Below are 143,403 nucleotides of genomic sequence, written 5' to 3'. Positions count from 1 at the left end.
AAAATTTGACTGAAAGTAACGAGAGCCAGACACTCTGCCAATCATGTGACTATAATTATGTCTGAGATTTTTAATCATTTTTCTGTCTGTTTGTCCATCTCCCAAAGCTTCCCATTCTATCTGACGCAAGTCCGGTTTGGTTTATTTTCTTTCTAATACTTTCTCAAGGTTGATTTGACAGCTTTCCCTTCTATCCCACCACCCTTATTCCTTCACGTCCCCTCTCATAATCATTCTCATCCCATGCTTACCCTCGTACATTCCTGTTTTCCCCCTGTTTTTGTTCCCTTCTCTCCAGCTTTCTCTCATGCATCCAAGCATTCTTTTCTCTTCTCCCTCTCGATCTAAATTAATTTTACGTTTATTTTTCTTTGCTTATAAATAAATGGCTGAAAAGGACAGAAAGTTGATAGGAATTAGATGACAATTTAAGAAACAGAGTCATGGGATGCTGAGGGCAGCCTTGGTCAAATAAACGGCATGTAGAATAGCGTCTGTGAGGAGGGGAAAAAAAATGAAGAAGAGCGATACAGGCGGTGAGGAGAAAGTAGAACAAACTGAACAGAAAAGGTAAAAGAATTGATTTTTGAAGGAGGATGATTTGATAAGAGAAGATGAGTGGCCAAATATAGCTCCAAAGAGAGATATGCATTTCTAGTTTTCTCGGAGTGTTGATTGACACCATGTTGAAGTATTATTTTGACTAATGGGCAGTGAAGTGGTTGGATGTGGGTGCTTGGAGATTTTCCATGCTTAAAAACAGGAGGAAAACTGTTGTGACAATATTGAGCAATTGAGTGTGACTAACATGGGTTGTTCTCACTATTATGTCACTACCTAATGACCAATTTGCCAGTAATAGTGTACTCACTGCTGGGTGCATGAGATAACACAGCTGAACATACTGTCAAGTTTTACATGCTGGCTTTGCCAGAGGAATGTAATCAGATGAATGCATGACAGGCCTGGCCTGGATGACTTCTCTGCCCAGCACAAAGGTAGAGCTGTGGGTGAAAAGAAGAGTATCTCAGCGGGATCATTTCTCAGAAAACAGACCACTAACTCTTATGATTTGAGTGAATCCCTGGTGCCACATGAGGCAAACACAAGACTGCCATAAATATTCAAACCAAATCAATCATTTTCTTAAATTAACATTCCTCTATATCTGCAAGGTTGTATTAGAGGGAAGGTCAAAGGATCAAATGGAGCAACAATAATTGTTTCTTTAAATCGCTGTTAATTAAAAGTGCAGACAACAAGGGCCTTTTTTCAGCAAGGAATCTCTGGGCCTCTTTTTGTTGGGTTCTGAGCAGCCGTGTGCCCCTGTCTGTAATTACAGTACAATTTATGAGAAGATTCTTTGTGCTGCTGCACCCCCCCAACATAATCTCATTATGTATATTTTTTCATTTGGCTCATTTCTGATGTGGAGTCCTTTTTCAAGTATGCTTCAGTGCAAAGAAGGTGCAAGGTAGGGAGTGGCTACAATACCTGCTGTAATGCTCAATTAAATCCTTAAACTGTACTTAATAAAATCAAATAAAAGGATTAAAACTGATAAGAAGGGCCAAGACTTATTTCACTGAAAAGTATGTGCTGCATTTCTTTCTTCACAGATTTTTGCCATCATATTTATGCCATTATTCTGGGAAAATCTGAATCCTCTGTTTGCCTAAACCCCAAAGGACACAATGTGCTCAAGGCTCATATGCATTGCTTGCATGTCCAAGAAATCATAGTGAATTGTCCTCAAATTGCTCAAGCTCAGCTACAGGAGACCCATGCATAGCCTAAAACCTGTGCCAGAAGTGTTCTCTATCATATCAAGAAATTTCTTAAACTGAAGCTGCATGTTGAAGATAAATAATGTCTGCAAAACTGTGCTGGATGTAGTTTAATGTATTCCAAGCATACCCCATTATTTCCATCTGTCTGACTGACTTAACACAAAGTACAAATTATTCTTTGTGTACTAGTAAAAGTATGCTTTCACTCTGATTGATGAGGGAGTCAATTCCTCCCTTGCTTTCCTCTCCAGAGGCAAATCGGCATTTTCACAATCTCTCCATGCTGTATTGCTTTCATAGACGCTGGATTCATGCTCACAGAGCCTCGGGGTAGAAAGGAACATGTAGTTAACGTGCACAAAAATGTATTATAGATAGCATCCACTCACGTCTTTCACCAACATCTGTGTCATAATTTTCAGCTGTTCACACATGTTTTGGTTTACAAACTACGGCATGTTCAAGCTATGCCAAGATCTAAATACCATCTGTTTGGGACAAAGTATTTTTAAACTTCTCCTGAGGTGTGTTAAGGAAAAAATGTCTTATAGAAGCATGTTTTGGGATGAGATAAAATCATTATGGTGATATTTTGTCAATATTCCAGGTGTCACTAAAATGCATTTAAATGAATGAAGCAAGATTTGTTGTGCTTTATTTTAATTTAGTTTTAAGTTTAAAAAAAAAAAAAGAAAAGAAAAAAGGATGCAAAACAAACAGGCTCAACCATGCAAAGGAAAGGCTTCACCCATTAGACACCTTGAAGGAGGTGCTTATTCACTTGGTGCAATAATCCAAACATAACGAAAGCGCTGTCACCTCTCTGCTTGTCTTGTCAGTCCCAGGATTAGTTTCCTCTGACCAAGTTGACCCAGTCTGATTAATGAGGACCTCTCTGTTCTCATTACCACCCTAGTGTAATCTCAGACAACCTGTGGCTAATTTCTCCTTCTACCCAGTCTACTTCCTCTCTTCTACCCCCCACCCCACCCATTACACTCTCTAGACTTTCATCCACCCACTCCAATTCTCTGATTCCTTCCTAACCAATCCGCCACCTGTGATCACAGACAAATGAGGAAGCAGTTTCCTCTGCAGTTTCCTGCAGAGGAAACTGCTCCTGAATTGTTTATTGTTTTTGCTCTGTTTTAATCACCATCCCCATTAATTGACTTTGGCAGCAGGAAAGAGGATTATAAAGGTCTGGCCCAATCTGCATCCAAGTCAACTGAAACTAATAAAGCAAGCATGATGACAGCGTGTCACATATTTATCTTTGGTGTGCCTCTGTTTTTTCTCAGTGTGGCATGATACGGCATACACAACAAGAATGAATCATGTAGTGTCACAGACTAGGCTGTGTGGCATTTCATCTGCATGACGAGGCAGACACGGCCACGTTCTCCTCCTTAAGCCCCACATATCTGTAAATTAGATCCCCGCTTGCACCCTCACATGCAGCATTAATTCACCTTCTGAATGAGTCAGTTCAATGACAGGAGGATAGTCTGTGTATATTCATGCAGTTCAGTTTGTAGAGGAACCTGCGGTACTCATTAAAAATCAGATTCAGGGTTCTCTCGTTGAGTACGTGTCACTCAGATTTGCGCTCCACCACTTATGGCAGCTCATATGAACAATAACACAAACTGTTCTTTTACTGTCCTCACCCCAAATAACCAATTAAATGATAACTATGCAGTATCACACCTCATTACACACAGTGATACAGTTATTGCTAGCCTGCATTTCAGACGTTTTGTGCCGTGTTCCTACTTTAGCTGTTATACACAAACATTACAGTCACTTTATATCAATTCAGCGCGGGTCAGTAGACAGAACTCACAAGGGTTGATGATGTAGAAGGTCCAAGTCCCCTTATCATTACTGATAAAGCCCATTCACTAGACCACAGACTGTTTTTCTTGTTATGTATCATTAACCAGTACACTACCAACAAGCAAGCGCCCACAGTCAAAATGGGACCTTTTTCAGATCACACAACTGATAAAAAATTCAGAGTATTCCCCCTGAAGATTGGAAAGTGGGCTACAGGGTTACCACATCAGCTAAAACAGGCCTGGAGTTGATTTGGTCAGAACTGCACAACATGATGAAATGAACAAAGCTAAATTATTTCCCTGCTAGAGACCAAAATAAATGGACTGTGAAAATAACTGCGATGATGATTTTTTTGTTTTGTTTTTGCTGATGGAGGCTACAATTAAGGACGTCATTCTGTGCATATAATACTTTTTGTCAGAGAGGAAAAAAGAAAACTTTGTGATTAATGGGGGAAAACCCATTTTTAATGGCATGGGTTGATAAAAAGAGCTTCCTGCTCTCAATAATAATCAAAAAGCAATTTGTTGATTTAATTGACAGGCAAGAAAGTTTTTTTTTAAGTGTGGAAATTGTTGTTTGATTTATTAAAAAAAACCAAACAATCTTTGATTATTTCTTCACTGTTAAGAGGAAATTTACCCACATGATAATAGGTTTTGTCAGGCAATAAATCAATAACTATCCACTCACAGCCCAAGGCTACAAATCTTTTGTTAATCTACAGTCCTTAGATTTTCCTTTAAAAATATGGGCAGGTTTCACATGTGCACAAAAACCTCATGCAAACACACACACTCAAAAAAAAGAGGAGCAACCCAAGGGGAGAACATATGCCTCAGTCATCTCTTACCTTGTTGTCAGTGCATGGTAAGCATTCTCATGCGTGTCCTTTTCTCTTGGTTTTGCTCCTGCCTTTGTGGCTGTGGGACAGAGCGTTAAAAGCCGTCACCATTACAGCCCATTAACATTACAGGCAAGAGGAGATCACATTAAAGGTCTGACACGTCCCCTGAGCTTCTTCAAGCCCTGGAAAAACTAACAGGACCACATGCAATTTCCATTAAACTCTGCAATGAATTACAGCTAATCAAGCACAATAACATACATGCTGCATGTTAAGAGAAATGACATGCTGAAATTAGGTCTGGGAAATACCTCAGTTACAATTATTTGATAAAAACCTTTATTTCTGTTATCTGGAAAATCAGTCTGATTGATTATGGCATTCCATCATTTGGAATAATTTTGTTTAATATGAAGATTATGTTTAATGAACATAATAATTTACTTAAGTCATAAGTGCACTTTTGAAAAACTGTTTATAAAATATGTTTGTTTTGTTAATTTTTTGTATTAAAAAAAGAGAGAGAGAGAGAGAGACATAATTCTCATTTCTTTAATTAAGATTTTTAGGAAATATGTTTTATTTAGTTTAAAATGTGAAAGTAACATGATTATTTATTATAATGAGGACAACATGACTTGATAAGAATATAAAAGAAACTGATGAAAACTAAGCCTATTTATTAAAATTCCACATACTGAGCTTTGATGGCATATTTGTGTCTCTTGCATACATGAGATACTGTAGCCATACAAAGGCATGACCTAGATTGGTCTGCAAACAAATTCGTGGAATACAATGAGAACAATTTTAAAGTCCCGCTGCAAAGTTTTTCAGTCAATAGAGTGCAATTACTGTTGAATAGTGATTTGAATAATTTCCATTGGTATATATTTAATGTCAAAAATATATTGTATATCTTTAGTCATCAAATCAAACAATCACTGCAGACTCAATCAAGTACTTACTTGTTTGTCTTCAGTGGTGCATTTGTACTATATGAAGCTAAATTTTACCCAAAATATTTCTTCTCAGTCCATGACTCGCCATTCAGCCTCAGCTGAATGATTTAGACAGCACAGAAAAAAGATCAATGTGTCTTCATCAGAGTAAAAAAAAATTTGGTCAGTGTTAACAAAAAGTTCTTTAAAGAGATCTCTGCTAGTCCTTTGGCTGCTGAATGTACTGTCCTCGCTGTGTTCATTTGTAGTTCATTTTATTAGAGTAATCCATTTGATAGCCATGTGTGTCCTGGCTCCTTTTGCGTCAGGTTAATGCTTTTGCAATCTGCTGTGCCTCCACCAGCAGAAATGAATTTGATCTCAGTCCGTCCCTACCTCCCCCTCCCTGCACAGCTATCTCCTCCTCCTCCTAGGTCAACCAGCTTGTCCGCCAGGACTGAGGGTGGAGCCTGCAACCAGGAGTGGTGCAAGAGAGAGAGAGAGAGAGAGAGAGAGAGAGAGAGAGAGAGAGAGCAGTTTTGTCATCCATCCACTACATGATAGTGAAGTATGGGGGCCCACTCATCATAAGCCTCTGGCACAAACAACCATCAGTCTTTACATGAAGTACACAGTCTAAAGGAGATACCGACTGATAATTAACATCCAAAAGAGAATATTCAGCTGTTTATGATATCCCTAAATCCAGCTCCCTGGACACCCAAGAGCTGAGTCAAGTCAAGAGTTCCCCTATCTCAGCTGAAGCTTGGACGAACTGCTCGCTCTCACATTTGCTCTGTCCGGTCTCACAACAATACTTACTGTCCAAACATAAATCAGAGAAAACAGCACAGTGTCTTAGAAACATATTTGAATTCCTGGAGAGAGAAAACTACGAGCCAAAACAGCCAAATGTTGTTGATGAGGTTTTGCTAGAAAACATATTATGAATTGGCAGAACATCTCCCCTCAGAGGTAGAGATACACTTCCTCCTACAGTGCAGAACACATTTCAAAGAGCTTAATCACCTGAAGTCAGGAATGCTCTCAGGAGACAAAGCATATCCTTACGGCCAAGATATATAAATATCCAACAGTCTGAGGGACAGTAAATAATGAAAAGACACACAACATGCGCATGTGCACACCAAAATACAGAACCACACACACACACACACATATGTTGTACGCTATATAATGAATTTATATCAGTCTTATCCAACTTTATCAATACTGTTTCAAAAAACAATCAGAAAGAGAGAGAGACATGGACAGTGACACACACACACACACACACACACACACACACACACACACACACACACACACACACACGCACACACGCACACAGACAAAACTGTGTTCAGGTGTGTTTGTGACAGAGACAAATAGAGATGGGAAGACAGAGGGGTACCACCCCTCTCTGTAATGATTTATTGCTTGTGTAGTCATTGATACATGCCGCTTCTGTTTTTATTCAAAGCTCTCCCCTTTGTTGCTGAAGGACACGGCCGGAGTCAGCTAAGCTAACTGCAAGCCCCGCCTTTGGCACACACAGAGGGCTGGAACAAAGAAACAAATCCAAAATACCAAAATGCTAAAATGCCATCTTTCAATTTTAATTTCAAGGCTCTCTCCTTCTCATGCTCACACACACACACTTGCACATGTTGGTAAGGAAATTATTGTTGGCCTGCATGCAAACACTCAAAGGTGTGTACACAATGAGTGAATTCATAAATTCACACCAGCACAAATATTATTGCACAAACTTTAAATAGATACTTAGAGTCCAAACAGCAAAATGATCTTCTCAAATTTATTTTTGACATGTAAATTGCAACTTCCTCTGAAGTTAACAAGAAAAGCTGTAGTGCGCTGACATTTTGCAAATATATTTTTCCCATTCTGCAGCCCTTGTGAAAACACACACACAAACACACATGCTCAGATCCAAGCACAGGCATGGTACACTAATGGGTTACTTTCTGCATGACCAGCCCAAATCCACTGATCGCTGTCCAGCACAGACTGGGTTGTCCCATGATGTCAGAAAACTCAGCCATTTTCCTCAGCGGTGCCTCCAGGTTCACAAATGAACTCCCCCTCAGCCAAACCATTTCATCCTGCTGCTGACAAGGTGGGACTTTAAGCTCCCTGAGAATCTCTTAAATATGGTCTGAGAGGACATTTTCGTCACGAAAATAATCCACAATCCACTCTGCTTCTTCAGCATCCACACATTACAAACTGATGGCCACAGAAAAATGGAGGGAGACTGTAAGTGCAACAAAAAGAAAAGGCATTAGCCGAATAATTAAATCACCTTGACTGGGAACAAGTTTGCTCAGATTTTTTTAAGGTCATGTCAACAGAACCTTGTAGCAAAAGTTACACTGTATGAAATATTTTATTTGGAAATGCAGCAGCTCATCAGGTAGAACATCCTCAGTGAATTATACTCAGTCGCAGGGCAGTACTTAAATTTAAAAGGAATTTGGAGACCTTTAAACGTCTCAATGTATGACAACCTTTTCCTCTGAGATTTTTAAGTGGATGCTCTCCCACATGTTGGAGCTTATTTCCAGCTCCTAGGATTGTGCCAGAAATAAAATTGACAGCTGTTCTCCTCTGAGAGAGTGTCTCTTCTGCAAAGAGCTCTCAGTGACTCTTCTCTGGGAGCTCTTTATTTGAACATAGGTGTTGACAAATAACAAAATCATATAGTATGCAACAGCTTTGGCTAATCAGAGGCCCTTAGTCTGCAGGGGGGGCGATAGTCCTGAAATATACGGACTAGAATCCAAAAACAATTAATCAAATTCACTTTTCATTCCAAAATGTTTGGCTTCATTTCAAACTCTGTTAGAGACCACAAACACAGCTACCATCAACCTCAACAGAGAAAACAATGAGGCTTAACTGATCTTCACTCAGAAGGGCAACAAGTACAGCAGAGCCATTTTTCTTCCTGCAGAATGGCCAGAATCCGCCCATGCCTTTGCTTAAGAAGTGCACATAGCACACAACACCACCTGGTTTGACAAAGTTGGCAAAGAAAAATTAAAAAACATCTGAGGGAATCATTAACTGTCAGACAAACCATGAATAACAGAGACAAACAAAGAACTTGAGATTTATCTTCTCTCAATCTCAAATAACCTGAAAAGATACCAAAGGAGACGTCTTTGCCATTAAAGTGCGGTATTATTTCTCTTATAGGCCCCGTTGCTGTTACTGCTCTCAGAGCTTTTTTCCGTAAGATGCCAGAAACATGAATTACTTGTGCAAAAATCTCACAGAACTTTAAAACGACCCATTTCCGTCTGCTTTGGACATGGAGTTAGTGCTCATAAATAATTTAACTGAGCTACAGAGGTGAAAAAGAAGTAATTTAAGTAAGTAATAAGATAGCACTTGAGCTGTTTTTTTTTTTCCTCAACAAGTAGTACAGAAAATATATAAATGTTTTGAATGGCCTTTCTGCCTCCAGACCAATATAATGGAAGTGAAAAAAATTCACTGCAGCAGCTACATAAAAGAACATCAAGGGAAACATCGCCTCCAGAAACAGTTTTTCTTTGACTCTAGCTAAACCACAAAACAACTATTTCTTTGGCAGAGTGGTTCCTCTAATCTGTGTTATGACACCCAGCTGCTGAAATTTGTAGATTTATTTACTTTTTGTTATGTTTAACGTATTTCCACTCACATCTCTTATGTTAATACAGCAGCAGGCATCTCTGATATGATATCTCAAACACCTGGGGAAAAAAAAGCACCTGGAATGGATCAAAAATGGATCCTGTAGCAGGTCACAGTGTAATCTCCTTAAGAAATTCACATTACACCTGAAAAAAAGCAGATGCTGGTGTTTTGTTTATACAATTTTATTTTTCCCTGATTTCCATCTATTCATTTTCTTCCACTTATCCAATTCAGGGTCACGGGGGGCGGGGGCTGCAGTCTATCCCAGCTACCATAGGGTGAGAGGCAGGGTGCACCCTTGCCAGTCTGTCACAGGGCTAACACAGAGAGACAGACAACCATTCACACCTATGGGCAATTTAGAATCACCAATTAACCTAAATCTACTAACTGCATATCTCTGGACTGTGGGAGGAAGCCACAGTACCCACTGTTGTTGCCTTTACGTTCTGTATTTTCACTTCCTTTTAAAGTAAGCGTGCAGGAAAATAAATCGATTGCAAAGCAATCACTTTTTATGGGCTCTTCAAACATCTACAACTGTGAGATCAGTGCGGATGAGAATATATTAATGAAGCACTCTGGCAGGACATTATGTTACTGTTGGGATCAGGTTTGTTGCCTTTCAGCTACAAGATAATCTCTGTAAGGAAATGTCTTGCTGATAGACAATGAAAACAGTGAAATAATCCATTAACGAGGAAGAGGTGAATTAATCTGTACGTAGGATGCTCTGCATTTGGTCACAGTGTGATAACCACAACCACTTTTCTTGGAGAAGTACAGCTATTATCTGTGCTCTTTGACATTCTTATATCAGTCTAAGACATAGATGAATAAGCTGAATGGCAGACCTGCAATTCTCACTGCCAAGTAGGATATTAATAGAAGCTTGTGAAGACAGATCTAAGCCACTGGCCTCACATATGCAGATGGCGCACAGAGCAAAGTCATTAAGTTGATAGCGCAGAAGAAGTTTCACCAAGCACTGTTGTTGTACCTGATCTTTACTGGTATGCATATGCAGGTGCAGAATGCAGCAGGAAATTTTAGCACATTGCATGATATTCAAAGCTTTCAGACATACATTTCTCAACCAATCTCAATTTCAGACAGCTCGCTGAAGTGATTCCCAGTGTGCGCTGTTGCTGGCCTGCAATTTTTCAGTGCTGCTCTTTTATATATTTTATATATGTCCTGTTTTATATTTGCATTTTCTCCTACGCATAGCAGTAATATTTGGTAATAAGTGAACCTTATACTGTATTTTACATTACAGTGTAAGAACCAGATATCCCAGCTGCAGTATAACGTGTAGTTTTACCTCTTCTTTTGTTTTTTTTTTAAGTATCATACCACAAAGTTACGCAGTACTTTCAACACTTGCTACTCCTTTGCTCTGTAAAGTGTTGTTTTATTTTATTTTTACGCTGTATAGAGTTTAAGTGCTAGCAGAAACCAGCTAGCACTTTTAGTACATGCTTCTTATCCCTATTTGCACTGTAAATTGTGGCTGTGTTATAACGTGAATAAAGAAAAACTGTGAAAAAATACAGACAGGAACAAAAATATACCGGCTACACGTGTGCGTGTGGAATGTGAGTCCTGAGCCATCAGAAGGATTGGGGTCTGCCCAGTCCAGGCATTTTGAACAGATTAATAAATACTGACTTAGCTTTTTTCCTGACCTGCTGTTCATTTTAACCGGACATGCCACCTGACAAAATCTCTTTCCTTTAAAAAAAAAATAACGATGCTTTGATTGAAATGCGGATCTTTCTGTTCATCTTTTTTACTCCAGCAACATTTCACAGATGGCCATTTTTTCTTCACTTTATGAAGGGAGGCTGTCATCATTCACTCCAAACGTTCCTGCCACAAGAATTCCAGGCAGACACGCTCTGTCCCCACAAAAATATTATAAAATATTACAGCACACTTATTAATAGGAAACAGCTGAAGGAAAGCTTTGATGCTGGATGCGTGTATGTAAATCTTCTTAATGAAGAGATAATTTAGCACTCAGAGATTTAAACACTTCTCGGTCAATTCACAGTGTGCAGCTGTGAAGGGTAATATCAGTAATAGGTTTTGGACAGGAAAAAAACAGGGACGTTCCTAAATTGCAGCATGTGTGCAGTATAAATATTTACAGTATGCCTATAGGGGTCCTAAGAACTGGGCTCTTCAGCAGAAGGTGAAAATAAATTTTCCATCAAAAAAGCTGTTTTTACTCATCTTTATTATAATTTTCTTTCTTTTTGTGGGTGCTCACTTTATTGGTCTGTTGGAGCCCTCTTACTGCAAGATGGCATTGATGGATTATCTGTGTGCACAGCAAACACACAAAAGGCTTAGATAAGGGAAGGATAAACATCCAAGCAAATCGACAGAAAAGACAAGGGAGCAGGAAAGAGCCAGGTAGAGAAGAGAGGAAAGGAAAAGGAGCCTATGACAATCACCAAAACAAAGGACAAAGGGTAGTGCTGTCATGGTTATAACACAGCATGAAGATGCTTTCAAAGTGTTTTGTTTTGATCCACTAATGATTGCTGCATTTTTTGATTGCGGTGATGTGCCGATTCAGCTCCAATCAGAATAAAAAAGAAAAATTGCAACAAAAATAAACTCTGAAAGCTCTCTAACTCGAGTGTTTTCTTCCCTCCTTTCCCCTCTCCTCTGCAAACATTATCCATCCTCCCTAAACCTGCATCTCCTCTGTGGGAAACAAAATGGTTGGGAACAGGAAAAACTACATTGACTGTAATTTGAGCATAAAAGACGGACAGAAGGCAGTGGAATGGCAGACATCTGCAACCTAGAGAAAAAATAAGAGACGCCATGAGGGGAAAGAAATAGAGAGATTAAGTGGGAAGAGCACGGTAAATTAGTAGAGAGGAAACTATCTGTCAGCGTTTAGTGAAGAAAAATGAAGAAATCGGAACATCAGTAACATCACAGTGGAAGAAGGAGCACGGCTCCGGAGAATCGAACGTGATGGTCCAGAAAAAACAGACTGTAAGCGCAACGTGATGGTTGTGGGAGCCAGCGTGGTCTGTGTGTACACACAGCGTGTACATGAGTGAGGAGTGTAGTGCGGCGCATGTTTCCGTACAAATGGAAGTTTGTTTACAGTACTGTAAGTGTGAGAAGTGAGTATGCAGATGGAAATGCAGATGTGGTGAATAGCACTCTGTGCGCTTAAGGGGGCTTTGGGATAAGCTGGCAATGTCAAGGTGTTTTTTTACTCTCCACATTTCTTCTACTTTTTCAATGTCAGCCAACTCCCTACTGAATCTGGACATGATCTGCGGTGTTGTGTGTGTGTGAGTGTGTATGCACAGATGTTGCCATCCATTATAACCATATGTTGTATTTTATGTCCTTAACGTATGCATGTATACATCAATGGCTCAAGGTGGCCTTGGTATGCTGCATTGTGTTAGATGTGTTTACTAGAGTGATAAAAGGCTTTAAGGTGATTCCTGCATTTTTATTGGGTTGCATTGATGCTGGATCACTGATTTTGATGAAGGGAAATTAATTGATTTGAACACAAAACACCTTGTTTGTGTTCCAGGGAACTGATTGTTACGTTTGCTCATTTATTCCATACTGTAAGTCTACTGAGTCTGTGTTCTGTTTAACAGGGCTTTGTTGTATGCCAATATACTGTCTGGTCATACTTTGGCCCTAACTGAGCCATCACAACATCTAATAGATACAGGAGAATGCAACTTTGCCATTTCTCTGACCCTTCCTTTATCACCGTTATCATTGTTTGTGTATTTTGTGAATTGTCATAACATGGATTAGGTGACTTTTGATGAAAATTTGGTAGACACACTGCCTTTTCTCAGGGGTTGGGGAGTAATAACTTTCATAATCTCCCGATATCTAATCCTGTTGCATTATCACAAGTATTTGTTCAACACTGATTACTACAGAGTAATTATGACCCATCAAAGCTGTCTTGTTTAGACTGTACTTTTTGTATATTTTTATTTTACTCTAAATGAGCAGTCGAAGCACTTTTTACCACAAGCCTCATTCACCTAATCCCACACAAATTCATTAAGTATTTTATTCTATGACAAAGCAACTTGTCTAATACACACACACACACACACACACACACACACACACACACACACACACACACACACACACACACACACACACACACACACACACACACACACACACTCTCTCTCTCCCTCAAATGAGCAGATCAGAGGCAGCATTGGGTTCAGTATCTTGCCCAAAGACACTTCAATATGCAGACTGCAGGAGCTGGGAATCAAACCACTGACCTAAACAACACACTCCTGAGCCATAAACCCACATGATTACCTATCTTAAAGTCCTGCAAAATCATGTTTAGATTACACCTTAAAGTATATATTTCTAAATGATTTGTCCCATGAAATTACTGTGAAAACACGATCAGCCTGAGGCCAGGTTCAAGGATTGCAGTTATAGCTGGCTTCTAGTGCTCTAGGCAAAATGTAATTAAACTGAATTGTGTAGGCAGCCGTGTGCTTGATTGATACTTGACGGCAAAAGGGAGGGTGTAAGCACAATGCACAGAGAGTGGGAGGAGTTGGGGAGGTCAAAAGGATCCCATTAACTCAATTTTGCTTTGAGGCTGCTCAGAGCAGGCTATTCTGGACATAAAAAAATCTTTACCTGCATGCCATACTGCAGTACAGACTTTTAATGATCAAGAACAATAGAGCGTGACAAGAATAATGACAGTGATGGAGTAGAGATAACTACCAGATGTTTGTTTAGATAGATCTCCCTGAATCCTATTGTTTCCAGAAACTAAACTCAGATAGACAGTGTTATTCAAACTGGAAAAGACAAATGAAAAGTTACAGCTGAAGGGAAAAAAACTGATAATGCAGATGTATAATTTTTACTTTGTGAACAGTAGAAGTCAGATAAAGAGGGGGGAGAAAAACAAACCTTCCAAGGAAGTTTTATGGTAAATGGAAGTAACATAAACAATATCAAGGCAAAGTAAATCCAGGTTGTAAATCCACTTTAACTGTTCGAGAAGTAAAGATGGAAGATGGATTGTAGCCCAGCTGCGAACAAAAACATAATTTTGTATTAAAACACAGACGCTGTGCTTTCTATCAAAATGAGCATTTATTTGTGATCCCCTGTGGAAAGGCACCATTCAAAGCCTCAAGTGTGCATAAGGTTATATGCATGCACCTTAGAGAATGTGTGTTTCCACAGACTGTACGTACCTATCATAAACAGCCCTATATGCATGCAGCTGCTGACATCATAACCTTAAAGATGATTATGGGAACGGTGGAAAGAAGGTAAATGGGGTTGAATGAGTGCAGTGTCAAGGGCTGCAGAGAGCTGAGCTTGATTCACGAACAGCAACAGATTGAGGAAGAGGGAAAGAAGGGTAAACGGGTGAATAGTTCCCTGTGTGTGGAGTAAGAGAACAGAGACAGCCTCTTGCGGTATGTTTACATGTCAGTGCAGTCCTTCATCTGATTGATTAAACGTATGTGTTTGTGAGCCTCTGTGCATGTGTCTCCACAGGAGTCTCTGCATTGAAACACTAGACTTTCCCATGACATTATTAAGTATGGCTATTATGTCTATTATGCAGTAAGTGTCATACAATGATATGTTGCTGAGCGTTATTTCATTTAGTAATTCTTGGGCACAGTAATGTCTGGCCTATGCTAAGAGGCAAAGTATGCTAAAAGGTTGTAATTTATAACGGTACAAACTATAAATCTAAGCTTGGCCCAGTGCTGGTTTTGCCAGAGAGATGACAGGGGAGGTATACTTTATAAGAGAATGAGAATGAAGAAAATCTGATATGGTTATTAAAAATTAAAAGTAACCACGGGTAATAATGCCACAATAACCAAAACTGTAATTATATCCAACAGTAAAAGGGATTGTCTGTACTCTTGCTTGCTTTCCCAAACAGCCCTGACCAGTAAAGTATAATCATTTATTATAAACACTCTACTTAATGAGATATAGGGTGTTATTCCATAAGCAGAGACTCTGTTCTGCTTAGAAATATGGCTCAATTATGCACAACTGCCATGAGTCAGTGATCTGAGTGTTTCCTGATTTGGTCTCACGTCAAGGGGAAAATGTCATCATAATAGGAGGCAGAATTTATAGGACAAAAAAAGTGGGAGGGAGGCTCAGCCATACACGGATGTACACAAGCGAACATACATATATAAAAGCAGGTGTGCAGGAAGATTGTTCTCATCTCCTGTTACAGTCAATTAAACATTAAGTGTGTCAGTCGGCATAGTGTGTTTGTGAGGTGTCAGGTTAGTGCCCTTCGCAGAGAGGCCCTCCTCTCTGTCGGGGATGTTTCTCTGTGTGGGAGCATGTGCATGTACGTGCATGTGTACGTATATCTGTTTATTTAATGAAGCCCTCTCATGAGTTAAATGAGTCTTAACACCTGATCGGCCTCAGGGTGTCAACCTGATCAGTGGTGCTAATCTGAGAGATTAACCTTGTTAAGCCACTCTAAACACACATGTTTGGTGATGTTGTTTGTGCTAAAGATACTTCAGTTTCACATTAATGAGATCTGATGGTGCCAATGTGAAGTATACTTTGGCGTGACTGTTTTTATGACCCTACAGTTCCCAGAAAGAGAGCAGAACAGGATGTGGAAACCAGAAGCAGTTTGACCATTTGGGTCATGAAAAAGATCTCTGTGTATAGTTTGTTGACTCTTCTCTCCTGGAACAGAGATGTCAATCAGACACGGGAGTAACTGCATAAAACAAACTGTTCAGCTTGTATCATCTGATACCAAACACCTACAGTAATGCAAAAAGGATTTACCCTCAACCTCATTTCTTTCTTTTTTTGCATATTCGTCACAATTACATGTTTCAGATCATCAAACAAATGTTAAATCATGAATTAACTGCGATTAACCACATTTTTGGAAATCTGAGTTCAATTTCACTAGCCACACCAAGACCTGATTACTGCCCGACCCTTTGAAGAACATATGAGAAACAAAGTCACTGACATCTTTCAGTCTGGCAAGTGTTGCAAAGCCATTTCTAAGGCTTTGGGACTCCAGCGAACCACAGTGAGAGCTGTTATCCATAAATGGAGAGAACTCAGAACAGTGATGAACCTTCCCAGGAGTGTCTGGCCTCCCAAAAGAGCGCATCAACGACTCACCCAGGAGGTCCCAGTAGTACCCAGAACAACATCTAAAGAACTGCAGGCCTCACTTGCCTCAATTAAGGTCAGAGTTCATGATTCAACAATAAGAAAGACACTGGGCAAAAATGGCATCCATGGGAGAGTTCCAACCACTGCTGACCAAAAAGAGCACAAAGGATCGTGTCACATTTGCCAAAAAAGATCTTGATCACCCCCAAGACTTTTGGGAAAATATTCTGCAGAATGACGAGACAAAAGTTTAACTTTTTGGAAGGTTTGAGTCCCGTTACACCTGACATAAAACTAACACAGCATTTCATAAAAAGAACATCATATAAAACATGGTGGTGGTAGCGTGATGACTTGGATGATCACTGTGATGACTCTTGTGAAGCAGTGAAGGCACGTTCTTTAATACATTCATGTTAAAATTTTGAGTAACTGAAGAATATGTAGAATATAAGGTGATGAGGTGAGGTCCTCACTACAAAGTAAACCATTCCCGGGTGGAGTCATTTCTTCTAAACTTTGTAGCAGATGTCCTGAGTACAAAAGGTCATGTAGTTTCGAGAGTAACATAAACAACACAGTCTGACTCATAGGATCATGTTATTTATCATGCGGGTTAATAGCCTGAGTGATTTCAGGGTTATTTATGCAATCCATGCCATTCATCACTGATGTTAAAATATTTTCTTAAGTTTAAATACATCCTGATGCATAGAACTATGTAACAAAATGACACCATGGATTTTGATGACATATTTGCAGGCATATATTGTGTTGAATGGGTATGAACAAGGGCACAAAGAAACAAGAAATATATTTAGTGTGCAGTCTTTGTGAGTGTGCTATGAGTGCCTTAGTGGAACAGAGCTGGGATTAGAGCTGAATTATGTATTATATTTCAATGGAACATGAGCTGGTGATGGGCAGACCTGACAGGGACTGAAAGGTGGCAGTGTGTGGGGTAACCTGATTGCCCCGACTTGCTTCCACTGACTGTCACTCACTACTTAGTTTTTCCTCAGTGTCTTTAATTATACCTGCCTCCTGGAAAGACACCCTCCCCGCCCAATGTTGTCTGTCCCTTGGCCAAAGTGTCCTTTTCCTGACATTGAGTAAACCACTAGAACACCCATCTCTGTTCATCAAAATTAGATACGTAGAATATTTTCCTTGAGACAACTCTCTCCATACCATAAAATGGCCCAAATCTAATCCAGCATCTTTTCCTTTTGTTAGTATGCAGCAATCTATGAAAATTCATTCCTATGCCATTTGCCTGCAGCCTACTGCCAAGGTCACTGTGCACCTGACCTGCATGACCCACTCTCACATGTTCTCTTTCTACTGGAGGTGGTGTCAGCATGTGTTTTATTGTGACATGCATAGAGTGCAGCAGAGAGGGAGCGGAGACCCACACACTGTGCAGCACAGAGCAGAGGAGAACAGCACCACAGCAAGAACTCCCCCACTGAGCTGAAATGAAACAGGTACAGGTAAACCATGAGCTTTCAACTTGATTTTATTGAACAGCTAATAACGTGTTGGTAAAGTTAGTTAAACCTTGTTCCCAACATTAACTCTAACATTTTAATCCCCAAAAGATTAGTGCTTTAGATTTGTTATGGATAAAAAAAAAAATATGCAAAACACCATATTTTTGAGACTTTACACTGGTCTTCCAACACGAACATGCTCAGATGACATGTCTTCAAGCCATGAAAAATGATCATGTGAGCAATGTTAAAAATTAGATTTTTATTGGAGATAATCTTAAAAAAAACATTTGGGGAAACTGCATAAACACATAACTTGTTTAAATATTTTTTCCGTGATAATTTAATGGTTAATACTTTAGTTTTGGCAGGTTCACAAAGTGCAGAAGAAATGTTTGCTTTGTTGTATGAGCTGAAATGAGCCAGAACACCTCACCCTGAGCACCATGCAGACACAGCGTGACTTTGTATTGTTGAAGTGAGCGCAAGAGCTGAGGTCTGCATACAAACTAAGTTGCTAGAACTCGAGCTTTCGGGGGCGTATTTTATAAAGTAACAGCTTGCTGAAATTAAAGCATGAAGTCATGATCTATAAAATCAGAAAAATGAAGCCATATGTTGAGAATATGGCCTATCTTCAGTTGGCCTCTGTACATTGTTTTCTTAAGATTATACAAACGGATGATCGGAAGCCATGGATAAGACAGCTGGGGGATCTTTGAAGTGAGTAAATTAAGGGGCCAGGCAGGTATGTGCACTTGAAGGGCTGCTGAAAGAGACATCAGGCCAGCAGTAGCAGAAAAATGTGAGAAAATAATCTAATCTTCACCCTAACAGGCATCATTCTTGAGGAAATGAACACTGAGAATTTTTTTTATAAGTTTATAACAGACATATAACGTAAACATGCTGAATGTCATGATACGTGACTTTGACTGTTATTCCATCTTCATTCTTTCATGATCCTTTCAGCTGTTCCATGATAAACCATCAAAAGCAGGATAAAATTTAGAGATAAAGGCAGGATTATTTGCTATTTCACTATTATTGCTTGGACAACTAAGAAACACCTTTTAAGTGATAAAACCTAGCAACAGCATAACACTTTAGAACAGTGAAGCCAGAGACGCTTACTGCTTCATTCGCTTTGGATTTACTCAAAGACGGTAGACTGGAGCTACTGAAAGGTGGTAAGATAAAAGAGTAGATGGAAGTGCAACCATTTCTAGACTGTTTTCATGTCTACTTCATCTCCTTCATGTGGTTTTGGAGCAGGTCACATCAGGTATGTCACTAATTAGCCTGTCCTGAGGCCAGATGTGCTCTGACTGCTAGTTCAAATTGTACCGCTTCCTTTCAGATTTCCAGCTGATTTACCAGGATCGGACCTGCCTCAAATTTGCTCCTTCAGCCATGGATCAATTCCTCTGACAGAGAAAATTCAATTTTTTAGTACATATTCAGACAACCAGAACACATTTGATTTTTTTGGGGACAACGGCATAGCCGACCCCTTCAAATTTCATTTATGAAGAGCAACAGATGCATGGATCCCGCCGAGCTGTCGCAGCAACATATAATCAAAGTTATGTTTTCTGGTGGATTTGCAGAGATCTGCTTTCATCAAAACTCTTTAGAGATGCTTGACCCGAGGTGAGTGGAGAGAGTGGAACAGACATTTAAAGCAAAGGAGGGGGTCAAAACAGATATAAATCAAGAAACATTGCAACATTATATGAGAGGCCAAAAAGGGAGTGACCTAAGTAAAAGGCGTGAGCCACTGCATGAGCTACTGTTAAGTGTAAGTTCTGGATAATGGCAGAAATAACTTTGCTTTAGGGTACTATAAAACATAAAAAGTGAAGAAAACGTTTGTCATTTTAGGGAGTTACAGAGGGATAGCAGGTATCTTAGCATGACATATTTAGACTCTTAATAGCATGTATCTGGCAACAGGTTTGGGAAGAACAGCCATTGTGTGAGCTGAACATGCAAGAGATTTAGCAGACTAAACTTTACAAGTGTCACTGGGAAATAGGCTTTGTTTTGGCAACCAGGAGAACAGAGTTTTTTTTAAGCTGGTGAACAGAGTTGGAAAGAGGGGTGGGGGTTGTCATAGTGCCAAGATGCTCCAGTTTCAGGGGAGCAGAGTTGTAATGACATCAGGGAAGTGTAATGTGGGTTGTCATGAGTGCAGCATGCTTGCCTTGATGTAATGCAACTCTAGCAATACCCTCTGAACTCTGAGCAAGGGCACAGACGGTAAAATATTTAACAGAATCAGAGATAGAGTAATCAACAGAGTGAAAGAGACTAGAAAAGTTAGAGAACAGGAAACACTGGCAAGAATGTGATATATGTTTCATACGGAACAAACCGCACATCAATAAGCAATCAATCATTACTTCTCCTCTCTTCCTTGTTCCTCATCTGGCCAGCGTGCTGCAACGAACCAAATGGTTTCTCTCTGATGAGAGACAACAACTCAATCTCCTCAAAAAAAAAGTCAGCTAGGAAAACGAGCCAAAAAAATTTATCATGAACATAAAACCAAACAGAAATGGCTCCCAGGCTCTCTTCACTCTCATTTTGCCAAGTTTTTCAGCGGGAGAGGGGAAAGCAATGCGTGAGGTACAGGAAAAGTGAGCAAGACATCAGGATTTTATTCAGAAACAATTCAAAAAAGCGCCCCATGCTGACACTTCTCCATGCAAATTGTAACCACAGTGGACCTCTGAGGTTGGGTCACAATACTAGGGAAAGGCAGTGTTAAAGGGCTGGATGGTGTAGCGTGGGTGGAATTACTTTCTCTGGCTGGACCAAAGGTTACAGAGGTAATAAAAACATATGCAGATGTGCACATATAAACACATACATAAAATCAGATACTGAACATACCAGTATGCACATCCACTGAGACACAGTTATGCCTGGAGCCTTGGTTTCCTCCCAGGGAATGAAACAAAAAGCATTACAGCTCACAAACTTTTACAAGGCAAAGCCCTAGAGTTTCATAACATAAGCATGTGTGCTTTTCTTCAAATATTGCAAGTAACTATGGTTTGACTCTGAGCTCAGAATGGTATCTGCTGTGTTTAAAGTGATGTCAGGGTGGCCACCTTTGTCAAATCTGCAGGACTGTCTAACTCAACCTACGTTCAAGGACACTGTTGACTTGAAGAAGTCATTACACAAGGTCGTAAAACTTTATATAGATGCAGATTCTTCAGGTAGGCTTGAATAGGACAAAGTGGCGAAGCCACAGTCAGTGGGAATCACCTGCAGAGCTGCAGTGATAAGCATCTTATGAGCTCACTCAGTGGCATTTTGCTGATGTTAAAACCAACTCCTGATAAAAAAAATATAAGTCTGATTCTGATGATTTAATTGCCTTCTTTCATTGTGAAAGATAAAAGATGAAACTACCCAGCAAACGCCCTGATTACCAAACTGTATTTCTGCCAAGCAGAGATCACCACAACTACCCATTCTTCATTTTTCTCTGATTACAGATGTGGCTGATAAGAAAGACACTGGAAGTCACTGAGACGAGAAAGCCAAGAGGGACCAAAACACACACACACACACCCAAAGACAGGCCAAAGAAATAGAGAATAGCTGACCTCTGACGTAGCTTAATGTAGCTAACCCATAGCTGATGAGGGGGGAAAAAAGTCCCATTAACAGAGAACAGAGCTGGCTGACTAGATGCAGCTGTGCTCAGCGGTGGCCGATCAGAGGCAAGTTGAATGATTGCGATCACCTGCACTGCAAAGCGTAGCAGAGTTGATCAACATGACAGAGGGAGAGAGAGCATGTTCATATGTAATGGAAATTATGTAGTGGATCTTGGATTATGCTAATACCATAGTATGTGTGCGTACCTATACTTTTGGAAACAAAAAGCAATCAAAAACTACAAAATCTTGGCTTACAGTTAAGTAAGATAATGGATTAGATTAGTTTAGGTGTAAGGTTATGTTTAAGCAGGTGGTGAATATGGATTAAGATGCCAGATAATTATTGTAAGTCAGTATACGGGGTGGGGAGAGGGAGGGGGGAGAAAAACTCATTAAGGGCTCTGGAAATGATCTGAAACAAGCTCTGGTAGTATCACGGCCAACAGGCTAAACACACATGTTGTAGGGTCAACGTCATATCACATGGTTTACCTCAACTTTTCGGATTAACATGCATCTTAGAGAGTTGGATGAAAGATATTAAACACGGTATTTCAAACACAGAAAAAAGCAAAGCAGTGAAGGAGAAGGAAAGGGGAGATGAAGGCGCAGGACAAAAATAATCATACGCTGGTTAACCAGCCAGCAGCTGGAGGTTTAGTGACTGATAGAAAGATAAAACATGTTTGTACGACTGTTCAGGATAATTAGAAAGCATGATTAGCAAATCTTCCCATATTAGTGTGGCCACTGTTCTAGAAATGGATGGGGTTCATTCTCATTTCATTTCCCAGCTTAGCAGGAAAACTGAAATTAATGCAATCTAGACCATCACAAAGGCCACTTCACAATAATACTGCTTAAAAGCACATAAAACTCCATGCCCAAGTTAATTTAGCATCTTTCTAAAATTGTTTAAAAAAAAATTGTATTATCTTTATGAGTTATATTGGAATATTTGTGTTTTAACCAATAAACAAACACATGAATACATGTGGAACATTTAAAGTATGAAAAATGATTCTAAATCTAATTCAAATCTTATTTAGGATGTGCTTTTGGTTGACTGTCCAGCACAGTTTTTTTTAGGATATTTGTCTGTTAGTATTATATCAAAAGGCTGACACTGCAGCGGCACCGGATAATTTCATGTGAATGTTTACACTGAAACTGTTGTGAAATCTGTACATTATTTATGACCAGGGACACAGTTTGAGCACAGAAAAGATTATGCTGAATTTTTCAAATGTGATTATTGAAAATTCAATTCCACATACCTCAGAGACTGATAACTGGAAATCTGGACACCAAAAACATTAAAGCACTGAGGGTAAGGGATATCTTTACATAATATGGTTGCATCAACCTTTTAAATTCTGCTTTTGCAGAAAAAAAATCTACAGTGCAGGTTTTATGCAGGTTTCCTACAAGGACTGAATAGTACCCCATAAAGGTCAAATGTCCAGTGGCTTGTTTCAACATCTCCCTTTCTCTCATAACACCAAACCATTTGCCTAATGGCTTTGGATCCAGTGGAGGTGCAGAGAGGAGCCGCTCAGGAGAGGTGAGGTGGTGATAAGAGGAAATGTGTCTAAAATATACACACACACACACACACACACACACACACACACACACACACACACACACACACACACACACGATGAATAGTGATGGAAAGACCATTCAAAAAAAAAAAAAAAAAAAAGCTGATCCAAAATAGGAAACCTCCCACAGAAAGTACGAGTAAGAGTGAATCCAAACAAAACACAGCACATGTATAAATCTGTCCATCATCTGCGTGGAGTGAATAACTGACAAAAATAAAGACGAAGCAAAAGAAGTGAAGAGCCAGCTGGCAGAAGCTAAACTACATGCAGCACATTTCAAACACTACACATTGATTCCCTGTGACACGTAAATCTAAAAAAGGACATGCCCCATCACAAAGGATTTTCCTGCTCAGTATGCAAATGTACACACAGAGAGAACAGCTTGTAATTTTCCAACACAACTGCACAGATGATAAATTGTCTAGTATCATTACATTGGGATGTGCACCTATGACTGAAGGCCTTATTCAAGATAGAAAGGTAAACTGTGACTATTTGTATACTATAAGCAGGCGGCTGGAGCTGCATGAAGTACCAGAATTGCATCCATCTGTGTCTTCCTGCTGGCTCACAGGACTGGGCAATGTATATCAATGATCAGTGACAAACACTTTGGTTTTACCACATGAAACTACAATAAATGGTTTGGTTTCAAGCAGCATGAAAACATTTAAGAGGTGATGACAGTAAAGCCAAAATCCTTCAATTTTTTCTCAGTAACACGTGGTCTAAGGCCAAGAATCTAATTCCTAGAATTCACATAAAAAGCACAAGAATTATCTTAATGTTCCCATTTATATTCTGCAGTCTTCCTGCCAGAGATTCTTGCACCCACGATTCCCCTACTGTGTTTACGCAATGCAGTCGAAAACAGTAATAGAGAAAAAGCACATTGTGTATTCTGCATTTTGTCAGATCAGTGCATCCCTGCAGCTATGAGTATTTGAGTGGCAGCTACAGAATGTTGTGTTGCCACCTAGTGATGACATGTAAAACAGCAACACGCCGCCATCTGATTTTAAAGGTTAAGATGTTGATGGAGCATGAAATTGTAAAACAAACAGAAAGATCAGTGAGCTTTCCCTCACTTAAAAATCTTTATCCCCAGCAAGAGGCCAGAACAGAGATCTTCAGAAGTATAGAGTCAAGATAACAAGGCCTCTTCTTTTGCAAGGATCTGTACACTCAGTTGTCAGTTTATTAGATACAGCTAGCCAAAACAAAAGTGGGTTACTAGAACAGTCAGTAGGACTTGTCAGCATAAAGGAGAACAGTTACACAGAGTCACAAACTAAAGTCTCCAAAAGGACAATGCAGCTGAATCCACATTTCTAAAATGGTTTCAACACAAAATGAACATTGATGACGAAACAATGTGTTGCAGGACTGAGGACTAGTTCACTGAACCGCCTTAATTTTAGCTAGGTGTATCTACCAATGTGGCAGCTCTCTCTCTGTATGTTTCTATCAAATTCATTTCAGGAATGCCTCAAAAGTAAAATAGTTATGTTGTTCAGGTGCATCCTAATTCTCTACAGTGCTCAAGATATGGATTAAATATACTGCAAATTCAAACTCTGTTCAAAAAAAGATAACATTAAGACACATTGTTTCTTTATTGATAACATATGTTATGCCCACCCACATGCAAACACGATGAAACCATTCTTGCAGTGTGAATAATATTGTGAGATAATCCATGGTTAGACACACACACACACACAAAAAAATTATGGCACATGCTATACATTTCATGTTTGGTAGCAGTAACATGATGTACACCTCCTCTGATGAGCTACAGCTATTACCTTTATAGTGTATCACATTTTTGAAGTATAGTTGCTGTGATATGAACATAAAGGATGTAACAGTACATAATGGGCACTTAGCATTCAAAGTTACAGTATAGAAAAATCATTAAGCACATTTTGGTTGATTTAAAGGCTGTGACATGATAAAAAACCGACAAATAAATAATCCTGACTGCAGAATGTATAGTAGAAAATGAATGCCTATACTTGCATATTTAAAATATCCATGATCAATATATTAGTGGTAGACACACTGTAAAAAGAGGCCCTTTCATATTTGATAAAAATCTCTAAGCAAACCGATTTTCAGCTGAATTAACCTTGAGAACTCCAGCAGTAAAACCGATACTTGCAACAGGATCAGCCACAAGGAGTGATAATGGAATTTTATCAAAAGAAAACTGTTTTTAAACAGGTCATTAATCCATGTGAAACCTGCAGGTGAACATAAAAGGTCATTTGTATCATGAACAGGAAAGTAAGCTGTGTGAAACAAGATGCTATGGAAACAGAGAAACATGGAGATCTTCTCTCAGCACGGACACCTGTTTAAACTCACACCACCTGATGAGTGTGGGTACTTGAACCTTCCCAGTGATGCTTAGAGCTCAGCTGTGAGCTGTCCTTTACTCTGGATGACCCTCATGACGGACTGGACCACCTCTGATGTGGTTCCCTGACCACCGAGATCTGCTGTGTGCAACTGCAAAAAAACCAGAACAAAACAAAAAAAATCATACATAAAGTACAACAAACAAAAGAACAGGGTGCTAACAAAATTATAAAATTAGAATTAAATGCATTGACACAGACTATAAAATTGTAGCACTGTGGAATGCATTTTGTGCCACATGCTGTATTTGGATAGTTGCTTTGTGTTTTCTAAGTGCCTGTAAATCATAATCAGGTTCCCACAGTAACTAGTCTGATGCTGCACATGATAGGCAGATCAGGTTTTGGAAAGTACTCAAGAACTATAATTAAGACCAATGCACAATAATGTAAAATCAGATCCCATACAGTGTACAACTGCACAAGAGCTTTATGAAAGTAAAAAAAATAAATAAATAAAAATGATGCTTTGTGTGAATGTATTGTGATGCCTTCTAGGAAGCATGTTAAATCCTGCCAGTCAACAATGGCCTGTGTGCTTTATGGTGGCATGATAGGTGAGGAACCTATCAGTGAGAAAGGCTCACCCTGGTTTCATTCATTGTGGTGAGGACTGCATTCCGGATCAAACTCGCATAACCATTAAGCCTGGAGACATGAAGAAGAAAACATTATTAACATGTAATACAGTCACACCAATACACTTCAGATAAAAAAATTTTAAAAAAGTGAGGAAAAACTTAAGAGTTTTATCCAGAAAAAGCTTACTTAAGGTGGTCCAGCATCAGGCAGCTAGCTAACAGCATGGCAGTTGGGTTTGCAATGTTTTTGTCTGCAATACTTTTTCCTGTGTTCCTTGTGGCCTGAAATCCAGTATAAACGGAAAACAGAGAAAACTTTGATTAATATACCAGATAGACATAACTCGTGCATTTTCCATCCAGCAAAAATCTGAGGGAACTGTGTCCTACAAGCCTGTTCAAGCCTCCAACACTCACCGTTTCAAAGACAGCATAGTCACGACCATAATTAGCCCCAGGCACGAGGCCAGGTCCTCCCACCAGGCCTGCACACACGTTGCTTACCACATTCCCGTACAGATTAGGCATGACCATCACATCAAACTGCTGTGGTTTGGACACCAGCTAAACAACACAAATAGTGTTAAGTGAAAAATTAGATCCAAGACCATTTCCCAACATTCCCTGGATTCCCTAAAATGTCATCATCTGTTACCTGCATAGTGGTATTGTCCACAATCATGCTGTCGAACGTGATGTCCGGATAACCAGAGGCTACTTCTTTGCAACACTGCAGGAATAAGCCATCACCGAGCTTCCTGTTGAAACAGAAATGCCACACTCAACATTTCCAGCACTAAGAAGCTCAAAGTAAGTAAAACTCAGAAGGCCAAAACTCTTTGCCAGGATATATTTTCCACAAAGTAACTTACATGATGTTAGCCTTGTGTACGGCAGTGACCCTGCGGCGACCTCTCTCCCTAGCCAGTTTAAAGGCATAATCAGCAATCCTGAGAGAATTATTCCTGGTGATAATCTTTAGACTCTCCACTACCCCGGATACACTCTAAAAGGAGAACAAGAAGACAATAACATGAGTTTAAATTTGACTAGAAAGATCAATAAGATCCTAAAGGGAATAAAGCAATGCCTGTAAGAGTATTTACTTGTACTACTACAAAAAGGAAAACTACTCTCTCCAATGGAGTACTAACCAATGACATTGAAACATTATTAAATGCAAACTTAGAACAAAAACAATGGGAAATAATAGAAAGAATTACAATATTTTTCTGAAAAAAATTATGAAACATTATCTGTAACTGTGTGGAACTGACTGGGACACTGGCTCTGTAACTACATATCACTTCTTAACTATAACGTAGGTAAATGCCCCTTTTAGACCGTTAAAGAATTGTATCTAATGGAGTTTTTTTTTTCATGTTTTTTGCAACCAAGAAGCCCTATTTATTTTTGGACAATCATAATTGAGAAATAGCTGTTGCTTTCTGCTTAATAATGTCAGTATTAACGTTTCTGACCATCACCACATCAAAAGGTTTTGTACAATTATTTTACTTGGCAAATTAACGATGTATAGATGGAATCCAACTCCTTTCTCAAAAAAAAAACACACACACACACAAAAAAGAGCAAAAGGGGACAGATAAGTATCTAAGAGCGCATAAACATGTATATCATCAGAAAGTATTGATTGTTTTTCCTTGTGTCTGACCTCATGCTCCAGACTGCTGTACTCTCCTTCTGTGTTCTCCCTGATGATCATGATGTCAATGTTCTTGTGGCGAGTCTGGACCCCGGGGAGGGACTGACAGTGCATCACGTTGGCGTACAGGTCTAAACCTGTGCTGTTAGCACACACAAAGGACCAAATTATGGAAGAAATTAGGCTATTTGGCAAAAAAGAAAAAAGAACCTTTACAGAGGAAAATAAATATCTCATCTAAACCTACCGCAGCAGATTGTTTCCGGATTTGACAGACGGTGGCATGGTATGTTTGGTTTCTATGTTACCTATCAAAAGAGTTAAGCAGCTTCGGTTACTTTAGTTTTGTGGTTTTATTATAAATAACACACCACTTACAGCTATGTTGTTTTTCATGCTTTCAGACTTTGATTGGGACACTACAGAAAAGACAGGTTTGCTTACCCTTAAGAGCAACTCCATTACGCCGGATGGCAGTGATGGCATTATTTATATCATTCTCAGTCTCCAAAGCAGAGTTGACATTCACCACCTCAAAGTCAACTGGCACACAGCTGAATCTACAGCACAATGTTCACAAATCACACAATGAGGTAATTAATTGATGATGCTTACTAAATAGGAATGAGATTAAATCTGACCAACCTGAAAACCTCTCGGACATGACTGAGAAGCTCTGGACCGATTCCATCACCAGGTATAAGGGTCACAGTGTGTCTGCCTCCATACTTTGCAGGAGGGGGCTAGAAGAGAATTAGAAATATTTGAATTCACAGAAGCTGTAACCATGCTGTTATGAAATAATAATAGGATATGTGGAAAATGCTGACAATGGACAGTTTACAAATCACTGGCCTAAAACCAACCAGAACAGGTCTAAAACAACAAATAAGTATTATTAGGCAGATAACACTGTGTTTTAGGTTTGAGAAATATATAAATGTAACTGATGATACAATTAGTTTATCATTGTGAATCAAGACAGTAATTCCAGTTGAAAATAAACATGCAATTCATGTGACATATTTAAAAACCATTATATTTTTGATGATGCTAGTGCTTTTCTTGGCATCACACATCTCTTTCCTATATAACAACTCCATTATATAAAATATTTTTGTTTAAGAAATGATGCAGTGAACCGTATCATGAGACAGTTACTTACAATGTTTTCTCCCTGTTGTTGAAGATGGACAGAGGAAAGCAGAAGGCCAAGAGTCAGTTTGACAGCTGCTTAGAAGAACAGGTTTGGTCCAGATAGTGGCAAACACAATTATGGCATAACCTTCACCCTCCAAAAGAGTGGAAAAAAACAGATACACTATACTGCCAAAAGTATTTGCTCATCTGCCTTCACACACATTTGTACATGAATCACATCCCATTCTTAATCTATAGGGTTAAATATGATGTTTGCCCACCCTTTGCAGCTTCAACTCTTCTGGTAAGGCTTTCCACAAGGATTAGGAGCATATTTATGGAGGTTTTGACCATTCTTCTAGAAGCACATTTGTGAGGTCAGACACTGATGTTAGGTCAGGACTCTGTGCAGCCCAGTCATGTCCTTCCACACCAAATTTGCTCATCAACGTTTTTATGGATGCTGCTTTGTGCACTGGTGCGCAGTCATGTCAGAACAGGAAGGGGCCATCCCCAAACTGTTCCAACAAATCTGGGAGCATGAAATTGTCCAATATGTCTTGTATGCTGCAGCACTGAGAGTTCCTTTCCGGAACTAAGGGGCCGAGTCCAACTCCTAAAAAAATAACCCCAAACCATAATCCCCCCTTCACTAAACTTTACACTTGGCACTATACAATCAGACAAATAGTGTTCTCTTGTCAACTATCAAACCCGGACTCATCTATCAGATTGCCAGATGGAGAAGCGTGATTTGTCACTCCAGTGAATACTCCACTGCTCTAGACTCTAGTTGAATTGTGCTTTACACCACCGCATCCAATGCTTTGCATTGTGCTTGGTGATGTAAGGCTAGGATGCAGCTGCTCAGCCATGGAAACCCATTCAATGAAGCTCTCTATGCACTGTTTTTTAGCTAATCTACAGACCAGATGAGGTTAGGAGGTCTGTAGCGATCGACTCTACAGAAAGTTGAAGACCTCTGTGCACCATGCACCACAGCATCCACTGACACTCCTGTGTGATTTTGCTTCACTTTGTTATAATACCACTAACAGTTGACTGTGGAATATTTAGTAGTGAGGAAGTTTCACGACTGGACTTGTTGCACAGGTGGCATCCTATCAATGGAATTCACTGAACTCCTGAGAGTGACCCATTCTTTTACAAATGCTTGTATGATCTGCATGCCTAGGTGCTTGGTTTTATACACCTGCGGCCACGAAAGTGATTGGAACACCTGAATTTAATGATTTAGATGGGTCAGCAAATACTTTTGGCAATATTATGTATATACACAGACTTCCCAAATTATACTGAAAAGACATCCACTTCCAAAGTTTAATCCAATGCCACACAGCTTGGAAATAAAGACTTTAATGAACACCAGATATTTTTATAGCACAAACGTAAAAAAGAAAGTGACAAAAATCGCATGTACCGATCTGATTCACTCACAGTAAGCAAGGTCTTATTCCGGTGACTGGTCAGAGTTGTTCCAAATACCTGGAAAATAGCATGGGCAGATGGTTTAGAGCGTGTTTGTCAGTGAATCAAGTCAACAGAGGCTGCAAAACCTGTCACCACCCCACAGATGTGGAAAAGTCTGCTAGCTTTGCTAATTCAACTGTCACCCGATATTAACAGCACGACCTTGTGTTCAGATAAAATACCGGAGTTTAAATTAGAGCCACACAACAACATGCAGGAGCGAAAAAAAAAAACAAGGATAATTTGACTTGTCTTACTTTAACAGTGCTTCCAGGGCGTCCAACCAAAAAAGGATTTATTATTTTGGACGCGGAGAGTAAAGCACTGCGGGCGGCCATCTTGATTCCGAAGTGCTGGTCGCGTGTTCAACAAGACAAGCAGATGTGCGGATGTGACAGCATAGTTACTCCTCTTTTAATTAGCGTAGCTATTTCATTATTTTGTAATTGTAATACATTTTGTAAAAGTTTAAGAAAAATTATCATAAAATTTTTTTTTATATAAATATTTAAAATACACTTTGGTCACGTGACCCACTTCGCGCAGACTCCGTGCTCACGGCTTGAGGTCCATAGAAAGGTTCGGGGTTGGCTGTAGGTTATATCCGGAAGACAAATGGGTTAAATTAAACTATTTCTTTTTTCTGTGTTCGTTGAAACAGCACACTAGCTTCAGCCCGTCTTCTTACTGAAAGCGTATTTATATTAGGGCCCACTTAATGAGGAAACAGCGCAAGAAATGACAAAAAGTCCTGGGTGACGAGAGCAACAGCTCCTCGTTACTCCTGTTCGTTATCGCCGAGCAAAGGCTACAAGACAAGGCGAGACTCACTTGTTAAAGCAAGCAGGTAAGCTCTGTTAATTGTAGTAGAAATGTCATGAACAGTATCGTTAAGGGTTCATTCTTCATTGGTTTGTCTTTGCGGATTGTTTGGGTTCGTGTTATAACCTTTAAACGTCATCTATGCAGAGCCATTTTGCAGGGCCACTAAAAAGAAATTAATTTTAAAAAAAGCTAGAGAGAGAAACATCACACAGACTTTCAGTGAAATCAGCTTAAATTATTTAAAACAAATGTTTAATTCATGCGTCCTTTTTTTAAAAAAAAAACTAAAGTTGTAGCAGCTTTTAAAACTATAAAGAGACAAAAACTAATAATATTTAACTGGAAAATGGAAAAGCATTTCAGATAATAATGTGTTACCAACAAGTCCCCTGTGTATATAACTACTTAAACAGCTCTAATGTAGCTATTTCTCTTCTGCCCAGGTCTGTGAAACAGTGAAGCATGAGATTAACAGGTGGGTTGGTATTTTCAGTAGGTTGATCTGTTGGTAATCCCATGTGTTTTCTGGCCTGAACTGATGTGTCCTGATTATTCTGACAGTCCCCCTACGAGCTGCGGCTGTGGTGCTGCTGGTGGGTCTCACCTGGCTGCTAGCAAACACCTTATTTGGAGGAGAGAATGGTTCATCAATGCTACATTTCTTTAGCGGTAAGATGAATATTGCTGGAAGCAGTTAACTGAAAAGGACACAAAATTTACCAGACAAAAATGTGGCTTCCTCTATAACCTCACATGTTGGATGGTTAGAGCTTTGTTTTATGTGAGGTAAATCTTTGGGTTTTGTGTTGTTAATTGGGCCAAACAAGCAGTTAGTGAGCATCATGACTGAAAACTGTAATCAGAATTTTTTAAATATTTCTGCCACTTTGGTGACAAAGTATTAGTAAATATTTTAAGTGAGTCAAAGTTATGTGTTTGTCTCAAGTTGATGCGTGTTTGAATAAAATGAACCAATTCAGTTATAATCAAGTAAGCCTGATTAGGCAATGTGTTTGCTTTTTTCAGGTACAAGTGAAGAACCAACCCCAGGTAAGGAAACTGTACAGCATAACTTTACTCAAAGTAATACCGCCACAAAGTTGCATGCTTATCTTCCTTTTTATCACCACTACCTAACGTATATTCTAACAGAACCCCGGCCACGAAGATATAAATGTGGACTTTCAGCCCCTTGTCCCCCAAAGCATCTGGCTTTCCGTCTGGTGTCTGGTGCTGCTAACGTCATTGGTCCCAAAATCTGCTTGGAGGACAAGATGTGAGATTCAGTGTTTATTGTTTCTGTCTCTTCCACTATGTCTTTGTCTCTCCTGCTGTCGCTGTCTCCTTCCCTTTTTCCCCTCTTTTCTTTTTTTTTTTTTTTTTTACACTGTTCTGTTCTTTTCCTCTGTGCTGTCATAGCCAGGCCTTCAAGCATGTCTGGGGAGTTGAATGCAAGTATTGTTTCTTTCTGTTGATCCTTCATCTCATTTTGCCTGTAGTCTTGGCCCATATAAGTGTTACGTAGTGTGAATAAGAGTGTAAATGGCTATGTATAAGACTTGTGGTTGTGTCTCACAGGTTAGTGAGCAGTGTGAAGAACAATGTTGGCAGGGGACTAAACATAGCCTTGGTGAATGGTGAGACTCTCATCCTTGAAGTTTTAACACTGTTTTTTTTGTTTTTTTGTTTTTTTTTTTAAATCTCCTTTTCCTGATTGTATTTTAACATTTTACTGATGTATCTTTGCTCCAGGGGTGACTGGCGAGCTTTTAAAGACAAAAACCTTTGATATGTGGGCAGGAGGTAATAAAAACCAGACATTAATGTTTAATATGGTTCTCATATCCTGTAGTCCATACAGTTTGGCAATAACAACCCATAAACTGCAGTTCAGATCTCATTTGATGTTCATTTTCAGATGTTTCGGACTTGTTGAAGTTTCTCCGGCCGCTCCATGAGGGAACACTTGTGTTTGTGGCCTCCTTTGATGATGCAGCTACAAAGTAAGAATTTGTGACGTGCACCCAGTTCTAGTTCAGCATTTCTGCCCTTTCACCTTAGGCAATTTTAACAGACACCTGAGGATATTTCATATTATAAACAAGAAGCTAAAGATAGAACCCATTTTGGGGTCAACTTGAAAGAAAGGCAAATGAGAAATGTGAGATCAGAGGTCATATGTGGCATGATATTTGGATACAAACTATAATGTGATTTTAGGAATCCCCACGTATCAGTATCATTTCCAAAATGTTGCCAGTATTAACAAAGGCAGTAGAATTTTAAGCATAGTTTTAAAGATAAGACATTTAATAAACATTTGACCTTATTTGACCTTGAAGAAGGGGTCAGAGGTCCAAAGTAATGTGATATTTAAGATAAGATAGTGTTTATTTGTCACACGCGTGGTTATACACAGTACAATGCACAGTGAAATATATTTTGTACCTGCAGCCATATATACACACACATAAATAAGAAGAATAAAAATAAGTAATTCACACTATACACTATATGCTATACACACTTTACATGGAATTATAGAATATTATAATATTTACATTGTGCAATGATAGTCCAGTTAGGGCTCAGAGTTGAGCAGACGGATGGCTTGTGGGTAAAAACTCTTCTTCAACCTTTCAGTCTTAGTCCTCAGGCAGCGGTAACGCCGGCCTGATGGGAGCAGGGAGAAGAGAGAGTGTCCGGGGTGGCTGGGCTGTTTTTGGATCTTCATGGCCCTCAGCCTGCATTGCTTGGTGTAAATGTCCTGCAGGTTGGGGAGGGTGGTTCTAATGGTCCGTTCAGCTGAACGAACCACCCTTTTTAGAGCCATGAAGTCCTGCTTAGTGCAGTTTCTCATCCAGGTGGTGATGCTCCCATGCATGATGTGCTCGATGGTGCAGGTGTAAAGGTTCCTGAGCACGTTGAGTGGGAGCTTGAAATCTCTCAGCCGCCTGAGGAGGTAGAGACGCTGTCTGGCCTTCTTCACAGTGATGTTAATGTGATGTGTCCAGGACAGGTCCTGTGAGATGGTCACTCCCAGGTATTTGAAAGTGTCCACTCTTTCCACCTCAGCACCTCTGATGAGAAGTGGATGGTAGTCCCTCTGCTGCTTCCTGCTTAAGTCCACAATCAGTTCCTTTGTTTTGCTGACATTGAGCAGAAGGTGGTTCTCCCAGCACCAGTTCTCGAGGCGGGAGAACTCTCTCCTGTAGGCTGTCTCTTCATTGTGAGAGATTAGTCCCACAACAGCAGTGTCGTCAGCAAACTTGATGACATTGGACTCTGACGTGGCCACGCAGTCATGGGTGTACAGTGAGTACAGCAGAAGGCTGAGCACACAGCCCTGGGGGGGATCCGGTGTTGAGGGTGAGGGAGGATGAGGTGAGGTGACCCACTCGTACCACCTGTGGTCTGCTGGTCAGGAAGCTGTGAACCCACCTGCACAGGGATGGGCCCAGGCCCAGGTCCAGCAGCTTAGAGACCAGCCTGGAGGGAACTATGGTGTTGAATGCTGAGCTGTAATCTACAAATAGCACTCTCACATAGTTCCCCTTACCAGTGTCTATGTGCGAAACGGTCTTGTGGAGGAGGAAGGATATGGCGTCATCTGTGGATCTGTCTTGATGAGTCTCTCAAAACATTTCATCACCACAGAGGTGAGCGCTATGGGCCTGAAGTCATTGGGGCTGCTGGGGTGTGGTTTCTTTGGGACAGGGACTATAATGGACTTTTTGAAACAGGTGGGAATCACACACAGTTACAGTGAGAGGCTGAATATCACTGTAAACACAGGTGCCAGCTGGTCAGCGCACGTCTTAAGGACACGTACGCTAATACCGTCTGGTCCAGCCGCTTTAGAATCCCAATGTATCATTCCCTATATGGCTATATGTTGTCAATACAAACAATGGGACATTCTTGGTGGAGGTAATGATGATGTTATATTTAAGTGAATAAAACAAAGAGACTTGTGCTCATTGATTCAACTGCTGTCATCTTTACAGCCACATTCTGCAAGAGTGAATAACTTGTATAAGAATCAGGAAATTAACAAATGTATTCAAACCTTTTTAACTCTTTGTTTCTGTAAAATCAGAAGCAGATTTATTAAAATAAATGTGCATAAATTTGTCAACAAGTTAAACTGTTACAGAAGGAATTTAGCGGTGCAGTCAAGAGTGCATGTGACAGTGTACGGCTGGCTTGGTACATACTGAACAGTGACGCAAATAAGCCAGGCCCTCCAAAACCTTTAACCTTTTAAGATTTATCAGTGTTGTAAAAAATAGCTGCATATGAACATCAACTTTATGATTTGATTTACAAAGTCTAGAACGGAATCAAATTAGACTAGTTCAATTGATTCTTGATGTTTTGGATACTTCCTGTTAAAGTGTTTATGATGAGAATTTATTTCAGGGATTACAGTATCTTCTTTATTAAGCACGTGGTGGTTGCAACATTGTGGTTTCCTGGAATATATGTTGTGCAAAGTACATGCTTAAAAAAAAGAAAATTCTAAACATGTTTGTTTTTGTTTTGTTTCTTTCATGTTGTCAGGCTGAATGACGAGTCTCGACGACTGTTTGAGGAGCTTGGCAGCACAGCGGTGAAGGATTTGGCCTTTAGAGACAGCTGGGTGTTTGTTGGAGCCAAGGGCATTGAAAATAAGAGTCCCTTTGAGCAGGTTTGTTCCTTTTACCATTAATGCTAAACAAAGGCTGAGGATGGAGTTGGTCCGCTGTTTCATGTGATGCTGATGTTCAGTAGAAAATGTTCTCGTGTCATCTATAAAGCACAATGCAAAAGGATGCCAACTGACAGTACAGTCAAGATGTTTTGGTTGCAGTCACAACGGTATTATGAAACAGCATTAAGTACACCCAACAGACACTTTATTAGGTACACCTTGTTAGTACTGGGTTGAGCCCCTTTTGCCTTCAGAACTGCATTAATTCTTCGTGGCACAGATTCAAGAAGGTGCTGGAAACATTCCTCAGAGATTTTGGTCCATGTTGACATGATAGCATCACATAGTTGCTGCAGATTTATCAGCTGCACAGCCGTAATATGAATCCCCCATTCTATCACATCCCAAAGGTGCTCTACTGGATTGAGATCTGGTGACAGTACAGTGAACTCATTGTCAAACTCAAGAAACCAATTTGAGATGATTTGAGTTTTGTGACATAGTGCTGGAAGTAGCCATCGGAAGATGGGTACACTGTGGTCATAAAGGGAAGGACATGGACAGCAACCATACATAGGCAGGCTGTAGCATTTAAAGGATGCTCTCTTGGTACTAAGGGGCTCAAAGTCTCCCACACCATTACACCACCACCAGTCTGAATCGTTGATACAAGGCAGGATGGAACCATGCTTGCATGCTGTTTACACCAAATTCTGACCATAACATCCAGATGTCACAGGAGAAATTGACACTCATCAGACCAGGCAACATTTTTCCAATCTTCCATTGTCCAATTTTGGTGAGCCCGTGTGAACTGTAGCCTCAGTTTCCTGTTCTTAGCTGACAGGAGTGGCACCTGGTGTGATCTTCTGCTTTTGTAGCCCATCTGGCTCAACATGGTGTGCATTCAGAGATGCTAATCTGCATACTTTGGTTGTAACAAGTCATTATTTAAGTAACTGTTGCATTCTTACCAACTCGAAGCAGTCCAACCATTCTCCTCTGACGTCTGGCATTGACGTGTAAAACCTAGAGATGGTTGTGCATGAAAACTCAGAACTACTCAGAACAGGCTGTCTGACACCAACAACCAGAGCACATTCAAAGTCACTTAGCTCACCTTTCTTCTGCATTCTGATGCTCAGTTTAAAACTTCAGCAGGTTGTCTTGACCACGGCAGCAATTCCGTGCCTAAACGCACGGTGTTGCTGCCATGTGATTGGATCATTGGGTATTTGCATTTTTGTTCTTTGTTTGGTTTGGTTTGTTTTTTGCATTTGGACCATTACATGATAATGCAGATTTTAATAAAAGGCTGTTTTGAAATCTTCAGGTGTCGATATAATGTGAAAGTGGGAAGTTGTTAATGAAAAAACCCAAAGTATATTTTTCCACAGTGACTATTATCTGCTTTGCTGCTAAATCAACTTTGACTTTAAAAACACTGTCATGTTCAGCATATTAGAGAGGCATCCAGCTTTTAGTCAGCACTCTGCGTACAATTATACAGCAATTACTGTGCTATCAGAACCTGATCCCAGTCTGTTTTGCTGACTCTGTTTGACCTGTTCCCCTTAGCGTATGAAAAACAGTAAGAGCAGCAACAAATATGAAGGCTGGCCTGAGTCTCTGGAGATGGATGGCTGTATTCCCCTACGGCCACCGCTGGAAGGTTAACTCTGCCCAGTACTCGCTCACATGGATGGCAACAAAACCTGGAGTATCAGCAGCAAAACAGAATAACTGTCAGAAGGTCCAGGAGCTGCTAAATGACTGACACCGTTCAAGATCTGAACCACAAATAACTTTTTATTTTCCTTCTGGTGGCAGGGGCATGAGCTTAGTGCAAAGATTGTCTTGACATGATGGATTTAAAGTTGCTAGAACCTGCTGTAGGCGATTTCTGATTTACGCTTTTGTGAGACACTTTGGAACTGAAGTGATGGTTTGGAAAAAAAGGACGATTGCTTTAGGTTGAGTGGAAATTTCTAAGTCCAAGTCACTGTTTCCTTTATGAAAATCTTTTCACCTGAGAAGAGGAAAAGAAGTATATATAAAAAAAAAAAGTTCCAGGCAGCCCTATACTCACTGTGCAAATGTATAGTGCTTTGGGAATTATGCAATTGCTCTGCCTCCCTTCTCATGTGAAACTGTCAGTGCATACAGCTTTGATGAGAGGATAAAGCCTAATTATGCTTTTGGTTACAAATAATGATTGAGTGTGAATTATAGGAAGAGCTGTCAAAACTTGTCCTTTTCCAAGTTTTATGTCAGCAAATAAGGCTAACGATGAGGTTAGCTTGTTCTGTGACTTAGGATTTTTTCTTAGTCACCAAATGTATTTCTCTGTGTTTCAGTTATTTAAAAAGAAAATCATTGATAATGTTCTTCTGGGATTATGGTTTTGATGGCAGATGGGGGAAAGAGGAAAACAGATACAGTAGAGATAAAATGCACAAGCTATAAGGCTGGGTAAATACACATACACAATGTGTATGATACTGATCAGGGAAAAGAAAGTGCTGCTAGCTAGGCTGCAAACTTTGCCAATTAGTCAATTCACAGTGCCCTCTGTAAATACAGATCCAAAGAGGCAAAATGTATGAACAGCTATATTTCAGTACATTTTTTCTGAAGGTTGTTTTGCAAACTTCATCACTTTCTCACATTTCCAATGTGACATATTCACTTCAATCATCACCCAGTTACATCCAGCATTAGATAACCAAAGTGTAACAATGGCGAGTGGGTGAATACATCTCTTCCAATGCCATTGTTGGAAATGGGTTAAAAAAAAAAAAAATCTCTCTCCAAGACTGCCTGTAGGTGTTTTTGTGCTTGAGCAACACCACAGGGAAGTGCTTAACACAGAAGCAGAAAAAAAGTAAGCCCTGAGTGGTTTCACACTGGGAAACCTAATCCATGTCAGAGTAGAAAAAAAGTCTGAGAAACTCTAGAACGTTAAAGTCCTCAGGACTATGACTGTGGACATATTTTATATTTAATACTTTAATATATTTTCATGATGTGTTATTCAGTAATGTTATGCATAGTACTTAGATGCCATTGTTTTCATAGAATTTAATCTATGGCAATTGTTGCTCATCACATGTTTACAGCTTTTTTTTTTCTAGATAAAATCAGCCTTGCTCATTATCCTTTTAATAAAACTATTTCATTTTTAATGCTTGAACAGAAAGCAAATTATTTGTGTGGCCTCATCATAACGTCCCCACTGGTTCTGATGTTGTCCCATGCCTCCAGGTATTTTTAAACTTAATGCTTTGCTTAAAGATTCAGCCTACTTGTGTGTGTTTTTTCTTTTATCTTTTTTTTATTTGAATGTATTCATTTGGCTTTTGAAAGTCTAATGTAAGAAATATAAAGAAATATTTCATATTTATCACTACATGATTAAAGGTCGATTTTATCTGCCTTTCTGAGTTAGGTTGTGTGACCAAAGGGTAATTTTTTTTCTACAAAAGATTACAGTCTGTGTTTTTATTGTGACAACAATGATAATGAATAAAATATGTTCCAATATTGGTGTGTTTTTATTCCTATGGGCCTTAACATTGAGTCATCTGGCACACTTGGAGAAATTCACCAGAGGGCGACAAAAGGCAACGTCTCTCTGGGGTTAGTCAGTTCATCCTGCTCAAGGCATTTGCTTCACTAAGCATACGCTCTGCTGGGAATAAAAGCTGCGGATTGAATGCAGACTATTTCTGGTTTGACAGTGAATTCGGTGACAGGAGAGAATCCGCGGTGCTCGCTCAATCGGTATACTGCAAAGTAATAATGTCAAACATGATCAATTTCATTGTTTTGTTGAAATGTGTTATGAGGCCTTCAAGTCGTAGAAGAAAAGTCGTCAATTCGGGTTACGGCTTATTTGACGTTTACAATCGTAAACGGGTAGAAGAACTGAGATAGATCAGCAAATTGTCTGTGTATATATATATATATATATATATATATACAAATCTGATCAGGGAAACCAAGTTGTCACTGTCACATAAGCGTAACTAAATTTAAGGCTGGATACAGACAGGTGCTTTGAGAGAAGATTTTACTCTTCGGGGGATTTGTTGTCATTGTTATCATATGCATAAATATGGGTGTATACACATACATGGCTCCACATCCAATTATACTAGTGGTTTAAACTTTTGAGCATTTCTCTTAAATGCTGAGTATTTCTATTCAGTGCTGCTTTACACTTCTACTAAGGTGTGTGTGGTAGATGGGCAATATTGTTCTTTTTATTTGATAATTACCAGATTTTTTAAATTATAGTTTTGTATAATATGGATAATACGGTGCATTGCTGCAGAACAAAGAATGAAAGCTATAGCTTCACATTAAACAGCCATAACAGAACAATGCTAATTGCACACTAAAACAATAAATAGTGTAACAAATGACAATATAACATGTACAGGTTTAATTTTGAACTGACAGCTTTTTACTTTTCATCCCTTTACCCCTGCTCATGCTTAAGTTTAAAAATAGCAAACTTTAACTAATTTATTGTACTCCTACTGAATACGTGTTCCAGTACAGGCTCAAACATGTATAAGCATAGTATTTTAATCAGCACACGAATAGCAACTAAATTTATGCAACCATGTCTCTGTCAACCACACATCCTTTGCAGGATTTCTATTTTCAGTGACGGATAAACTGCTGAAAACTGCTGCTTTCCCTGAAACAGATATTTTTACGACGGGCATTTAAACGCATCAGCAAAGCCACACAATGAACCGTGGACATAAACACGCGGCGCACTGCCCTCTAGTGGCAGAGTAATCTAACCGTCGGTTCTTGCTCGTCCGGCTGATGATGAGCCCTGTGGCAAGTGAGAACGGGCAGGCGGCGCGCGCTTAGTACACGCGAGAACCTGCTGAAGGCCGTTGGACTCGTGCGTTGTAAATTATGTACATAAGTTAGTGATATTTTCCGGATACACATGAATGGTGTGTCGGCCAACTTTGAGCAGACAAACCGAGCGGCGAGTGGGAAAATCTGTAGACCAACGGCAAGCATCGTCTGAACTGGATACCCGTATACCAAGTGCTCCGTAGCCGTATCTCACACAGACCGTGGCTCGACGACTCCGTGAGGGATTTTCAAGCCGACAACACCGCGGCAAGCCTATAAAATATAAAGAGAGGGAAGGAAAAAACAACAAACGAACCCAGCGGATTTTTTTCTTTTTTGCGAGGCTTTTTTATTTTTATTTTTTCAGTGTGTGTAAAATATTTTTTTAGGCATGAAGTCCAGTGTAAATCTCCTGTAAATAACCTTAACCGTTTGTAAATAGATAGCCTACTAAAACAGCTTTCAGTGAGTTTGCTAGCCATTAAATCATTTAAACATCTAAATAACGCTGGACCGACGAGCTACGATGCTGCATTTGGGTGAGTGATGTTTGTTGTAATTTTCAATAACAGTGCAAATAGTAATTTGCGTGATTACCGGACTGTGGTACCCAGTGAGGTGTTGTTATTTTTTCCGTCTGTTTTGGGCATTAGGAGATCACTTAGGATGTGTTTACCCTCTCCGGTGACACATTAATATCATATATGCAATCATGCCGTGTTAAAACACTTAAGTCAAGTGCAGACCTGCGGGCAAACCGGGCCCTCACACACTGAGTTAGCGCATCGTTTGAATGATTTGAATGTTGCTCAGGACACTGAAGTCCGGGAGGTTTGGTTTTTTTTTTTTCCTTCTTTTTTTCATGTGTGATGTGTCAGCCGCCTCGGTCACTATGCTCTCTCTCTGTATCGTGATTGTACTCTATGTTATGCCTGGCGTTTCAAAGTCAGCTGAGCTATCTGCTAGCCAATGGCTGCACATCATGGTGCATGCACATCCAGGCATCACTGTGTTGGTACCATGTATTTATATACCTATAAATAACATACATGAGCCAGTGAGTACTGCATGACCAACCACATCATGGGGGCTTTAAGCAATTTGCCAATAATCAGCTAGAAAATTTTTTTAAAAATCACCCCTAAAATGCCACCTAGGCTGTTCTTCTATCAGTCTCCTATCAGTAATAAATAATTGTCCGAAGTATTTATATATCATTTATAAATCGATGCATCCCCTAACTTCTGTATTGCTCTACATCCAAACAGTGGATTTTATTCAACTGAGAGCAGTAATGATTCATTCAAAACATTGGGGAAAAAAAAAGTCTGACAGGTGTGCTAAACTACTGAAATCAACACTTTGCTCAGCTCCCAGTACTTCAGCATCCATGTAACTTCAGCCACCGAGGGGGGTGGGGTAGGGGGACTCCAGGAGTGGTAAACCAATTTAGTCACATGTAATCCTGTTTCAACTTTGGCTGATTAAGGAGCCTTTCCCCTCACCTGGACCATAGGAATCTCTTGGAATTGGATGGCTCTGCTTGCTGAGGGGAATGAAAGAGAACAAAAACGAGAGTTAGATAACATATTCCCTCTCTCAGTGAACAGTGCTCTGTGTGTGCTACCTACACTCTGCTCTCCCATGCTTGACCTGGATTGGACAAAAGTCCTTGTTGTGTTTTCAGCCTTGCGTTTCCCTAATGGGAAGAGAACAAATAATTGTGTGTTCGATCCTGGTGGCCAGCATTTGATATTTCTCATTGGACTTCAGAACATCACGAAAGAAAGCAACATGTGCTGAAGAAGTAATCGGTTTAGTCTTAAGTTTGATATTTGATCTTGCATTTAAATTTCTTTTTTAACACAACAGCAGTCATACCTGTTAAATATAGCCTCGTGGATAAAATAAAGACTGTTTTTATCTGCCTTTATCTTTTATCTGTGGTCAACAGCTGAGGCCTGTGATGTTTTGAATAGCTGCCGCTTGACATCAGGCCCATTCAAATTTTGGCCAGCAGCTCTCAGACTTTGTGCTATTGCTAGCCTGTCTCCCCACATCACTCAGCCTCCATCTACTCTTTAATTCTCTGTGGAACTAATTCTCAATTGTGAGAATCTGGATAGATTAGTCATATGTGGAAAAGTTGGTGTCGCAGGCAGGAATTAGTTTTAGGCAGTTAGGTTTTGATCTGTACACAAGACTCGGGAGTATTCAGTTAATCAGTGAATTAATTTCAACATTTCCACTTATCCCTGACTCCCTGCTGCACTGTAACTGAGCTCATTCATTCTAGAAATCAACAAAGGGATAACAGCTGACTGGATTAGACTGCAACACATGCAAATTACCTGATAATACACTTTGCTATAGTAACTTTAGGCCTACATTACACCTGAATACTATGCGAAACTACCAGTTTAGGCTCTAAAGTTTTATTACCAGGCATTCATTTTTAATGAAGAAAGTGTTGATTTTTCTCAGCCGCAATGATAAATTTTGCTCCATACTAATTGTGTGTCTATAGTAATAACAGTCTTATCTTTCCATTACAGAGCAACAAGTACAATCTCCCATTTATTTTCTTAATTAACTTTTTTGATCTAAAGTATGCAAATGTCAAAAAACAGTGGAAAAATTAAAAATATTTAAATCCAGTGGTAATATTTTCATATTGGTTCTTCTGTCTTATGCGCACATGCCGTTTAAGAGTTCACATGAGACCAAATTGTAATGGTGGAGAAGTTATTTGGTGTTTATTGCTTTAAAAAAAAAGATTGATTTAATCATGACTGGTTAACTGATTAATCATTTGAGCTCTGCTTTTTTTAAAAATTAATTTATTGCTATTTTTTTTTGGCTTTTGCTTAAAACATATTAATAGGTTTATAGTCCTTTAACCTGCTCTCCCTCAGCCTTCTGCGCCCAGTCTGGCTGTGACACTGAACATGCCAATGGAAACTATCCCTGTGCTAATACAATCACCTCATGTTTTCAGCCTTTTCTAAACACTAACAGCATTTCTCCTCTCCTCTCTGTGCACAACTGTAGCTGCTTTTGTTGGAGCAGAAATTTAGCTATAGTCACTGCTTTCATTCACACAAACATTGGCACATATTTTATCAGGCAAAATCCCCCCAGCCCCCCTTTTGTCTGTGCCACCCCTCGCCCTCCCTTTTCGGTCTCTTGTTCTCTTTCACACACACACACACACACATTTTTCCCACCCCTTCTGCTAGCTGGACCCCAACCCCTCCACCCCAACTCGCTCAATAACTCCTTCCCTCTGCCTCTTCTGTCCACCCCCTCCCACCATCTACAATCCCTTCCTGTACCCCTCACCACTTTTTATTCACTCTCTCGCTCTCTTTTTTTATCTGTATGTCCCCCTCAATTGGAAAAACATAGCTGTCTGCACACGCGCACACACACACACACGCACACACACGCACACGCACATGGAGTCCCCTGGCTCTTCCTTTGTACGCCTGCTTAATTTTTCAGCGGCTTTTTGTTTTGAGGGATTATTCTGCTTCCCCACGAAGTGATTTATGTAAGTTGCGCAACCAGATTGCAACATATTTGTTGTGTTTAAAAATTATAGTTTGTGTGGGGCATGCGTGTGCACTTTTGTTTGTTTTTTAGCAAGGGTAAACATAAGTTACGTAGAGCATCTTTTTTCCTGTGCCCCATACTTTTAAGCACAGACATAAAAGTTCTGTGGAAAACAAACAGGATTTTCAGTGGTTATTGGAAAGAAATCACATCACTGAAGCAAAGATGTCACATTGATTTTTGCTGCACATTTCAAAAATGATTAGGCAGCTGCAGGTGTTCTCCCATGTATGAGCCTCACAGTAGCCTGGAGGGCAGGAGGATTGCTGTACGTCATTTGTTTGGTTCTCATGTAGTTCAGCACTGATTGAAAAATGAACAGACAATGACTCTGACATGGGAACTTGATGTACGCTACGCACCAGCGTCATTCTGCTGCCAAAGCAAGATGTCACAGTTTTAGCTGCAGCATTGGTTTTGTTATCTTCAACTTCAGTTTACCACGCTTGCCCACACGGGCAGTTGCTTGGTCATTTGGCTGGTGTCAGGAAATTCCTTTCGGCATTCTTTCATTGAAAGGGGACATGCGGTTTGGGTGCTAGTGACAGTTTGCTTTTGATGCGTGTCTGTGTGTGTGTGTTTTTGTCTGTGTATAAAAGATACAAAGAGTGCTGAAGGGACAGAGGGATAAAGTTTGTTCTAAGCTGCCGTCTGATATCTGTATCTGTGAGTCTATGTGGGTGTGTTTGGAAGGGAGACTGAGCGGGTGTGAGAGACAGTGATGGGGTTGAACGTGTTTGATGTGCTGTGATAACTCTGTCCGGTATGTGGCTTTCATGGGAACTCCTTGCCCTGGGGATATGAGTGAATAAGCTCCTGCTTAAAGGGCAACTTCCCTCTCTTTATCGCCTGTTGTTTTTTCCCCCTTTATGCTTCCTACATCCTGTTAGCCTTTACCTTTTTAGACTCACAGAGCACTACAGTATGTCCTCTGTGGGTTACCCAAACCCAGGCAGTTTCCTTTAGTTTTTATTACTGAACATTAAGTATTAGAATAGATGCATGTTTTTTAAATATTCTTGTGATAGTCCAGTACAGTGTGCAGTGCTTCAATGAGTAGCTGACTGAAAATAAAAAGAGTTTTGAGAATTTAATGATTTCCTAAGTATTCAACAGAAGGTGATACACACTTACTGGTCTTAGCTTCACAAAGTTGGAGGATTTTCTGCTCTTTTTCTTAATTGTTTGTCATTTTAAATTGTGATGGAAAATAACAGTGCCTTCAACTCGGAATCTTAAATACCTACTGTAAGGTCCATATGTTTTTAAAACAATGACACATTTTTTGCAATTGTCCCTCATACCAACTTTTTTGGAAATTGGTTTGTAGAATAATATTATATTTATTATCCACACCTGGCTACATCTGGACTTCTGAACCTTCAGCCTTTGAATGGTGCCCCCCCAAATTTAACTCTGAATTGAACTGTTTATATAATGTACATACAATATGTATTACATGTCATTGTTTGCCACAGATCTATCCATTTTCTTCCACTTAATCTAATTAATTCGATAAGTGGAAGAAAATGGATAGATGGATAGATGGATGGATGGATGGATAGATGGATGGATGGATGGATAGATGGATGGATTTAATTTCACTCAGGGTACTGGTGGGACAGAGTTTGTCCAGTCCATGTCTGTTTACCCCAAGTTGTGCTGACGTTGATATTTGGATATTGTATTCATCAATCAATTTTCTAGAAAGAGAACAGCCTAAATAACAATATCATATCCCACCTTTAAAAATGACATACTGTACAGTATGACAAATGCCCTTTTCCATTTGAGGATTTTACAGTTTTTGTTTCCTTGCCTTATGGCATTATTTTGGTGTGGGGTGTGCTGTGTCTAACTTAATGACTTAGCTTTCGTGTTTATGTTTTGGGAATGTTGCTAAACAGGAATTGCTTGTTCTTCAGGAACCTCTTAACAGTTAGTCTGTCAGTGTGTGTTAGTCTGATTGACAGGTGTTGGCATTGTACTTGAGACTCATTCCCTTTGAGCCTGGAGACACAATGGGCTTGATGTGAGTGTTAATGACATTGTAATAAAAGAGATAATGGCTGTTACCCACTGTGGCAACAGTGGGCTTTGTTCAAGCTTAAAGACAAGTTCAGCTTTGCATTTCAGGGTCTGAGGCTGACTGCTTTGATGTGTGTGATCTTGGCCTTCATAGCTGGAACCCTAGACAATTTGGGACAGTAGCTCTTGAAAATTTCACATGTTCACTTTCAAATTAATATGTGTTGAGATGTAAACTAATATGCAAAGTAAGTTAATAGCCTGATTTGGATTGCCCTTCCCATTAACTACTTTCCCATAAAAGCTGCAATCCATGTGTACAATTTTTGTTGTTGATATCCATTAGTAAGTGCTTTTCCTGTTACTTTAAATGCTTAATCATAAGGTGACTTTGGACATCATTGCAACTTTTATTAGTAGTTGAACCCTGTCTCCAAGATACTCTCTCCAGAGGAAATTCAGGCTATGAGCCACTTAGCGGTCATTTGCTGTAAGAAAGCAGAGGAGATACAATACCATGGGATAGATGTGGCGTGATAGAGGAGAAGTGAAGATAAAGATGTCACTGGAAAGATGCCCACTTCTGTTCACACAGTGACACAAAAATCTCCAAAAACCTAAACAGTAATCAGGTACTTTTTTTACAGGAAGACTGCCTTTTCAGAAGAACCTTACTGTGTTCATTTTACTTTCTGCTGACAGTGATATACTGAGGGCCAGTTTGGGTTTTTCAAAAAATTACCCTGCTTTAAATGGTTGACAGGATATGGGTACTACTGTTAAGTAATACATGCAGTGATGATAATCATAATCACAGTTGTGTATACCTATGAGTCCTTTGTTGCATATGTGTGGTAGTATCTTTCATACAGTTCAACAATCGCTCTGAGTATGAATTATTCACACTCAACCGAACTGGCCCATAGTTCATCATCCATTTTTAATGGATGGGATTGCATACTCCTAACTGCAGCTTTCTGTTCACTAATGGAGCTGTTGAGCACAACTTGGGACACTAGACGCTGATAAACGTGTGATTGATGAAACTATGTATGATCACTCAACAGACTTGTTGGACATTCTTCAAAGACTCTTTTGGTTTAAATGTACAAAGCTGAGACTTTTGTTTTGCTGTGTTTGTATTATACTTATGCAGCTATTTACCTCACTTCTCTTTGGAAAGCAGCTGTGGAAAAAGTCCATTTTCAGACATCACTTCTTTCCAAAGGTTTATACTCTGTGATTATGATGAGATCTTGAAATCCTTCTTTCCATCCATTTAAATTGGGCTACTGGGGCTATTTGAAGTCTGTCTCATTAAATACAAATAATGTACCTTTTGCATTTTTCTAAACAGATTTAAATATGTCAGTTGACTGTGTTTTGTTTTTGTCTTGCAGGTTTACTTGAAGATATTCGCATGACAGTTTGAAATAACAACAGCGCTGCTTACTCCGACTGGCTTGAAAAAAACCTCCTGGTTTAGTGTGTTTGTTTGAGCCGAGAGATGTCTGGTTTTCTTTGATTAGCACTGCACAAGTCACTTCTGAAGAAAATGTAGGCAATGTTGAGAAGAAAGTGAAAATAGAAACTACTTTCCAACAGTTGTGATCTCATCCTGTAAAGCGAGAATTAAAGGAAGAGGACAGAAGAAAAGTGTGACACAGTCCCCAGTTTGATCAAGGACAGCCTTCACCTGTAGCAGTAGAAGAACAGCTTGGCAGATTACTAGAGGTGACTGAGTGACCACAGAAAAAGAGAGAGACGGGGACTGACGGAGGAGCAAAGGTTTGGAGGAGGAGGAGGTCTAGCAGGGGTGGGAAAGCCCATTCCCCATGGCTACTGACCCAGGAGAGCCCACAGGCACCGAGGACTCCTCGGAGAAACCTGATGGGCAGAAGGAGGAGGACCCGGAGTGGGAGGGCAAGGTTGACCAACAGAGGGAGAGGACAGACAGCACCCCTTTGGACTCATCCTCCTCCCAGACTGAGGAAGGGAGAGCAGCAGCAAAAGAGGATGGAGGAATCAGAGGAGGTGGTAGAGGAGAAGCCTCCAAGGAGGAGACCATACTCAGACCTGTTTCATTCTCCACACCCTCCTTACCCATCGATACAGGTCAGAAACGACTGAGAAGGGAGAAGCGCTTCTTCAGGAAGAGTGTGGAGATTTGTGAAGAAGATGATGAGGTGGACTTGCCCACCATGGCATCACATAGTGCCCCCCACCTGGAGCTGCGTTCCTCAGACTCAGTTTTCAGTAGCAGTGCCCAGCAGCATGGGGCTCCTTCATCCTGTGCAGCCTTGGGGCATGAACCATCTTGCACCGGCTCAGTCCATGAGCCTGGCAAAGATGCTTCTTCATCTGCACCTGTACAGAGGGGGAAGGAGAGGGACCGGGAACAGGAGGAGGAGGCAGAGATGAAAGCTGTCGCTACCTCCCCTGGAGGAAGGTTCCTCAAGTTTGACATTGAGCTGGGCAGAGGAGCCTTCAAGACTGTGTATAAAGGCCTGGACACTGAGACTTGGGTGGAGGTGGCTTGGTGTGAACTTCAGGTAAGACAGAGTGTTTTCTGTTAATGACAACTACTCAACTATAATTATACATTTTGTTTTGCTGATACAATTATTAAAAAAAAAAATATATATATATATATATATATATATATATATATATATATATATATATATATATATATATATATATATATATATATATATATATATATATATATATATAAAAATAATAAATCAGTGCACTTAAAGAGCACAACACTTCGAGTTTATTGGAAGTACTTATACATAATTTTTTCCAGTTGAAGTGCTTAGGAGAATTTTAAACATACTATTGCTCTTGTGAGCTGAACAGAAATCTGGGAATCTCAGCACGTTGTCTGCCTCCTATTCAGACTGTGACTGCAGTTCAGTGGAGACTGAGGTGAAAAGGAGGAGCACCACTTGTAGTTGAGTGACAGCACAAAGTGAAAGTGGAGGCACTGCCTTTTCTAGGGCTGTATGAATAATAGAATAATAGACTGTCAGCATATCTTCTTGTTGTGATAGGTGTCCTATCAGAAAGAGTGTGCCATGCAATTGCCTGAATTGTATGAAGGCAATTATTATTTTTAAGGTTTATGTCAATGGGACTGTGTGTTGTAGGTGTTTGAAATCAGGTAAGAAACAAATATCAGTATACATCATAAACTTACTATGGCAATAAATAATTAAACAAGCTGCTTTTTTCACTAATCATGCAGTCTGCAGCATGTATCGCAAGTTCTAAAAGAAGATAAATTAATATTCATTTTATAAAATATTTGGTCAACACTATGCTGCTAGGTAAGCTAACTAGCTTTAACATTCCTTTGGGTATAACCAAGGCTACTGTACACAGCCTCTCTATTGTTTATAAAATGGAATTATATTTGTGATTGTGAAGCTCTGAATGGGATGTATTTTGTGAGCACAGAGTAAATAGGAAGACTGCATCAATGTAGGGGCTAACAACAGCAAGCGTCATTGCAAGAAAGTCTTTTTCGTGCATCGACATTAAAGTGGGAAGAAAATGATGAAATGTGATAAATGTTTAATATGGGCCCACTGTCAAAGCCTTTACACACCATAGCCCCCCAGACTTAATTAGGCTCAGAAGTAATGGGAAACATTGTTGTATGGTGTGAATTTTAAATGTGGTGGGAGGCAGACTTGTGGAGGAGCAAAGAAATGCATCCCTCTGACTCTTAGCCTCACAATAGATAGTAGTGTTATAGTTAGCCATCTGATCTGACTGCTGGCTTTGTGTGAGGAAAGTCAGTCATGTGTTTGGTTTGGAGCTAATTCCAAAACAAGAGCCTTGGCTAATCCTTGAGATCAGGCTCTTTCTGTTGGACTACCAAGCAGCAGGCATGCCCTCATCACCTTTTCTGGTATTACTCCAACACGTACTCAATTTCCCATCAGCAGTTATGCTCTGCTACTTGATATGTCATACTGACACAGCTACTTAAGTACTCAACCTGCCCTTTTTTTTTCCTCCCTGGAAATCTACTCAGTTTACAAAGTTAACATGTTTCACCTTCAATATCAATGTTAAAATTGAGTTTTGCCATGGGACAATTTTCTGTTATGACATCAACAACAGCATTTTGTTTTGTTTTGGGTTTTGTTTGTTTTTTTTGCCTTAGCTCATGAGTTTGAGCTCATTTTTTGAAAATAAAAAGCATTAAGCCCATCCAATCCTACTGAGAAAAGCTAATTTTACTCATTATTTATTATTAAACAGGCTACATCAATCAGAAATTACTAAGTCAATTAAGAAGACTCTATGGAGTTTACTGTTTATAAGATTTTGTATTACAAACAGATAGCGAATTGAGAAAAACAAACAGACTGTGATTCTGACACACAGAGCAACAGCTAGAAGGGAAAAGGCAGAGTGTGAGAAAGAAAAGTGACAGTCACAGGAGGTGATCATGAGGGGGAAGAGAAGGAAAGGCAGAGGGGAAGACGATGAAACAAACAGAAGATTACCATGGCATCCCTCCCAGAGAGCAGTTGTGTAGCTAATGCTAAGCTACCATATGCAGGGAGACACATGAACACGCACAAACATGCACATACACACAGGCAGTACACAGAGGCCTAGTCACACGCCTATAGATGGATCCAGTGCCACATTCATTGTAACATTCTAGTCACTCAGTGCACATGATCTGTCCCATTTACTCTACCAAAGCGTACACACAGTTTCAGTGTTTCCACATAGCCATAGATTGGACAAAAGTGGTCATAATAAGCCAAGATGTTAATAAGATAAGATAGCCTTTTTTAGTCCTACAGTTGGAAAATTTACATGATAGACTTGATTAGATAGAGCTGATGTGGGGTATTAATTTGGTCCTATTAATGGGTATACAGTGCAGTGCTGATGAATTTCAGTTAAATCAACTGCAGTGAAAGATAAGTTCAAGATAAGTTCATTAACCATCTTATCATTTTAAAATTCAAACAGTGGTCATTTCCTCCTTTTGAAAGCACAAGGACTCAGTAACTACATACCATACTGTATTCACTACTGATATAATAATGCAGTAACACACTGGGTACCTTCTGTGTGAAGGTATCAGGTTGAACAGTCTGGGAGCACCAGACTACTCTCCTCCTGTGTCCATAAAGAAAGGGAAGCTGGGGGATTAGCTGTCCAAATGCAGCTTGGATCAGTGGGTAATTAAAGTTCACAGTGTGGACACCATCGCTCTTCTTTCCTCTCCCGTTCCCAGGGAATTCCACACCTAACGGGGCAGAGCTATACATCTACCTTGCTATTGCTTCAGTTGTATAGTACTATCCACACAAGCGAATGTGTTTGTTTGAATCCCATAACTGGGAGCTGTTGCTCCCTTGTCTGTCTGTGTCAACATACCACTGTATGTGTCTGCCTATCACCCTCCCTCTCTCTTTTTCTCTCACCCCACTTTCCCCCTGCACCCATACTCTCCCCCATCACTTTTTGTCTGTTTGAGTGAGCATGCAGAGTGATCCAGGGAGTTAATTACAGTGGGTGCCTGTCAGGCTGGAACAAAAACCCTGCACAGACAGCATAACTCAGGAGGCAGAAACCAGACTGGTTCAACCCAGTCATCCCAGACTGGTCCACCTCAGGCCAACCCAGCTAGAAGCATTTAGGACCAAGTCTAGCAATAATGACCACTTTGGATTTACTGATTTAGCTTGTTTTATTATAGAGAATTTTGGCTTTCTGTCAAAAGGTAAATGCCAGCTTAGGATCTGCCTTCTCCAAACACTTTGTCATGTGTGCTGGCCTGATGAAGCAGAGTCAAAGTCCTTTGTTCCCTTCTATACAGTCAAGTCCTGCAGCTTGGCAGAGACCTAGTGTACAAGGCTAATTGAGCAAGTTTGGATTTTTGCCAACTGTCTCATGTTCTTCTGTGTTCTGGTAAAAAGTGTCAGAGTATCCTAGTGTTATGCTCGTCAACTTCACAATATTTACAAAAGATGTTTGCTCTGGACATACTTCTTTGGCTTGGTCTGGTGTAATAACAATTAAAACAATAAAGGGAGAAATTGGGGATTGTGTTGGTTGTTTCTCATCATGAAAGACCAGTTGGGTTAGGCCAGAAAAAGCAGACATACTAATGATGGGTAACTAAAAATAGTTCAGGCTAAAACAGATAGACTACAGCTGAACTGACTAGACCTGATTGGAAACCAAACTGGCCAGATGCATATTTGCCTGGGCTCTGACAGTTGACAAGCATCCCTGGGGCTGTATCCTCCCACTACAATCTATATTGCCTAACCGGCAACCAGAGATTCAGTTGCTATTGAGTGTTGGAAACATTAACCAGATAACACTACCATTAACTGTATACCCTGATTAGAAATCAATAAAATGTAAGCACATTTTTATGACATGATAATTATCCAAGGTGGTCCACTGAAAAAAAGCTGTTTTAGTCAGATAGCAGTGAAGTAGCACACATTTCTGTTTAGACGTGTTTTGAACAGTTTGATTTTCTGGCATCTAGTTTTTTTTTTAACCAAAAGTAGACATCTTAGCTGTAAAGTTATCTCTACCACTGCAAAACAGCATTACCACAGTACTACAACAAAGAATTAAACAGATGTCTTGCAAACAAGTGGAAAAAGGCTCGTGTAAAGACTTCTATAGAGGTTAATGAACTTGGCCCACTGGCCTGGACTCTTAATCTGGCATGCAGCAGTCTGTCTTGTTAGTGTGAGCTGTTGTAGCTTACAGTAATCTAATCTTAGCCATCCGCCACCTTGGATTTTCAAATGCTACAGGGCAGAATACGCTGCATGCACCCTCATAAATGTTCAAATATATACCTACAGTATGTAATATTTCTGATAGTCCTGTAAAATTAGCCCCCTTTATTCTGCTGTAACCTTCTCAGACAAAAATGTAACCCCAGTGTAATCTGTATATGTGATACTTATACAGTGCTTGCCAAAATAGATGGTTTAAAGCTCACGATGTATTCATGATCCCAGCCTCCTTCCATCTACTTATGTACTTTGTAAACTATATCCTGCCCATTTACCCTGGTGTTTTATGAGGCTACTTAATAACCTGCAGCTTGACCTTCTGCTCTACCAGATGTCTGATCCAAAAAAATCTCACCGTGCACATGGTGCTTAGATCTTTTGTGTTTACTGATTTATAGTACTAAGGCTCCTGCCACAGAGGCACCATGTAACATTTGAAAGTTTTTGACATAATAACAGGAGAATCACAAAATATTACCTAAAATAGCACCAGTTCTCCACCTGGAGAACTGGTGCTGGGAGAACCACCTTTTGCTCAATGTCAGCAAAACAAAGGAACTGATTGTGGACTTCAGCAGGAAGCAGCAGAGGGACTACCATCCACTTCTCATCAGTGGTGCTGAGGTGGAAAGAGTGGACACTTTCAAATACCTGGAAGTGACCATCTCACAGGACCTGTCCTGGACTCATCACATTAACATCACTGAAGAAGGCCAGACAGCATCTCTACCTCCTCAGGCAGCTGAGAGACTTCAACCTCCCACTCAAGGTGCTCAGGAACTTTTACACCTGCACCATCGAGAGCATCATGCGTGGGAGCATCACCACCTGGATGGGAAACTGCACCAAGCAGGACTTCATGGCCCTAAAAAGGGTGGTTCGTTCAGCTCAACGGACCATCAGAACCACCCTCCCCAACCTGCAGGACATTTACACCAAGCAGTTCAGGTCGAGGGCTCTGAAGATCCTAAAACAGCCCAGTCACCCCGGACACTCTCTCTTCTCCCTGCTCCCATCAGGCCGGCGTTACCGCTGCCCGAGGACTAAGACTGAAAGGCTGAAGAAGAGTTTTTACCCACAAGCCATCCATCTGCTCAACTCTGAGCCCTAACTGGACCATTATTGCACAATGTAAATAATATAATCTATAATTCCGTGTGTATAGTGTATAGTATATAGTGTGAATTACTTTTTATTCTCCTTATTTATATGTGTGTATGTATATATGGCTGCAGGTACAAAATACATTTCACTGTACATTGTATTGTGTATAATTGTGCATGTGACAAATAAACACTATCTTATCTTATCTAATTAAATATTTTGTGCAGTAACGGTGGCAAAAATTCAGTCAGTGTAACGCAGTGTGAAATAATGATTTCCCATGTACGAGCCTCAAAAAGCTAAATTACCATTGTAGGTCTATCTATGACACACTTTCAATAAAAACTGAATATCAAAATCTTTCTGAAAGGGAAATATGACTTTGACTGCTCCCTTTAGGCATCGCCACAGCAGATCATCTGCATCCTTCTCTGTCACACCAACCCTCTGCATGTCCTCCTTCACTACATCCATGAATCTTATCTGTAGCCTTCCTCTTTTCTTCCTACCTGTCAGCTCCATAGTCAGCATCCTTTGTCCAATATATCTACCATCTCTCCTCTGCACATGTCTAAACCATCTCAGCTTTGCCTCTCTAACCGAGCAGTCCCTCTGAAATACTTATTTCTAATCCTGTCTCTTCTGGTCACTCCTGTCTTTTTGTTAGTGCTACCATCTCCAAAACATACATTATGCTAGGTCTCACTACTATCTTGTAAACCTTCCCTTTCACTTTTGCTGCTCTCCTTCTGTCACAAATCACCCCTGACACTTGTCTCTACCCTCTCCACCTTCCCTGCACTCTCTTCTTCACCTCTCTTGTGCACTGTCCATTGCTTTGATTGGTTGACTCCAGGTATTCAAACTCACCTACCTTCACTGCCTCTACTCTTTGTAACTTTAATGTTACATTTTTCTCCCTCTGATTCACACACATGTATCCTGTCTTGCTTCTACTGACTTTCATTCCTCTCCTCTCCAGAGCATACCTCCACTTCTCCAACCTCTCTTCCACCTGCTCCCTACTCTCACTACAGATCACAGTGTCATCTGCAAACATCATAGTCCACAGAGACTCCTGCCTGATCTCATCTGTCAACCTGTCCATCACCACTGCAAACCCAAAGGGGCTAGGACAGGGGTGGGCAATTCCAGGCCTCGAGGGCCGGTGTCCTGCAGGTTTTACATGTCTCCCTGATCCAACACACCTGAATCAAATGGCTGAATTACCTCCTCAGTATGCAGTCAACTTCTCCAGAGTCCTGCTAATGACTTCTATATTTGACTCAGGTGTGTTGGATCAGGGACACATCTAAAACCTGCAGGACACCGGCCCTCGAGGCCTGGAGTTGCCCACCCCTGGGCTAGGAGCAATTCCTGATGTAATCCCACCCCCACCTTGAATCTATCTGTCACTCCTACTGCACCCTTTGTCCCTGTCTCACTGTCCTCACACATGTCCTCCACTACCCTCACATACATCTTTGCTGCTCACAACTTCCCCATGCAGTGCCACAGTTCCTCTCTTGGCACCCTATCATATGCTTTCTCTAGATCTGCAAAGATACAGTGCAAAGTAAGTAAGTAAAATTTTATTTATATAGCACTTTTCAAGATAAATAATCACAAAGTGCTTAACAACAAAATACTAAAAGCAAAAAGGCAAATAAGTTACCTAAAAGCAAAACAGAGTCCACAGTTCTCAGGCTCAGTGGGATAGAGTTCCAGAGTCTGACGGAAACTGTTGCAAAACCTCTGTCTACTTTAGGTCTCGGCCTTGTATGCAGCACATCCTGCAGGCCTGCTCGCATGACCTCAGGAACCTGCCGTGGATGTATGGAAGTGCAAGTTCATTGATGTGCACGGGTGCTTGTTCATGCAGAGTTCTAAAAGTCAAAACCAGAATCTTAAAGTTGACTCTGGAATTAATGGGGAGCAAGCGCAACTGAATTAGCAACAATGTGACATGTGAGTACTTAGAAGATATCCACACGAGAAACGATTTGCACTGATGTGACAACCAGAGACCATAAAAAGTAAATGACATTCCGCAACATCAACAACTACAGGTGAAATAACCATAGGCAACAGGAAGTAGATGAGACCCGAGATAAACATTTATCAACTTCAGGTGAGCGACTGAAGCGACTACCAGTGAGAGTGAACAATACCATTGTTTGATATATGACCTGGTAGTAAAATACATTAGAGGATCACCTAGGCAAGTGGAGCCTGAAATGTCCGCAAGTGACCATCTGTCAGCTTCAAATTGATGTGAGATCCAGTGTGTATGCAGCTTTAGTTAGAAACCTCGCAGCGGTGTTCTGAACAACCTCACAATATTTCAAGGAAGCTTTGTTAACACAAGTGACCAGTGAATTACAATAATCCAGACATGGTGAAGTAAAGGCATAAATAATTAATTTTCTTCCATCTGTCCTCATCTCATTTTCTTCATTCATCAGCTCCTCAACATACTCCTTAAATCTTCTCAACACACTCTCTTTACTCATTAGCACATTTCCATCTCTATCCTTAATCAACCCAACCAGCTGCACATCCTTTCCAGAGGATACACCAGATATTTTCTTGGCTGTTTCCCTCCACACTACAGCTGTGCTTTCCCAGTCATCTGGTTAATCTTTCCTACCACCCAGAGCCTTTCTCAGTTCCTCCCTGAACTCTGTTCTACATTCTTTGATTTTACAATTATTTTATACCGGATACCCTTCCTGACGCAACCCTTCCCCTTTGTCCAGATTTGGGACACTAGGAGTACACTGATTGTGGCCCCCCTGGCTGGGTTGCTCACATAGTAGACAAGCAAACACAGTTTACACAGTATAAAGTAGTGTGGCAAACCGTTATGATCTTGATGACAGTTGTCCTCCTTCTCTAGTATACACAGTGAAAACCAAGCGCACATATAATTTTGTGTTGTCTTTTTTCCAGTCTAAAGTGTTCATTAAAATAATTGTGCACTATGATACACACCTGGCTACACTTGTCATTTTTTTCTACGTTTATTTACACAGTGCATGTTTAAATGTTGAATTGTTATGATGTTTTGATTTGACATCACTGTGTGCTTAGAGTGTCTATTTGATAAGCATAAATACAGAACTGTCTGTTTCAGTGTTGCTTCCTCATTTATCTGATGGTTAAATTGTTCTGCAACTGCCCCCCCCCCCCCTATGATGTCTATTTGGCATTTTGTTTGAGAAATCTTTGTTTCTGAGTTGCTGTTTTACCAAAGTAGCACTTATGTACTGTCCCATCCATCCATCCATTTTCTTAACCTCTTTTCAATTCAAGATCTCAGGGGAACCTATCCCAGGTTTCATAGGACAAAAGGCAGGGTACACCTTAGACAGAATAGCATGCCATCACAGCACGGACACAGACTGATAGACAGCTATTCATACCTATAGCCAGTTTGGAATCGCCAGTTAATCTAACATGCAGCCACTCCAGGGGGCTGGCAGTTTCAAACTAGGAACCTTCCTGCTGTGAGATGACAGTGCTAACCACTGCACTACTGTAGCATACAATTTCTGCTTTTTGCCATTTTTTTTGTATTGCACTTAGTCAAGGTAATTGTAATTGGGTGCAGTTATCAGTCTTAGTAAGGCAACTATGGCTTATTAATAATACATTTAGATTATTTTCCTAGGGATTTCATCATTGATGCTGTGCCTCAGTTTATGTGAATATTAGTGTGGATGTGTGAGCTGGTTTGCAGTGGGCGGTAGGCTTGTGTGAGTACGTCTAGACAGATATTAACTGAACTCTTAATGACCTTTGCTGACCCTAAGGCTGGCTGATGATGCAACACTCTGTGGGGAGACAAAATAGACGCTGAGGAGGCAGCAGACAGAGTCACACTGTTTCACAGTGTGCCAGACAGTGAGGTAGAGTGATGCTCTGAATGAGGACAGAGACAGTACTCCCTGATAAAATACAGCACAGCGTGAGCACACATAAAAATATGAGGAAAGGTAGAAGCACACTGCATTGAGACATAAGCATGGTCAGGAATGCCTGCACACAATCAGATATTCACATTTGCATAAGAATGCTTGTACATAGTAGCATGAAAGGTAGTAAAGGCGTGACAGTATGAGAGCAAGGCTAGACTAAGGAACTTATTCTTAGCCAAAATAGTGCAAAAGGAGGAGCCTTTTTGTTGATACTTCTTCCCTGTTGAAGGGGGAGGGTGAAGAGATTGCTTAGTATTTCCAGAAAAGGACACTGAACCAGTATCAACACAGGGAGGAAAAGATCTCTAAAAAATAAACACAGAGATTCGAATGTAGATTGAAAAATTTATATTGATAGATAAAAATGACAGAAAGCTGCATAACATGATATCAGCATTATATGAAAATCTGCTGTATGCTTGTATCCAAATATCTGCAGTACTCCACATCCCTGTGGGGGGGCTTTTTGTGAAGCAAAAAGCTTAAGATCAATGAAATCGATCAGTGGAAAGACAGTGTTATGATGACTTCTATTTATAGTAAAATAAAACTGCTGTGCAACACCCTCATCGATAATAAGTGAAACACACTGTATTGTTTTTATTTCTTCATAAGTTTGTTTAGCATAAATGGCTAAAGTTTGCTTGTTGTATAATATAAAACCATGACAATTAACCTCCCCTGAAATAGCAGGTCACTAGATCTACTAAAGCCCAAAAGACCACATACCTGAAAAACTTGATTTGTATACAAGGATATAGCAACAGTTGTTCATGACAAGTCTAAAAATACACTCGCTTACTGGAGCCAGCCAAGGCATTCGCCACTGTAAAATGCTTTGATTGCCAGTTTTATGTGACTCTTAATAAACTCTCAGATCACTATCACAACATAACATATTTAGAAACATTTTCCCCTACTGACTGGGAATTTAAAGATATGTGTATTTTCTGTGTGAATAAAATACAGCATATAATATTAACGCAAGCACTAGTCCTTCAAGAAAAGAAGCATAATGTATACAAATTAAAAAAAAAATAAGAAAGAAACATGCATTATATGTTCACAACAAAAGAAAAGACCTACACACCCAAACATACATGATAAATCTTAGGTATTGCAGAAGACTATACACCAGTCTGGAACTGATGGATTAGTGGCTGTCTCTGTCCCTATGGGAAGCTGCTTGTGCTAGTGAATTATATTTCTGCAACAGCTATTCTGTCCGCCATACTAGGGATGTGTAGCAGATGCAGTAGAAATGTGTTTTATAAAGCCAGTGCCTGGGTGTTGTCTTTGCAGAGTTACATCTATATACTGCTAGCAGCATCTAGTGGCAGTAGGTGTTATTGCTCCATCATGGGAGTGAAGTCTAAGGTAGTCTTATGTTTTGGAATTCTTTGAGTAGCCAGACAGTAACGGAGCAAGAGCAGATGCTGAGATTCATGACGTGTAACATTAAGTGTACCTCTTATTTCAGGATCGCAAGCTGACCAAGGCAGAGCAGCAACGCTTCAAAGAAGAGGCAGAGATGCTAAAGGGGCTTCAGCACCCCAACATTGTCCGCTTCTATGATTCCTGGGAGTCTGTGCTTCGTGGAAAGAAGTGCATTGTCCTGGTCACTGAACTCATGACATCAGGAACACTCAAAACGTTAGTATAATCTTCTCATACCTGGTAGAGATCCTTATGAGTGTGTCTACTTTTGTTATTTTTTGGAAAAGAATTCTTTCAGCCAGTCTTTAATTGACATAAAATTTGCAAACTTGTATGTCTTGTCAATGCCTTGGCACTCACCTCTACACTTAAAAATAACAGATTAATTTGATGATGAATACAGATTCCTCTTACAGCAAAATGCTGTTTTTACTGGGCGTAGATTTAATGTACTGTTAATTTGGACAGATGTGTTCTATTATATTACACACACACACACGCGCGCGCGCATGCATGTGTGTGTGTGTGTGTGTGTGTGTGCGCGCGTGTACATTAATCAGCTGATTATGTACAAAATAATGTGATTCAGGATAAGTGTCACATGGCATTATCACAAGACATTAAAATTCCATAAATATAAGTAATTAATAAGTATTCCACTACAATCAGGCTCATGGTTTTGACTCACATGTTTTGTGTATCAGTTGTTGATTGCAGTATTCTTTCGAGTTTGATTGCATTTGCTTTCACTCCGCAGTTACCTGAAGCGCTTTAAGGTGATGAAACCCAAGGTCCTTAGGAGTTGGTGTAGGCAAATTCTGAAGGGTCTTCACTTCCTTCACACCAGGACTCCACCAATTGTCCATCGGGACCTCAAGTGTGACAACATCTTCATAACAGGCCCCACAGGATCAGTCAAGATAGGTGATCTGGGACTGGCCACTCTTATGAGAACCTCCTTTGCCAAGAGTGTTATAGGTAAGCTGTTTGCAGTTTATAGACCAACTGCTTTTTAGTGGCTACAGCACTGTCCCTATAAGATCAGGGCTTTTTATCTGCATTCAGCATTGTAGAGTTTTTACAAAGGAGCATAGATTATTATATAGATTATTATCAATAGAGTCTCTCTAAATTCTATGTGTGGAGGGCTTAATGTAAAAAGAGGGTACTGATGAGGATTTGCCGGCTGTCTGAGCAGTGCTCATTAAAACTAAATTAGTCGATCACCAGGTAAATTGTTATCAAGTGGAGTTTGAGCTTCAGTTGAATTTAAATTCAACATAACAAACTGTAATCAGTAGTAAAGCAGTATTTAGATGTTTGGGTTGTTATAGACTACTGTTTGGTTTTAACAGGAACCCCAGAGTTCATGGCCCCAGAGATGTATGAAGAGCACTATGATGAGTCTGTGGACGTGTATGCCTTTGGGATGTGTATGCTGGAGATGGCTACTTCAGAGTACCCCTACTCAGAGTGTCAAAATGCTGCTCAGATCTATCGCAAAGTCACAAGTGTGAGTCTTTGCATTATTCTCAAACAAAGTGCATTTGTGATGATGACGCATAAAAATCTAGTTAATTATAGTTTTATTTGATTGTGATCACAACTATTTGGCTCAACTCTGAAAATGTTTTTAATTGTTAAATGCAGGACCCAAAAGCCTAATTACATAAGTTCCTGTTGAATACAATGAATTTCCTGTTTCTTTTTTTTTCAGGGTATAAAGCCAGCCAGCTTTGACAAAGTAAATGACCCAGAGATCAAAGAGATCATTGAAGGCTGTATTCGTCAGAACAAAAGCCAGAGGTACGCAGGATTTACTTTCATAACATTACAAGATCCACTCTATTATGCAGGGTGAATGATCAGGCGATCATTAAGCATCCTAATCTCTTCTACCACTGAATGCTCCTTTCTTGACAGACTCTCTGTTCGAGACCTCCTGAACCACGCTTTCTTTGGAGAGGACACGGGGGTCCGGGTGGAACTAGCAGAGGAAGACACAGGCATTCAGGACTGCCTGGCTCTCCGAATTTGGGTTGAAGACCCCAAGAAGCTGAAGGGGAAGCACAAGGACAATGAGGCCATCGAGTTCAGCTATGACCTGGAAAATGACAGTGCTGAGGAAGTGGCTCTAGAGATGGTAAGGCAGGAATAATTAATGCCTGACAAGTTTAGCAAAGGTTTATACGGTATACGGTAGACTGGGAAAAGGCTTTGATGATTTAAAGCTTGAATGTAGGTTAGGGGGGCGAAACCTTCACCTTGTTTATCAGCCACTTCTCCAGCTGACCTAGATTTCCTCAGCCGACACTTACCCATTAATTAATTACTGTCTCTTTGCCCCTCTATTTCCTGCTTCCTTATTGCAGGTGAAATCAGGCTTCTTCCATGAGAGTGATGCCAAAGTGGTAGGAAAATCCATCCGGGACCGAGTAAACCTGATCAAAAAGTCAAGGGAGCGCAGACAGCAGCAGGTCCTTCAGCAGCAGGGCTTTGAAGAAAGAAGAGACTCTACTCTCACTTCCTACACCTTTTCTCTTCCATCTTACCCATCCTCACTGGTGCAAGGGGCAGCTGGATACACAGGGGAAGGTGGAGGAGGTGGAATGCAGGAGTCTGAGGAGCTTCCTGAAGTGGACCAGCATGTCAGGCAGCAAAATATTTTCAGTGGGACAACCCTGAATCTGCCAGGTAGAGTATGCATACTGGCCATATGCCAGTTACTGATCAAAATGTATCAATATAAAACTAATGACATGGTGAAATTTTAAGGTAAAATGTAAAAAACATGAATATTATGATATGGACAAGTACTGTTTGTGTAGTTTGGATTTTTATATTTTATGTAGAATTTTTTTTTTTTAAATGTCTTTGACAACTCAGAAGGGGAGAGCATTGGGTCTGCAATCTGTGAATCTTACGCAAGTGGACAGAGTCAGGCATACCCTGTGCAAGGGGAATCATATACCCACTCACAGACCTCACTACCCCCAGTGGCATCTGTAGGTCTATTCTTCATCTTATTGATAATTTATTGTAGTTTGAAATCACTGTGTAGATATATATTAATTATGTTTCTTGCACAACAGACCACTGGTGCATTGCCTCATCCTCAGATGCTTCCCATTGGTGAGAGTGGAAGTGTTCCCAGTATACCTCTTGGGCAGAGTGTTAGCATGACCAGCATGTCCGTAGGCCAAAGTGGAGGAGGACCCGCTGCTCAGACGTTTCTTCACACCAGTACCATGGTTCCACAGGTATCACCAAGTGTACCTCAACAATATTTTCAGGTGAAAATGGTGATAATGTGTATATTAAACTGACAGCGTAATTTAACACAGGGGCTATGAGAGTTAACATTATTTTTAATGGAAGGCTCACTGTGCATCACATTTGTATTCTTTTCCATAAAATAACTGTTTATGCCAACACAAATCATCCTCGTAATCATCTGAGATTGGCCATCTGGTTTTACACAACACAGGGTTTCCCCCAGGAGGCTGTTTATCAGAGGGGGTGAGATGTATCTTTCATTAAATACTATATTGCCTTGAAGTGTAAAATTGTAATTCTGTTTAATTTGGTGGAGAGGCAGCCAACCTCTGCTATAAAGCACTGTGGAAAACCCTGTTTAAATTTTAATATGTTGATAATTTATGCTTCTTGCCAAAGCTTAATCTTAACCTAATTTTTCTGCTACTTTCTTCTCCCCCTTCTTTCAACACCAATCATCATTCTGACATTATCACTGAGTAGTCACAAACATTCCCTTCAGATGCATTTCAAACTGCCACTCCCCATGGATCATTGGCCCCTTCACAGTCATATGTACCACCTGTTTCCCCACAAGCACCCATTAATGTTGTCACTGCATCCATGCCAGGCAGTGATGCTGCTGGACTAGCAGGGACAATTGTGCCTCATGTTCAGCAGACCCAACACCCTGCCACACCCATGCAGCTCACTGACATCATTTCCCAAGCCGCACCCCAGCAAACACAGTCTGTCATGATCCCCCAGCAGACTATTGTCCCACAACAACAGATAGGAATGGATCCCCAGACCTCCACCCTTCAGCAGCAGCTGCAACCGCAAATGGGGGCCCAGGCCGCTGAGCTTGAACAACAACAAGTTACTGTCGCTCAGCCTGCAACAGAACAGCATCAACAGAGCCTTTCAGCTGCATCTATCGAGAAACATCAGTCTGAGACTCAGCAGCAGATCTGTGTACAGCAGCCTGCCCCACATGTCCACCCAACTTCACAGAAGCATGTGTTCACCACGCAAACAGGTATGGAGCATCGAACTATGTCAGTGCCACAGCCAGGGGAGCAAATTCAGACTTACATACAGCAACCAGCTGGGGATCCCTGTGAGCAGACAGTGGTACAGTCACAACAACTGCAACAACAGCTTCAGCAGCAGCAAACTCTGTTACAGCAGCAGCAGCAAAAAGAGCAACAGCAACAAGCTTTACTGCTTGAGCAACATCAGCTGTATGTCCAGCAACAGCTTGATCAACAACAACAAATAGCACTGCTTAAACAGCAGCAGCAAGTCCAACTACAGCAGCAGCAAGCACTTAAACAAAAGCAACTGTTGGATCAACAACAACAACAGCAACAGCAAGCTCACATTCAACAGAAACAAGAGCAGAAACAGCAAGGCGTTCTACAACAAGAGCAAACAATTTTTCAGCATCAGTTAGAGCAGCAACCACAAAAACAGCCTCCATCACAGCAACAGCAACAGAGTCAGTTATATCAACAAATTGGACAACCCCAAACTGGAACACAAAAGGAAACAGAGAATCAGCAACAAAGTGGGCAGAACGAGCAACAAATTTTATTGAAGCAGGAACTCCAGCAGACGCAACAGCAAAATGAACAACTGCAACAGCAAGCCTTAATCCGACAAATGGAACAGCAACAGGCACGAATACAACAGCAGTTAATTATTCAGCAACAGCAGCAGCTACAACAAAAAGCTCAGCTACAGCAACAAGAGCAGCAACAAGCACAGCTCAAGCAGCAGATAGAGCAGCAGCAGCAAGCTCTTTTGCAACAACAGTTAGAACAACAGCGTCAGCAGCAAGTCCTGTTACAACAACAAGCAGAAAGATTACAGCAACAGGCTATGATAAAGCAACAGATTCAAGAGCAACAGCAAGCTGCCATCATTCAACTTCAGCAAACTGAAAAACAAGAAGCTGTCCCTATTCCACAAAGCAACAGCGAGCAGCAGATTCATCAGCGACCAGCTGATATACAGCACATGAATATCTCACAACTAAACTCTGCTCACTTTACACCTCACGCCTCTCAGCAACAAGTGATAGAGCAACAGCAGCAAGTGGTACTGATGCAGCAGCAGCAGCAGCAGCAGGCATTTGTTGCCCAACCACAGCAGCACACGTCTGTAATGGAACCTCGTATATCAGTTGGAGCACCAGTCAGTACTGAGGCCATTCATCACCAAACTCATATTATGTCTCAGGCCCAAGTCGCCATGACCATTCCAACTACACAGATCCCTGTCCAGATGCCTGCAAGTGTCCCAGTGCAAGGACAAAGTGAGGTTCACCCCCAGAACCAGGGCCAGATCCCAGCCCAGTTTATAGCTCAGTCTGCAGTCCAAGCATCTCAAGCTATGACTGAAAGCCAGGTAACTCCTCCATTGTCATTGATTCAGGGACACACACAACTTATCCAGAAACAGCAGATTCCTTCACAGAGTAGTTATCCTGGGCCTGTCCCTCCCATGCAGAATCAGGTAACTTCTCAGCGAATCCAGACTCATCCTCTGAGCACAACTTTTACCCAGTCACAACCACTGCATGGCCAGGTCCCAAAAGTTGATATTCAAATGATGGGGCAACAAACTATTGTCCAGCCTCCAGCTGCAATTCCTTCAATTCCCAGTCAGATCCAGCATGAAACTACTGTTCAGCAAAATACTCAGATGCCAGGGCTCATTCAACCCCAGCTTCAACAACAAACTCAAGGCCAGCAAATTAGCCAGTTACATGCTCAGCCTGCTACTGGACCTTTGACTACTCAGTATGTCCCTCAGCCTACCCAGCAAGCCATACCACCTGTACAGCCGGATATAACTCGTATTGCCCAACAGTTGGAACAACAGCAGCCAGTAATCCAGTATCAGCAGATGATTCTTTCTCCGGGCTCAGCTGGAAGTGGTGGAATTAAAACAGATGGTCTCAGTTCGGTAGCTGCCCCTCTTCATCCTCTGCAGGCCGTACAAGCCCAAGTCCCAGGTCAAAGATCAGTACATCCAGTTGTTCAGGCTGACCCTTCAGTAATTCAGTCCATGTCTCAACCTGCTGTGCCTCAGTATACTGAACAGTACCAGCAACAGCTGCCAAAGCTTTCTCACGTGCAGCAATCTCTAGCCATGCCACCCCCACAGGCCCAGTTACCAGCGCAGACCATCCCAACTCCCATTCAACAACCACTTCCTATGAAACAGGCTTTGATACCCCTTGATGAGAGTCAGCTTCCCTCACAGTGTCAACCTACTTCACCTCTGATGACCCTTGCTTCTGGACAATTAGGACCCTGTAATATGGCTGAACCTCAGTCCCAGGGCAGGACCCTGCCCCTCTATAGCCACCCAGTGCCAGGTGCCCCTCCTTCTCCGCAGCACCAGCCCAAGCAGATGCTACCAGCTCTCACACACACACAGACCAGCAGTCAGGCCCAAGCACACTCTCAAACACAGACACACACTCAGACACACACAGAGACACCTATATCTGAACAGCCTATTCTGTCCCAAGCTGTCTTTCCTGCACAACAAATGCCCCAAAGCCCTCTGCATACCTCATGTCCTCCCACATTACCATGTCTTACATCCCTACCATCCACCTATCCTACCGCTGCCCCTACTCCAGAGCTGCCTACATCTCCACCAATGGCCCAGGTAACCTTACCAGGGCAAGCCGACTTTATACCCGCCTCCCCTCTGCCTGTTACTACTCTACAATCACTTGATTCTAATGCCCCAAAACTGACCCAAGCCTCGCTGCAAGACTGTGACCTTTCCCTGCTGGGCATTGCTCAGGTACAGGAAATATGAAAGTTTGCTGTATTAATTACAAAATAATTTTAATTTACTGACATATCAGCAGAATAAGTGAGAATATTGCTATCTAAACATTTGAGAGAGGCTTTGACTGCACCTTTTTGATTCATACTAACAGATTCTGATTACAAAGTGTCTTCATAGAACATGTTATATATGTCATTTGTCATAGTCACATTATTGTTTTACTTGACTCTAACATAGCTAATGTGTTTTTGCATGGTTTTCTTCATGCTGGCATGCTTTGTGTGTGTGTGTGTATACATGTCACTCTACAGGACGGTCCTTGTAAGACAAGTGCAGATCGTCATTCTTTGTCAGGGTAAGTGATATTATTACAGTCTGAGTTCCATATACAGGTAATACCTGATACTGACATTTTGGCATTTTGCAGATAAGCAGTAGTGCAAGACACAGATATATTTTATAAACCATGAAAGAGTCTTGAAATGTAATGATGTTTTAAATTAGAATCCAGCATGGCTGCTGTTTTTAGATCATTCTGTGGAAGTCTCCCTGCATTTGTGCCTGCTCTGCACTGTATTTCATACATGTGGCAAAAGTTCACAGGGAAAGATTCCTGGTGCACACAACTGTTAATGTTGAAAATAATTAAAATTATGCTTCTGGTTGCACCTCTGAGTCAATGTACCACATATGGAATTTGACACTGCAAAATTTTTATCTGAAAACTGCTGTTTGGTCTTTGCGTCATAGCCAAGGACTTGGCTCTCATCACCAGTGATGAATCTGGACAAAGAAAATCAGGCCAGTTTTACACAGAAGTTGATGTTTGCTCGCTGCACAGAAATGGCTAAGCACAAAAAGCACAAGTGCTCATAATAGCAATTCAACAAACAATTTAAAAGTTGTAGTGACAGTGAAAGAACTCTAAAGATGCATGAAAATGTAAATAAAAACAGAACGCAGTGATTTGCAAATCTCATAAGCCCATATTTTAACAGAGAAAACGGGCATGATTCTGTCACGGAAATTGCTGCATGGGTTTTAAAAACACTTAGCAAAAACACTGTCTGTGAACACAGTTTGGTGTACCATCCACAAATGCAGGTTAAAGCTCTTTTGTGCAGGGAAGCAGCCATATGATTCACATTATCTAGAAACGCTGCAGTCTTCTCTGGGCCAAAGCTCATTTAAAATGGACTGAGGCAAAGTGTAAAACTGTTCTGTGGTCAGACGAATTAAATTTGAAATTCTTTTTGGAAAACATGAGTGCTGTGTACGCCAGACTAAAGAGAAGAGGGACCATCCGGCTTGTTATTAGCACTTAGTTCAAAAGCCTGCATCTCTCATGGTATCGGAGTACATGAGTGCCTGTGGAGTTGGCAGCTTGCGCATCTGGAAAGGCAACATCAATGCTCAAAAGTAAATACAGGTTTTAGAGGAACATATACTCCTATTCAGATTATGTCTTTTTAGGGAAGGCCTTGCATATTTCAGCAAGATGATTCTAGACTGAATACTGCAACTAAACTTAGCACATAAGCTGTTTGGCATTGGGAGAAAATATTTGGCAAGTTTTTCATGAGCACAACCCACATACTCAACTCTGCTGCTCAACCCACAAATGCATTTTCCTTTCAAATGTGGCTCCATTTAAAGGGGGGAATAAAGAGGCTTTCCAACAGTATAAGATTTATTGCCAAGAAGCGTTGTTCCAACAAAGAAATTATCAACCAAACACAAATTTCTTTGCATTTTGGGCAGAATTTATTACAACAGCATGGCTTCATAGTAGAAGAGTCCAGGTGCTGGACTGGTCTGCCTGCAGTCCAGACCTTTCACCAATTGAAAATATTCAGTGCATCAGGGAATAAAAAATACCACAAAGAAAAATATCACAAAAAAGACCCAGGACTGTTGAGCAGCTACAATTCTGTATCAGACAAGAGTGGGATAACGTTAATCATCCAAAATTCCAGCGTCTGTTCTCCTCAGTTCCCAGACGTTTACAGACTGTTTTTAAAAGAAGAGAGGGATGATAAAATGATGCTGCCATCAAATTCAAAATCACATTATTTTTCCCAATTTAAACATCTGATATAGTGTCAGTGTTCTATTATAAATTAAATATGAGTTTATGAGATCTGCAATTCATTGAATTCAGTTTTTATTTACATTTTACACAGTGTCCCAGTTTTTTTGGAATTTGTTTGTATTTTTACACTTGAGATTTACAAGACCATTTATAATATCCATGACGCACTTAGGTCTATAGCAGCCAGTGGTGAAGACACCTTGCAGCTCTTGGCGAATGGGAAATTAGAGAAACTAAAGCCTCAGAGAAGAGCTTCCAGTCAGAAGCCTGAGAAACACCAGTTTCAACTGAGCATGCTTCAGGTGAAAAAATACAGGAAACACAATTTGTTTACAATATGCTGTATATTTTTTACCAGGGAATTTTAATAGAATAAATGTGATCATTTGTCTTGTACTTAATAGGTGTCCGGCAGTGGGGACAATATGGTGGAATGTCAGCTGGAGACGCATAGCAACAAGATGGTGACATTTAAGTTTGACATTGAAGGGGATGCACCTGAGGACATAGCAGATTATATGGTACCCTCTTGTGTATTCCAGTAGTTTACACTTATTCTGAAAGGTATTGTTTTTCATTTTTGATGACTTCCATTTGGTAAAATCTCACAGGTAGAGGAGGACTTTGTCCTTGATGTGGAGAAAGATAAATTTGTTGAGGAGCTCAGAGCAATAGTTAAGAAAGCCCATGAAATTCTTCAGACCCATTCAGAGGTACATCTTTCAGCTTGTCTTCTCCAGTTTTTCTGTTTTGTTTGAATAATGACGAATCTGATCAAAATGAATATTTATTAAAAAAATATATATATAAATCCTTTTTTCTGTGTTAGACTGGATCAACTGACCAGTTACAAGTCAGCACTCCCACTTACTCTGGTAAGTTTAAATATATATATTTTCTTACTCAAAAAAAGTTTTGGTAAAATAGGAATATGTTTTATGTGATATAACTTAGTAGTAAACAATCTTTGTGGTATCTCAGTGGACCCAGTGCCCCATTCCTCCCCAGTGGGACGCTGGCGCTTCTTTATCAACCAGACTATCCGCCATAGAGACTCTCTTTCCAGTCAGGGAGCAGCCACACCACCACCCACTACAGAGACAAGGATTCCCCAGTCTCCTAAAATAGAGAAAGGTGAGCTCTACTCATGTCAGTTTTACTGCTTTGGCTTATTAACATGGCCCATTTGACCACATAACAGAAACTTAACTCTGTGTACATTTCTGTGGCTGTAGAGAGCGAAGGATCCCAGAGTCTGGAGTCCTTGACTGGAATAGGCTCTCCTTCCTACCCCACCCTTTCTGCCACCTCCCCCCCAGACTCCACTGTTTTAGCACCCACCTCCATGATCCCCTCTGCTCCTATTCATCACACGGCACCTGAAACCAAGCCTGGACCAGTCCCTGTCCCTGTCACCACCTCAGCTGGCCTTATCTTAGCTTCCGCTGACCAAATTCCCATTGCTCCCTCAACTATAACAACGCCCGCTGCTGCTGCTGCTGCTGCTAGCCTCCCCAGCTTGTCTGCTGCTCCTACTGTTGTGTCTCCCTCACCCACCACTATTCTTCCTGATAATCTCTCTTCTCCTGGAACCAGTGTTTGTTCTACTGCGAGTCAAATTATAGACAATACTGTGATCGCTGCTTCAAGGCCGTGTATGTCTGCAATGGACCAATCTTCAGCCTCTTTTCATTCCCCTCCTCCTGCTGTAGTCATGCCTTCTGCTGTAAGCCAACTTGGCATAGAGCAGCAGCAGACATTCACCCAAGTAGCCCAACAAGCCCCACAACAACCACACCAACAGCTACAGTCTATATCACAGCAGCAAGTACCATCACCACAACAGCAACTGCAGCCAATGCAGTTTGAGCAACAAATACAGCAGCCAACACCACCACAACAATCACAACATCAAGTGTACCAAGAACAAATTCCACTGCAGCAGGAACAAGCACTTCAACAGTCTCTCCAGCAGTTACATCAACAGCAGCTAATTCAAAAACAGATACCACTTCACCAACAGCTGACTGAGGTGCAGGCACTGCCTCAGCAGTGTCATACAGAGGTGTTACAACAGTCTCTGTCTCTGCCACCATTTCCTCTACAACCAACCGAACAACCCCTTATACAACAGCAGACAGCACAATATGTCCCACAGTTGCTGCAGCAGCCTCAGTTACAGCAGTTACAACAGCAGATTATGGCTCCTGCTTCTCTGCTGCCCCCCAAACAGGCCCACATTGATCAACAGCAGCAGCAACAGTTAAACCTAGAACAGACATTACACTTACAGCAACAGCAAATGGTGCAACAGCAGCTACAGCAGCAGCAACTTCAGATGTTTATGGGTGCCGCAGCTTTGAAACCAGATCAAAACCAAATGCTGCCCCAGTCAGTTAGTCAGCAGTTTCTTCAACAGCAGACACAGCTAAATGTTTGCCTAGTACCACAACAGCAGGTTCCACAACAAACCCAAGTACCTGTTGAGCTGTTACCGCAACACATACAGGCACAGAAACAGTCACAATACACAGAACAGCAACAGGAGATCTTTAAAGCCATGGACACACCCCACAAACAGCTGCAGTTTCCACTGCAGAAGCAGTCCTCCTTACAGATGTCAGAGTCAGAGGTGTCCACAGGAGAGACGAGTGTTACAGAGGAGACAAGCAGTTATTCTGCCCCTTTTCATCCCTCTTCTGACTCCTCTCTGCCACCTCTGCATTTGGGTACTGCTGAAGCCCCCTTGCCCATGCTGTCCCACATAATGACACCATCCCCTGCTCAGCCTTCCTCTGTAGCCGAGTCAGATAGTGAAGGCCCCCCCAAAATTGAATTTGTAGACAATCGCATAAAGACTCTGGATGAAAAGCTAAGAAATTTGTTGTATCAGGAGTACAGCAGTGGGACAGCACTGGCTGGGGGAGCTACCTCTGGCCCAGCATCAGCTGCCTCCACATCAGCAGGTGGTGATGAGTCATCAGAACCACAGTCAATCCACCTCTTATCTTTCCCCCCACCTGCCTCCATCTCAGATACTTCCCCACACTCCTCATCCTCCACTACTTCCTCCACTACCTCCCGTTCATCTTCCACCTCTCCTGACCCAGAGAGGGAAGGAGGTGCGGAGAAAGCTTCCACAGAAGTGCCCAACTCTGTGGAGTTGGACCAAGTGGAGCAGCAGCCTGGCCTATCACTCCACACCACCTCTGTCTCATCCAACCTACCCACCTCACTTCTGCCTCCCAATCAGGATGACTCTGCTGAGCCCCGACGCCCACCTGTACCAGGAGAGCCAACCATTCTTGTGAGTGAATACCATGGATTCGATTTTAAGTAAATTCTCTTTCAGTTTGTCTTTGACTGTAGTCGATTCTATTTTTTGTACTGTTTCAGTGTGTAAAGGGGATTCCACTATGTTTCAACTGTCTGTGATTATTTGTATTATATAAATGTTTGAGTATCTCTACGTTTTTTTATGTCTCAACTCCATGCAGCCACTCTTAATTGTCTTAACTGTTCTAGGCTGTACCCTCACACTCTGATACCAGTGCCACTGGAGATGCATCATGGCCCCCCAATCAGCAACCGATCCCCCTCCGGCATGGACAGCAGCAGCACAATGCAGGAGGTGGATATTTTGGCCTAAACCTGACATGTCCTAGTATCAGAAATCCTGTTAGCAAGAAATCCTGGACTCGAAAATTCAAAAACTGGGCATGCAAACTGCGCCACTCCGCCAGCTTGTTCAAGAAGCCCAGAGTCCAGCAAGGTAGCGTCCTTTTAGGGAGTAAGCGCGCGAGAGAGAGCGAGAGAGCGAGAGAGAGAGAATGGGATGTTGGGGCATGGACCTGAATCTAATAACTAGTACTAATTTTAACATAGAAAGTAACTTTTTAACCGTAAAGACATAAATGTTAATGTTAATGGACATTAATGTTTCCAGCTAAATAATTCTGTTTTTGTATAATGCTATTTGACTATAGTCCCCATGTAAGTCCCCAGTGTTGACATCACTGCATACATTACTGTTTGTTTTTGTTTTATTTTATTTTTTCTAAATTCCTTTTTACTAAATTTCATTTTCTTGGCAGTCTTTCTTTTTGCATGAGTTGCTCACTCAGGGGCGAGAACAGTGGAGCGTAGAGGAGGGTGGGAGATTGGCACAGTGTAGGAAGAGTTTGGCATCAGAAATCTGATGTCCTGCCAGTGCCGATGAGCTCTGGAGTAAAGACAAGCTGTGCCTGTGCCCAGGAAATATTCCTTCACATCACACCTCCCTTCATTGACCCAAGTCCACAGGCACTGCCAGCAACAACCATCTCACCTCCACCTGCTGACTCAGTGTAGACAGCGTAATGCATCTCACATCATTACACAGATAACACAGATGCTTAGCTAATATTATGTAATTTTTTGTCATTCAGAATACATATAGGCTTACCCTGTAAGCTCATACAGTGTAGCACTGCTCCATAACACTGATATATGATGTAGTTGTAATGGATGCATCTATAAAGTATCTTTTTTGCATTATTAGTGTAAAACATATGAAGGTCATAATATGTTAGCATACATTGTGCGCATAAGTTACTGTTGGGCTCTTTTGCACATGATTAGGCTTTTCATGTGGCTAAGTTTTATCACGTTTTTGAAGTATTCAAGTCATCTTGCATGTAATTGTGTTTATGTATGTACTGTATGTAGCAGTAGCTTAGATCTTCTGTTACAAGAGCACAAGCATGAGCATGTATGTTATGTTCTACACAAGTGACTAATAATGGACCATTATCTGTAAGTAACACCTGTATCAGGCTTGCATATTTTATGTTCATTTTTATGTTTTTTCCTTAAAAATGGCTGTGATGTTCCATGTACACACTTCTCTAATGTAGTAATCCCAAATATCAAACACACTGACCAATATCACTGTTGCTCTGACACAGATCTTAAATGTGATATTGGGTTATGTTGTCTAATGTGTGGGTGAAGCAGTGATGAGTAAGTGAGAATGAGAGCGTGGATGTGCGGGTGGGTGGGCTACACTGTATTTAACTATTTCATAATATGTTTTTTAATTTAATAATTTTGCTTTTAATGGATGCATTTACCACTCCTCTCCACACGCCGCATAGATTTCTTTTAACAACTTTACATTCACAAAAACTTCATTTTAAAACTGAAATCCACAGAAAGCATGATTACACGTTTTGTAGAACTGCATGCAAGTTAATAAGTCACATTGTAATTGTTGTGTGATATTAGTGGCCGATTTTTAACACTGTGCCCTTGTGTTTGTCCCCTGTGTCTGTCTTTGTACACTTGTATTTCTCACTGTCATGTACATTTTTTTGTTTCATTTGCCTTTGTGTGTGTGTCTGTCTGTCTCCTCATTTATGTGTTTTTTTATACGTGTCTGTGTTTTTGTATCTTTGTCCTTGTCTACCCCCTTTGTTTTCATCCCTTTCTCTTCATCAGGAGGAAATTCAAGCAGTCAGGCACTTAAAGATGAGAAGGAGAGAGCACCACTTAATCGACCTCAGCCATGCAAAGGACGTTTTCAGGTAGGAGCACATCAACTAATTCTTATTACTCTCAATCTTTTGGGCAGTCTGAACAAGCGATTAATGTTTCCCACATTATCTACCATCAGGTGACTCCAGTGCCCCAGACCTCTCCCCCAAAGGCTCAGCCATCAGGCCATGGCAGCACTCACAGAAAAGTTGGACGTTTCTCAGTAACCCAAACTGAGACTAAGAAAGATGACAGGCAGACTGACAGCTCCCCAGTGTCCCCTGACTTGGAGAGGGAGAGGAGGAAATGTCGGGCAAAGGATGGAGATAAAGAAGATAGTAAGAGAACTCCCTCAATGGCCCACCCCCCTCGAGGTCCTGGGCAGAGCCATTCACCCCTGGGAAGCAGCGATGATGATGATGAGAGTGAGCTGGAGGATGAAGAACTGAGAAGAGAACTACACAAGCTCAGAGAAAAGTAAGTCAGCGAGGGGAAGAAGTTTTATTATTGTACGAGACTTTTGTCTCTCCATTTATTGAATTTTCTGCTTTATCTCTGTTTATTTTGGTTTCTTTCCCACAGTGCATAACCAATCTCTTTCTCTGTAGGCACATCAAAGAGGTGGTTTCCCTTCAGGCACAGCAGAACAGAGAGCTTCAGGAGCTGTACAGACAGCTTCGTTCTCTCAAAGACCAAAGACAGAGCCTGCCTGCCTCCTTGTCTCGTACCCCTCCTCTTCCCACAATGCCTCCTGCCCTCTCTCCTCGCAGGCCCAGGCCATCCAAAACCAAGCTTCGGCCCAGGCCTCACTCTCACATGGACAACAATGGAGTTACACATTCTGGTGAGGCCTTTAATCTTTCTTCTCACTTTTTTTTATATAATTGTTCTCTGCATAACTGTTTCTTGTATGTGCCATCCAGGGATTCAACAGTCAAGCAGTTTTTCAGGTAGTGAAAAGAACAGGCTGTCGCTATACTGCAAGCCAGAGCACCACACATCACTGCCTGCTAAAAGAGGTACAGTTTAGCATAATAGTGCTAAATCAGGTCAGCATGCAGTATTTAATGCCACTTGGTGCTGTGACGAGTCACCTCATTTTTTTCACAGAACACAGTCCTCTAAGAAAGAGCACATTCACAGATGAACTGCACAAACTTGTTGATAATTGGACAAAGGAGACAGTAAGCACCACCCCACCTAAGCCTTCACTGAATCAAATTAAGCAAATTCAGCAGGTGCAGGAATTGGCAGGCTGGAGCCAGCCAACAGAGGTAGGACTAAACATGATCATATTTATCACATTTATTAATCTGACACAAAAATAAATTTTCATAGGGTGCAATGTATTCTAGTTTTTTAATCGTAAATGCTCTTGTAAATGATTTTGTATTACCAAACAAAACCAGGACTTGATAAAACCAAGTCAGAAAGCAGTAAGAGTTTTAGGGAGTTTCAAGAGCCAACAGTACCAAAAGATCATTTTTTTTCAGTCATAGTCTCTAAGTATTACCTTATTTGTGCAGGTGGCTCCACCAGGTTGGTTTCCAGTGGCACAGGCACCCCCATCCCCTGCCAGTTTGACTGTGGCAGCCTCTTCCCATTACACAGGTGGAGGAAGCCTGTCCACCCTGCACTCTCCAGGACCACCACCACAAACACACATGGCTCAAGTACCACCAGTGCAGCAGAGTTTACACCTCCATCAATCTCTCCCCCTCCAGCAGATGAGCTATTCACAGTCCCCAGTCTGCCAGCAAATACCACAGCCCCTGATGCAAACTCCCATGCAGTCTCAGTCTTTATCACAGACACCACCCATGGCCCAGCCTCAAAGCCAACCGCTGCTGCCTTCCCAAATGCCCACATCACCAGTGTCCACAGCTACATCTTTGCTGCCTGGCAGTGGAACCACTGCACCCACAGATAGCGCTGCTGCTACTGGTGGGGCATTTTGCTCCTCGTCCTCACCCTCTTCCACCTGTTCCTCGTCTTGCTCTACTGCTGCTCTACCTACCAGTGCCAAAATTCACCCAACACCCCCCACCTCTACTCTTCCTCTGGGACAGAAATGAAACCAGGTGAAGTGTGAGGTCAATATGAAAGTCCAAGAGATGGAAATACCATGTGGGCCAGGACGTAAATCAGATCCATTTAGAGTGTTAGTTCAGTGTATGTGTGAGAGAGTTGTGACTGCAATGGATATATGGATTCTAGTGTACTTGTGGATATGATGGGGAATTAATGTGAAAGAAAGATGATAGATTCTAGTATGTACAGACAGAGGGTAATATGAAGCATGGCTGGGGTTTCTGAATTAGTATTGAGCTGTATAAAGTCTTTGATGTATGAATGTGTGAATTTATGAGTGTGAGTGGATTCTTTGAGTACATATCACTTCTGTCTTTGGAAGCAAATTAACAGTTCTGTTCTTGTTTGCAAACCAACTCAGTGGGACCTGAAATCTCCCTAAGCAGAGATAAGAAGGACAAAAGAAGGCGTTGACATTTTTTTTGTTGGATTTGTCAATGCTTACAGTGAAAGGACTATCAATTTTAAAAGTGCAATTAGCAATGATCATCTGCATTGATCAGCACGTATTGTTTTGATTTGTCTTTAAGGCATAAAATATTTTTGTAGAAGCATAATAATTAATACCTGACGCATAGGGGATTTTTTTCATCATCTTTTAAACTAAGCATACAGCACAAGTGTTTCAATAGGCAATCAGAAAAAAAGAGAAAGCAGCATGTTTCCGAGTTCAGCACTTATCTGGCTATCCATTTAACCGCAGTGCAACCAAACACACTGTTGAGGTGTCGTGTACCTGTACAGCATGTGCTTGGTTTTATATCGCTTTATGTTTGCAACAGAATTAACATGACCAGATGAATTCATAATATGATGGTAAATTCAAATATTCCATCTCTGTTCAGTAAACACCTGGGTGCATTCAACCCCAGAACTGCATGATCTTATGGCTGACTTGACTTGCTGAGTGCAAACTGCTTGCACTTGCTGTATATTCATGAATCTCACAGTTACTGTTTGCTGCCCACTGAGGTAACCAATCATACACGTTTGCTTTCATTATGAGACAATTTCACATTTCTCTTTATTTTTGCCGCATATCAAGTATACCAGTGATGAAGAGGAACATTTAAAAGGAAAAAAAAAACTGCCAAGTTATCAATAACTAGGGAAACCATAAAGGTATTCTCATTTTGCCTTTTTTTTTTTTAAAGCATTTTTGTGAGTGTATATTTTTTTCTGTGTGACAAAGCTTTGTAATAGTCCCATGGTATATTGCATTACGAATTGCGTTCCTTTCTTTCATTCATCAAAGCAGCCTCTCAAATGTCATTGTACTCAAGTGGAATTGTTTACCTTGCCTAGGTTTTAGGCTTACTATCTTTAAAAAAAAAAAAAGAAAGAAAAAGAAAAGAAAGGAAAAGAAAACAAGTGAGATCTTCAATCATATATCAGTTATAAGTTTGATGTTCAACGCTGATGTGAGATCCTCACATGCTCATTTGTCAGCTTTGTTTGGCGTTGTACAAATTCCTCATTTCAATTGTGAACTATTTAGTCATTAACTATAGGCAGTCTGAATTCATTGATCAGAAGGTGACATGTGGGCCACTGTGCTTTACACACACAACTAAAGATTTACTCCAGTCAAACATCCTCCATTTCTCTATTTCTAAACTCAGTTTGTAGATGCAGATATTCAGAGTAATATATCAGCAGCAGATATATTACTGTAAACACTGTCGGCTCATCAGCCATACACACATTAGACCATTGATGGCTAGGTGTTAATGTTTTTTTTTTGGTCTAAAAAGTAGCCAGTAGTCAAAGCAGTATTTCTGATTTATTAATAATAGATTGTGTGCCACAGAAAACAGGAGATTTAACAGGATGGCAAAGACTGCTAAATGTACATCAAAGGCCTAAAACATGAGTGGGTAAGGAGGAATAGTTCATGCTAAGTGGTATGGTTGTTCAGAAGCAGCATAATCTAGACTATAAATTACACAGTACTCAGTATTTGTTGCTTTTCAAGACTACCCACATTTTCACAGAGATGTGCTGTAGTTCATTATTAGTGAAGGTGTGTGCGCTGTCATGTCTGATACTAACATGCATCTAACAAGCTACAGCTTAATGATCATGACTCGTGAAAATAAGCTGACTTTGTCCTTGAAGTGTTACCAAAATGTTATCTAAAAGATAAAGATTATTTTTGTATTTTGGAATGAGGTTGTACAAATTGTAAAATTGTGCTCTCACCGCTATAAATCAGAGGTTATTTGAAACTAGAAAACTGGTTTTCATCCCTGTTTACATGGGACTCCCTGCTGTGATATACCTCTGACAGGCTTATCCAGATGATACATAAAGTAATGACACCTCACCTTCTCATTGGGCTTCAGGTCACATAAAATTAACTTAAAATAATGCAAATAAAACAAAAAATCTGGGGAGTCCCAAAATGGCATGACTGAGAACCAAGGAAAAAAGTACATTTGGGCAGAAAAGAAAAATAGAGGAATAAAGTATGTTGCTGGTGATTTAGCCTCTGTAAATTGTAACTAATTCATCTGTTGATTTTATTTATGTTTTGTAACTAATCAAAATTAAAAAAACAAAACAAAAAAAACCCATCAAGTTACAATGGTGTATGAGAGGTTTTTTTTGTGTTTTAAGTTCGTTTGGCAAGTAGGGTGTTTGTGCAAATCATTTTTCATGTGGATACCTTGCAGAGGCATTTTGTTGTATTTTGACATTTTTTAGACCTTCCGGCCAAAGGACCAAAGAGCTTATGTGATGGCGAGACGTGTTCATCCTACTGGGTTGACACCCAAATTGTGCTCAAGGTCGTGGTCATTTGTGTCATTTTTGTAGGCATTTTTCATTTTCAAAGGAGTTGCTACTCCTCTCAGATTTTAGTGAAACAAGATTTGTCCTGGATATGACTGTGAGCTTCTTTGACTTCTTAGTGGATTTTAATTCTCTTTCATTTGTGCAATGTAGCCAACTAATGACAACAAAACTTGTACCTTTTTTCTATACGTCACGCATAACAGCAACCTATGAATTGTCATAGATCATGAGCCGGATGAGCTACCACATCAGTAACATTCTGGTTTGTCTTCTGTGTTTTGTGCATCATCATATTCAACTTGAAATAAGACAAGGAAGCTATACAAAGGTGTCAGCTTTAATTTGCTTAGGTTTACATAATGTATGAGATACAGACCCTTTTAAAACAGTGCTGAAATTGCAAGGCTTAAAAAAATAATGGGACACTTCCAGATGTTTTTGGCAGCTGTTTTGTCTCATCACACTCCGACTATATGGATCAGAATTGTCTGAGAGCTCAGAGTGACATTTACAGTGCCACTGGATGCGCAGTTGTCGGTCAGTATGAGTGTTAAAGAAATGACTATACAAAGTTGCTACTTTGCTAAAATAGATAAGCAGTACTTCTGAATAATAAAATAGAAAAAGGAAAGAACAAGGGGAAAAAAATAAACCAATTAAAATGATCAAGCTGGAATGTTCTCCACTACATGTTTCTCTTCTGAACACCTTCTAACCATAACTGGAGAGAATTCTTCAAAACTTCTTGTTGCAGAAATAATAGACTGACTGCAATTCAAATAAATAAATAAACACTTTTAAGGCCCTGGAGCAAAGTTCTGTAACATTAACTCCTATCAAAATGAGGAAAGGGGGAAATATGGAGGCAAATAAAAGAAGCAATCTTAGAACACAAAGGAGAAAATCTCCTCTCTCAAACATAGTTGGACATAAATGGCTGCTGGTAAAACTGGCACACATATACGTATATACACGTATATGTATATACGTATATAACTGACAAAAACAACAAGAGACATGCTGAGCATTCTCTGAGCTCAGACTCCGCCAACTCCATCAGCATTCTGAGGACAGTTTATCACGCAACATCTTAGATTGAGCCAATCACCTGTTTTCAATCAGACTGAGCTGCATTCCACTTCCCTAAAGCCATACTAATGGCAGGGTGACCCCACAGAGTACACCGAAATACCTGCTTGTTCCTTGATTCTAGTGTACATTTACGTAATAACTCAGTTATCTTTATTACTATTATTATTTATTTATTTGCTCAAACTCCTTTGTCACTTAGGGAGAATCAGTCTTATGATTAATGAACCTATAGAATGAGCCACCTTTACAGGCCACACTACAGAGTTAAGGATAAACAAGCCACGCATAAGTCAAACCATATGTGGATAGTACGCTCATAGACAAATGTAAGCACAGTTAGAGAAGTGCAGAAATATCCGTTCTTTGACTGCAGAGGCAAAGCAGGAGACAAACGGGAGAGACCTTATCTACAGGCGCAGAAGGGGATCAATGAACGTACCATACACCAGGGTAGTGGACTGTGAGCGTGCGGTGTCTTCGACACGTTTCCATTTGTTCTACAATTTTCGAGTGAGGTCATTGCTTCAAAGCTGCACCACGTGAACCTATTTACAGTTACAGCAGCTCGTAAATGGACTGGTTCTAGCTAGCTTTCTATCTAACATTAACACTCCGATGAGCGCATCGGGGTGCAGTATTTTGCCCAAGGATACTTTGGCATGCAGACTGGAAAAGCCAGAGGATAGACCCACCAACCTTCCGATTTGATGACCTGCTCTGCCTCCTGAGTAACAGCATAGGCGCTGGTAACTGGAGGGCTTTAGTATGAAACAGCTTTCAAACAACAACTTTAGTGTTTTTGATGTTCCTGTACAATGAATTGTTGAATAAATTGCTGCTATATTATAAATGTTGAGACTCTCTCTCTCTATCTATCTATCTATCTATCTATCTATCTATCTATCTATCTATCTATATATCTATATATATATATATATATATATATATATATATATATATATATATATATATATATATATATATATATATACATACATACATACACCCAAAGTGACATAGTAGCAATATATGACATTATTCAACGGAAAATGGCAAAAATAAAAATAAAAAAATTAACAAAGAATGCAGTGATTTTGTGTGGTCTACCTTTCTTAACATAGGTTCAGTAAAATGAAACTTATAATATGAAAAAATAATTACAAAAATAAATCCACTTTTCGACTTAATCTTTTAAAATATAAAATAGGGTTGCTGATAATCATTATTAAGTCGAAAAAAAAAAAAACTCTCCCAGTTTCAAATTCTAGTTTGTATTCTGACTGACGTAAAGCTTGTTGAAGAAAAACAGATCCTAAAATTTAAAAGTCATGTTGTATAAAGTACATCTCTATAAGAACCAGTCCACTACTTATACTTGCATATTGATCTAAATTTCCGCACCCTAACGTACTTCCCTGAATGCAACTCAATGTTTGACTGTCTACAACTTTATTGTCCCCTCCACGACAGACAACGACGAGCAACTGTCTGACGTTACTGCCTTTGAAATGGCGTCGATGCAGTTAAATACGGTGTTATTTGTTGTTATTTTGTTCGTTTAGGTCGCTTCAGGGCTTCAATTTTCTGGTCCATTGTGAATTTCTGGACCTGGCCTTTTATATTTGGGCATTACAGAGTTGACAAACAAAAATGTGGTAAAGCAAATTGTTAATAATTTACGTTGCATAATAAGGCCGCAGCTAACCCCGAGCTTGCGTAGGGATTACAACGGCTTTTCAATACTTGGCCCAGCCGCAGCTACATTTCGGTGAGTTGCTATCTGTTAAGAAAACCACCATAACCAGCAACAGCGATTCCTTGACTGAAATTTACCAGCTATATCAGATACATATAACGATTCATTCACGGTCCATAGCTACTTTTGTTTAAGTTAACATCTTTGCAAATATTTTGATTCTCTTACTACATCGTTGGCTAACGCGGCTCACGTTAGCTTTAGCTTACTTGGTGTATACATAAGTGCGTTGATAAAGCTAGCAGCACAACATTCACAGCGTGTTTACAAGCAAGGAGCTAACGTTACTATTAACAGCTGCTTGGCAGAAATAAGTTTAAATTTGCGTCGTGGATAAGATTGCTCTTATCTACAATCATTAGTGTTTATCGAATATGCAAAAACACTCATTAATTACTACGCCTCCAAAACAAAAATGCTGCTTATTCAGGTAAACAACTGAACTTACTTTTGTTATGACAGGAGCAGGATTTAACTCTCACTCTAATTAGCTGCATACTAAAGCGCGTGGAGTCTATGGCGAGCTGCTAACTAGCTTTGTTTTTCTTTTTAACAGGTTTTCAAGTAAACCCCAGTGGAGATGTGCACCACGTAGAAGAATCTGAAAGTGAAGTGATAGAATTCATCAGCCTTAGCATTATTACATTAACTATCAGTCCTTTTGTTTGTTAATTAGTATCCCGCTCCCTCCCCCCGTTTAGATTTTTAAATATTTTACATTAATAGTTTGCACTAGCACCAAACATGGCATCAGTGCCGGTGTACTGTCTGTGTCGCCTGCCATATGATGTGACACGCTTCATGATAGAGTGCGACATTTGTCAAGACTGGTTTCACGGAAGGTAGGATGTTTTCAGGTTTTGCACTACTTTGTTAGATTTATGATGTGGTTACATTATTTTCGTCAATTGTTGTCTGTGGATATACAGGGTATTGGACCCATCATAGTTTATTCAGCTAATATTTGTCTGATACAAGTATGCTGTCTGTATAGCTGTGTTGGAGTAGAGGAAGACAAAGCAGCTGAGATTGACCTGTATCACTGCCCCAACTGTCAGGTCACCCATGGACCTTCTGTTAGTAAGTAATCATTTTTTAAGTAAAACTTTCAGAGTGGTTTTGTTATCATTAGTTATTAACTTTTTGATAGGAACTCACTGGTTAATAACTGTTCTTTCTGTTTTCTCAGTGCGCAAACGCCGGGGAGGTAATAAGCAGGGAGATGGAGCTAACGCTGGAGGAAGAGATCCAAGTCAGCCTGTTAAGACGGGCAGTCCACAGTTTGTTAGGGAGCTACGGAGCCGCACCTTCCCAAAGTAAGTCTCACCTGCCATCCTGCTAAAACAATAGTTTGAAGATGAAATTGATATAAATTGTAGTGTATGACCCACACTGTAATAACTTAAGGTACTACAGCTGTTACGTTGCTATTAAAGCTGATTTCATCACATTTGTCAGTGTTCATCTGACACAGAACTTGAGACTGGTCGGTGAACCACCAATGGCATCCGCTGAGTGAATGAATATTTGAATTTCAGTGATTTAGTGGTTGCTGGAGGTTGCAGGGTTTTTGGGTCGCCATGGAGTTGTCAACCAGTGTGTGAGAGAGAGACTGGGGCTATAGATATTGTTGTACCAGCTCCTTGCCTCACTACTTTAGTTACCATCCTGCAGTTTTGATGTTTAGTGCAATAACAGTGTAAACCACACTGTGTTAAATTTTTTTCTCATCATCAGAATGAAAACAGTTTCTTTATGTTTTTCTGTGACAGTGCGGATGAAATCTTGCTCAAGCCTTCAGGGGCCCAGCTGACAGTTGAGTTTCTGGAGGAGCATTCATTCAGTGTTCCTGTCATGGTTCTGAGGCGGGATGGCCTCGGCATGACTCTACCTCCACCATCTTTCAGTGTTTGTGATGTGGAGCACTACATCGGTAAAGTTTTGGTACATTTATACTTTAAATTATCTTTAGGTTGTGTGTTGTTTGCTTTGTTTTCGAAACCAGTTTATTTTGTTAACTGCAGGTGCGGATAAGGAGATTGATGTGATTGATGTTTCACGTCAGTGTGATCTGAAGATGCGTTTGGGTGACTTTGTTGAGTACTATAACAGCCCCAACAGGGACAGGGTGCTTAATGTCATCAGCCTGGAGTTCTCTGAGACCAGGTAAAAAAAAAAAAAAAATAGTCACATTACTAAATACTGAATATATATTTAAGTGACACGTTGTTACGGGTGTGATGTTTTGAAGACTAAAGAGAAGTGTTGGGCTTATCTTAGACTTTCAAACCTGGTGGAGACTCCTAAGATTGTAAGGAAACTGTCCTGGGTGGAAAACCTCTGGCCTGAAGAGTCTGTTTTTGAGCGTCCCAATGTGCAGAAGTACTGCCTAATGGGAGTGAAGGATAGCTACACAGACTTCCACATTGACTTTGGAGGCACCTCAGTATGGTACCATGTCCTCAGGGTGAGTAGAGAAATTCAGTTTCAAAGGTTTCAGTCCACTTTCAGTTTTTTTTTTTTTTTTTTTAATAAATAGGTTTGCAGAATTTTAAAAGCTTCCCTTGCTGTGCTTATTCAGGGTGAGAAAATCTTCTACCTGATTTCCCCCACCCCTGCCAACCTGGCACTTTTTGAGCGATGGAGTTCCTCATCTAACCAGAATGAGATGTTCTTTGGAGACCAGGTTGATATGTGTTACAAGTGTTCCGTCAAACAGGGAAACACCTTGTTCATACCAACAGGTAAGCCTTAATGCGTTATGTTTGAGCAGAGTTTTTGTTTTAGCAGATGTCTGAAACTAAATGAAAAGCAGTAAAATGCCACAACATATTCTGTGAGCAATACAGACTACAGTAGTGTTTACAACACTAGATTTTTAAATTTATCCACTCCAGAGATGGTTTTGGAAAAGGTTTGTTTCAGAGAGAAGAGCCAAAGCTCAGAGAAAATGATCTGCTTATAAGGTGTACATGGTCTGAATCAAATAATGTTCTCATGTATACACTTTTATCATGACTTCAATTTTTTCATTTTATTTTTTTAAACCAGGGTGGATTCATGCTGTGCTCACTCCAGTGGACTGCCTGGCCTTTGGTGGAAACTTCTTGCATAGTCTCAACATTGACATGCAGTTGCGGTTAGTTTTCTCATACGTTTTTATGTGCATTGTATTTAATTTTGCATTATTGTATTCCTTTTGACCGGAGTGTTAGGTTTATATTTAAACATTGCTTTAACAGCATGGCTTTCACACTACTCTACAAAAGCAAGAACTGAAACTTATGTTTACGTTCTAATTTTATTAATGCATGCACAGTGTAAAAATAATGCTTCTTTTCACCTTATTTGTATTATCAGACTTGTACATTGAGTCTGTTGTAATTTACTAGTGTGTCAGTGTTTAGACTCATACACTCAGGACTTCTGTATTTGGTCAAATTTGCTATACCTTAGGGCTGGGCGATATGGACCAAAAATAATATCTCAATATTTTTTAGCTGAATGGTGATATACGATATAGATCTTGATATTTTTTTTTCTTCCCAAAAGGTATAAACAAAAAAGGCACTTCTGAGTCCAAGCTGCATGTCCCAAATGTCACACAGACACTTTTATTAACATTCAGCTGTAGATGTACATTAGAAATTGCTCAAAAATAAACTATTGGCATATTTAAATAATAATGCTCCTCAAATAAATTAATGCTTTTTTCCTACATAACAAAAGACTCACAGCTGTAGTATTAAAATGTAAACAGAAAGGATACAGAGCAAAAATGGCAGAAGGCTGGCTTATTCTTTAAAAAGCCAGTCTGCAGTGAAGTAGAGTTCACCAAAGTGCTTCCTCCTGTGTGCACTCCTGTACATCTAGTACTCTGTGCAAATAACAAAACATGTAAACAGACTGAATGGACAAAATTCCATCCTTCAGTCAGCACGATTTTAGCCAGCTGCGCCTGGCTGAGGTGCCATCACACCGGGCAGAGGACTTCAGCAGTTACCGTGGCCATTAGCATTAGTGCTCAACCCTCTTGTCGGGACTTGTTTTCAGTATTCTCTAAAGAATACGTCATTTGGCTGCTTATCTGACACTTTGAATCCGAACCATCTCCAAATAATTGAGCATTGTTTTTCTTTTTACTAACCAGCTCCTCTTCACTAACTTCGTGTCTCTTTACGTCTCCATGCTGTCGCTTCTTGCATGATTTGTGGGTGAAGCGGTGCGGGAGAGAGGCGGGGCAGTGTGAAGTTGTGAAGAGACAAATTGGGAGAAGAGAAAGGTGAACTGGTGTATCTACAAGTATGACTATAACACGACATAGGCAATATTGATATAAACAATCTTATGTCGTGTATGAATATATATCTATTTCTTAAAAACTCGATATATCGCCCAGTCCTACTATGCCTGTTAATTTTTTTTTTGTCTGCAAAGTTTATTTGAAGTTTGTTGCAATAAAGGACTTTTTGTGCTGTGGTATCGTTTAGGGCATATGAAATAGAGAAGAGACTAAGCACAGCAGACTTGTTCAAATTTCCCAACTTTGAGACTGTGTGCTGGTATGTGGGAAAGCACCTCCTTGATACCTTCAGAGGTGAGAGATTTGAATTTTATTATGTTGTGTTTTCACTTGAACTACTTGATTGGCCTGTGTTTTCTGTTATTCATTGTTATATTATAAGCCTTGTGGTATTTGGTCTAACAGGTCTGAGAGAAAATCGCAGGCATCCTGCCACTTACCTGGTTCACGGGGCGAAGGCCCTAAACAATGCCTTCCGCAGCTGGACCCGCAAAGAGGTAAAATATTAAACATTTACTTTATATTGTGATGTACTTCTCTTTACTCATTCTTTTATTACTTGGTTTATTTTCCCTTTCTAAAGTTGACTTTGACATAGAGGAAAGATTTTGATTTTGGCCCAGAGAATGCTACTGAATGGAACAGAGATGCAGCACTACACTTATTTTAATACATTATTGTGATAAGTGATTACATAAGTTATTGCATGGGATTTTCCATGTTTAGAGGGAACAATTTAAATTTCACCAGTTAAAAGGAAATGTCTTTACTTCCTAGCAGAGAGTTAAATGAGAAAATCAGTGCCACACTCATGTCTGTCTCTGTCAGATGGCCTTAGGCTGCCTACACCTATGAAGCTTGTTTGTTTAATCAGTGTAAAAACAATGCCTCGTGGTTTTGCCACTATTCAGTGTTATGTCTTGGTTCTGAACAGTTGCAAGGCAACCAACAGAGACTCCAGGAAGTACTGGTCACTGACAGGAAATAGTGCAGCCTGACCAGAGTCATTAGCACACACCAGAGTCATCTCTGACAGAAATGAAAGAAGCTCATTTCCCACTCTGTCAAACTCTTCCTCTAAATTTATTTGTAATGTATGGAATAATTCTATGAATAATAATCATGGTAACATAATAAGAGCATAGTATCAATTGTGGCTTTGCAAAATGTTGTGAGAGATGATCGATGATTATCCCTTACACTCAGGCTTTAGCAGAGCATGAAGTGGAGATTCCAGAAACCATTAATACTCAGGCACTGGTGAAGGACCTGGCCAAGGAGATTCGTCTGGTGGAGGTAAATAAAATCACTGAAAGTTTGTTTTAATTCTACAAATGTGCATGTTTAAATTTTTTTTCTCACCGTTCTCTGTTTTAATGACTAAATGATAATCTGTTTTGTCAGGATATCTTTCAGCAAAACATAGGCCGCACAGGCCCTCAGTTTCCTGGTTCGCCTCTCTCCAAAGCTCCCCTGACCACCTCTCAGAATTCGGGACGCCCCCCTGGAAAAAAGAAGGGGCCCAAGCCCAAGGAAATGATAGGGGGTGTTGGGCCTCCGGGAACCAAAAAGAAGAACCAGAAGGGACTACTTAAAGCAGAAGCAGGAGAACTCGACCTGATTGAGATCCACACCAAACATACTCTCAAGAAATTTCAGCCTGGAAAGTCCAAACACAAGAACAAAGTATGATGTTTGCAGATGCTTGTGAAGTAACGTGAATGCTTATCCAGAATTTTCTGTGTACAAGTTTCATTTTCATGTATGCTTACAGTGATTGTCTCTTGTTGCAGTTGGAGTTGCCATTAGAGGAGTTTGAAGGGAAGCTAAATAAAAGCAAGTTGAAACTTGTGTTGACTAATGGAAAAATTCAAGGGTGAGCTTTGAAGCCATGTGGAGTGTTCTTATTGTTTCTGCGATCTTATGGTCTTGCCACAGGTTGATGTTTTAACCTGCTGTTTTTCTGGCTTCAGTAAGAAGGATGGCAGCAGTAATGGTGCGGGAAGTACTGGAAACTACAAACATCTTGCCACAGAGGGATCCAGTCTGTCTGACTTGGAGTCTGAGGATGAGTTGCAGATTGATGAGACCCCTCCTCCACGACGCAAGACGGCTGGACTGAGCAAGAAGAAGAAGCTAAGTGGTAAGAATTTGATATGCATTTCTTTGTTCATTCTGCAAGCAAAATTTATGAGACTTCAGTATAGCTTTTTGAATGTCTGGACTAATGACAAAATGTGGTTCCTAATATAGTTTCAGAGCTGTAATTTAACAATGGTGAAATGTAAATTCAGGTCTTCCTAGAAAGCTGCCTAGAGCCAAACCCTGCTCTGACCCTAATCGCATCAGGGAGCCCGGAGAAGTTGACTTTGACATTGAGGTGAGATTATTATTGAAACGCCCATCCGATCAGATATTTGAGAGCCAGTTCTATTGCCATCTTTACCTATAACAGCCAGTAAAGGTCAGCCCCAGAGATTAAAAGAAGCTAGCCACCACACTACAAGTCAAAGTATTTCACACATTAGTGCTGCTCACTTATGTTGACTTTGTTGTCCCCCTGCTGAGCAGACAAAACTTTATTTAATAGGACGGTCCACGAAGTGTCCACAAAGATTTTTATTTTACAGCACTTGTTCAGTCATAAACTATAGCATGTTTTCTCATCAGGAGGACTACACCACTGATGAAGAGGCATTAGCTGCCCATGGAGTGAAGGGTGGTGCAGGGGGCATTCTGGACTTACTGAAGGCCAGCAAACAAGTTGCAGGCTTGGACTCTACAGCAATTAGGTAAGATTGCCTTGATCGGCAGTGATTGTAGTACCTGTTATTAGTTTTAAATAAATTTATTTTAACTGTATAGTTACAGTTTGAGTTCAGTGGTGTTCGAAGCTATGTAGCTGAAATGATAATTGGAGGCCTGTGTCATGACTCATAGTGTTGATGCAATAATCTTGAAAACTTTGTTTTATATATTTGCAGTGGGTTTAAGAGTTTATAGTTTGAGGTGATTAGCGATTGCTCAACTCTGTACCTTTCTCAGTGAGGAAGCTCCAGCCTCTCCCAGCACTCGTGATGCCATCCAAGGGATGCTCTCCATGGCCAACCCCCCTTCATCGTCATCCTCTTCTTCCTCTTCGTCTCCTTTGTCAATATCTGGAGGCCTGACAGAAGGATTAGGGGTTGTCAAGGAGAAGGGTGGCAGGGCTGTGTGGGTGACAGGAGGGGTCAAAAAGTCAGCAAATTCTGAGAAGAAACCTGTCATCCAGCGACCTGGAAAACGCCCAATAAAACGGCCAGCCCGCCACCTTAGTGATGAGGAGAGTCCGGATGAGCAAGAGACTCTGGGAACTTGTTTTAAAGATTCAGACTATGGTGAGTAGTTCAATGGTGCTGTAGATATTTATGCTAGTTGAATATCATGACTTTTGATTGCTTCTTCTGATCAAGCCAAAGTTTAATGATGTAAACATTTTTTTTTAAGTTTACCCGTCCTTGGAGTCTGATGAGGAGGATCACACCAACAAGGCTAAGATGAAACGGAAGAAAAACTGGGATGACACACCATGGAGTCCAAAAGGTAAACATAGCAGCAAGATTGATCAAACTTCTATTTAGCTTTCTAAGGTTTAGTCTTGCAATAACTTATTTTTATTTACAGCCAGGGTGATGCCCACCCTTCCCAAACAGGATCGACCAGCCAGGGAAGGGGCTAGAGTTGCCTCTGTAGAAACTGGCCTTGCTGCAGCTGCTGCCAAACTGGCACAACAAGTGAGTTGGGGGAAATAAACATACTAGTCTTTGATGAATGTGTCCAATGAAGATGTTCCTTAGAAAAGATAAAAATCTTCTTTGTTATTGTTTGTGATTCAGGAGCAGCAAAAGCCCGCTAAAAGGAAGTACACCAAAAAGCAGCGTCCCCCTGCTCCTGTCGTCACTCCTCCTCCCGTGCAGACTGAGCCAGCCCCACCCTCTCCAACACCTGCCCCAGAGTCTGCAGCAGATGCCAGCCCAGACAGGAGAGTGGATTATTACTCTGCTAGTCTGTTGGACCATGAATATACAGCAGGACCAGGACCTTTTGGCCCAGGAGGCCCTAGGGGCAGTGGAGCCATGGCTCCAGGTGTATTTCTTACTTCACGAAGACCTTCCCTGTCTCCACAGAATAGCAGCTCTCACTCTGGTGCATCCCCTGCAGGTTTGGCCAGTCAGGGCACAACAGGAGTTGGTCAAGGTGAGCATAAACTTGAGTAGACTTTAATATTGACTGCATAATTTCATATCTCTTCAAATTTTTTTTCCCCTAATTTTTATCTTTTACTTTGATTTAGGGAAACGTCCAAAGAAAGGACTTGCAACTGCAAAACAAAGACTTGGAAAAATCCTGAAAATTCACCGCAATGGCAAACTTCTCTTGTGAGAGATGTTGGAAATGTGGCTGAAGACTTAGTGAGAATGAAGAAAAGACCTTTTTGAAGTAGGTCTGAAGGAAATAGAGATAGTAATCTATATTTTGTACTCCAGATAAATTTGTTTACTGTTTTTACTTGTTATTGAACCTCACAAAATCTTGTCCTATACCAATAACTCTGCCCAATTCTGTTTACCCTTTACTGCAAAGGTATTTTCAGAAGCACATGTGTGGCTTTAAGTGAATCACTGTAATGTGCTGGACATGCACTCAATGTGGTAATTAGCTGTTAATGACCACCTATTTGACATTGCATTTGAATTTCAGAATGTCAGGTGGACATTGATTTTAAAGTGGCAGTTGACAAAGGCAAATTGTTTCTTTTGTTTAGGCTGTTTTTAGAGGTTGTATTTATGCAAAAACAATATCCATCAAACGTTTTTAAAAGGGAAAGAAAATGACACATCTTCTGGTCAGTTAAAATGTGATGTTTGTATAGGTCCCAATCCCATGCAAAGACCCATGGGTACAAATACTGACACAGTTGTAGTATTATTTTTTAGTTTCCTTTTTACCTCATTTTTACTACAATAAACAATTGTTCAAAACCTAAGTGTGTGCATATAGTATGCAACATGTATTAATTCTTTTAGAGGAATTTGCCCCTGATGTTTGTATAGAAAATATAACTCCATATATTGTAGCTCTACACATGAAATTTGAAGTGCTAAACTAATGCCAGGACTACCACCATGATTCTATTTATTCTTTTCATATTTATTTAGCAGGGCAGAATTTTCTTCTTGATTCCTACATTTCAACCACTTAATACCTGTACAAAAACCGTAGCCATTGCTTTGTTGTGACTGTAAATATTTGTAATATTTGTAATTAATATAGCTGCTAAAGAGCAGAAAAATTTTAGATTAAAAAAAAAGGTTCCTGCATGTTGCTGTGAATTGCGCACCAAGTGTTAGAGGCACTCTTGGGTCAGAACTAGAGATGTGTTTTTGTATCACAGAATGTACTAGTCATAAAACGATGGCAAGAGGTGTAGATTTAACTTTGTGAAGGTGCAGGACATGAGTTTGTATGTAAATATATGTTGTAATTTAAGTTCTTTTATAGTTCAAAAACTTTCAGATCTTTCGTAACATAACTTGTACATTATACATTGCTGTATTTGGGAAATATCTGAAATAGTTCTTTTTTTATATTTGTATGCAGTAACTGTCATGCTAAGTCCATGTTGTCTTGTTAGTGTTACTGGAAGCGTGCTGGAAAATGCCCTTGTTAAATTTCATCCATTTAGTTTTATATTAATTATTGTTGATTTTCACTCTTTTGTTGGTGTGAACTGTGCATTTTAAACATGATGTGTTTAAATACGACCTGGAAAAGATAAAATATACCTTGGACAAAATGTCTTTTTTTTTTTTTTTTTTTTTCTTTGAATTTATTTGATCACTGAATCACCAAAAGCGTTACTGGTGGGCAAATGAATGGTTTACTGATTTCTCATGTCTGCTGGAACACTAAGGATTCATTGCATTCACGAAGATGTCATCTAGGAATGTTTTTGAATACACCATCAAGGCATGTTGTTTTGTATTAAACACATCTTCACTTAATTATTTATTACAATAAAAGTAGAGTTTCAAGATGTGTAGTAGAAATGAGAGATTAGTAACCCACTGCGATAATTTGAGTATGGGGTGAATGCAGATTTTCTCAGAGGTTTGAATGAATTACTGTGCTATTATTTTGACATCTAAGCATCTCACTGTTCAAATTAAGCACCACTTTTTAGGGTTAAATACATTTGTTAATACAATGTCCAGTCTTTATTCCACAAATGTCAGTGAGTCTGAATACACTTTCATATTAAACTATATTTTTCAGAAAGCCTGGAGACTTATGCTGTGTGCTTTCGTTTGCACATTTGATCAAAAAGTTGGGACTGGAAATACCAGTTACTTCCAATCTGAAATGCACTATCATGGTTTTTTTTTTTTTTTCTTTTTTAATAATTACAAGGGAGTGCCCCGGGTGAACGCAGCAGCAGGTATTCTCGCGAGAACTGAACTGCCCTACCACTCGTTAGTGCAAGATGGAGAAGCAAATGTAACACGCATTCGAGGTAGGCAGAAAGACTTATTCCAAAGTGTTGACACGGGGATTAGCAAAATGCTGGCAGACAATTCTCTTCCGTAAATTACTGATTCCTGCTCGTCATGGGATCCGAGACAACAAAATAGTGTATTTTTAATGGTAATATATGGATCTTTTGCAGTGTAAACCGCCATTTTTAATTTAGCCATGATCCCATGGATAGAGCATTGTGCGGACGCGGAGCCCTGAATGCTAGCTGGTTAGCTCGCGCGAAACCCTCAAACAGAGAAGCCGCACACATAAACACACACACTCATGTTCACTGTGTGTGGGTATGTACACCTCTGTGCGACTAATTCAGAGTCAGTTTTCTTCCTCAGCTGCAGCTCATTCTATTGGGGAAAATGAGGATAACTGTTGAGTTAGTGTGTGTAGCAGAGTTGACTTTTCGTGATGCGCTAATGTTAGCCGTTAAAGCCGAAGTAGCAAATGTTAGCCAAAACTGCTAGTAAACCTAGCTAACATCAAATGGCTAGCTGTTAACTTTGCCTACGTTAGCGCCACTACTGACTTAGCTTTAACTGCGTAGGAAGCTACTTAAATAGCACTTAGAAATAATGGGATTTTAGCTGAGTGAACGCGGTTCCAACTTACAGCTAAGTTAACTTGGGAGTAATAATAGCCTTTACTTCATTTTGTGTGGTAGTTGATGACTTCAACAGTTCATAATGTCACCAGCTATAAATGCTGCATGTTGTTTTTAGATCAAATGTCTGTTCATTAGTAGAATCAGCATAATTTCATCAAAAAACAAACACAACAAGGATGCATTCGGCTTACATTTGCAAGTCTTGAGTACAAGCGGTGGTGCCTCTTGGTGAAAACAGACCGACCTATTGAAATATAAAATTTTTTAAGTGAATTTTTGTTACCTGTCAGCCTCTCTTCACCTCATAGTCATCCTCTGTCACTGATAATTTTGAATGTATGACGGAGAAGTGGACTTCACGTAAAGGGTGCTACATGAATTTTTGTATTCTTTATTATTTAATAAAACTATTGCCAGGTTGATTAATTTATGTCTGTCCTTAGCTGGCTTGTTAAAGGTGATCAAGTATGAAACAACTTAAAAGTGGAGATATGACTAATTTTTCTGCAAATATTTAATGGACTCATATGCACTTTAAAATCTGGGCACTTGGGGTAATTATGTGCAACCATACAGAGGTTATGATTAATACTTTAATAATTTAATGATAGTATTTGTCTAAATGCATATTGTTTTAGACAGAGTGGTGCTTTCGTTGATGGGCTTTTTCATAAATAAAAGTCCGTTTGGTTGACCAAAACGAGGCATGCACATCAATAGCAAGTCTGAGCTGAGCAGTGTAGTTTAATGGAAGAAGATGGTGTATGCCTAAAAAAAAATGAACTCATACAGCAATGATGGACATTCTCCACTTATAACAAGATATCAAAGAAGTAATTTTGTCTAAAAATAACACATGACCAGAAGAATCCACAGATTCATTAGAAATGTCATTAATGTGCAAAACCACAGACATCATGTGTATAAAGGGACACAATTCAGGCCCTGAGGCTAGAAAGCCAGAGGTGGGTTTGAGGTGTAAATTGAAAACAATAATAATAGTAAGTAAATTCAACTCAATTTTATTTATATAGTGCCAAATCACAACAAACAGTTGCCTCAAGGCACTTTATATTGTAAGGTAAAGACCCTAAAATAATTACAGAGAAAACCCAACAGTCAAAGTGACCCCCTATGAGCAAGCACTTGGTGACAGTAGGAAAGAAAAACTCCCGTTTAACAGGAAGAAACCTCCAGCAGAACCAGGCTCGGGGGCAGTCATCTGCCGTGACCGGTGTGCAAAAGACATGCTGTGGAAGAGAGCCAGAGGTTAATACTAACTAATAATTAAATGCAGAGTGGGGTATAAACAGAGTAAAAGGTGAATGAAAAGAAACACTCAGTGCATCACAGGAACCCCCCAGCAACCTAGGCATATTTCAGCATAACTAAGGCATGGCTCAGGGTCACCTGATCCAGCCCTAACTATAAGCTTTATCATAAAGGAAAGCTTTAAGCCTAATCTTAAAAATAAAGAGAGTAGATGGAGTCTTACCAGGTACAGTCCTGTTTTAGATTTTAAATTAAACATCATAAATAAATGTTTAACCAAATGTAATTTTTACAAAGCACCAAATGTTTCAGTTTTTTATGGAATTCTGACTCTTCAGAAACACTGATTGGCAACATGGATTTTCCTGGGTCAAAATGGACCATATGGGGGTTGACTATGCGAGTAAGCATGATTTGGCCATAAATGGTTAGGCAAAGAGTCTGTATTATCTTAATTAACAGAAGCATTTCTTATTATTTCTAATAAAACATGTGTATTTTAAGCTTAAGTTAAGCCCCACTTAGAAAAAAACTTGTTGTAAATCAGGGTCCTGCTGATATTCCTGTGGTGGAAGGCAGTTAAAAAGTCATGGGGATAAACGCTATTTATTTATGTAGTTAGGTTTACAGTTACACTGCTGTCATTAGTGCTGACCCTTATCACCAGGTTTAACTATATTAAATGGGGATAGTGTTACAAGTGACCAAGCTGTTCCATTTTTCTTTTCTTCATTCAAAACTAATTTCATTGTTTTTCATGTTTTCAGATCGTATAAAGCAACTGCATAGTAAACCAATGATGAGAAAGGTGGAGCCACTGAACCGGAGCAGATTCTGGTGAGTATTGCTCCCCCCCTCTGCATTGACTGAACTCAGCGGGCTGTATGCATTACTACATAAAGATTGTACCTATCTGCAGGGATAAATCGATTTAAGCACTGAATATCAGTATTGGTCAATTTTTGCATCAGGTTGTTGGCAAATAAGATGATGTTCAGAGATGGCAGTGGTTCATCTGTTGGAGTGGGTTTGCACAGGCTAAATGCTGTGGTAGTTTGATGAAGTGCTGAAAGACATTAATACGGTTCAGTTTTTAAAAAATTATTTCTTTGTTTCCATGGAACAAAAAGCAGAGTAAATATCAAAATCAAAACACCCCCTATAGCTATTGGCCCAAGGTTTCGATACATTTCTAGGCATTTGCCATCAGTTTCCAGCAAGGTATTTTTGAATTTTCTTAATAATAAAAATAACATTTGATCCTCAGCAATGTGACCCTCTTTTCCTGTTCCTTGTGGTTTTTATCTATCTAACCAGATGGTCTTGTTGAGATTGACTGTTCCATTTTTCAGTCATTGTTCAGCACTGAAAACCTGGGCTCAGTGACAATATTTGTGCAGCTCATAGTACCCAAATGTAACTTTAGGGAAAACACACAGGTTGTGCATGACCTTTTTGAAAGTTTTTGTTTTATATCTGAAAACTAAACACTGTTGGCAGTTATACCTGTTTATTATAAAGACCTGTGAGTAAATAACATTTTAAATAATCACCAATATACAGCCAATGTTAATAAAATGTCAGTTGATATTGCAGTAAAAAAACACAAATCTATCCATAGATCCATCTTCCATTTATCCAATTCAGGCTCAGGATGGGGTGGGGGAAGCTATTTATGATAATGCAGAGATTTAGGGTTTCATTGCGTTCCTTCATTTTGTGTACATTTTGAATTCATGTACCAGCAAATAATGCATGAATAATTCAATTGAATTGGTTAAACAAATGTGTTACCAAAAGAAAACAATGCTTGCTCTTTTTTTTTAAATTCACACTGAGTTTTGGCATATGTAGAAAACCACATTTAAATCATCTAGAACCATATTGTAGCTCTGGGTAACTGAGCAAGGGGAGTAGGTTTTTGTCTGTTAGCACTTAAAGATTTGAATTAGGCACTTGCTTACTTCATGAGACAAATCTTGCACACATAATGCTAAAGTGGCTAATCTAAAAAACATTAAGATCAACTGAACTAAAACAGTTAGCGACCCCGACACTTATTTAGCAGAAAAGAAGTATAGTCTACAGCTTTTGTAAACATGCTTTTATAATATGTGATTTGTAAGTATTCATGGATCAAATACCTCCAACTGTGTTGATTAATTTTGTTTGTATTTTCCAAACTGTTCACAGTGGCTATAACATTGTTTTGATGCACATCTAAGTTCATAGGAATATGTCTGGGCTCAAGGCTGATATATTTTAATTAAAATAACTTGAAGGACTGTGTGGATTTGGTATGTTAGGATGTTATGGTGGTGCGTTCCACAGAGGGCCTTTGCCCCCATATAAATACGCACTGCATCGATACAGACAACAGTGTCTTCTCATTCCCAGTCGTAGCGTTATTCACTTTTTGCACACTACCCAGACTCATCATGACTGTGCCAAGAGCTAGTGCCTATGTGCTATGGAAACAGGCACGGACACAGTAATGCTCCGGACGGACGAACAAACTTCTTTATTGACTCGGTAGTCAATTTTCCCTTCTGCAAACTGAAAACAAAACTCGCAGTGTCACGTTAGACCAGTCCGACAATGATTCAGCGACTTGTTTCTGCTCGCTGCTCAACTAACGGTAGCTAGCTCGCTAGCTAGCGCGTGCAACGACTGTAGCTGCAGAACCAGGAACTCCGAGCCGTTTTTTTAAAAAAAAAAAAAAGAAAGAAAGAAAGAAGCCACGTTAGTGTTTCCAGGTGTTTTGCACACATTCATCTGCTTGTCGGTGGTCACCGAGTGGTTTTTACAGATTCATCTTAACTGGAGTGGGGCCGGCGCAGAACTAGGGAGTGCGGGCTTCTTTTTTTGCGGCCTGCGCAGCCCCGACCTAAATTACTCAAGAGTCAGGTCAGGACAGGATGGTGAATCTGTGAGGTCTGGTTTGACAGCTGTGTCAAAAATGGTCTTAACGGTTTGATTTTTGTTTAGTTAAATTGTGAATGTTCATCGCTGATGGCACGCATGACCTGATTGTGACTTGGCTGACTTTTTAAAAAACGTTTAAGTTAGAATTTCAGAGAAAGATCGTTTGCTAACGGTACCGGTAGCTCGGTGTTAGCTGGTCAGGGGTTAACATCTCCGCAGCAAACGTTGCCGATCGATTCCGTCGCTACGTTGAGCTTTTCAGCGGTTTTTGTTTTCTTGGATGTGTTGCTAGCTAATCACGAGCATAACATTCCATGTTTATGACTAATAACTGCGGTGTGGCTTTTGAGTAATCACTTGTTAACGTTAAGTAAATAACGTTAAGCTATTAGCAAAGGTGACGTTAGCGTGTTAGCTAGGTAGCTATAACTTTAACCTGTAAGCTTCAAGTCGTTTGAGTTGATAGGAAAAGCGCACAGGGAGGCGTACTGTTTGGCTTAAATCTCCCCTGAATTTCAAGTTGGTGAAACGTTAGGCTACTGTTTTAGGACAATAAATGGTACCCAATATAATTTGATTAACTTTGTGTCGTACATTGCTCGCTAGCCACCAGCTAATGCTCTGCACGGTTTGCTTTGTGATCAGACTTTTAGAGAGCCTGACGTTTAATATTATCACCTTTTTAACCAGTGCTGGTGATCAGTCTTTACTGTAACAGATTTTCAAGAAATATGGCCATATCATCTACCTTTGCTAATTGATTGAGTGCTCTGCTAAATGTTAAGATTTGTAGTCGACTGTGTGTATTTTATGTGCAGTTCAAGTACATGATGTGCGAATTTCCATAGATATATAGTCAGGAGGTCCTTTTGTGTATCCTATTATGAACTGGATTGTATCCAGATCATTCACATATTTAACTGGAGCATTTTTTTTTTTATTATAACCTGTATCTTATAGCTCATTGTGCTCTTTGGGAAAACAAAAATGTCTTTTGTATTGTGGTATGTGGGACACTGTTGCAGATTTGATTTAAGGTTTGATTTTGCAGATAGAGCGACTGGAACATGCCATTAAGTGGGCATTGCCAAATAATTTTCTGTAAGTACATATAACTAAGTCTTTTTTTTTATTAGTTATTAATGTTAATATTTTTACATCTGAATGATTATTTGGTTCAGAGTATTTTAGATGTATAACTGCAATGCAAGAAATTCTGTATCATAGCACAGTGAAATTCATCCTTGAGTTTTGTTTTATGGTTTGCATTAACATTTCTCAACAGGAGCAGCAAATAGAGATTATCAACAATGAAGGTTGACAGAAGCAAGTTGAAGAAAACTCCTACTGAAGCTGTGAGTACATTTGATGCTGCCTCTCTTTTGTAGCACCTAACATCACTGGAGCTTAAATTGCATATAGTTGAGATACTTAGGCTGACTTTTCTCTAATCAGATATGATAAAAGCTCATAATGGGAGCAGCCCCTACATGATTTTATTTAACAGAAGAACTTGTTAGAAGATGTGGCTTACTTTTTTCTTACTGTAAGGAATTCAGGGTTTTTCCTGTCTTAAAATGGGCCCTTGGGGGAGGGTGACTATGAATTTATGCATGATATATATGAGTCTGTGGTAACTTAATTGATAGAAATCTGTGAATTTTCTTTTTATCTAACATTTTGATAAGCAAAAATGGCTGTTATCCTTGTTTAATGAAACTGTGATTAACGCATCTGGTTAAAGAAATAACTTTATTATGATGCTGATGATTACTCTGTGGGACTCTGTGGATAAAACTACTTTGGGCACCAAACATTTACCTGAGAAGCACCTTAAACTGACTGTTGTCAACTGAATTCAGTTAAATTGAGCTGAATTACTTTGATGTTGGAGGTTCAAGAATGGAGTTTGGAGGTTTTAAACTATTAGTTTTTTAAAATTTTCCATGCAGAATTAGGAGACCAAAAGCAGACATAAAATATGTAACAGCAATACTGTTGTTTACCTTGATTATAATGGGTGCACAGCTGATTGCAGTGATAAGCATTTAAGCAGCGACAGGACACGTCTCGTTGTAGGATTGTGATATTCAGAACCCCAAATTTTGGTTGTTAAACCAAGTAATGCACCACATTCTTTAACTGTTGGTTCAAATTTGTTGAAGTGAGGGGTGCTGCAGTCTGCCTAGTAGACTGCAGCACCCCTCACTTTGTGATGGGATGTTGTAAACAAGCAAAGTGGAAAGTAAGACAAGTGACAGCACTGCTAAAAGCAGGACACTCCAGCAATACTTTGATCTTGAAAATGAACCCTTATATCTAAACTGCTTTAGAATAAAGTGGCATTTAATCACATTTTGCACAAGGCTGTTGGTGCTAGCATTGTTAACATTAGCCTCACTTGGTATGTGTGTGTGTGTGCACATGCTCTTGTGCAGTGTTATTGGCAGCACATTTCAGTTGCTGTTTTGTTAAAGAATGTGATTACCATCTTTAAATGGCTCATTAAAACTTGCAGTATTTGTAGATACAATTTTTAACCTTGTTCATTAGATTGTACAGAGTTTTGACTTTAACTTGCTCATAGACTAGTTGATTGGTCTGGTTTTTTTTCTTTTCTCTTCTATTTAAACGATTGGTAATTTAGTCACAAGGAACATGAGTGAAAATGTTGTGGGTCATTGTATTTGGTCAATATTGTGAGTTAAGAGGAAATGGAGATTTTACTGTCTATTGCAGTATTTGTGCAGGGTGCTGTATTGTTTTGATAAGAGGCATAAGGGTACATGAACTCTGCTTGACCAAAACTTTTGTGATCCTTTTGCACCAACAGCCTGCTGACTGCAGGATACTTATAGAGAAGCTCAAGGCATGCAATGATGAGCAACTACTGGTTGAACTGCAGCACATCAAGACCTGGAATATTGGCAAGGTAAGACCCAAAGAATAGACTGGCTGAAGGAAATGAGCGTCCTTCAGTGTTTTCTGACACACAGACTCTTAGAACAGCGTTCTCTGTCAGCCTAGAATTGTGTGTAATATTATGGATACAAGAGCAAGAACTGTATTTCAAAAATTTGTCAGTTTGTCTAAAATAACACATGTGCATGTAATAATTTCTAGAGCACACTCCTAGAAATATCTCCCCAAAATGAAATGATAGAAAACAGTAGAAAAATGGCTTGATTTTTCTCCTCCTTTTAGGCAGCCTCTAGTAAAGACACAACATTTTCTTAGCCAGCAAGACAGTGTTAATACAGATTAACAAAATGAAAATGAAATGGTGATTTAATCTTTACTCAGTACTACACATTAACCAGTAGAGTTTCTCAAGCTTCTTGGCTGCAGGTCTTCTTTTAAGATTGCACGTTTTTCTGACAAATCAGTATAAATACTCGTTAGTGGCACCAACTGCACTGATCAATGAGCTATGTTGACATATAAAATTACTCTCACAGTAGGTGTTTAATCCTGAGTTTTGGAAAAAAAAAAATCTGTGCATAAATGATGTGAGTAATGACATAATTTAGATGTTTTCTTGGACTGCCCAGCTTGATTGTTCCATTAATAACTTTCGTTGTCATATTTTTACAAACATTTTGAATTGGCACGTAATGGGTGTCCTTTACCAGGAAGAGTAAAATTGGCAGCTGCCAACGTGTTTACAGTAAGCACCAACAGTGGAGAAGCAAATGTTTTTGCTGGTCTGAATAGCATTCTTTACATTGTTACTGTGTTCAAGCTGTAAACCTGAACAATAAATTGACTTTGATATCTTTTTAACGTTTATGAGCTATAAGCATATATAAAAATAATTATCTACAATGTCATGGCAGAGTCATTGGTATTTCCCATGCGTGGGTCAGACTTGCTATCATTACAGAGTCCTAATACTCAGGAAGAAGTACCACTAATTTGGGGTTAGAATACAAAACCTAAATGGCATTGAATTAAATGTAGGATGCATAACAGTTGGTTGACAGTTGTTTACACCCCCACCCCACACCCTCCCCACCCCCTTTTTCAACAGTGTGAACTTTACCATTGGGTGGATCTGTTGGACCGCTTTGATGGCATTCTGTGTGATGCAGGCCAGACAGTAGAGAATATGTCATGGCTGCTGGTGTGTGACTGTCCAAAGAATGGACAGCTCAAAGCCTTGCTTTTGGCAGTGCTCAACTTCACAGCTTTGCTCATTGAGTATAGCTTCTCTAGGCACCTCTACAGCTCCATAGAGGTATGCTTCAACCTACTCCACTCTCGATTACAACTGATTATTTATTTTGAGTTGTTTGTCGGAGGAAAAAAGAAGTTCACAGACTTAAATATTTTTGTTTTATCTACCACCCACCCCCTTTACAGCACTTGACCACCTTGTTAGCGTCATGTGACATGCAAGTGGTCCTGTCTGTGCTGAACCTACTCTATGTGTTCAGTAAGCGGTCCAACTACATCACAAGACTTGGATCTGACAAAAGGACGCCTCTCCTGGCCCGTCTGCAGCACTTGGCTGAGGTCTAGTGAAGTTTTCTTATCACAATGATTCCAGCTGTCCCTCAAACAGAGTCAGATTGTTTAGCCTCTTTGTTCCTTTCTGCAGAGTTGGGGAGGAAAGGAGAATGGCTTTGGTCTGGCTGAATGTTGCAGAGATTTGGCTATGACGGTAAGAATTTTTTTAGAATGATGTTTAGTAACCACCTTCTAATTCACCACTACTTACAAACTTTCTTTATTATACTTTCATTGCAGAAGTATCCTCCCAGTGCCACCACACTTCACTTTGAATTTTACGCTGAACCAGGCCCTGAGGTCAAAGTAGAGAGAAAGGTATAGGCTAAAACATTTACTAAAGTAGTCATAATAATAATGGAATATTTGGAATATTCTAATGTCTTGATTTCTTCCTCATCTTTTCTGAATTCCTTATTCCTACAGCAGACAAGTAGTAACACACTACATTATATTCACATTGAGCAGCTTGACAAGGTACAGTCAAATTCAAATTGGGTCATTAACAACAAAACAATTAACAGTATCTTGGCTTCTTGACAACATACACAGGGTTTATTTTGGTTTTTGTTACGTAGATTTCAGAGAGCCCATCCGAAATCATGGAGTCACTGACAATGATGTACAACATCCCAAAAGACAAACAGACCCTACTCTTCACTCACATTCGACTGGCCCATGGTTTCTCAAATCACAAGAAGAGGCTGCAGGCTGTACAGGCCCGACTACATGCTATCTCTATACTGGGTGAGCAGAACCCCCTTTCTTGTAAGAAAGTGACATGGTTTTGGTCCTAGTTTGAAGTTCTGACCTTTTTATTTATTTTTTTTTCTTCTTCTCTGTTTTCTTCCTCTTGCAGTGTATTCAAATGCGCTCCAAGAGTCCGCCAACAGTATTCTGTATAATGGCTTGATAGAGGAGCTGGTTGATGTCTTGCAGATTACAGACAAACAGCTTGTGGTAAGAAAGTAATTTATTTTTTGTGCTTGATCACTGTCATTTCACTAAATGCAATTGCATCATATTAGTAAAATGGCTTTTGATGTGTTTTGTGGCTCTGTCAGAAGGTGATTTTTCTTTTTTCTTGTCTGTTCTCTGAAATACTGTATTGGATTTTGTTCTGCAGGACATCAAGGCAGCCTCTTTGCGCACTTTAACTTCAATTGTCCATCTGGAGAGGACGCCCAAGCTTTCCAACATTATCGACTGCACCGGCACTGCCTCGTACCATGGCTTCTTGCCTGTGTTGGTTCGCAACTGCATACAAGCAATGATTGGTGAGAATATATCAGAAATTGTTGTCTAATTGTTTAGTGAGTGATGCGCAAGAAATGCAATAAACAAGATGTAAGCTTTTGTTAACTTTCCCCTATTTGTTTCCTAGATCCTCTGATGGAACCTTACCCACACCAGTTCGCCACAGCACTCTTCTCATTTCTCTACCATTTGGCTAGCTATGATGCTGGAGGGGAGGCCCTTGTGTCCTGTGGAATGATGGAAGCCCTCCTTAAGGTACATCCACATCCTACAATACGTCATCACCATTCGTAGTGTTATCTTTAAGAAATAATTTGTTGTCTTGTACTTCGTAGGTTATCAAGTTCTTGGGTGACGAGCAGGATCAGATCACCTTTGTGACAAGAGCAGTACGGGTTGTGGACCTCATCACCAACCTTGACATGGCTGCCTTTCAGTCCCACAGCGGCCTTTCCATTTTCATCTGCAGGCTAGAGGTTTGTTATGCATATTCCTGACATAGCCACTTTTAGGTACATTGACTCAGTCCTCTGCATTTGCTTATTCCTCTCTATCAATGTCTTAATATAGCATGAGGTGGACCTGTCGAGGAAAGAGTGCCCTTTTGTCATCAAGCCAAAGATCCAGAGGCCTAGTGCAGCAGTTGAGTCTGAGGACATGGACACAGACATGGAGAGTAAGTTAAAACATGGACTGTCTGCACATGTACACCTGCTTATTCATGCAGATATAAGCCAATCACATGCAGTCAGGACAGTGCAGAAAATCAAGCAGATACAGATTAGTAGCTTCAGTTAATGTTTAACATCAGAATGGAGGTTACTGTGATCTCTGACTTTGCTGTTGTGTGAATGTTGGGGCCAGGAAGTAGACGGGTATTTAGATAGCACCATTCTAATCTTACTGACCACTCAAAAGGTTTGACACTAGATACACATTGATAGAGAGCTTTATTCCACAAACTTGTAGCATTTTATGTCTCACATCTACAGCCAATTTAAAATCGATTTTTACTTTGCGCATGGCGCAGGGACAGCATGCAACCTATCTGGATAATGGTTCCAGGAAGGTGTTATCCTAGAATCTTTGTTTATGCTATAGAAGGTGCTAGATTTTATTTATTTGAAAAACATAGCATGGCTGGAATCTAGATTGCTTAGACATGCAAATAGTATGGTCAGAATTTGGTGTGAATCCAGGGATGGTGTCAATCTTTCAGGTTGCTGCAGGTTGTGTAAGAGTAAGGGCAATGTTTGGCTTGCAGATTTGGGGCCCCTTTAAACCAGTTATCATTTAAATGACACAGCTTACTCGACAATTTTTGTTGATGAGCACACAAGTGATTTTTCAGCACTTCACCAGCTTCTGGAGTCATTCAGATCTACGTTGAGTAAAACACCTCTAGGTTGAGTGTTGTTGGATGTATGTGGAGTTGATAGATCTTTAAAACCTATTGGGGTTACTCCTACACAGAGAAAATGTTGGTGTTTTGGCATTTTAGTCAGCATCAAAGGAAAACTCATGAGCACCAAAATAATCAAGCGCTCTGAGTTTGTATTTAATCAAACACAGCAATTGAACAAGCAGCACATAAACTTAAGTGTTGCTTCTTTGATTTCCAGCAATCAGCTTTTCTTTTCCCTCACTCTCAGCCACTGTAGTTTACACAGGCGCTGGATCAACTAACTAAGCTGCAGTGTTTTGGTTTTGACTTTCTCTGACTGTTGTGCTGTTTATGTTCTGAACACTTCAGAGGTGATACCCTGTTACAGCCCAGACTGGTGGTTTTAGTGGTAGTAGATTGCAGGTTTGTGACACGCCTTCGTGGGTTGCAACATGCCTTAATAGCACACCTTTTGTGTTGTTTAAACCACCATGTTCAGTGCCGGTTCAAATTGGGGAGTCCTGGGTGCTGAGGGGTCGAGGACCCAGTAGGTTAACATCCCCAGAACAGGGAAACCAGTGTGTTTTTAGTGTAACAGCTGCAGCTAAAGTTAAGTCTTCTGCTTTGCTTCTCTCTTTCTCTCCTGCTTTGATCATATTTTAATGAAGCTGAATTCACACTAAAGCTGTTCTTTATATGTGTTCCTGTTTTTGTTGTCAGATACGGGCATAAGTGACACAAATGGTGCTTATTAAGATTAATGTAAACCAGCCTTTACTTTTAAGCCATTTTCTAACCTGCTTCTCTTCACTGTTAAAATCCCAGTCTGAAAACGAAGTTGTCTGACAGAATCCCTGTTTACATTAGATAAGTCTTGGCTGTAAAATGACCACTGAGAATTTGTGAAGTTGCATAAGACTCAAGCTTCTTGTTGGTGGCTATACTGATGGTGCGTAGTCATATGTAACAAGGAAATGCATAGGTTTCTGTACAGTAACGGGGCACAGACTCATTGCAGGGCAATAGCATTTAGTCGTGTGTTTAGTCAACAGTGAAGGCCCATTCTCAGCCAAACCCCTGCTTATGTGATGCAGTTATGTTAAAATGGATACTGCATTCAGAGAGTGGTTTGAATATGTTACAGAATCTATACAACAAAAATATTGAGGCTATATTATGAATAAAGGGCACCATACCTAAGTACCTGTGTGGTTTTCCTAATGAAGTGCTTGGAAGATGCTGGGCAAGCCCAGAATTTTTAAGTTGTAGTCTGTTAGCATGGCCAGCGTATAGTTACTCACCTGGCTGTTGTTTATTTGCCAATATTGTGAATTCTCAGTGTCAGAAGTTGCCATGGAAAGCAGCCCCCGACCATCAACATCTTCTGGCTCCAGAGTTGAGGCAGACCACCGAGCACAGAGCAGCACTGCTAACACGCCTCGTGCAGGTATACCCATCGGACACAAACAAGAGTACACGATAAGTTTGCCACTACTGTATTCTTTAATCGCATCACTGAGACCCTTGTCTCTTTAGGTATGCAGTGTATCCCCCAGAGGGCAGCTCTGTTAAAGTCAATGCTAAATTTCTTGAAGAAAGCCATCCAGGACCCTGCCTTTTCTGATGGCATCCGCCATGGTGAGTCATTGGAGTCCTTTTGCTTGTAGTACAGATGAACTTGTGACCAAAGATCTTGTACTAATCTTGTTTATATATGTTGCTGTACATCTCATTTTGCAAATGTTGTCTCTTTATGTGTATTGTGCACTGACCCCCCCCCCCCCCCCCCCCCCCCCCCCCCCCAAAAAAAAAGTAATGGATGGGTCCTTGCCTACCTCACTCAAGCACATCATCAGTAATGCAGAATATTATGGCCCCTCACTGTTCCTCTTAGGTGAGTACACAGTTACACTTCAGGAAAGCTTTTCAGTTTACTGAGTCTGACTTTAGAAAAACATTTTTTCCTCATATTAAACTGTCTGCTTCATCAGTGTTTGTTTTTTCAGTGTTTTGGATTATAATTGCCGTTCTCCTGCTCTCCCCCCAAAAATCTTTTTTTCGTGTGTGTGTGTGTGTGTGTGTCTTTTGGGGTTTTAGCGACAGAGGTGGTGACGGTGTTTGTGTTCCAGGAGCCATCCCTGCTCTCCTCCCTGCAGGATAATGGTCTCACTGATGTCATGCTGCATGCCCTTCTCATCAAAGATGTGAGTTTCCAGTGCTGTGCTGTTTCTTTTCTTTTGTTTTCTTATTGTCTTTGACACTTTGTGACAGTTCAGTATTTGTCTAATTTGCTCTTATTGTCTGAGCCCATGTGCTGGTTTTGATGTCCGAAACTGTTTTCTAATTGTGTCTTTGCACAGTCAGTAGATTATCTTAGAACTGAATTCTTCATTCTGTTTAGATATGGATGGACTTTAAGTGCTTGCCCTTTGTCCAGAAGTCAGGAATCAGACCTTTACATCTATTCTTTTAATTAAACACAATATTTATATTATAGCGCCCATCCAGTCAATTGTATAAACAGGTTGGCATTACTGTAGTGAAAAGCATACCAGTGCCTGCAAGCACTGTGTTTTAAAGGTGGGGGGAAAAACAAAACGGAGCACAGATTAATATTGGGCCATCTTATTCCCCCCCCCCCCCTTCTCCAGGTTCCTGCTACCCGCGAAGTATTGGGTTCTCTCCCCAATGTGTTTAGTGCCCTCTGCCTGAATGCAAGAGGCCTGCACTCATTTGTTCAGTGCCAGCCCTTTGAGCGCCTCTTCAAAGTGCTTTTGTCTCCCGACTACCTGCCTGCAATGCGACGACGGCGTAGCTCTGACCCTTTAGGTGAGTTCCCCATCTTTTTGTCTTATCATGATCTTCCCCTGTGAAACACGTTTCATTGGATGGCATATTCTTTGTTTTGATTCAGGTGACACTGCATCCAACTTGGGCAGTGCTGTGGATGAGCTCATGAGGCACCAGCCCACTTTAAAAACAGATGCTACTACTGCCATTATTAAGGTAGTCCAAATTTTATTTACAAATATTTCAAGTGTCAAAACATAACATGGCAAGATATCTAAAGCAAAATTGCTGTTACAGTTGCTTGAGGAGATCTGCAACCTAGGTCGAGCTCCTGAGTACATCTGCCAGAAACCATCTATCCAGAAAGCAGATGGCACTGTGGCAGTTCCACCAGCACGCTCCAGCCATGCTGCTGAAGAAGCTTCAAGTGAGGATGAAGAGGAAGAGGAGGCTCTTCATACATTCAGCCAGCAGCAGGGGGAACCAGAGAGCAGCAGACAGTCAGTGCCACTTGAACTGTATGACTCTGAGTTCATAACACAATAGAACAGAAAAACAGCTCTTTACAGACTTTCATTACGTTTCCAGGTTAATTGACTCAATTTCAAATATACAGTTTGTGATAGAAGTTTTGATAATGTGTGCAATCTTGCAGGGTGGTTGGCACTGAGGAACGGATTCCCATTCCTCTAATGGATTATATTCTTAATGTGGTAAGTCTTTCTTTCAGTGCTTGTATTTTCTTGTTTATGTTGTAAAATATTATAGCTATAATTTGGAAATGGTCTAAGCTATTAAAACAGTGTTTACTTAGTTTAGTCCATAATTTGGCGTGCACATGTTTTCCAGATGAAGTTTGTGGAATCCATTCTAAGCAACAACACCACAGATGACCACTGTCAAGAGTTTGTGAACCAGAAGGGGCTTCTGCCTCTGGTCTCTATTCTGGGCCTGCCCAACTTGCCCATAGACTTCCCCACTTCAGCTGCTTGCCAAGCAGTTGCTGGTGTTTGCAAGTCCATACTGGTGAGCACAAACAAAAGATCACTATTGTTGTTTTCTTTACTTTTTAGAAATTGGCACACAATCGTTAATGTTGGACTTCGTACAGTCATTTTAATCTGCAGTTCATGGGCAGTTTGAAAATGTCTTAATTTCCCCTAAATTCTTCCCTTTAGACTCTCTCACATGAGCCTAAAGTACTCCAGGAGGGCCTGTGCCAACTGGACAGTATTTTGACATCTCTGGAGCCACTTCATCGACCCATTGAGGTGCCTGGTGGGTCTGTGCTTCTCAGAGAACTGGCTAATGCAGGCCATGTCACAGATGCCACATTGTCAGCCCGTGCAACGCCCCTTCTACATGCCCTAACAGCAGCGCATGCCTACATCCTCATGTTTGTCCATACTTGCAGAGTCGGACAGGTAAATGCAGATTTTGATTTTTTTTTTTTTTTTTTTTTTTTTGAGAAACGTGATTTCCGAAAACAATTGGAAGTAAGCCCCCATGCGGCCAAGTATTTTCTGTTGTACACTTGTACTTAAATGCTCTCTGGAGCTCCCTAGACAAGAGTATGTATATATTTATTCCCAGTTGATTTCTCATAAAATACTTTTAAAACTGCTATGCAAATGTCTTATGAGGAAGGAAATGTATTGAAATGCAAATCTTAGACCTCAAACAAACATTTTACTTTTGTTACTACCAAATGGAAACTCAGTCCACATACCATCTTAACTTTAGAGCAGTTCTTAAGTGTTGGTATGCTTTCATTTTAAGTGTTTAAAAATGTAATTGCAGCCAATATACAGTATATTGTTATTGTAAAGAATTTGATTCAATGATCAAATCTATTTCCGACATCCTTTTTCTTTTTTTAAATGCATAGTCAGTTGTGCTAAGACAGGCGTGTCCAAACTGCAGCCCGTGGGCCAAACAAGGCCCGCACGTAACATCAGTTATATAAAGATAGTTGATGTGGCCAAAAAGGACCAGGTTGATTATAATATAAATACAGTAACACAGTCATAAAGATACTTGCAAAACAGGCCATTTATTTATTCTATTTATAAGGCCTTCATAATTCCTGTTGACTACAGTCTACTTACCAATATAAGCAGAGACATTATACATCAAAAACACATAACAAGCTCACTTTTTGGCACAACACTGGCAGCTGAATAAGAACAAGTTTCCAGAGATCCAAACATTTGCAAACAAAATGTTCAGCTTGTTTGGCTCCACATATTTGTGTGCGCAGATTTTCTCTGTTCTGAACTTAAACAAGAACTGCTTGAGATCAAGACTAAGTGACTCCCACCTACATGACATTTTATGCATGTCTACCACTGCTTTGGAGCCAGACCTGCCCTGTGTACTTCACTTTAGTGTCAGTAGTTTACCTGTTGCTCTGTTATCAGAATTACACAGTAGTATTTTACAGTTTCTCTGTTATAAATTTCAGTTGGAAATTCAGAGAGTTTTTGTGCTCTACATTTGGTTACTTCATGTTTGTTTGCTGCATGGAAATGAAAGTATTAAATAACTGTATTTATATGCATCTTTCATTCTTTAAAATAATGTCATCAGGGGCTGTTGGCCCTCAGGCACCTTGACATTGTCAAATCTGGCCATCCTTTAAAAAATGTTTGGACACCTCTGTGTTACGAGATCCTTTTAATGATGATTACCAGTGCAAAGGGGTTTAAGTAGTGGAGGTTTTCTTTAATTTGTGTGTTCTTTTTTTTTAATTGAAATTGATTCAGCAGTTCTGAATGTTTGTGTTGTCTTCTTGTTAGAGTGAAATCAGAGCTATTTCAGTAAACCAGTGGGGCTCCCAGCTCGGCTTGAGTGTTCTCAGCAAGCTCAGTCAGCTATACTGCTCTCTGGTGTGGGAGAGCACCGTCCTGCTATCCCTTTGCACCCCTAACAGGTGAATGTCTTATCCTTGACTCCTTTATTTTAGCTTTCCAGTTATCCCTCTTAACTTCTTATTGCCTGTGTCAAGCAGTTTGCCTCCAGGATGTGAGTTTGGGCAGGCTGACATGCAAAAACTTGTGCCCAAAGAGGAGAAGCCATCTGGCAGCACTGCAACATCTTTGGTGTCTGGGTCCAGGAGACCTGGTAATGTAACCATTTAACTTTGTTCATTAAAAACCAACGTGTCCTTGCAGCACCCTCCAACAAATACATTCTTGACCACCTTCATCTAACAGAGTCAGAGGCCGTGTCTGTGGACTCATCTGCTGGTGGTCTGCTGGAAGGCATGGGCCTAGATGGGGATACCTTGGCTCCCATGGAGACAGATGAACCCTCTGCAACAGACCCAAAGGCCAAGTCCAAACTTACTCCAGCTATGGCCACTCGCATCAAACAAATTAAGCCCCTACTCTCCGGTAAGATAATTTCCAAGACACACATGTGATGTTTCTGTATCTGTTAATAATTTTCTATATTTGTTAATGTTTTAAGAGATACTTTTTTTTGAAAGCCAAAGGTTGTCTTAACAACCCTGTTGTCTCTTTGCAGCTTCATCTCGGTTAGGCAGGGCTTTGGCTGAGCTCTTTGGCTTGCTAGTAAAGCTGTGTGTGGGCTCCCCAGTGCGCCAACGTCGCTCCCACCATGCCACAAGCACTGGCACTACCCCAACACCTGCTGCCAGGGCCACTGCTTCTGCCCTCACCAAGCTGCTCACCAAGGGTCTAAGTTGGCAGCCCCCACCCTACACACCCACCCCTCGCTTTAGGTAAGAGGAATTTACCACTGTCACCACCTTTGCTGTTATGTGCCTATTACAAGAAGTGATATTGAATTTTATTTTTTTTTCCTGGCAGGCTGACTTTTTTCATCTGCTCAGTGGGCTTCACATCTCCTATGCTGTTTGATGAAAGGAAGTACCCCTACCACCTCATGCTGCAAAAGTTCTTTTGCTCGGGAGGGCACGATGCCTTATTTGAGTGAGTCATACTGTATGGTGTAACATAGTGAGATCAAGAAGTTTTATCTTGCTAGTATCTAGGGCTGAGAAATATAGCCAAAAATATAAATGGTATATTGTTCATGGTTAACTGATGAGAAACTTATGCTGAGGTGCAGTGAAATTCTTTGAGCCCTTCATTTTAAAGAACATGGGTAACTGTCATCTGATGTAGGACCACTGTTGGGATGTGATTGACTCTAGTGTATAAATAGACCAACATGTAGCTGCAGCCACTGTGAAATGCGTGCTACCTGGGTGTAATAGTAGACTGTTACTCATGGATTCCTTTAGTGTACAGAAGAGACCTACAACAGATTGAGCAGCCACCAGATCTTTATTCATATTCTTAGGCATATACTTCATGAGCTCAAACGGTGCGACTTTGGTAGCATTTGTCCAGCAGGCAAGGCACACTCAACTCCAACATAGAACTCAGAAATTTGTCTCACCTTATGTAGTGTGCGGGGAACAGGGAGAACAGACATAAGCATTTTGAAAATTCTCATACTATTTTTGAAATAGTGGATGGTTGTTTCTTTTATGAAATAGGTTTTCTTGCTCTCTGACATTATTCATCCATTTTCTGAAACGTACCCATTTCCAAGTCACCCAAGTTATGTCGCCTGTTAGCCACTATTTCTTGACACTCAACACTGACCTAATTGCTAATTATTCCAATAAATGTTTATTTGAATTAAGACCATATAAATGATTTTTTTTTTAATTAATCATAATTAAATGAATTGTAGTTTCATGATCTATCCCCACATCCATTTTTCTTAACCACTTGTCCAATTTAGGGTAACAGGAGGCTGGATCCTATCCCAGCGGTTATAATGCGATAGGCAAGATACACCGTGGATAGGCCATCAGTCTGTTGCAGGGCTAATGGAGAAATAGACACCCATTCACACTTAAATTCACAGCTATTTCCAATTTAATATTGCCAGTTAACCAAAAGTCCATGTTTTTGGACTGTGGGAGGAAGCTGGAGTACCTGGCGAGAACCTACACAGGTACAGGGAGACCATGCAAGTTTTACATAGAAATCCCCCAGACGACCAGTGGATTTGAACTCAGAGCCTTCTTGCTAACCACTGTACCACTGGGCTAACCAAGTTTCATTATGAATAATTTTGAGTTTTTTTTTTTTTTTTAAATAATTACTGACATTTTGTTCCTAATCCTAAAATAATAATATAATTTTGGCATTTACTTAGATTGATTGGTTAAATTGCTTTTTTGCAGGACATTTAACTGGGCCCTGTCAATGGGAGGGAAGGTACCCGTGTCCGAGGGTCTGGAGCATCCTGATCTACCAGATGGAACCGGGGAGTTTCTGGATGCCTGGTTAATGCTGGTGGAGAAGATGGTAAATCCAAGCACTGTGCTGGACTCACCCCATTCCCTGCCAGCTAAAATGCCTGGGGTCACACCCACCATGCCACAGTTCAGTGCCCTACGGTTCCTCATTGTCACCCAGAAGGTCGGTATTCTCTAAAATTGCTTATTTTAAGCTATTTTTCAATTGTTCTGCTGTGTTTATCAGTGCAGTTGCCACGATTAGCAGAATCAAAAAAGTAGTGCTTTTTTTGTTTTGTTTTTAGCAATTAAACACACCAAAAGGCTTGGTGGTAGTGGTGGAAGTGGGTATATATACAGTGAACTGTTAGGTGAAGAGCTGCAGGTGACAGCCTTGTAAAATCAAATTCCTGTTGTTCACAGAATATGTGGGGGGAAAATGAGGATAATGGCCTGATTTTTGTTAAAATGTTTGTTCTGCTGACTTCAGAATTGGAGATTATAGCATTTAAAAAAATTTGCTGTTGTCAGAAATGATAAAATAGGACTAAAAATCTTAGTGATAACCATTTAATATTTTATCTGTTAAATTATACTTAACCCTCTGGGGTATAATTGGCCATTTTTGACTACTTTTGACTTTACCTGTATAGTTCACCTTAAAAACTGTTTACCTTGCCTTGTTTTTTTTTTGTTTTTTTTTCCAGCGCAGCCAAGTAAATTTCTTGTACAAATGTAGCAAACAGTTATATACAGCTATTTATGTTAAAATGCAGCCAGTGCCTCAGGTGTGGTTGTTTTTTTTTCTTTTCTTTTTTTTTGTAGAACTATTTCAGGTGTCATAATAAGATTCCACACAATATTTTTGCCACTCCAAAAACAGTTCCTGTCCACCACAGACAGAGGGGCACATCACAGGCAAAACTTGCCATCAGTATTGTCTGTCTTTCACCACAGTTTTACCTGTTCCTCACCAACCAAATGTTGCTGTATGAGTTTCTGATTGGTTGATATGGTGCATTGTTTTCCACCAATAGGAAAGGGGATGTTGTTTTTTTGTTGTTTTTTCTTTGTAAGCTCTTCCTGGTAGTGAAAATTCCATTTTTGTTCTTTCTTCCTGCATGAAATATGCATTGAACATGAGGACAATATACAGGAAAAAGCACAGCGTAAATTATTGATCATAACTCTGGTTTTACTTGGCCTATCAACCCAATTTAAAAACTGGTACATAGTTTAAAGTCCGCACTTTCGACTCATGTTGAAATGGAGACTCAGCACGGATGTGTCCCGATGCTATCTTATCTTTAATAGGCGACGTCATTTGAACATGCCAGCATGTTTGTTGACCCCAGCAATTAATCAAAGCGTTTGCTTTTATCTATTGATCGTTTCTTTAAAAAGATGAGAGATTAACATTCTTGTATTTTCAAAAATGGTTTGTTCAGTTGTATTTCTATATTTTTATACTGTGTTGAGAAACATGAAAAGGTTTGTAACAAATTTCCATGAGCTTCATGATCTCTAGAAATGGTTTATGATGTATTTTATTCTTGCAAAGTGTTAAAATATGGTAAAATTCTCTTATCTAGGGATTATGTTGGTGTTTAATTATTGTAACACAGTCTTTCCTTCATAAAGGCTGCATTCAACTGCATCCGTAACCTGTGGAATAGGAAGCCACTGAAGGTGTACGGGGGCAGGATGGCTGAATCCATGCTGGCCATTCTCTGCCACATACTAAGAGGAGAGCCTGTTATCCAGGAGCGCCTGGCAAAGGAGAGGGAGGGAACAGTGCGCCCAGATGATGAGGGAACCTCTGCCAGTTCGTTGGCACCTGGCGTGGCTCCAGGAGCATCTTCATCAAGTGGAGAGGCACCAGCAGTGAGTGGATCAACTTCTGGAGGGCCAGCTGGAGGATCAGCTGATGATTCTACCAATTCTACCCCTAGACGTGAGCCCCAGGTTAACCAGGCTCAGCTAACACAGGTATGTGGGGAAAACTGTGACAAATTGGTATGTCTCAGCTGATTTTTTTTTTTTTTTTTTTTTTATTAAATGCAGTTTGTCAACAGAGAAGAACAGTGAAGTAGAAGTGTTGGGGTTTTTTTTTTTTTTTTTTTTTTTTTATTTTTTTTTTTTTTTGAATGATATTGTTAATCATTGGTTTAACCGACTTGGGTTAAATTGTCCATTTGTTTTTGTTGGGAGGAAACTCTTATCCCTTGGGGGTTGTGTCAGGAAGGGCATCTGGTGTAAAAACTCTGCCAACTCAAAATATGCAAAGCGACCCCGTGCGAATAAGAAAAGCCTAAAGTAGCTTTTTTAAAAAAATGTTTTTTCGTGAATTGTCTGATGTAACATGTTTATTCCTCCAGCAATATTTTTTCAGCTTGCTATACCAGTGCTGCAAGTAGTTTTGACAGTACAGGTTAACTGCATAATTGCTTATCTGGTTGGCCTGTGAGCAAGAGATGCTTTACCAATCTTCCTCTCCCTTGCTCTGCATGCACTGAATCCTGGGCCACCATTTGTTTAACAGGGAAGAGGCAACAGGATAGGGAGGCATACACAGACCCAACACCAGCCTCTTCAGCAGGTATGAAAGACTAGGGATGTAATGATTCTCCAAATCCTCGGTTTGGTTCTCACATCAGTTTGTGATGAAGTTTCAGGGGTTGATTTTTGACATGGGGAGATGGGATGATGGCATGAGAGTTTTGCGAACTGTTTGACTATTTATTTCTGGGTCCTAGGATCATTACACCCCCACCAGAGAAAGGGGGAGAAAGTGAGAAACAAGTTGGAGATTGGGAGGGGTATAGCCAGGTAGGAGGAGGAAAAATGACTTGGCCAGATTATTGGATTATTTGGGTCTCTGCAGGCAGAATATTATAATAGTGTTGTGATAAGGTTTGATTGGAGGTTTGAGAGAGATGAGAGAGGCAAAGCATAGAGGCCTCTGTCAAAAAGAGAATGGCTTACAAGTAAGTGAGAAACTTTCTCTTTAACATGCTAACAAGTGTGGGTTGCTATTGCTCACTTTATGTGACATTTTTATGTAATATTGCTTTTCATGACCTTCATCTTCTTGTACTCTTGTGTTCCAGCTGATGGATATGGGTTTCTCAAGAGAACATGCCATGGAGGCCCTACTGAACACCAGCACCATGGAGCAGGCAACTGAGTACCTACTTACACACCCTCCTCCACTTCTTGGTGGAGCAGTAAGAGTAAGCTTCATACACAGAAACGTGCAATACTTCAGTCCTTTACAATGTTCATGAGAGAGACTTAGGCAGCTAATGTTGGTTTTGTCCATCTAGGATCTGACTATGTCTGAAGAAGACCAGATGATGAGGGCAATTGCCATGTCACTCGGGCAAGAGGTCAGCATGGAGCAGCGCTCTGACTCTCCTGAGGTGTGTCTTTTTCACCTCCTAAGTTACCTGGAAAAAACATTTTATCAGCCTAAAACATTTTTTGCAAAGAGAAACCTAATTGCCTAAGTAATTATTGAGGTAATTGGTCTGTCCCCTTCAGGAAGCAGCACGTCGGCGTGAGGAGGAGGACAGGAGAGCCAGGGAACGGGCAGAAGAGGAGGAGGCACGCTGCTTGGAGCGCTTCATGGAGGCTGAGCCGCTGGACCCCCAGGAGCTACACGCCTTCACTGACACCATGCTGCCTGGCTGCTTCCATCTTTTGGATGAGCTACCTGACACAGTTTATCGACTATGCGACCTGCTAATGACTGCCATAAAGAGAAGTGGTCCTGAATACAGGGATCTCATCCTTGGCCAAGTTGTCCAGCAGGTCAGTGGATGTTAATATTGTAGACTGTTGTACAAGTATATTTAAAGTTAAAATTTAGGTGTATAGGGAAGGTAGGCAAATCTGACTTTAGAACATTCTTAAAACACATCACAAACACAAGGTTAAATATTAATTCATAGTTGGCCTATTCTGATTTGGTCAGTTGAATTTAATTTGTGTTGAATGTTTGATTGGGTATATCAGGTAGACTGCTTTCCACAAGTACATCTTGAATGCAGACAATGCAGTAATACAGTTCCTAAGCAATTCTGCACATTTGCGTTTTATCACTTAGTACAAGTGACTGTACAAACATCTTTAAAAAAACAAACAAACAACAAAAACAGAAACATCACAGCTACTCTGACAATGGACATTTGTACACTTGTATCAGCCTGATTGTATGCATGTTGTGTGTAGGTGTGGGAGGCAGCAGACGTGCTAATCAAAGCAGCTGAGCCGCTGACTACTAGTGACACAAAGACAGTATCTGAGTGGACCAGGCAGATGGCCACACTGCCCCAGGCCTCCAAGCTGGCAACAAGAATTCTGCTGCTCACCTTGCTCTTTGAGGTAACAGAATTGAAGGTTCTTGTCATAAAATGTTTAGTGATTTGTAAAATGTTGTCTCTCTTAAGGTTTCTACGTTTTGAGTTATTTCAGACTTAATTCTGACAAATCAAAAACAAATTTTTGAAATGTTTTATTTGTATTTGTATTCTTTCTTACGACACCTTATGGTCTGTAAGAGGCTTCCTAAACTGTATTGAAGAAAACCCATGCCTAAATGAATTAATTTGACAGAATTGGGAAAGGCACACACCTTTCCACAAACAGTTTAATGGTTTATGTCAGGGTGAATAGCAATCCATGAGGTTAAGACCTTCAAGATGAGATTATTCCAAGGCACATATCTGGGGAAGGATGGAAATAAATTTCTGCAGCATTTAATTATCCAAATGGCCAGTAGCCTTAATCATTTTCAGATGAAGGAAGCAACCACCAACAGTCTTTCTGTGTCTGTGAAAAAACAAGCAAAACCCCAGTGGCCACTATGACCAAGATCCAGAGAACCTTACTTGAGTTCGATCATTGGTTGAGGCTCCACTTATGACTAGGGATGCGCCTATCCAATATTCAGTATCGGTCTGATCCTGATCTAAATTACTGGATCAGATATCGGGAAGGAATAAAAAATGCAATCTGATCGAATAAATATCACAGAAATGCTTGATGAAATTTAGGGCTGCAACAATTCCTTGAGTAACTTAAATAATTCGATTTATATAATATCCTCAAAGCAAATTTGTTGCTTTGATGCTTCATTTAAACTCATGTGTCTCCATTTTCACCCACATTAGCTGCATTACAGTCATCTTCTTCTTGTGGGTTTAATAGCAGTTGGCAAACCAGCTTAGAGCTGCATTACTGCCACCTACTGGATGGAGTGGGGATCAGGAGTTAGAAAAAAAAACCCCTCAGATTCTAAAAAGTTCTCCGTTGCTGCAACGGATTCCCTTTAACACTAAGTGGATCACCGCTGACACGTTTTTCCATGCCTCCACTGCTCTTTGCTTTGTTTGTGTGTTGTGTTCGCTGTGCTGGGAATTACAGCTCTTATTTTCTTTTTTTTTTCCTCTCTGCTTCAGCTCCCAGAATGGATCGACTGTAGTTTGCTAGCAAGTGCCGCTATTAGCACTAGTGATTGTTCGGTACTGGAAGGACCCCTTCCCAGTCAAAATATTTTTTATACTTTAATCCCTGATTAGTGACTAAATACAGACCTGCAATAGAAACATATTTAGGAGAATGCTTGTGAATACAAAGCATTACAAGATTACACTCACGCAGCCCCCAGTTTTTCAACATAAACACTAATAACACAGCAGCAGCAGGCAGCTGTTTTACGTGGTCTGTCTGCACAAGCACAAAGAGGAGGAGCCGTTATAGAGACGTGAGTTCAGGTGGTACGAAAGGAAGTGTTTTTCTAGTGTCCAAAAGAATCTTTTTCCCCTGTAACCACCATTAATGATTTACTTGGAAACAGTTGGAGGTCCTTCATCAACCACTTGATCATCAAGTGAAGAAAAGAGAATTTTGTAGTTGCTCCATCCACCGCTGTGTTTCACACAGCGAAAAACTGCAGTACAGAAGTTAAAATGTGCAGATGAACTGTTAATACGAAAAAAAGTATTTCTTATCCGATTACTCCAGTAATCGATAGAGCATTCTATCGATTATTCCATTACTAAAATAATCGGTAGTTGCAGCCCTAATGAAATTTGCAACATGCCATAAGCCAATTCATCACCTTCTCACATAGGAGCAGCAGGATTCAGGTGATAGAGCGATTGTTGTGTGAGAGACTGTTGACTTATGTAAAATGCATCCAGGTATTTAAAATCAATTGTTTTTTAAAAAGATAGGATTTGTATCGTTATCAGCAGATATCCAGTTCTGGATATCCGGAGTTTTGAGACTAGGCACGTTGCCTTGTAGTGTTCTTCGCTTTGTCTGTGCATCTTGACTCTTCCTGCACTTCGTGTTCATTTTCTCTGTCCTATGACACATTATTCTCTCGCGTGCCTTTATAGATCTATGAGTAAACACCAGTTTATCACAGAGGAACCACTGCAGTTTCAGTGCAGTTAACAATCAAATGTGCATGCTGTGCCTCAGTTCACCTGAAATGAACCAGAACAGGGTATGCACATAGTGTTAGTACACCCTAAAACAAGTCTGAGCAGTAATGTGGAACTCTTGAAAAGGTTTGATGACTAGTAAAATGAACTGTCAAGGCTGGCTTTTGAATTGTTACTGATTACCTATGCATCTCATGCAATCATTTGTTTTCCTCCTCCTGTAGGAACTAAAGCTGCTGGGTGCCAGAGTGATTGAAAACAGTGGAATTCTTGATTTGCTCATAAAGCTGCTTGAGGTTGTTCAGCCTTGCCTGCAAGCAGCTAAAGAACACAAAGACATCCAGACACCAAAGTGAGTTATGCACAGCCCTACAAGAATCTTTTCAATTACAAATATGATACCAGTTTTTCATCAGCAGCACCCTGATATGTTTTTGTATATTTATGATTAAAAAGCTTTCCTTTTTTTCTGCAGATGGATCACACCAGTGCTGTTGATCATTGATTTTTATGAAAAGATGGCAGTCTCTTCAAAGCGCCGGGAACAAATGAACAAGGTAAAAACACAATAGGAAACAAAACCTAACAAGAAACACTCTGAGAGTGCAAACCTCAACGCAGCTTGCACTCTGGGCAGTATTTACTTTTAAGGGAATAGTACTATATTTTCTATCTATTCATTTAGTTTTCTTTGTTCTTTTTAAATGTATTTTAAGAAGTTTGTAGTGTGGTAAAAATCAGATATGGGTAGCATGATGGGTGTTTTCTTTGGTTACACAAAAAAGGTAGGAGTAGGTAATGGATAATAGTTATTAATATGTAAATAATTGGACATGAATAACTTGAGCTTGTTATAATGTTATACTGCAGCATATTTGTAACTAGCAATAAGTGGGAAAAGAGCTGTAATTTGCTTGTATACATATTCATTACTCTTGGATTTCTTTATTCCATTGTTATTTAGAATTAGTTATAATTATACAGGTAGGTAGGCATATTTTACAGTTACTAAGTATACAGGAGCTCGATAAAATGCATGTAATCCTGTACAAGGCTTCATCCATGAATACAGTCTGAAGTTTTATTTGCATCAAAATTTCTTGCATAATCTTTGCACATTATATTGTAGGGTATTGGTGTTATGGGCTCGACACACGGGGAGCGACAAACGACAGCGACGAATGGATCGCATCGCCACTGGGGTGAAACCGAACACACGGGACGCGATAGCGACGGCAGCTTTGCGAATCGCGCTCTTACGTCACTCGTCTCCAAGAAATGTGATTGGTTATGAAACTGGAGGGATTTAGACATTTTCAAAGCAGTCCGTGATGAGGAGTCAGAAGATTTTATTGGAACTGACAGAAATCTTGCTGTTAAGTCTCCGCTACAAAAGAAAAAGACAACCTTGGTTCATCCTATATTAGCACAAAAGTCCTCTCTATCGGTCTGTTTAACATTAGTCTTGCACCAACACGTTCTCATACGGCTGCCTTTTATGCGTAACTCGATAATCACTGCGTGAAGTCATATAATATAGGAAAGTCAAACACAGCTAAAACGATGCTTTCCTTCGTGCTGAAAGTGGTTGCAGACTGCAGCGTGTAGCATACTCTCCGCTTATTGGTCAGTCAATGAAACTCTTGCTGATTGGTTTAGTGCCACGCGACAGCGACAAAAGTAGAACATTTTCCAACTTTCTTGTGTCGCGTCGCGTGTGCACGTCTACGTGTACGAGCTCGAAATTTCACATGCACGAATGTCGCCGGTCGCTTAGCTGGAGGAGGGCAAGCGATTGTCGCCTCATCGTACAAGCTCCATAGGAAATGAATGGAGAGCGAGCGACGTCGCTCCCTGTGTGTCGAGCCCCTTATACTGCTGCACCTCTCTTGTACATTAAAAATCTGTTTGCCTTACAGTATTTGCAGCCAAATGGGAATAACTGGCGATGGTTTGATGACCGCTCAGGCCGTTGGTGCAGCTACAGCGCATCCAACAACAGTACCATTGACTCAGCATGGAGGGCTGGAGAGAGCAGTGTCCGCTTCACAGCTGGACGGCGGCGATACACTGTGCAGTTTAACACCATGGTGCAGGTATATATATATATTCCTTTTACAAAGAGGCTTTTAAGGTTAATTCTTTTAATAGAGTTGGCTGGTTCCCTTTTCTTTGACTAAAACGACTTTTATTGGGCAGGTAAATGAAGAAACTGGTAATAGGAGGCCAGTTATGTTGACTCTTCAGAGAGTGCCTCGAATCCCCAAGCCTGCCAAGGGTGGTAGTGTTACTGACTCTGAGAGAGAGGAGGGTGACCGAGGCAAAGTGGAGGAAAGCCAGACTGATCTGGATTCAGGGACAGGAGTGGAGATGAGTGCTCCTAAGGATGATTCCAGCCAGTTGAAGGAGACAACCTCTGGTCCCTCATCTTCCCTGGAGTCTGACTACTCTCAGGGATCTGATATTGTTGTACAAGGCCTGACTGAGGACATGACCACTGTTCTTATTCGGGCCTGTGTCAGTATGATTAGTGTTCCTGTGGACCCAGACACCCTTCATGCTACACTGCGTCTCTGTTTGCGCCTTACACGCAATCACCACTATGCAATGATGTTTGCTGAGCTGAAGAGCACACGGATGATTTTGGGGTTGACACAGAGCTCTGGCTTCAATGGCTTCACACCACTGGTTACTCTGTTATTTAGACACATCATAGAAGATCCGGCCACACTGCGGCACACCATGGAGAAGGTTAACTTTTTTTTATGCTCAAACTCTAAATAAAACTCACCATAACCACAATCAAAACCATAGCATTGTCTAAATTCTGTGGTCTGATACCATAAGCCAATTTTTGTTGCCATAGGTGGTGAGATCAGCAGTGACCAGTGGAGCAGGTAGTACCACATCAGGAGTGGTCTCGGGCAGCCTTGGTTCCAGAGAAATCAATTATGTCCTTCGTGTCCTGGGCCCAGCTGCCTGCCGTAACCCTGAATGTTTTACTGAAACTGCTAGCAACTGTATCCGCATTGCTCTGCCTGCACCTCGTGGAGCTGGCACAAGTAAGTATGCAAACTTCTCCAAAAGGTGAAATTACTTTTTAGCACAAATTTACTTAAAATTAAAAAATAAATAACTTCATAACTTAAATAACATTTGGTTAGATCTGGAACTACTAGTACTGTAAATCTAACTTAATTGGCATTCTGTCACGTGAGATGTTGTATGCATTCTTTTTCCTCAGCTTCTGATGATGAGTTTGAGAACCTTCGAATTAAGGGGCCTAACGCTGTGCAGCTGGTGAAGACCACTCCTCTGAAACTTTCACCATTACCACCTATCCCAGACACTATCAAAGAGGTCATCTATGACATGCTTAATGCTTTGGCTGCCTACCATGCTCCTGAAGAACGTAAGTGATTTTTAACAAGATATTAGCTTGACAAATTTATGCGTAATTTGCAGAGGGAGAGTCTTTTGAACGTTTCAAGTATTTATGCATTTGTGTGTTTCACAGCTGAGCGCCCAGAAGAACGTGCAGCAGCTGTACCAGGTGGTCAAGACCTCTGCCAGATTTTGCAGGATGTTGGTGATGATGTTTACCAGCAGTACCGGCTCACCCGTCAGGGAAGCGACTTTGACTCCCAGTCGGCATTCCATATCAATGTGAGTTTTCAGTGGCATATGGTCCTATTGAGCATGTGCATTGGAGTGTGTCATTTGTTTATTGCTAAGTTAATAATAGAACCACATGCCTTCTTTTCAGACCCAAGTATTTGCTGCTGATGGAGGTGTTGCGGAGTCTTCCCAGTCTGGCACCCCACAAGGAGAAGGTGAGACTAAAAGCTGTTTTAACCTGTAACTACAGAGTTTTCTTATTTTAAGTGCAAAATTAATCACAAGGCTGAAAACTTGCTCCACAAAAGGTGCATTCAACTTAAAGAATGGACTTTTAACTACTTGTGATTTCACTGTGTATTTATACAAGGTAAATCTTACTCTGTTATTTCTCAGCCTCCACACCAGAAGAAATGCGGGAGGAGAAGAAGGAACAGGAGGGAGAGAAAAGTACCACTTCAGATGAGAGTAAAGCCGCTAAGGTAAAGGCAAGCAAGCCTTTAATGCCTACTTCTACCATCCTGAGACTACTGGCTGAACTGGTACGCTCCTATGTGGGAATCGCGACACTAATTGCCTCCTACTGTTACACTGCTGGGCAGTCTGAACTCATTAAGGAGGTGGGTAGCTAAACAAATTCTTCTCAGCCTTTCATATTTTCCTATTATCAAACCTCTTAACTCATTTTTACATGCATGCTTCTTTACAGGATTGCAGTGTCCTAGCCTTTGTGCTTGACCACTTGCTGCCTCACACCCAGAATTCAGAGGACAAAGACACTCCAGCCTTGGCACGTCTTTTTCTAGCCAGCCTAGCAGCTGCTGGGACAGGCACTGATGCCCAGGTTTCCTTAGTGAATGAGGTAAAGGCTGCCCTTAGTCGAGCCCTAGCGATGCCAGAAGGTGCTGAAAAACATGCCAGGTAAACAGAATAAAAAGATATTATTCAGGCGGCTTCTTGTTGTTTTTTTTTTTTTTTTTTTTTTTTTTTTTTTTAAATCTGTTCGGATTTTTCTCATCTTGGCACATCTGTTTTACAGGCTTCAGGCAGTGATGTGTATTATCAGCACCATCATGGAGTCATGTCCCTCCACATCCAGTTTCTATAGCACAGCAGCTGCCAAGACACAACATAACGGCATGAACAATATCATAAGACTCTTTCTTAAGAAAGGACTGGTCAACGACTTGGCGCGTGTGCCACACAGCTTAGATTTGTCCAGGTATAAGATTACACTATATTGATTAAATTTGTTTTTAATTATGTATTAATAAGATAATGGTACCATGTTCAGTTAAAAACACACACACAAAAAGGTTTAGTCTTTTCTTTTCTAATTTAAAATTTCCAAATATTTTAATCCTATATTGTTTAGATCCATGTTTGCTAGCAGCAGGTCCATTTATTGCTGTCTTTGTTAGTGCACTGCTATGAGTGTATGCTGTCACCAGTATGGACATGTATGCCTGACAGTCTTTGTATACAAGATAAATAAACCAAAGACCATCACAGAGAAAATGCATAGAGAAACACTCCCATAACACTAATATACTCCACCAGGAACCTTAAGGAGCTTTGTTTTTAAATTTGGATAGCACAGCATAGAAACCTTATCCCCAAGATGGCAGTTCACTGAGAAACCTTTCCCTAAAAATTAGCTGGTAGTTATCTACTTTATTAGTCAGTAACCATATGACTTGAATATTATGACAGAAGTGAACCAGTGTTGTAAGTTGGCTTTTCACTAGTTATTTAGGTTGAATAAAAGAAATCTGAAAGGGCTCCTTACTCTACCTTTGTATCATTTACTTTAGTCCCAACATGGCGAACACAGTGAATGCTGCCTTGAAGCCTCTGGAGACTCTGTCACGAATTGTTAACCAACCTAGCAGTCTCTTTGGGGGCAAAGGAGGCTCCAGCAAGAACAAGACAGAGCACGACCCCGTCGGCACTGCCAGGGACAGCAACAGCAACACTCAAGACCAAGGTATCCACATGAGATAACTGAGATACTTTAACAGCCTACTCTTAATTTCAAATGTCTGATGCTGAAATGTGGCATCTGTTGCAGGAGAGTCAGGTGAGGCAGAGCCTGTGGATGGCAGCCACAGAGTCCAAGGAACAGACAGTGACCTGATGGATGGAGAAACCGAGGGAGACACAGTGGTCATTGCTGGCCAGCCAGAGGTTCTCAGCACACAAGCTATGCAGGTAAATAATGTAGTAATAATGTATTACATACAACACACATAATAGCTCACAGTACACTCAAATTTCCTGGTCTGTAACATCTATAATTAAAGGCTAGAACATAAGTGTGTAGATAATTGTGATTAAGTTGTTACCCATTCATTTTGTGCACCATGTTATGGCTGGCTGTATAGTTGGATATAATTTCCTTTTCATGTAGGTAGAGAATGAGTTGGTGGATCTGATTGATGAGCTGTTGGAAAGAGATGCCGGCACGGTCAACAGCACAATTATAGGTAAGCAACTCGATTAATTTCAGGGGCAACAGTGAGGGTTGCTGGGCAATGAAAAGTGTAGAGTAGTTCTCTGCAGTGCTTCTGATCACTTAACCTTTCCATAATAGGTATAGGAAACAGATGAATACATAGAGGCCCCAGCAGTATAATATATTTTTTAAATTATCTATGATCTCAGATTGAGTACGCTCTTGATTGCAAAATGGCACAACAGCCCAGAGCTGATGTAACATTTGTTTGTTCTGTTGATTAGTTGGACGCAGTGGTGAAGATGAATCGCAAGAGGATGTGTTGATGGATGAAGCTCCCTCCAATATCAGCCAGGCATCCACTCTTCAGGCCAACCGAGAAGGTAAGACGTTATGGCAAACGCAACACCTTTTCTTTTTTTTCTTTTTAGCTGTTCTGTGCTTGCTTGATATTTATTTGTAAAGGATTGAGTGTATTTCTTCCATCAGACTCCATGAACATTTTGGAACCAGAGGATGAGGAGCACACACAGGAGGAAGATTCTAGTGGCAGCAATGATGATGAAGACAGCCAAGATGAAGAGGAGGAAGAGGAAGAAGAGGAGGAGGAGGATCAGGTGTGGTTTAATGCAGTGAAGCTCATTTAAAAAGTTTTGATTTTTGCTTATATTTAAGATTTATTGCTGGTATAATTTAAGGATGATGAAGAAGGAGATGAGGATGATGATGATGAAGGTTCAGAGATGGAGTTGGATGAAGACTTTCCTGACATCAATGCTGCACCACACATCCGCTTTGAGAGGTTTGACAGGGATGATGACCTCATCATCGAGTTTGACAACATGTTCTCCAATAATGGTAAGCACGATAATGTCAGTTGTGTTTATTAAGGTCATGTAGTTTCCCAGTTTCACTCCCACAATCTCAAGAGTCCTTTCTAAAGAATTGATTTGAAATTCCTTCCTGATTTACAGAAAAGCTTCTCTGTTTGATACTAAGACTGATGATGTTTCTTGGAAAAATCACATTGATTCTCAAACATCTGGTTCCAGCTGCTGATACGATTGTAAACTTTTTTTCACATTAGAGATTTTGACTTGTCTTAGTAGGAGAAGCACTCCTGATGTGTCTTAAGTCTCACAGTAAGCCAATGTGCCAAATATTAATAATTACACCTGTTGTGTTGCTATGATGTACCAGAATGTTTAGCACTCCTAAGTTGTTCTATTCAGTACTTTCCAAATTGGTTACATATAACAAATCAGGTGATGCAGAAAATGTATTTAAATAAGTTTTACTTTTCATAAGCATTGTAGAGCTTGTGCTATAGATTTCTCCCTAATGTCTGTGTACTGTGTTCTGTTTTTTTTTTTTTTTTTCCATCAGCTGACATTCCTCCTTCCCCAGGCAACATCCCTAGCTCCCACCCACTGATGGTGCGTCATGCTGACCACGGATCCCTCACCCTAGGTGTGGCAGGCACTAGTAGCCGCTTGGCGCAGGGCATGGGTCGCAGCCAGCGAACACTGCGCCAGCTCACTGCCAACAGTGGACACACCATCCATGTCCACTATCCCCATAATCGTCAGCCCAACCCACCACTTATCTTGCAAAGGTTTGTTTATGTGGCTCTGTTAACAAACTCATCTTTCACACCAACTTTCTTTGACTGACTGATAATTAAAAATTCTGTTCCTCCTCTTCTTCATTTGTCAGATTACTGGGCCCCAGTGCAGCAGCAGACATTCTACAGCTTTCCAGTTCTCTGCCTCTGCAGTCACGTGGTCGTGCCCGCCTTTTGGTTGGAAATGAAGATGTGCATATCATAGCTCGTTCTGATGATGAGTTATTAGATGACTTCTTCCATGAGCAGAGCAGTACCGGAGGTCAAGCGGGTAAATATTACTGTGGACTGAGGGCATTGTAACTTGGTTTATTATTAACCTGAATGCCTAACATTTTTATTCTTTTTGTTTCTTTAGGGACCCTCTCTAGTATTCCTACTGCCTTGACTAGATGGACAGATGAGTGTAAAGTCCTGGATGCTGAGAGTATGCACGACTGTGTTGCAGGTAACTAGAAGCTTTTTTCAGTGGCAGTAAGCTGGTCATATAATGAAAATATTTTTATGAGTAAGCACTACCTGTATTGGTTGTTTGGCAGTGTGTTGTGAATGGCTGTTGGTGCCTTCAGAAAATATTTCTGCTCCTGGAAATTATTTATTTAGTTTATTTTTTTGGCCACAGTGGCTTTATTGGTAGTATATAGACAGGAAATTTGTAGCATATTTACTATTCATTGGGTTACTGTGTTGCTAGACAGGTAGCTGTGCAGGACCCAAGGACCTTCATTTTGCTTATAAAATCAGCAAGGAAGGGATTTGGGGGTGGGGTTGTGACCCTGAGATAAACTAGCTTTTCCCCAGTTTATGACTGACAGGTTTATCAGTTTGACCAAAAATTATTTTAACTTGGTGAGATTTCATGAATTTTTGAGTTCACATTTACAACTAAGTATGGATTTGAACACCTCTGCCTGCTTTCAGTGGTGAAGGTGCCTATCCTGCAGCATCTGGAGAATCTGCGAGATGAGGAGCTGGAAGAACGTAGCGAGAAGAGGAGGCGGCAGTTAGCTGAGGAGGAGGAGTCCAAACAAAATGAGAGGAGAGCCTCCGGAGCAGAACAGGCCAGAGAACAGAGCCTGCAGGTTGGCAGATAATTGCATGTGCTTATAAGGATGTATTTTCAGATAGAAAAATGCACGCATGTTCTGGCAGATGTACTAAACCTTTTTTCTAACATCAGCCACTTTGTGTCCACAGGGTTCTGGGTTGGGGACAGTTAATGGTGCAGAGAACACAGCAGGTACTGATATTCGAAAGGATTTTGGTTTTGTTTCTGTTTAATGTTAAAATTCCTTGACCTGTCTGGATTGGACAACTCAGAGAAGGGCACCCAGAGGCAAGCAGCCAGCTTGCTTTGCGTGCTGTGGGATGAGGTAGTAGTTTGTATAGTTTTAGGATCACACCAGATCTGGGAGATAACTATACAGTCTACTGTCTTTCTTATGGCAACGCCATACCAGCGTGACATCTTCATTTGTTTCAAAGGCGATAATATCTTAACTTGTAAACTGTCAAACTGAAAATTATCTCAGCCATACTGCTTTAAGAACCTTATCCTATCTGTATATTTAGATTGCATCTCTGATGTACAATATTGCTTCATATATATCTTGTATTAACTGTAATTTTTTTAGTTTATTTATTTTTGCTGCTGTCTGTGCTGTGGTGAGGTAGTAAGTTGTGTTGTTGTTGGGGATCAGGATTGTGCACCCCGTTGAGGAGATAACTATACAACTTACTGCCTTCCTCAGCAGAGGCCTTTGACATCTCTGTTTAAAGATTTATAGCTAATGACCACTGTTAGTTCTGTTCTTTCTGTACACTGATGTTCATTTTTTAATACTATTAACAACTCTTTAAAGGGCTTGGAAACATTTTTGGCAACAGTTGTATAGAAGGGAAAATGTTATCTGTATTGTTCAAGAATGTAAGAGGCATGTGAGCGCTAGTAGCTGTTGGCAGATATAGGAGAAAAGAGAGATTAAGATGCAACAGTCATGGTGAAGCATTTTCAGAAGATGTAATTTCTTAGGTCTTGTAATCTATTCAAATAAGAATTTACAGAAACTATCCCTTTTCATTACATAAGTTTCTCTCTGGATATTGCAGAAGGTGAGCAGGCTCAGGGTGGTGCTGTGTCATGTCTGGATCCACCCAGGGTCTCAGAGGGCTTCCTCACTGCTCCGCCATCTGGAGAGGTCACTCCAACCACACCTGCTCCTCACGAACAGGCCCTAGTCTCCCTGGAGACTGCTATTAGTCAGCAGGTCCACCAACCAATAGCTGACCTTTTACTGGCCGAGTCGCATGCTAGCTCACTGGCTGCTCTGGCAGGGGCTGGCCTTCCACCCTTGTCAACAGCTGAGAGGCCAAACAGTGAAGCAGAGGCATCACAGATGGAAATGTCCCCGGCACCCACAATTGGTGAGAGAGTCGGAGGAGGAGGAGGTGGTGGAACATTGGATGAAGTCAGGGAAGGTAGACTAACTTTGAAAACTCTATTTATACAGACTGGCCAACAGTAAGGACACACATTTGCAATGTAAATAATGATGCAGAAGTTAGAATATCATACATATTCTGAATCCAAGGAATTTTTCTATAGTGCATTAAATGACCAGATAATTTCGTAGCCCTAACAGTAAAGCTCTTTCTCATCTTCACAGCTTCCCTAAGTCCAGACATTGTAGAGAACTCTGAACCTGCAGCAGCTGGTGTATCGCAACTGGAGGGGTCACCAATGGATACCAGCAGCCCTGCCTCTGCCACTCAGGAAGAAGCTGGCCCCAACACTGCCCAACCCACCCAGCTGTCTCAGGAGCTGTCTGGAAGTGGGGAGAGTGGCCTAACTGACAGGCAGACAGATGCAGAAACTGGGTGGGTAGAAGCTTGATGTTCATCTCTGACCAAATCTGTTTAAAAGCAGTGTATTCTGCCCCTTGTATCGCCTGGCCGGATGTTTAGGAAGTTTAGGTTTAATAGATAAAAATTAGACTGTCTCAATGCCTCCTTAACATTGGTGGTCATACAACAACCCTGTTGAAGGTACTTTGTGAAACACAAACTACAACTAATTCATGGTTTAGTTAAATCTCCATATGAGATTCAAAGGGCATTTCATCCAGTTTGAACTTAATGAAGTACATCATTTCACATATTTTTGATAAGACAGTCTTTGTTTTTGTACAGTTCTACTTCTGTTTCATCCCCTGGGGAAACTATGCCCCGGAGTGACAGTGCTGACAGCCAGTCTCAGGCCATCCAGGAAGAGCCCCTTCCCTCTACAAGCAATGAAGAAGAGGATCCACTTGCAGGTAAAATACTTTGCTATTTCTGCAGTTTTTAATATTTTATGCTTTTGCAGTGTTGATGACTATTTTATTTTTTTATTGAGTTATCAGTATCCTTCTTTGATCGTAATATTTCTTCAATACATTAGTGGAATGTTTTCAGATTTGCCTGAAATGTTTGTTAAACTCGAGGGTAAATTGAATAGATTTGATGGTGGAAAATCAAGGTCACTGTGATCTTACAGCCATTCTACCCTACTGAGTGCAATGCCATGTCTCAGGAATACGTGGAGGGGGTTTCATTACATCTGGATCAAATGTTCACTTGGATTAACTGATTAAAATATGACAGTCAGAGGTCATGGTTACCGTTCACCTCACAAAACATCCATCATTATTGCTGTTATTTACCATGTTTGTGATGTCACCAGAAAGGAGGAATTGACTAGCATTTTGTAGATAAAGAGAAATAGAAACCAAAACAGTTTGTGCAATACTGGATCTTATTTTAATCAGTTTCAAAATTCCACCTAGCTGAATTGTCGTCATTATTCTAGTTTTTTATAGCTATATACAGCTCAGTGGTATGAAAAACACAACTGTGCTTGTATTGGTCAACCACAAGAAGTGACAGAACCTTCATGGAAGACCCACAAATTCCAACATGCCTGTTGGACATTTTTGCAAGACAAGCCTTTTTGTTCCCAACACAAAATGATGCTCTACATCAGGGCTCTTCAACTCCAGGCCTTGAGAGCCCCTGTCCTGCAGGTTTTAGATGTGTCTCTGCTTCAACACACCTGAGTCAAATATAGAAGTCATTAGCAGGACTCTGGAGATCTTGACTGCATACTGAGGAGGTAATTCAGCCATTTGATTCAGGTATGTTGGATCAGGGACACATCTAAAACCTGCAGGACAGGGGCTCTCAAGGCCTGGAGTTGAAGAGCCCTTCTCTACATTGTCCGGATTGGGTGATAATCTGCCTGATATTCGGTAGTGAATCCTGCATTAATGAAATATTACATCTCATTTCATTATTTGTGTTGGCAGGCATCAATCTGCCAGAGGGTGTAGATCCCTCCTTCTTGGCAGCGCTTCCTGAGGATATCCGCCGAGAGGTGCTGCAGAATCAGCTTGGCATCAGACCACCCTCCCGTCCTCCAGCTGCTACAAGCCTGCCCTCTACTACCGCACCTGTACTGGGAGGGCCTGGGGTTACAGAGGTCAGCCCTGAATTCCTGGCAGCATTGCCACCTGCCATTCAGGAGGAGGTGAGAGATGTTACGTTAGAAAATTGCATTAGAGACAATGCTTTATGGATATGATTTCAGACAAATCCTTAAAGGAGTCACTTATTAGTTCAATTCACTAAGCATGCGATTGGTTGCCTTAGGTTCTTGCCCAGCAACGAGCAGAGCAGCAGCGTAGGGAGCTGGCCCAGCAGCCTCCACAAGGAGACACACCTTTGGATCCTGTGACTTTCATCCAGACGCTGCCCTCCGAGCTCCGTCGTAGTGTCCTCGAAGACATGGAGGACAGCGTGTTGGCTGTGATGCCTCCCGACATTGCTGCTGAAGCTGCTGCATTACGCCGAGAGCAAGAGGCACGTCAGAGACAACTGATGCACGAGAGGCTGTTTGGTCATAGTTCATCTTCAGCGCTTTCAGCCATCTTGCGCTCACCAGCCTTCACTAGTCGATTAGGAAGCAATCGTGGCGTCCAGTACACTCGACTTGCTGTGCAGAGAGGAGGGACATTTCAGATGGGGGGAGGAACAAATCACAGGTAAAATAAACTGATTTAAAATGTTTTGCTTTTATAAATAAACACACATTTGGTATTTAGGATATCTTACTGCAGTTTTGACGGGTGACGCACTGAATGTTACTTTTGTTTCTTCAGACCATCCAGTTCAAGTGTGGACTCTCTGTTGCGCCTGCGTGGACGGTTGCTCCTGGACCATGAGGCTTTGTCCTGCCTGCTGGTTTTGCTGTTTGTGGATGAACCGAAGCTCAACACCAGCCGTCTGCACCGTGTGCTCAGGAACCTCTGCTACCATTCTCAGACACGTGGGTGGGTCATTCGCAGTCTGTTATCCATCCTCCAACGCAGCAGTGAGAGTGAGGTATGCGTGGAGACCTCACGTCTAGAGGACTCTCGTGGGAAGAGGACCAACCAGGGAAGCTGTGGAGGAAAAGGTGCAGCCACCTCGTCCCTCTCTTCATCCTCCTCTTCTTCTTCATCCCCAGCTTCCTCCTTAGAGTTATTGAACCGGGTGGAGTCTCGCAGCTCCAGTCAGCTTTCCTGGCTCTCTGTTTCTATGGACGCAGCCTTGGGTTGCCGGACAAATATTTTTCAGATTCAGCGAGCATCAGGTAGGAAGCATGCCGACCGTCATTCAACTGGTGGCTCTTCAGGTTCTGGGACATTGGGAGGAGGAGTGTCAGGGGGTGCTGCAAGTGTTACATGTGCTGGAGGTGGAGGCTCCACTGTTCACATCCACCCACAGGCTGCTCCAGTGGTCTGTCGACATGTTCTGGACACACTTATCCAGCTAGCTAAGGTGAGGGCCCACATATATTGTCCTACATCTATTATCTATTCTCTGCTGTAAGACTTAAAAGGCAAGTTATTCAATGTCCTCTTCTGTTTCTTTTTTTTTTTTTTTTTTTACCTGCAGGTGTTCCCCAGCCACTTCACGCAGCAACGTTGTAAGGACTTGTCAGCTTCGTCTTCTGACCTAGATTCACGTCTTTGTTCAGGCTCCTCTGGAGGAGGGGGTGGAGGTGGGGGCTCCAGGTCAGGGTCACAGTCTCAGAGCAACCCTAATGCCTCCAACACCCAGAACTCCCTAGGGTCTTCTGCCTCTATTCCCCAGTCCCTGGGAATCTCCACCGATTTTTGGGACTTATTAGTCAAACTTGACAACATGAATGTCAGCCGCAAGGGCAAAGCCTCAATGAAGACAGTGCCTCTAGGTGGAAGTGCAGAGGCAGAGGGAGCCCAGTTCAGCTTAGAGACCTCTCCTCTAGGCCAGCTGATGAACATGCTGTCCCATCCTGTAATCAGACGGAGCTCCTTGCTCACTGAAAAGCTGCTGCGCCTGCTCTCCCTTATATCCATTGCCCTGCCTGACAACAAGGCCACAGAGGTGCCTGCTGGACACCCAACTCCACAGGCTCCCAACCCCAACACAGCAACCAGCTCAGGAGCCACACCCTCAGTCACAACACAAGGCGCACCCGCAGTGGGCTCTATCCAGTCCACTGTGGCAGGCCCAGGGGTTTCTGTAGGAGCTGTAGCCCAGGGTACATCCTCAGGGACAAGTATAGCAACCTCCCAGACATCTTCTACAACAATCTCTATACCCATGTCTACTGGAACAGCTTCTTCAGGTAGTGTTAATTTATTCCAAAATAAAATGTCACCAAATCATAAATTTAGGTCTTATAATACACAAGATTTTATTAGAAAATAATGATAATGTATATTTTGGGGAAATTTTTTGTTAAAGGAGGAAAACAGAGGGGCGCTGCTAGCAATACAGAGAGTGAAAAGATGGCATCCACTGGACTGACAGAGAAACAGCTTCAGCTCTCTGTCGAGGTATGGTGAAAAGATTTAAAGAAATATCTGTGGTTTTTCCAAAATAATAACATCTACTAAGGGACTGTTTGGTAAACCTGTTGGTATACTAAAAACAGAGATGATAAATAGCAGTGCCATATCTGAAGTTGAGACATTTGGTTTGCAGCTCCACACTAAACTTTGGAAAAACTTGTATTAAGCAGCTCCAGATGATCAGCCGTTTCAATCTTTGAGGCATGAACCTCAAAGATGCACCCAGAAATATGAGGAAACTGCAAAGCTTATGTCCTTTGGGACTTCAGTATATTATGAAATTAGTATGCAGACAAATTGCTTTTCCCAAATATCACTTTTTTCATATTACTTTGGGTGATGAGGAAAAATTGTGATCAGAATTTTTTGTTTGTTTTTTAAAGGTTAAATTACATGAAAACTTAAATCGAGTCCTTTCTCATCTTGCTCAGTCAGTCCATCACAGATACTGTTGTTTGGTGATTCAGCATAAAATATGTTGAGTGTGTGTGTGTGTGTGTGTGTGTGTGTGTGTGTGTGTGTGTGTGTGTGTGTGTGTATAGCTAATTAGCAAGCTAATGCTAACTGCTAAATGCTTCTCCCGCTTGCTAATTGAGTGATGGGCAGTGTTGCCACATTGCGTGATATAAAAAAAGCAACCAGCTCCTTGAAAACAAGCCCAAAACAGCCCAACTGGCAACCCACCACATTGTTTAAAACAGAGGCTGCTTTAGAGCAGTATAAAATTAAACATTTATTATGGCATTATACATTAACAACACTACATTAACAAAATTATGCTAAACACTTTTACTGTAAAAATGTTGAAAAACTTAAATTTTGATAAATTCTCTGAAAAACTTAAATTTTGATAAATTCTCTGAAAAACTTAAATTCTTTGAATAAGTTACAATTTTTGAATAACATACTTTTAAGTTCTCATCAAAAGAAAAGTGCATTTTGCATATGTAACAGCAAACTCGCAGTAAACAGTAAACCAAAAACTTTCTTTAAATTGTTTAAAAGAAAAGACACACATGAGCCAACTCAAACATGCCAAGTGTGAAACCATCTTCTGTCCTTCTGCAGAATGCCTTTGATACAGCTCCCATCTGAAGTCGGATCCATCCTTTAAATGCGCTCTCTTTCTCCCAGTCTTTATTATATTTTTTCCATATTTTCCTCACTTACTGAAGCTCATTTATAAACTGCCTTGTCACTCTTGGCTCTAGCTGGCTGCTATGAGTGTTTGTTTGGGTGTGCTTCTGGTCAACTTGGGCGGGAGCGATAAACAGGAAACGGGGGCTTGGAAGGGACAAACTACTTACCACTCGTCTTTTGCTTTATTATGGGGAGCTGGGAGATAATTAAGGAGTTTTACTCAGAAAGAAAGTCAAGCCCAAATAAGTAACTTTACGTTCAAAAACAAGCCCAAAAAACCGCAACTCACGAGATTTGCAAACGACTTTAGAAAAAAAAAAAGCCCAAAGTTGCTTATAATAAAGCGGACTTGGCAACACTGGTGATGGGGCCTACGTATGTAACCAGAAAGCACCTCTAAAGCCTAGGCAGTAATCACAGTCTTTGTGGGCACGTAGTTACATTTCTCGAGGTCTAAATCAGGCCTTATTACATCGATAGTGCGATAATTTTTGCATATAATCCAAAAGACTTACACATATATCGTGCATTTAATGTGTCCCTGAGCACCGTTTCTATCCACTAATGGGTTTGCAGAAATCACATAAAAAGCATACACAACAAAAACATAAACCAGATGTTTTATCGATCAGCTGCTAAAAGCAGTTCCTGTGTTCAAATATCAGTCATCATGTTGTAAGCGTAAACTATCATGTTTTTAATGCAAAAACAGGAACTGTTGCTGGGAACTGTAGTTTTTTTCTTAAATGCCTTTTATAGCTCCAGTGAAAAGTAATGTTCGGCTTTGCCTTTCTGAATACAAGTAGGGTTGCATTTATCTATGATTTTAGTAATCGAGTATTCTATTGATTACTCCATAATTGGATAAGAATTTATTTTTTGTATTAACAATTCATCTGCATATTTTACCTTCGATAAAATATGCATAGGAAGCCTGAAATTTTCATTTGTTAATTTTTCCTCTTCTACTGGTCATGCTGTTTGTCATTTCGATTTCTGTAGCCTGTGAAATCAAGCGCAGGCACATCCGTAGCGAGATCACACATGCACAATGTGAATGAACCTGCCTGTGCCCTGTGGTAGATTGCAAATTGTGGTGAAATGATACAAGCACAAGCGGTGATAATAGCAGCAATCTAGCTGGGGCGGAGTCCGCGGGGTGGCTCCTGTTCGCTAATTGTAGTGACAGCAGAGTTCCGAAAGTGAAGCAGTGAAATCCTCGGCAAGGCGCAGCACCTGGCGATCAGCTGCTAGCTACACTGTGTGTGTGTGTGTGTGTGTATGTATGTATGTATATATATATATATATATATATATATATATATATATATATATATATATATATATATATATATATATATATATATAATTTTTTTTTTTTTTAATAAAAATATGTGCATATGCGAGCAATGATGTGTTTTCATAAACTACTCTTTTCTCTGTGTAAGGTGTTGACATCTCACTCGTGTTCAGAGGAAGGCCTGGAAGATGCAGCTAACATTTTGCTGCAGCTATCTAGAGGAGACGCTGCCACCAGAGACACTGTGCTCAGACTGCTGCTTAGTGGAGCAAGACATCTCGGATACACTCTTTGCAAACAGATCGGTAAGTTTTGGGCGACAACATGGATGTCAGTTCTCATTCTTCTTTTCAAGAAAGTACCGTTTTTTGTTTTTTTTTTGTTGTTGTTTTTACAAACTTTATGAACATTATTTCTCTTAGGGACATTATTGGCTGAGCTTAGAGAGTACAACTTGGAGCAGCAGAGACGGGCACAAGCTGATTCACATTCCCCTGATGCACCTCCTGAGGATTCCTCCATATCAGCCAGACTGAAGGGCAAGATGACTAGCAGGTTAGCTAGTGACAATTCTCATTGGTCAGTGATGTTGTTTTGTCAGCGCAGATGCGACATACTGGCAGATTTTTTTAAAATACTTGTTAAGTTAGATAAATTACCTTTATCTTGACTATAAATTCTTATGTCTTGTATGTATCTGTTGACTGGGGTACAGGTTTGACGGGTCAGAGAGCGTGGTGATTGTTGCGGCACAGAAGCGCACCCTTGGGGGGCGTGAATTACAACTTCCTTGTATGAGCTCACTAACATCCAAGACATCGACACAGAAGTTTTTCTTGCGAGTGCTGCAGGTTATTATCCAGCTCCGTGAGGATACAAGGCGTGCCAACAAGAAAGCCAAACAGACAGGGCGCTTAGGTACAAAGATGCTATATCTACACTGATCTCTTTGTGTTTGTATGCAATATCCTCATCATATTTCAAGTGATTTAAACCCCTTTCTTCCCTTTGTCACTGGCAAGGCTCCACCAGTTTGGGCTCTGCAAGCAGCATCCAGGCTGCGGTGCGTCAGCTGGAAGCCGAGGCCGATGCCATCATCCAGATGGTGAGAGAGGGGCAACGGGCACGTCGGCTGCAACAGGCCCCCCCACCCACCGCCCCTTCTGCCTCTGCCGCCGTTGCTGCCGGATCCTCAGTAGCTGCCCCTCATCCTCCCGCTGGGGCTGCTCCCCCTGTTGGCACGGCTGCTGCTGCTACGGTTAGCATGGGCTGCACTGACAGCAGGCATTCTTACGCACACTTACATAGATCATGATTTTTAACACTGAAAAGTCAAGGTAGACTGCACAGTATGACCTTCACAGTAAAGTTATCCACACATTGTGGTGGTCATCAAAATAAATGCTATTAAATGGCTATTTGCCATTTGCCACTTACATGAACCTTGTCTGACTTGAATTTGCCTGCTTTGGTAATTTTATTCAATTGGCCAACCCATTAATTATATTACATATGCCTTATTTAAAAAAACAAAACAAAAAAAAAGACTTTATTATAACCTTTTGTTATTGGATTTGATTATTTCTAAATAACACAATTTATTGTATATTCACCCTATAGTCTGCTACCTCAAGTGGTTTATGCATTGAGACATCTGCTTTGCTGTAATGATGAATATTGACAGCTCCAACAGAGAGGCAGATGGGCCAGTGATTCACTGCATTCTTTATCATTTGTCTTTGCATTGATATATTTTAATTTTGATGGTGTCTAAATGTGAATGTACTGCCTGCTGCAAATGGTTTGATTTGTTTCACTGAAGTCATGTTTGCTGGCTGATGTTGCTTCATGCTTTTGGCCCACCCCCTCCCTTCCTACCGTCCTTCCTACCTCCCTTCCTTACTGGCTATGTCAGTGGATCATGGGAATGTCATTTTGCATGACAGTCATGCTTATTAGGGATGCTCTGATTCTTGGCCAGTACTGATGTGAAAAATAGTTGCAGGAGAAACTAAGACATTATGTGTTTTCATTTTCATAAATAGACCTAAATTTGTTACATCAGATAAATATTAGCTATTTTCCTATTGGCCAATAGGCCAGTTTCAGTCAACGAGGTGAGTATTGGCCAATAAATTTGTGCAACCCTAATTATCAAACCATCATGTTGGTCATTAATTTTTTTTTCTTCTGTTGTTCAATCTCTGTCTCTGCCTCTGGTTCTTCCTGGTTTATTTTCTGTAGTCTGAAGGACAGTCAGTTTCAGAATCCCAGGCAGCACAGAGAGATGATTCTCCAATGGATGTGGACCAACCATCTCCTCTAGAGCAAGACCCTGCACCTCTGGGTATGACTCGCTAGCAGCTTGCTAATAATACTTTAAATCACCCTCTGCTTTACTGTGATTTTGTGTTTTCAGTAAATGATGCCTACATCGAATTGGAGGGTTTAAAGAAGCAAAAAAAAAACCCACTTTGATTTACCAGGAAATTAATGTATTTATTAGTGAAAGTACTTAAGAAATTTTACCTAAACAATTACACATACCTTCTAAATTGTTTGTAACAGTTGACAAAGGACATTTATCAAATATGACAACACACTGCTTTGTTATTTTCTGCAGTTCTTGTAACGTCTTCTTAGACTTCTCTTATACATATTGAGTTACAGCACCAGTCAAAAGTTTGGAGTGTGTCCAAACTTTTGACTGGTGCTGTATATCATTGTGATTAACTGTGGTTGGAATATTGAAATTTTCTTTATTAGATGAAGAAGGAAATGGTCAATCAGAGAGTGAAGAGAGACTTCCAGATCTCCCTCTGCTCAGTGAGCAGCTGTTGTTGGATGAACTATGGGACATGCTCGGGGAGTGTCTGAAAGAGCTGGAGGAGTCCCATGACCAGCATGCTGTATTGGGTAGGTGGAAATTAAAAAATGTACTGTATGTGATTTATTTTTGTTTTTTTTTTACTAATGAGTGCCAGGGGTTAAGTAATATGTTCCCCTAATGTTGTTTCCCCAGTTCTTCAGCCTGCTGTGGAGGCCTTCTTTCTAGTCCATGCCACGGAGCGAGAGAGCAAACCTCCTGTGAGGGATACACGGGAGAGCCAGCTTTCTCACATCAAAGATGAACCTCCACCACTGTCTCCTGCACCTCTTACACCTGCCACACCTTCATCTCTAGACCCGTTCTTTTCCAGGGAGCCATCCTCCATGCACATCTCTTCAAACCTGCCACCAGACACCCAGAAGTTCCTACGCTTTGCTGGTAAGCTTAAAATATTTAAATAAGGAGAATGATAAAGCTTTGTTTTGGTGCATAGTATAGGTTCTAATAGAACTCATTCTTCTTGCTAGAAACTCACCGCACAGTGCTTAATCAGATCCTGCGTCAGTCAACCACTCACTTGGCTGATGGACCGTTTGCAGTATTGGTTGACTACATACGCATCCTAGACTTTGATGTTAAGAGGAAGTAAGGGGAATCATCTTAAATATAAATCTTTTTTTTTTTTTTTTTTTTTTTTTTTTTTTTAATTAAAAATCCATTGACATGCTGGTATTTGTTTATCTCTGCAGGTACTTCCGCCAAGAATTGGAACGACTGGATGAAGGCCTGAGGAAGGAGGATATGGCTGTGCACGTGAGGAGAGATCATGTGTTTGAGGACTCTTACAGGGAGCTGCATCGCAAGAGCCCAGAGGACATGAAGAATAGGCTGTAAGGTTTCATTACTCTTCTATCCGTGTGTCCTCTCAATTCAAACCCACTCAACCTGATCCACTCCCCTTTCATTACAGATACATTGTTTTTGAAGGGGAGGAGGGCCAGGATGCTGGTGGCCTGCTGAGAGAATGGTACATGATCATCTCCCGGGAGATGTTCAACCCAATGTACGCCCTGTTCCGTACTTCGCCAGGGGACCGTGTCACCTATACCATCAACCCATCATCCCACTGCAACCCCAACCATCTCAGCTACTTTAAGTTTGTGGGTCGTGTTGTGGCAAAGGCAGTCTATGATAATCGGTTACTGGAATGCTACTTCACCCGCAGCTTCTACAAGCACATCTTGGGCAAAAGTGTCAGGTATTTCAGCTACTAGAGGTTACAGCCAAGTAGCCTAATTGTGTAAGACACTAGTTAGAGTAATTATCCCAAACATTATGTCAACCAGAGAACCAATCAGCTGTAGATTTTTCTTGAACATGTCAGTAATATGGTTACATTTCTGTGGTATTCCTAGGTATACGGACATGGAAAGTGAGGATTACCCATTCTTCCAGGGTTTGGTTTACCTGTTGGAAAATGATGTTTCCACCCTGGGCTATGAGCTGACATTCAGCACAGAGGTTTGTGTCTGTTCTTTATTTTGTCTCAAAATTTTATCTGCTCTTTAAATGTTCAAAGTGCTGTTAAGGTTTAATTCCCTGAACCCTTTAAAGTGATACTGTCATCTAGAGCCAATGTTTTTGACTGTGTGTAGGTCCAAGAGTTTGGGGTATGTGAAGTCAGAGACCTCAAGCCAAATGGAGCCAATATTCTGGTCACAGAGGAAAACAAAAAGGAGTATGTGCACCTGGTGTGCCAGATGAAGATGACAGGTGAGGTTTTTCTCAATACTAAGGCATCAGTGAAATTAAATCCTTGTTACATTAGTATTGTAGTGGGGGGGAAAAAAGCAAGTCTGGGTAAAAGAATAGTTTTAATCAGTAGATGCCATATTAGACCAATACGTTATAGTCTAAATGATGCCACTAGGTGGCAGCACTGTAGCATAGTTGATAAATTGTTGCACAACAGCCATGCATTATTCAGTGAAGCTTTGAATTTTCAGCTGCTTAATTGAAAAATAACAAATTTGTAAAACTGCATTAGATGCATGTCTAATAAGAATATTCTCACTTCTGTAGAAAGCTTTTAGTGAATACTTTGACTTACTTTCTAGGTGCAATCCGCAAGCAACTGGCAGCCTTTCTTGAAGGTTTCTATGAGATCATCCCCAAGAGACTGATCTCCATCTTCACTGAGCAGGAGCTGGAGCTGCTCATTTCTGGCCTGCCAGCTATTGACATCGATGACCTCAAGGCCAACACTGAATATCACAAGTACCAGTCCAGCTCCATCCAGGTAGGGATGAGTAAATGTGTGCAGCATTTTTATTTAACTGTTTACTAACACATGTTGGAGAACTGATATGAGCAACACTGGCTCAGTGTTTATGTTGTGCATGATTCCTCCTGGAGGACTTGTGTATATACTATATACAGTATATATAGTGCTGAATGTGATTTGGAAAAATTGAAAAGCATTGTAAATTACCTAAAATGTGTTTTTTACCAAAAGACAGTTTCTTTATAGTTTTTTTTTTTTTTTTGTCCCCCAAAATGTGTGTGTGATATGTTTATAGCTCAGCTGCTTTTGTCTTTTTTTAAATTTTCCTTTAGATTCAGTGGTTCTGGAGGGCTTTGCGGTCATTTGATCAGGCAGACCGGGCCAAGTTCCTACAGTTTGTCACTGGCACATCCAAAGTTCCCCTGCAGGGCTTTGCAGCTCTGGAGGGCATGAACGGTATCCAGAAGTTCCAGATCCACCGTGATGATCGATCCACTGACCGCCTGCCATCTGCTCACACCTGGTAATCTTGTTGAAAGTTCATGTGGCACAAATAACTAGAGGTTTCAAAGGAGCAAAACTTTAAAAGTGTAACTGATGTTTACTTTTCCATCCTCAGCTTTAACCAGCTGGACCTTCCAGCCTACGAGAGCTACGAGAAGCTGAGACACATGCTGCTGTTGGCCATTCAGGAATGCTCCGAGGGATTCGGACTGGCTTAAACTCTGAGACTCTTAACACACACAGACTTGCATACACTTAATTTTAGGTTTGCCTACTCCTGACACATTCACACTGATAACCTTTGAACACACACATACATACACACACACACACACACACACCATTATAGACATTACTGGATTACTTGTTGAATGGCCTAGACTTGCTGGTTTCGATTCCATATAAAACCGATAAAACCAGCAAGTGAAATAGACTGATTGACGTTGCGTACAACACAGAGAGCCTCATTTTGACACTGTTGTGTCTCCCTTCCCAATTTAATGGCAAATGCAAAGGATAAAACATGGACTAATATAAAAGATGTTTTCTTCATTTAGTTTGATTTCTCTGTACAAAAGGTTTGGGAGTTTATTATGTTCAATCTTTTTTTGTTCTCTGGCTGTGTAAAAAGAAAAAATAGAATGTTTGAACAGGATGGTTATAAAACCTTTGGGGAAAAAATGTTGGTGGTTTCCTGTTGCAAATTTGTGACCTCACAAGCCTTGATGATGGGGAACATTTTTATGGGGGGTATATGAACAACTTGAAAAGTTTTGGAGCTATTCACAAAAATGCACTTTTCAAAGTTTTGTGGCATTTTTAAGGATGGTACAAAAAATGAAGAGAAAACCTGAAGGAGATTTAAAAAAAAGAAAAAAAAAAAGAAAAAAAACAAAAAACATTAACCATAAACTCTAGAGTATTTTTGGCTATTAAATCGCTGACCCAGCCTTGAGCCTTTGAATCAGAGTGGAATAACTACATGAATAAATGCATAAAATTGCGTTCATTGTCTCTTTTAAAAGTGTTTTAGCTATTATTTGCAGTGAATTAATTTCATCAAAATTGTCGATTCGTAATACTACATCTGTTGCCAGTTCATCACTTCAGTCCCCGATGTTTTTTGTGCTATTATCCCAAATTGTATCCTTGCAATGCAATGAATCAGACTGGTAAAAT

At 40.5% G+C, this 143,403-nt stretch overlaps 6 protein-coding genes across 21 annotated transcripts in view; 4 read left to right on the top strand and 2 right to left on the bottom strand.

Annotated features, from left to right (window-relative positions):
- Window positions 1-5,769, bottom strand: part of avpr2aa (arginine vasopressin receptor 2a, duplicate a) — a 12,254-nt gene extending 6,485 nt beyond the window's left edge. Inside the window, exons 1-2 of the mRNA XM_030733946.1 lie at window positions 5,448-5,769; window positions 4,486-4,555 (exon numbers count right to left, since the gene is read on the bottom strand). The gene's annotated coding sequence lies outside the window, so the exon portion shown is untranslated. The remainder of the gene's footprint in view (window positions 1-4,485; window positions 4,556-5,447) is intronic.
- Window positions 5,770-24,717: 18,948 nt separating this feature from the next.
- Window positions 24,718-30,780, bottom strand: idh3g (isocitrate dehydrogenase (NAD(+)) 3 non-catalytic subunit gamma). 2 transcript variants are annotated; one of them, XM_030734633.1, is made up of 13 exons: window positions 30,679-30,780; window positions 30,389-30,436; window positions 28,956-28,967; window positions 28,436-28,533; window positions 28,235-28,350; window positions 28,038-28,098; window positions 27,800-27,932; window positions 26,997-27,130; window positions 26,780-26,882; window positions 26,542-26,688; window positions 26,312-26,406; window positions 26,131-26,191; window positions 24,718-25,634 (listed from the first exon to the last, which is right to left on the bottom strand). In XM_030734633.1, exons 1-13 carry the CDS (start codon window positions 30,757-30,759, stop codon window positions 25,533-25,535), a joined length of 1,191 nt encoding a protein of 396 aa, XP_030590493.1. In that variant the 5' UTR covers window positions 30,760-30,780; the 3' UTR covers window positions 24,718-25,532. The 2 variants fall into 2 exon arrangements, with proteins under 2 accessions (XP_030590493.1, XP_030590494.1); XM_030734634.1 differs by lacking the exon at window positions 28,956-28,967.
- Window positions 30,781-30,983: 203 nt separating this feature from the next.
- On the top strand, window positions 30,984-39,447 carry fam3a (FAM3 metabolism regulating signaling molecule A). The gene is made up of 10 exons (XM_030734477.1): window positions 30,984-31,268; window positions 31,690-31,721; window positions 31,808-31,915; window positions 32,273-32,296; window positions 32,399-32,522; window positions 32,825-32,883; window positions 32,999-33,049; window positions 33,165-33,249; window positions 35,810-35,936; window positions 37,518-39,447. Exons 2-10 carry the CDS (start codon window positions 31,709-31,711, stop codon window positions 37,614-37,616), a joined length of 690 nt encoding a protein of 229 aa, XP_030590337.1. The 5' UTR covers window positions 30,984-31,268; window positions 31,690-31,708; the 3' UTR covers window positions 37,617-39,447.
- Window positions 39,448-40,813: 1,366 nt separating this feature from the next.
- Window positions 40,814-79,119, top strand: wnk3 (WNK lysine deficient protein kinase 3). Of its 5 annotated transcripts, none has more exons than XM_030734336.1 (25): window positions 40,814-41,362; window positions 47,867-49,018; window positions 59,837-60,009; window positions 60,551-60,771; window positions 61,149-61,306; window positions 61,511-61,599; window positions 61,717-61,936; window positions 62,166-62,487; window positions 62,683-62,798; window positions 62,886-63,086; window positions 63,553-66,876; window positions 67,176-67,219; window positions 69,129-69,258; window positions 69,361-69,477; window positions 69,568-69,669; window positions 69,786-69,831; window positions 69,938-70,090; window positions 70,192-72,263; window positions 72,482-72,728; window positions 74,435-74,520; window positions 74,610-74,947; window positions 75,079-75,314; window positions 75,394-75,489; window positions 75,581-75,744; window positions 75,997-79,119. In XM_030734336.1, exons 2-25 carry the CDS (start codon window positions 48,302-48,304, stop codon window positions 76,543-76,545), a joined length of 9,921 nt encoding a protein of 3,306 aa, XP_030590196.1. In that variant the 5' UTR covers window positions 40,814-41,362; window positions 47,867-48,301; the 3' UTR covers window positions 76,546-79,119. The 5 variants fall into 5 exon arrangements, with proteins under 5 accessions (XP_030590196.1, XP_030590198.1, XP_030590199.1 ...); XM_030734338.1 differs by having other exon boundaries at window positions 62,680-62,798; window positions 62,886-63,053; XM_030734339.1 differs by having other exon boundaries at window positions 62,680-62,798; window positions 72,482-72,587.
- A 2,800-nt stretch (window positions 79,120-81,919) lies between these two features.
- phf8 (PHD finger protein 8) lies at window positions 81,920-92,792 on the top strand. Its single transcript, XM_030734347.1, has 22 exons — window positions 81,920-82,217; window positions 82,762-83,047; window positions 83,200-83,285; window positions 83,395-83,521; window positions 83,978-84,138; window positions 84,230-84,371; window positions 84,486-84,672; window positions 84,787-84,949; window positions 85,257-85,344; window positions 86,696-86,802; window positions 86,914-87,005; window positions 87,715-87,804; window positions 87,913-88,194; window positions 88,302-88,384; window positions 88,482-88,651; window positions 88,803-88,888; window positions 89,179-89,300; window positions 89,554-89,885; window positions 89,995-90,090; window positions 90,172-90,281; window positions 90,384-90,744; window positions 90,842-92,792. Exons 2-22 carry the CDS (start codon window positions 82,950-82,952, stop codon window positions 90,928-90,930), a joined length of 3,072 nt encoding a protein of 1,023 aa, XP_030590207.1. The 5' UTR covers window positions 81,920-82,217; window positions 82,762-82,949; the 3' UTR covers window positions 90,931-92,792.
- A 216-nt stretch (window positions 92,793-93,008) lies between these two features.
- On the top strand, window positions 93,009-143,095 carry huwe1 (HECT, UBA and WWE domain containing E3 ubiquitin protein ligase 1). Of its 11 annotated transcripts, none has more exons than XM_030734333.1 (83): window positions 93,009-93,061; window positions 95,722-95,791; window positions 98,931-98,980; window positions 99,165-99,234; window positions 100,713-100,811; window positions 101,910-102,116; window positions 102,242-102,394; window positions 102,480-102,542; window positions 102,629-102,706; window positions 102,818-102,865; window positions 102,967-103,135; window positions 103,248-103,348; window positions 103,515-103,665; window positions 103,773-103,900; window positions 103,981-104,121; window positions 104,216-104,321; window positions 106,369-106,476; window positions 106,566-106,667; window positions 106,843-106,923; window positions 107,127-107,233; window positions 107,681-107,858; window positions 107,944-108,035; window positions 108,117-108,319; window positions 108,475-108,532; window positions 108,669-108,845; window positions 108,998-109,243; window positions 110,618-110,751; window positions 110,830-110,942; window positions 111,035-111,214; window positions 111,348-111,564; window positions 111,653-111,775; window positions 113,047-113,284; window positions 114,742-115,089; window positions 115,643-115,699; window positions 116,211-116,333; window positions 116,427-116,522; window positions 116,644-116,913; window positions 117,334-117,486; window positions 119,780-119,907; window positions 120,031-120,112; window positions 121,475-121,651; window positions 121,755-122,306; window positions 122,422-122,617; window positions 122,800-122,967; window positions 123,073-123,221; window positions 123,322-123,388; window positions 123,570-123,793; window positions 123,883-124,094; window positions 124,213-124,395; window positions 124,988-125,160; window positions 125,245-125,384; window positions 125,584-125,659; window positions 125,913-126,011; window positions 126,118-126,245; window positions 126,327-126,486; window positions 127,015-127,243; window positions 127,345-127,523; window positions 127,611-127,700; window positions 128,174-128,334; window positions 128,450-128,492; window positions 129,362-129,676; window positions 129,919-130,129; window positions 130,442-130,566; window positions 131,596-131,816; window positions 131,939-132,330; window positions 132,448-133,108; window positions 133,226-133,940; window positions 134,060-134,151; window positions 136,755-136,911; window positions 137,029-137,161; window positions 137,322-137,524; window positions 137,629-137,864; window positions 138,851-138,953; window positions 139,373-139,522; window positions 139,629-139,874; window positions 139,964-140,081; window positions 140,186-140,326; window positions 140,407-140,694; window positions 140,852-140,957; window positions 141,092-141,209; window positions 141,554-141,735; window positions 142,053-142,243; window positions 142,340-143,095. In XM_030734333.1, the coding sequence occupies exons 4-83, from the start codon at window positions 99,190-99,192 to the stop codon at window positions 142,440-142,442; spliced, it is 13,716 nt and encodes a 4,571-aa protein (XP_030590193.1). In that variant the 5' UTR covers window positions 93,009-93,061; window positions 95,722-95,791; window positions 98,931-98,980; window positions 99,165-99,189; the 3' UTR covers window positions 142,443-143,095. The 11 variants fall into 11 exon arrangements, with proteins under 11 accessions (XP_030590193.1, XP_030590188.1, XP_030590189.1 ...); XM_030734328.1 differs by having other exon boundaries at window positions 108,117-108,337; window positions 129,362-129,730; window positions 137,029-137,185; XM_030734329.1 differs by having other exon boundaries at window positions 102,815-102,865; window positions 129,362-129,730; window positions 137,029-137,185.
- Window positions 143,096-143,403: the final 308 nt, after the last annotated feature.

Source organism: Archocentrus centrarchus, chromosome 7 (genome assembly GCF_007364275.1).
Source record: "Archocentrus centrarchus isolate MPI-CPG fArcCen1 chromosome 7, fArcCen1, whole genome shotgun sequence".
Taxonomy (NCBI): Eukaryota; Metazoa; Chordata; class Actinopteri; order Cichliformes; family Cichlidae; genus Archocentrus; species Archocentrus centrarchus.
Note: the sequence above shows the minus strand (reverse complement) of the source record. Positions and strands in the feature narration are given on the sequence as shown.

Bases quoted from the DNA above. Each gene is read 5' to 3' on its own strand.
- huwe1 (XM_030734324.1), top strand. From the start codon at position 99,190: ATGAAGGTTGACAGAAGCAAGTTGAAGAAAACTCCTACTGAAGCT. The intron at 122,618-122,799 runs GTAAGTATGCAA...CTTTTTCCTCAG, and splicing joins ACCTCGTGGAGCTGGCACAA to CTTCTGATGATGAGTTTGAG. The intron at 129,731-129,918 runs GTAGACTAACTT...TCATCTTCACAG, and splicing joins ATTGGATGAAGTCAGGGAAG to CTTCCCTAAGTCCAGACATT.
- phf8 (XM_030734347.1), top strand. From the start codon at position 82,950: ATGGCATCAGTGCCGGTGTACTGTCTGTGTCGCCTGCCATATGATGTG. The intron at 88,195-88,301 runs GTATGATGTTTG...CTCTTGTTGCAG, and splicing joins AGTCCAAACACAAGAACAAA to TTGGAGTTGCCATTAGAGGA. The intron at 90,091-90,171 runs GTAAACATAGCA...TTTTATTTACAG, and splicing joins CACACCATGGAGTCCAAAAG to CCAGGGTGATGCCCACCCTT.
- idh3g (XM_030734633.1), bottom strand. From the start codon at position 30,759: ATGGCCGCCCGCAGTGCTTTACTCTCCGCGTCCAAAATAATAAATCCT. The intron at 28,351-28,435 runs GTTGGTCAGATT...ATTGTGCTGTAG, and splicing joins CATGTCCGAGAGGTTTTCAG to ATTCAGCTGTGTGCCAGTTG. The intron at 28,099-28,234 runs GTAAGCAAACCT...CTCTTTTGATAG, and splicing joins TAATGGAGTTGCTCTTAAGG to GTAACATAGAAACCAAACAT.
- fam3a (XM_030734477.1), top strand. The intron at 31,916-32,272 runs GTAAGATGAATA...TGCTTTTTTCAG, and splicing joins AATGCTACATTTCTTTAGCG to GTACAAGTGAAGAACCAACC. The intron at 33,250-35,809 runs GTAAGAATTTGT...TCATGTTGTCAG, and splicing joins TTTGATGATGCAGCTACAAA to GCTGAATGACGAGTCTCGAC.
- wnk3 (XM_030734335.1), top strand. From the start codon at position 48,302: ATGGCTACTGACCCAGGAGAGCCCACAGGCACCGAGGACTCCTCGGAG. The intron at 62,488-62,679 runs GTAGAGTATGCA...TTGACAACTCAG, and splicing joins GACAACCCTGAATCTGCCAG to AAGGGGAGAGCATTGGGTCT. The intron at 69,478-69,567 runs GTACCCTCTTGT...AAAATCTCACAG, and splicing joins AGGACATAGCAGATTATATG to GTAGAGGAGGACTTTGTCCT.